The 115,178-nt window shown below is 41.3% G+C and overlaps 3 protein-coding genes and 1 pseudogene across 11 annotated transcripts in view; 3 read left to right on the forward strand and 1 right to left on the reverse strand.

Annotated features, from left to right (window-relative positions):
- Positions 1-570: 570 nt before the first annotated feature.
- RIMKLB (ribosomal modification protein rimK like family member B) lies at positions 571-56,364 on the reverse strand. Of its 5 annotated transcripts, none has more exons than XR_014252425.1 (9): positions 56,288-56,364; positions 36,152-36,385; positions 20,090-20,320; positions 17,961-18,047; positions 14,921-15,124; positions 7,015-10,874; positions 6,311-6,523; positions 3,472-3,634; positions 571-713 (listed from the first exon to the last, which is right to left on the reverse strand). XR_014252425.1 is itself a non-coding variant. In XM_082420294.1 (6 exons), the coding sequence occupies exons 2-6, from the start codon at positions 36,324-36,326 to the stop codon at positions 10,411-10,413; spliced, it is 1,161 nt and encodes a 386-aa protein (XP_082276420.1). In that variant the 5' UTR covers positions 36,327-36,385; positions 46,936-47,241; the 3' UTR covers positions 6,897-10,410. The 5 variants fall into 5 exon arrangements, 1 of the variants encoding a protein (XP_082276420.1); XR_014252426.1 differs by lacking the exon at positions 56,288-56,364 and adding an exon at positions 47,262-47,347; XR_014252427.1 differs by lacking the exon at positions 56,288-56,364 and adding an exon at positions 46,936-47,241.
- Positions 56,365-68,537: 12,173 nt separating this feature from the next.
- MFAP5 (microfibril associated protein 5) lies at positions 68,538-80,565 on the forward strand. Of its 4 annotated transcripts, XM_082420392.1 has the most exons (10): positions 68,545-68,805; positions 69,294-69,353; positions 70,327-70,362; positions 73,487-73,531; positions 74,298-74,330; positions 74,761-74,796; positions 76,364-76,390; positions 77,127-77,214; positions 77,840-77,913; positions 79,197-80,565. In XM_082420392.1, exons 2-10 carry the CDS (start codon positions 69,296-69,298, stop codon positions 79,307-79,309), a joined length of 510 nt encoding a protein of 169 aa, XP_082276518.1. In that variant the 5' UTR covers positions 68,545-68,805; positions 69,294-69,295; the 3' UTR covers positions 79,310-80,565. The 4 variants fall into 4 exon arrangements, with proteins under 4 accessions (XP_082276520.1, XP_082276521.1, XP_082276519.1 ...); XM_082420394.1 differs by lacking the exon at positions 73,487-73,531 and having other exon boundaries at positions 68,538-68,805; XM_082420393.1 differs by lacking the exon at positions 70,327-70,362 and having other exon boundaries at positions 68,542-68,805.
- Positions 80,566-88,393: 7,828 nt separating this feature from the next.
- The window catches only part of LOC309640845 (negative elongation factor C/D pseudogene), a 187,413-nt pseudogene continuing 160,628 nt past the window's right edge, over positions 88,394-115,178 (forward strand). Inside the window, exon 1 of the transcript XR_014268596.1 lies at positions 88,394-88,418. The product of XR_014268596.1 is annotated as a negative elongation factor C/D pseudogene (transcript). The remainder of the gene's footprint in view (positions 88,419-115,178) is intronic.
- Positions 104,460-112,408, forward strand: AICDA (activation induced cytidine deaminase; the record flags this gene model as incomplete). Its single annotated transcript, XM_082419274.1, has 4 exons — positions 104,460-104,753; positions 107,096-107,369; positions 107,889-108,004; positions 108,372-112,408. Coding segments are annotated over 4 exons (738 nt in total), but the record flags the coding sequence as incomplete, so codon positions are not given.

Below are 115,178 nucleotides of genomic sequence, written 5' to 3' on the forward strand. Positions count from 1 at the left end.
TCAGCATGGACAGATAAACTGAGATGAAAGGGGCAGGAGAAAATCCACATAATACACATTTTAGTGCCTATCTTTGTGCCAAAAGGAGTAATCATATCAGAATATTTTATAGAGAGATCAGTCTGTCAAGAACCAAGGAGTTTAATCTTTCAAAAAGTGAAGAAAAAAAAGAGAATGACACGTGTGGAGCTAGACATCAAGTCTAGATATGCAGACTGAAGTGAACCCATACAAAATGGAGTGAGCAGAAATAACTGACAAAAGAACAAACCAGGGCTTCCCTGGTGGCGCAGTGGTTGAGAGCCCTGGTCTGGGACGATCCCACATGCCGCGGAGCAACTAAGCCCGTGAGCCACAACTACTGAGCCTGTGCGTCTAGAGCCTGTGCTCCGCAACAAGAGAGGCCGCGGCAGTGAGAGGCCCGTGCACCGTGATGAAGAGTGGCCCCCGCTCGCCGCAACTGGAGAAAGCCCTCACACAGAAACGAAGACCCAACACAGCCAAAAAATAAATAAATATAAATAAATAAAAATTAAAAAAAAAAAAAAGAACAAACCATACTCCATGCTATTTCATTTCCAGTTCTGGTGTTTTTATTTTAGAAAACACACTGAATTAAACAGGTTAGAGCTATTGCTTCCTTGTTCTGTGTACTTCTATCCTCCATTTGAAAAAACATATAGTCTTCATCCATTCTGCGAGATCAAAAGAACCTAGGGGGGAAACACACAGAGCTCACTTAAATCACAGTTTTAAACAGTCTTTATAATTAGGATGAGAAAAAAAGAAAAGGAAAATAAGAAAATTAACTAATGTGACAATAAAAAAATATAAATTGTCTAGATTGCCAAAAAGAATCATAACCCTTTTTATAATTACCACATTTCATCTTGGTGATCTCAGCTGACAAAGGTATACTAAGGTATATCATTCATTAAAAATTAAAAGCTTAAACCTGTAACAGGTTTAAAAGAGCAACCTTACTTCCCAGATTTACTTGACTCTTCTTCAGGAGAAACTATTCTTATTTCCTGAAATTTCTTCTCTCTAGAATCAACAGTTCAATTTATAGGTCCATTATTTTATCTACTTTTTCAAGATGCTGCCAACACAAAAGCCAAAACTTTGGTCTTTATCACTGGAGTTTTGTGAGACTTATTTCAGTTAGACATCCAGGTAAGCATATTTTCCTAGTGATTGATTTAAATTGTACTATAGAGATAATTTATATTTTACAAAAATCAACCCAATTTTAGACACTGAATTTCATATTAAAAAATACAACCATATAAAAGATGTGTCAGTAATATTACTCCTTGACAACCCTATAATATAGACAATTGTGTTTTATTTTAGCACCAAGAGGAAAAAATTGAGGTAAGAACATTTTTTCTAAAACATCACAGAAAGTTATTGTAGCAAAATGCCTGAACAAACAAAATTAAACTTAAATGCTCTTACTCTAGTGCTCAAGACTACATTTTCAATAAATTATATAATGAGCAATAAATTTTGGTTCAGATTAAGTTTCAAGCTTCTCCTTTCAGTTCTAAAGCACTGACATCTCCATATAATAACCAAAATTTGTGACAAAACTCTTTTTAAAAGTTTAGAAATCTAACCATATTAACTGAGGCATGTATTCTTGTGTTCCATATTAATATATGTAAAACTGTATTTAGCATTAAACAATTTTTTAATAAAAGGTGACTTTTTATACTATTTTTTGAAAAAGAAACAGAATTCACCATGTATTTAAACAATAATATCAGTTACTCTAGCTTCATGTTACTATAAATCCTTTATTCCAAGTATGCACAATAAGTTCATTTAGCTGTCTACTTCCCGTTGCTAACCTAAAAATCTGTCAGAAAAAAAAAATTCAGAATATAATGTTTTACCTTTGTTGCAGATTGATTCATTATCCAGAATAGAAATAAAGGTAGGCCAGAGGAGAGGTAGAGGATTAGTGGTATAATAGATCTAAGAGATCCACTTCTCTTCTCTCTTGACCAGAAATTGCAAAGAACCTCTTTGCATCTTCTCTTAACAAGGGACACTTTTTTATTCTCAAACCCTGTAAATGATGTACTCATTAATTCTACGTACAAACCACCTAAAATGGCTGCCCACAGCTTGCCTTAGTATCCTAACCACAAGCCCAAACAGTGACAACTTTCTTTCTAACTCACAGCGGTCTCATTGCAGAGCACTTCACTTATTCAGTACTACAGCAGATTTTGAAGAATGCACAGCACATAATGCAAAGAGCACCATATTGGCAGTTACGACACTTCAGATGTAGTCCTGGCTCTGTAATCTTGGTTAAGTTACTAACTTCTCTGAACGTTAGTTTCTTTACCAGTAAATCCAAGATTACAGTATACGACCTCTAAGCTTTCCACTTTAAAAATTCTAAACTTCTATGGTAGGCCTCTGTAGGCCAGTAGTTCAATCTGTTACTACAGATACTACAGTAAAACAAGCAGTTAAGTGAATAAACGGGTCTGCAACTTACTAAAAGAATGGAAAATTACAGTCTTTAAATCTAGGGAATTCAAAATATCACTTCATTTCTTTTATTCAGCCTCATCAAATTCTAAAATGTAGAAAATCACAATACTGGTACTGATGCACATGCTGAAGGCAGCTGTTGATGGAAAGGAAATAGAGCTATTTACCAGAGAGAACACAAATGAAAATGGGGACACACACACACACACATAGAGAAATAGGCAGGCAGAGACAAAAAATGACAACATTGGAAAAATAAAATCCAGAGGGACTGAATGACTTAAGAGAGAGATACCAAACCAGGAAAGCAGAAGCACAACTGAAGAAAGAGTAAGAGAAGAAGGGCAGAGACAGATAAGCAAGACAGAAAGGTGAATATGCAGAACAGAACTGATGGGCAGGTACAGTGACAAGGAAATGGGAGTAGAAAGGAAAGAGACAGCCAGAAGAAAAGATCATTTTTACCACAAAATATTGTCAAGTGACATACTTCTGTAGCTATCCCCCCAGTGCTCACACTAAAAAGGGGACACTTTCATTTTTACAAAATGATTAACAATGCATATTTCATTTACCTTGCAGATTTTTTTAAAAAATCACATTTACTGTGAGATAGCATAATTTTTGCCATCATTAAGGTCTACATATTGGATATGATAATAACTCGATGGGGGGGAATCCTTTCACAATGTATATCAAATCATCATCTTACAAGTTTATCTGTCAGTTATACCTCAATAATGCTGGGGGAAAAAAAAGGTTTCACATGTATCAATATACTGGAAATCCCTAATTTTACATATTGCTAATTTTTTTTTCCAAATTAAAGAATGATAGTACCCCAGTTAGGACAAATTCATCCTACGTCAAGAATTTACAGGCATTCATGATTACACACCACAGTGACTTACGGGACACTGGTATCATATTGAAAACACATTCTTGAAATTAACTTACCATTTAAGAGTCAAGATCAGGGATCGTAGTCCTGTTTCCATTTTTGCCCCCTTTGCTTGTCGTGGTATGTCATGCTCTATCTCTTCTCCTATGCAGATTTTGTCAGTAGCCATCAATCTGAAGAATTCTTTCTTCTGCTGCCACCTACCAGTTTATTTCTCTGCTGCAGCAGAAGAGTATATAGAAAAAGTTCTTGCTTACTATTCATATTGAACAGAAAAATTCCTTAACATTTCATATTTTCACATGTGTATGAAGTTCCTGTTTCCCCGAAACCTCCCCTCCAAGTTAAAACAACAAAAATCCCAATCACAGAAGATCAAAACATGTATGATCAATGTTCATGCTAAGCTGGAGGAGGGGGAGCTGGAAAGATTTAGACACTCAGCAGTTGCCATCTCAAGGAGCCATTCCTTTTCTGTTACTTTCCTTCTTCAACTGTCCCTACAAATAATAAATGCATAACTTAAAATTTTAACTAGGTAGTCAACTCCTCCAAATTTTAAGTTCAGAGAATACCAAAAGACTTGTGGAAGATGCAGCAATAAAGGAGTTTTTAAAAGTAATTCTAGAAACTAAGGGTGTTAGGCGCTTTACCTGCTTGAGTTTTCATGTTCTGGACTGCTTATTGCCCAATGGCTCTGAATACATTAAAACACGAACACATACGCCACCTACATTTAAAATAGGGTAGCATTTGTATGCCCATATAAGCAATGGGTATATTTTTTGCAAAAGAGTAGTAATTTCATTAGGTCCTTTTAAAAGGACTGACCACAAATGCACATTTCCTCAAACTGTATACATACATAAAAGAATTAGGGCAAAAAAGGGAGAGTGACAAAGGTAAAAGCGGGTGTACAACTGGAAATTAATACCACATAAATGTTTTGTCTTTTTATATCCTGAGATTCATTTCTATTCCCAGTCTCTTTATTATTGAGGTCTAGGTTTCAAATTTGTTCTTTATTCGCTACTAAAGAACAATATGCAAGAATGAGCTAGTGATAATGATGAACTAGTAATAATGGCTTTTGTTCCACCCTCCCACTACCTTTACCCCAAAATAAAAACTTATTTTGTGAACTTAAAAAATAAAACAAACACTGACATATAAGCACCAAAGGCTAGTCAACAGTGGCACGGCTGTGACATTGTTTCTACTTTCTCATTCCTTCCCCCATCTCAAGCCCCACCCTTTGACCTCTGTATATGGGATGAGCCTGAGCAGGAGAGTTGGTGATGTCAGGACTGCGCCGTTCCCACGGATGCTCCTAGAGGCCTGCTGTGCTTCTGGGAACTGGGGCACAGGGATGGCTGTCTGACTGAAACCTAAAACAACAACAATTCACCCCACCCCTCATGTTCCCAAACCCCACAGTAGCAGCCAGGTATATATGCTATATAAGGACCATCTAATATAGTTTGAATATGGTGAAATCTGAAAGCAAGATCATTTTTAACATGGCAGTGATCTTGGGGGGGGGGCAGTGGAATGGAGGTGCAAAAATCCTCCACATCCCATGCAATCACAGAGTGCACACATGCTAATGCTAGCCATTCTCATCAGCAAGAGAACAAGATCCTTCCATACGTCATAAATTACTGCAGGAGTGCAGCCAGGATTCCTTTGTTGGTAAATCTCAGTTCAAGACAAATATTTTTATCTTAAGATGCTTAGGGGAATGACTGTCCCTACCTCATATGAGTGAACTGAAGCACAAAACAAGTTTATGACTTATTTTATGCCTCAGCTGTAGAAACAGCAGTACAAGCCAGGATTTCCTATTCTCTAACTAGTGAGTTACTAGACTTACAGCCTCCTTGGATAGGACATACAAAGAGAAATATATCTTGAAAAGGTCCTGACTACTGACACTAAAATTCTACCTATCAGAAAGAGGATTATCTCCCATAATGATAATAACTCATATTAGAGCTAGAACTTTGGGAAGGACAGGAAAAAGGAGGGGACTGGGGTAGACAGGAAGGGATAGTAATATTAACTAACAGGAAGGCTACTAAAATGGGTAAGCTGTATTCCTGTTCCTGCCATTAACTTTGTTTTATGGGCTTGATTAATCTGCTTCAAGATCTTGTGCTTCAGAAATGCCCTCCAATCTGTTCAAACCTATAATTTTTGAATATTTAAACCATTATTTAATGATAATCTCAAACGGCTGACATCTCTCTGTTAGAATTAGTGTATCAGAAATGCTAAAATCATTAATTCTGAAATCACGCTGCTCCTGAAATAACTGAAATGCTGTTATCTTTTGTCTCATTACCTTTCACTTTTATAATGAAGTCACAGAAAGAGAAGCACTACTAAGGTCAACTGAAGGCTATGTTGAGTTTTTACCATATATATATAACCTAGAACCTAATTTTACCTTTTCAAAACTCTAGTTTTCCATACCTGTCAACTCCTAATTGATGTCTTTATACTGTGAGCTCACTGTGTATTCGGAACACCAACCCCTGAAAAAGCTTAAGCCAGAGTAGCACAATGGAAGAAACATACAAACCCAAAACAAAAACAAAGCTAAAAAAGTCACACTCTGAAATAATTATAGACATATATGCAAGGAATGGAGATATCTAAATGGCTAAAACAAATCCCCAAAGAAAGTCCTGGGTTCATCACAACCAATTCAAACTTTACCCCCAAAACTTTTTCTATAACCAAATTATTTGCTAGATATGTTTATACATTGTTTTTTGAAATCAAAGTTATTACAAACCCATTGGTGCCTTCAAAGTACATAAAAGAAAGGAAATTTTTAAAAGAAAGTAAAGTTAGCCTTGTGATGAAAAAAAGGAGAAAGAATCAAATTACCTGCCAGCAGCCTGGGGCTGTGCCTGAATCCAAACCGCTGCATTTACCATTCATTCTACAGCTGCATTATTGGGGGAAGGGGAGTTTAGAAGGGCACTGACCCCGAAAGTTCTCAATACTTCTCACTCATCATCAGGAAGGGGGAAGAAGGAAAGTTTTTTCTCTGGGTATTTTTTTGTTTGTTTGTTTTTGTTTTTTTGGCTCCTGAAAAGGCTGGCAAAGAACAGTAATAGTGCAAGCAGTTAGAATATTTCTTTAAAAACAATTTTAAAAATGCAAAACATTAAGGAATTTAAAACACCACATTTTCGTTAATATAGAAAGAATTTTCACTAGAGTTAGGCAGCCACCCCAAAACAGCATGGCAAAAGGGCATTGGTATAAAGGAAACAAAATACCACACAAAAATCCAAAACAAAACTAAAAACATTTCAAATTAAACCTGGAAGACTAGAAGATTCCAACAGCAGATTTCTGTCCACTACTGAAACATTCCAAAATCCAAGCTTCAAAGGCGCCTAAATGTATCTTAAATGAAATTTTGTTTTGTTTTGTTTAAGAAAAAAAAAAGAAAGAAAGCAGTGAACCTGGTTATAAATCCTGCAATATATTACGTTTAAAAATATCCTAGTACAACAAAAACAAATTATAAAAGAAATTAAACAAACAAACAAACAAATAAAAACAGTAGCAGCAGAGGTTACCTGTCTGAGCACCTACATTTTCTTAGGAAGGGATCGTGTCTCACCAGCCATATAGCCCATAAACCTTCTCAAAAAGAGTGAGCCAGGAGAAAAATGTAACACAAGATTTGATTTCACAATGTCTCTAAGCACCCCAGACCCCAAACTGGGGACTCACTGAATGAAGAGAATTTCTTTTTCCTTTGTTTTCTTCTTGAGAAAAAGAAGAGATGATCTTGAAAGTCAATTACTTCTTTCAACGCCTTCGATACCTTTTCAAAAGTCTGATAAAGCACTTGATGAAAGCAAGTCTCTTGATGGATTTTTCTAATGTTCCAGGGTATTTTCTTATTTGATAGCATATACAGAAATATTTCAAAGTTCAGTGGAGTTAAAGCCAACAGAAATGACCAATCAAAAGAAAATAACTATTAAAAATTTTAAATGGAATAGTTCATATTTGTGTGTTTATGTAAATACATAGTCCGCTTTTCATCATGGGTGACATAAAAACAATATCAGGAAGAATTACTTTTAAATACAATTCAGAATTACAATTTTAACAATGTGCAATAGTTTTACAATAATTCAGATTTTTGCATGATAAAATAACAACTACACATATTTGATAAATACACATTTTTACCTCTCATAATAGCAATAAAGATTTTAAGAAAGTTACTCAACAATATGAAAATATATTTAACTTTCACTTAAATATCTGGGCTGTTTTATTTGGGTTCTTCCAGTATGGTTTGCTCATATTCTTTACCTTACTTTTTGAAGGAATTCAAGAGGATATTCATGTTTTTAAACTCTAAGATGTCCATTCCTGTCCATTCAGTGTACGATCCAGAAATAGATTGGTAAGGCTATGTTTTAACATAGTGTGAATGCACAAAAGATGGATAGTGAGTAAAACTACAGTGAAATAATCTCAAGATATTTCTTCTAATGTACTTGGTTAATTTGATAATTTTTTTAAAAGGCTACCTACATTTTTCCTGGTGCCTTATCCCACCCAACAGAAACCTTGAGTTTTTCATCAAATAGACAGGGTGTTCTATTCGTGTTTTAAAATTCACTAATCTATATACATGTGATACGTAACTATTCAAAGTATATGTATCATAATCTATGTGGCAACCAGATGGTCTCTACACACATATGAATGATGATTTAATTAAGCGATTCCTTTTCCCTTGTTTATTTCTCTATCCCGAATAGTGTGCATCTTCCAAAGTATGGTCATTTAGTAAAAGAAGTACCAAGTGAGCCAGAGGTACTTATGTATTCCACAATATGTCGCACAATAATCCTGTACAAGTCAAATTCTTTTAGATGAGATGAGAATATCCTAAAATAAATTAGAAAGTCCTCTTATGTATCTTTTTCTAAGGTGAAATGAGACACTGCACAGATCAGAGGTACTATTCTATTTGTCAACAATCAACCTTTCACTCCATTTTAATATTATTTAATTCTATGGAAAAAACAAGTTTTATTACATTCCTTTTTTAAAATGGGGGAAAAACTGTACAAGTAAGCATGATCAAACCTCTGTTAGAGCTGGTTAATACTGATCTTATTGCCTCGAAGTCTCTCTAGTAGTGTCCAAGAAATTATGTTTAATGTCCATCTGAAGGAAAAAAGCACTGGAGAGGCAAGAAAGGACTCGGGTAAAAAGCTTCAGAGGATTGTAGGGAGATGGAACTTGCTGCTTAAAAAAATTACGTTGAGCTCTGGTGCATCTCTATTTCTTAACACACCTTCCAAACCATTCACTGGGATAGTTTTACCCATGTTTAAAGGCTCATATTATATGCAGTTTGGGGGCTTTTATAAATTCAGAAATAAAGTAATATAAAGAGTAGAATATTGAAGGCTTCAGAGTAGGGCTATAAGAGACTCAATACTGCTAAATAAGTCCCCAAACAAAAATGGTCAGTCCACCCCAACCCAAAACCTATGTGTAATAGGAGAAAAAGCACAGCAAGAAGAAGCAGAGGAAAAGCATGTAGCCTGGAATAAATCATACACTGAACAGTCTAGAACCAAAGAAAAAAAGCAAACAACATACATATACACAAAAGCCTAAGAAGCAGCTATTCTCCTCATGTCTTTAGGTGAGTACCTCTACCAGTAGATTATAGTTATGAAAACGACTCAGTTGTTTGTTTTTTTTTAAAGTAAAAAACTGTTTCCCATCATGCTCCATTTTCTAGAATCTTTCCTTTTTGATTGGTTGGTGTAAACAAAAAGCAAAGCACATAAACATGCAAGCGTGCACACGCGTGCACACACGTGCACGCGCACACACACACCCTCCTAAAATGTGAAAAATGCAGATATATAATGCTGGTATTAGAAATCACTTCAACTTTATACTTAGGAACTTACAGACCCTTGATTTGCCCCCCAAAAATATTTTTCCTTGTCCTTATTCTTTAAATGCCCAACCACCAAAAGAAAAAAGGAAAAAAATAAAAGGCTTTAAATGCACATGTTTCAAGTCAGTGTCTTGTTAACAAAAAAGGTAGCATTTTCTTCACTTTGGCCATTGTTAAAGATGCAGGCATAGATCAGGGAATGTTAAGACTAGCATGTATTTAAAAAAAAAAAATGCAACATTAACAGAGCATATATCTTTCAAAAAAGGCTAAAACACTAACAAATACAAGTCAATGCACATATTTTTTACTAGTGCAATTTTATCTACAATGGAGTAAATGTTATTTTGTGTGCCAGACATTGCAATACTGTTCATTTCCCTTTTATCATGCAAACATGCCAACTTTATCATTAAAAAAAATCTTTATTGGGTCACATTCACGTTGCCCTCCCACCCAAATTAAGGGGGAAAAAGTCAATAAAAGAGCTCCTCAAGATTTCATAACTATGAACATAAAGCTCCTAGATAATAGTGTATAGGCTGAATTTTCAGATTTGTATAAAAAAATTATAATTTAGGTAGATGTCTTCCTCACGGATTACAACACAATGTTAAGTTACACTATTCTGAAATTTGTACCAACTGTACAAAAACAAAAGCAAGAGACCATGAAAATATTATGTTCTTCATGGCCTGAGAGCCTACACATTTCTGAGTAATGTAAAATTATGAGAGCCTGACATTTTTCTGTATCTCACCTCTTCTGCCTCTCTATCGGTAGGATTTGTAAATCAAAGTCAGTAACATCTTAGTAGCAAAGGTCTCGTCTATCTCCCCCTTCTTCCCTCCTAACTAATCCTACTCAATTTTCTCTCATCTTTCTGAGCATTTTCCATGAACAGCATTGCAAGTTGGTTAAAAAAAAAAAAAAAAAAGAAAAAGAAAAAGAAAAAAGAAAGAAAAAAAGGAAAGAAGAAAAAGAAAGTTTTACAAGGGTTTTGTTGGTTAATTATTTACTGGTGGAATCACTCCACCAGGAGTTTGATTTCATTGGCTAGCAGTTGGTTCATGTTGAATAGGCCCCCCGGGAGCTTGGTGAGCAGCTCTCGCTCCGTGGTTTCAGGGTCGCTGTCAACAGAGCTGGAACTTGCGCTCATGTTGTCGACAGCAGTGTTGGCTGGGGGACCCAGCTCCGGCTCACTAGTCTCACTGGCTGTGGACACCACGGAGAGCAGGGACATACGCCGGGTGAGCCGGCCAGAGGGCAGAAGGGAGGCGGCATAGTCCGCTATGATACCAGCTACATCTAGATTACAAGCCTTATCAAAGGCTATGAAACCTACATTTGCATTGGCCTCGCAGACACAGAAGGAGCCGTCGTCTTTCATCAACAGGTCAATGCCACACACATCCATTCCCAGGATATTAGACACCTGGATAGCTAGCTGTTTCCCTTGTTCACTCAATGAGCACATCATCCCGACACCACCTGGCAAAAGAGAAATAAGAAGTTACCAAAATGATAAAATTTTGGAGTAAAACTAAAGCTGACCTTAAAGTTAGCCTCTAAGGCTAAACCTCTCTTCTAAATCAGTCGAACAGCAAAAGTGCTATTCTAGTGTAAAATTGGGACTCTGAAGTCTAAGATTCTTTCATTAGGGAATCCCCTTCCAACCCAGTCTCTCGACAAATTCATGACTTAGTACTTTTTCCATAAGCCATTTTTTTCTGAAGACATTAAACTTTCACTGAAGCCTATCTTACTTGCAATAACATGGAACTTTTGCATAAATACAGTTAAACAAACCACTTAATGTTGTTATTGGTTTTTATCAGTTTCAGATTTTGATTTGTAAAAACAGAGATGCATCATTAGTGTATAGGAATGCAAGAGATTTCTGTGCATTAATTTTGTATCCTGCAACTTTACCATATTCATTAATTAGCTCTAGCAGTTTTCTGGTGGCAGTTTTAGGATTCTCTATGTATAGTATCATGTCATCTGCAAACAGTGACAGTTTTACTTCTTCTTTTCCAATTTGTATTCCTTTTATTTCTTTTTCTTCTCTGATTGCTGTGGCTAGAACTTCCAGAACTATGTTGAATAACAGTGGTGAGAGTGGACATCCTTGTCTCGCTCCTGATCTTGGAGGAAATGCTTTCAGTTTTTCACCGTTGAGAATGATGTTTGCTGTGGGTTTGTCGAATATGGCCTTTATTATGTTGAGGTAGGTTCCCTCTATGCCCACTTTCCAGAGAGTTTTTATCATAAATGGGTGTTGAATTTTGTCAAAAGCTTTTTCTGCATCTATTGAGATGATCATATGGTTTTTATTCTTCAATTTGTTAATATGGTGTATCACATTGATTGATTTGCGTATATTGAAGAATCCTTGCATCCCTGGGATAAATCCCACTTGAATGTTATAAGTCATAATCCTAGTTATTACTTTAAAACGTATATCTCAGAAATAACTAATTTTCTTGTCAACTGCATTATTATGAACTTTCATCAAATCTTTAACCGTGGACATTTTTAAGTCTTTTGTCATTTACAGACAGTTCTGGGCGTACTCTGATGCTTTTGCAAATATGTTCCTATAAAAGGGTTTCATCTTCAAGAAATTCATGGAAAAGACTCTGACAAGTACAGGTTTCTGGTAACTGACTGTACTGCTGAACTGAATGAATAAGCATTTTCAGAACTCTAATGAAAAACTGATGAACTCATAAAAGTGCTAACAAAAGACCAAGATGAAAAAAAAAATTAATTACATGGGACTGAGTGAACTGATGAGGATGAGTATAATTTTTGTGACTTTCTGTTTGAATTTAAAAAAAAAAAAAATCCCACAAGGACTCAGAGGCAAAGAATATACAAATCAATTTTCACTGCAAAGTAAAGGAGCTGTTACAGTGGAGGATTACTGGACTGAATGTCAATATTATGACATAGTATGAGTGTGTTTCGTGTTTGGTAATTGCAATCATTGTTGCTTTTGTTGTGGTCATCCATGTACAATGCTTGGTGTCAGGCTATTTATCTCTTGTAAAAATAAAATACAGTGTGTGTGTGTGAAAAAAAAAAAACAAAACAGAGATGCATAACAGGGAGAGAGGACAGAATCTAGGAACATGCTTCTCTTCCTCCACAGTCCCAATTCTAACCTCTGCCATTCCTAAGCCAAAAGCATTCTGGGGTTTCAGGTAGCTGGAAGGGTGTACATGAAGTCTTTGCTGGTATCTGAGAGAAAAGAATTAGAACTAGTTGGAGACACGCTTCAAGACTAGAAAGGACTAGATAAGGACTAGAAAGCAAAAGAATTTTGACAAAACCTTGGCTTAAGGAGCTCAACAGGAGGATAGCTGACATCAGTACTATGTAAGTATGCCTGACCCAAAGAGACCAAAGGTAAATGCACATATGACCAGAGTCCCCCTTACCACTGTGGCTGGAAGAGTAGGGGAGGGGAGTGCAGGAAGGAGGGGACTGGCACACTAGCCAATGAATTAAATGACACTGCTTCTCAGCATCCATAGTACTGAGGCCATCTGGAATGCTCCAAATAACCAGAGCAGAGCTCTGATGTGATGTGACAATAACAAGAACAAATAACAAGCTCTCTATGACTTGAATGAAAGAAATAAGAGCACAAAATTCAAGTTTAGCACAAAAAGACTCTCTGAACTAAAACAAAAACATGATTACCCAACTTAAAAGTTACAACAGAGGAACTGAAGGAGAGTTGCTTTTGTGAGTCTAACTTATAACTTGGAAACTCTACTGTAAGAAATATTTTGAAGCACATACAAAAAACCTGAGGTGAAGTCACAAAAGAAGAATAAAAAATTTGGATAACTGAATCAGAAAAACCCTAACCCCCAGAAGGAGAGAAGAAATTTTCCTGAAGCTTAGAAAAACTGAATCTGATAGAAACAGCTTACTAAAATCCAGGTTGGACTGACTGAGAAGAGACACATATCTAAAAATATCCTGAAAAAACTGTTGAGCATTTCAAATAAAACAAAACAACCAAAAATAAGAGAACAAAACAAAACAAAAAACAAACTTACAAAGAATATAAATTACCTACCCCCCCTCCCAAAATCAGAGTAGATTTGGACATTCAATTGCAAAAGTGTAAACTGTAAAGCACTAGAACAGAAGCAAGACTCACACAATTTAAGAATCCTATCTCAGCCAATATATCATTCTCCTTTGAGAAAGAAAGAAAGCTATGAGGTATCTATCACTCACATACACCATCCAGGGTAAATAATCAAGAAAAGATACTAACATAACAGCAAATGACTAAGAACAGAAAACACAAGATACGGGAAGATGCAGATGGAGAGTAAACAGTGACGAGTAGTGTGATTCTTGCAATACAGGAATAATTAACTCTAAACAGATAAAGACTGCCTGGGAATGGATAAAGTAAGTGCTACATAAGGATTCTTGAAACAGAAGAGACACACAATAAAAGAAATTCTGTTATAGACTTGAACTAAAACTATTAAATGGTTTCAGTAAAACACTAGAATACAAAGCCCAGGGAAGCAGAAACTTTTGTCTGTTTTGTTCACTGCTATATACAAAATACTGCTATAACAGTACTTGATACTTAGGAGGTACTCAAAAATATTTGTTCAGTGAATGAATGAATCAAGAGGGAGGAGTAGGAAGGGAAGTAAAACTGTTCGAATCCTCTCATGGGAAGAGAGAGGGAACAAGAGGTGATGCATTTTGAGAGTAGAGATTTCAAGGAGTTTGGATATGAGGTGTTAGACTAGAGAGGAGATCAAGAATGACTCCAAGGATTTTGGTCTAAACTAGAAAGATACAGTTGCCAAAAAACAATAAGGAGAAAGCTGTGGATGGGACATATTGGGAGGAGGAGTTAGATGAGGAGTTCAGTTTTGGACATGTTAAGACTAAAATGTCTAACAGACATCTACATGGAGATATTGAGAGGCAGTGATTTACATGTGCCTGGAGTTCAGGAAGAAAGCCTAAACTGGAGAGATATATTTGAAAACAATAACATAGATAGCATCTAAAGCCATGAGCTAGATAACATTACTAAGAACATAAAATAAACAGAGAAGAAGAAAAAACCCAGACTATGCTCTGAGGCGCTTCAACAGTAAGAAATCTCAGAAGATACACACTTAAGCAAATCAAAATCAGCAACATTCTTTGGACCAATGGGTAAAATGGGTTAAGACACAGCTTAAATGAAATAATATGACCAAAGAGGGAATTTGTTAGACATCTCACACATGTGCGAATTGGGGTACAAATTGAGCCTTGGTGAAAGCAAATTTATGATTCAGAGAAATCCAACTTCATTACTAGAAAAACAATTCTATACATTTATTATATTCGTGGTAAATCTATTAACCATATTTATATGTGAAAGATATGGTTTTCAACATATTAAATAAAAAGATCTAAGTTATATGCAAGTACTCACTGAACAAGCTTTAATAATATTACTTTATATCCTAGAAAGACACTTGCATTGCTTTTACCTAGTGAGCAGTTGCTTTGCATCCTCCCATCCGTTGAACAGCGTAACATGGTGCCAACCACACGGCCTCCCACGACAATGACACGTACATCCCTTCCATGAGACTCTTTAACATACTTCTGAAACAGGTATGGAGCTTCATGGCGAATAAGATGGCTTAGATCAGCCAAATGGTGCTTATCGCGAGCCAAGAAAACTGCTTTGCCTGTGATCGAAAAGAATAAAATGGTCGAAAAGAATAAAAAATGTAAGTCAACAAATTATGAGCAGTTGATATCATTACCTGCAATTTCTTGTGTCCCAATCTACTTTTTCAGAACCAACTGCTTTTTAACCAAAGTAACAGCGTTATGGTAAAATGTATATAAAGACAAAGTAAATATTTGGGTTCTTAAGATTTGTATTCCTCCAGGTTAGCCAATAATATTAGCCCCACTTATCAACAAAACATTTTTCTGAGTTAAAACATATGTTTTATATATTACACAATATTAAGATGCCATGTTTGCATATAGTAAAAGAGCAGTATGTTACTAATTCTATGCCAACAGAAGTGTCTGCTTTTAAAACATGGTTATAAATCCTTTGACATTCTTCCCATCAAGAGGAGGCGGAATCTATATCTTATCCCTTGAATCCAGGAGGGAACGTAATTGCTTCAGAAAAATACAGAATAGGCAATTCTATCTGGCTTCTGAGGCTAGATTGTAAAAGGTCACACAGATTCTTTGTTCACTGGAGCATTCACTGCAGGAGCCCTGAGACTTCTTGGCTGCCATACTGGAGAAGCCAAGTAGAAACAGTGCAGTCAGAAGTCCCAGCTGAACCCTGACCCAGCTATCTCTGTCAAAGCACTAAATCTTGTGAAGTACTTGGATTTATGAATCATTTTATGCCTTAAGAAACAGTTACTTAATCTGAAGTTATTAAGATATTTTATACACTGTCTTCAAACTATATAAATTGGGATGGGGATGATGGAGTTGGTGATCTAGAATCCTTGCATTGTTGAAAAGGACGGTAAAGATATTGAGACTCAGCCTACATTAAAGCATGCATCTTAAAATCTCTAGGATAGCTTTTCTGCGCGGCAGGGAGGGAGGCCTACTGGGTCCGCGCGGCCTCGGGGCCGGAGCCCGGGTCCCCGCCCGCCCCAGCGCCTGCCACCGGCCGAATCCCGCCCCCGCGTCTCCATCATGGGTCGCGGTGGTCGATGTGCGCCCAGGTCCGCGGGACAGGCGGGCGCAGAGGTCCCTTGTGTTGGCAGGGGTGGGTGCGGCAAGGTTCCGGCGCCTCCGCGGAGCATCGTGGGGCTGGGGCTGGGGGCGCCGAGGATTGCTATGCTCTCCGCACTTTCCCGGCTCTGAAGCCTCGAGAACACGGCCAGGCAGCAGTAGTTTAATGGGGAGCTTGCCTGCTGGGAACTAGGGGCCTGCTGGGGTCTCAGTTCTTGGCTGGCCCTGGAACACGAGGTTGCCAGGTGTGTGACGGTAGCAGGTAGGAGTGACCCGCTGGTGCAGTGATGAGCAGGAAAGGAAGGACAGCGGCTGTTGGCCTGTGAAGTTAGGCAAGAATGACCAGCCGACACAGTCCAGACCAAGGTCCGTGGGCCCAGCTCGGTCCTGTGCGTCTGGGTCAGTGGAAGAGACCTGCAGGTGTGGCTCTTGTCACTCTAGGACTGGCTTCAGGACAGATCCTGCTGATGAGCCCAGGGCACCGTCCTCAGTTCTCCAGGAGAGTGCGCCGGAGTGGAGCCAGGGGGGTGTGCCCGACTCAGCATGGTGGCCACGCACATCCAGTCTGCTGGCAAGGGCAGTGGGGAGCCGGGGGAAGTCATGGCCTTGGGAGTGTCCTGTGATGAAAAAGAACCTGCAGCCTTATCAAATAAATTTTGTGTGGAACGTTGGTGTGCTGAGAAGCAGTTCTGTGTGCTTTTCCCCCCTGGTGGGGATCAGCAGTGCTGAGGCAGCAGGCGGGATACAGAAGTGTGAGCAGAGACCGTCTGGAATCCCCAAACTCCAGGGGAACTAGAGGTGACAGCCAGCCTAGTGAAGAGGACAGGAGTTAGGGGCGGGGGCGGCAGCCCAGCAGGTGACCCTCGTCTCAGGGCCCTAATCCTGGCTCCAGCCGGCTGGTCAGGGGAGCTGCAAGGTCTTCTGGGCGAGCAAAGCCCACAGTCCTGAGCTGTTCTTCTCTGTGTTTGGGTCATCTCCCCCCATCCAAGGGGAGAAATCTATATGAGATTTAAGAATTAGTGCTTTGGGCTTCCCTGGTGGCACAGTGGTTGAGAATCTGCCTGCCAATGCAGGGGACACGGGTTCGAGCCCTGGTCTGGGAAGATCCCACATGCCGCGGAGCAACTAGGCCCGTGAGCCACAAATACTGAGCCTGCGCGTCTGGAGCCTGTGCTCCGCAACAAGAGAGGCCGCGACAGTGAGAGGCCCGCGCACCGCGATGAAGAGTGGCCCCCGCTTGCCGCAACTAGAGAAAGCCCTCGCACAGAAACAGACCCAACACACCCAAAAATAAATAAATAAATAAATAAATAAATAAAAAAAAAAGAATTAGTGCTTTAAGAATGTGGATCTCATAGTTGAAACCTCGGAAGACATGTTTTCAGCACAGCGTGTTAAAGTGAACAGAAGGATTCAACCCCTTTTCAAGGAGGGTGTCTCCATGTGGGCAGAACTAGAGAATAAATGGGTCTTGAATTAAAAAAAAAAAAAAAAAAAAAAAATCTCTAGGATAACCACTAAACAAACAGAAATGTGAGTTGTTGTTCCAGCCTAGCGGAACAACTCACAAAAGCCTTCTGTAAGTCTGAGGTACCATGCACCTAGCAATTTCCCTACAGTAATTCTTCAGAAGCTCTGTTTCAAAACCTATAAACTTCAATTGACAAGACTACTGTCTAGTCAATAACCATGAGCAAATACAAGGTAGATCTAATTTAAGCTTTAAAAAATCTGTTTTGTATAACCACTTATTAATTTTCAAGAGTAATTTCAGTATTATGTGTGGTAGCAACAACTCATACACACCTCTATGACCCCGCGTGTTCTTCACTACCATTGGGAACTCCAGTACTTCTGCTTCATCAATCATTTTAGCAAAATTTTCATGACCACCTGGTTTGAGCAAAAAAGAAATTTAAGAACAGCAACAGAGGTGTTTTGTGATAAATTTTATCTATACTAAAGTCAGCAAGACAAGGGAGGTATAAGGTAAGAACCTGATGGCTAAATTTTGTCTTCAGTTAAACAACCACTCCTTTTAAAATGGATAAAAACGATCTTAAACTATAAATATTCTAATATACAACTCAAAGAAATTAAAACAAAGTTTCCTGATTCTATAACATTTTTCATATTTTTAGCCCTTATTTCTCTACCACGCAAACAATAGAAGCCAAGATCTACTTTAGTATATAGAATTCTATTTGGATTAAGAAACAGAAGAGTGAGGCAGTTGGGTAGACTTATCCAAAGTTGAAAAGATGTTGCATACGCAGGCATGGTTCTCTCTCTCGTCAAATACACAAAGTAATATTTCTTATCTCTATTATAAATCAGAGTTCTTTCTACACTGAGCTATTCAGTACCCATGGGTTATGTCTTGTTCTTTCTGTTTATATTCCTAGGAACAAATGATACAGAAGCAAAGCTACAGCAAAAATGGATTGTAGTTGTAAAAAATAAGCATGATGACAGAATAATCAGACCAAAAAAAGGTTCATTAAACAACTGTGATATCATAAATTTGCAGCTTAGAGAAATTAAGATGACCTAGTCTCCAAATTTTAAACCTTAAACATGAGAGCACAGGTAATATTCATTAATTTGGTTAATATACTTTTCTCCTTTCCATTCTCTTAAAATCAGAATTGTAGAATGATGAAATAAGCTATATAATATCTCAAAAGCATCAGGAAGAGAGAACTCTCAAACTGTAACAGGACAGGAATTTCTTTTTAAAGCCTCGTTAACTCTCCAAGCATTCTGCTGGACATTTTAAGAAATATTTTTATGAAAAAGTATACTGATTTATAGCAAGTCTGATTCTTTCCAAACTAGAGAAACTGGAAAGGCAGGAAATATATTAACATAATACTGTTTATAGCAGCGCTACTCCAAGTGTGGTCCAGTAACCCCTGCCTGTTTGTGACTTCTTTGCTATTGATATGTGTCCAAATAAATACAAAAAGAGTAAGCACAAGAAAGCAATTTGGCATTGCTCTGCTATTTTTATGGTACTTTATGTGTACTTATCCACAGCAAATGGGTCTTAAAAAAAAAAAAAAAATACTCCTCTACCACAGATGATTTTAGAAGCACTGGTTTAAAGCACACCTAATGGGCTTCCCTGGTGGTGCAGTGGTTGAGAATCTGCCTGACAATGCAGGAGACACGGGTTTGAGCCCTGGTCTGGGAAGATCCCACATACCGCGGAGCAAATGGGCCCGAGAGCCACAATTACTGAGCCTGTGCGTCTGGAGCCTGTGCTCTGCAACAAGAGAGGCCGCGATAGTGAGAGGCCCCGATGGTGAGAGGCCCGCGCACCGCGATGAAGAGTGGCCCCCGCTTGCCACAACTAGAGAAAGCCCTAGCACAGAAATGAAGATCCAACACAGCCATAAATAAATAAATAAATAAATAAAGCACACCTAGTATAGTGTAATTTTCTTTAAAAATATGAAAATATTTATGAACCATTATCATGAAAATGGTAATGAAGATAATCACATAAATTATAGAGATGACAGATTCTTTTACCTCAGGGGTTGCCAAACTAAGGACTGATTTGGCATACAGCCCTTTTTTGTAATTAAGTTTTACTAGAAAACAGCCAGACTCATTGTTTAAGCTTTGTCTACAGCATGTTTCACAGTACAACAGCTTTACTGAGGGTCACAAAACAGAACTTATAGACTGGAAAGCCCAAAATATTTACTATTTGGCCCATTACAGAAAGTTTGGTCAGTCCATTCTACTCATAACATACACAGATTCATAATTCTCCTGCCCAGTTTGTTAAAACCGAAAATCGCTTCTAAGAGTTCTTCCTTGTTCACAAATTTCCTTATATCACATAACCCTATTAGTTTAGTAGGGCTTTCAAAACTTATTGGTGCTCTGAAATTTAGGCTATAAATTCTTATTCGTTAACTCACCATAAGAGAAAGTATCTGGCAGAGGAACACCATGACCTGCCAACTCTTGAAACGTCCAGAACTTATTAACACAGTTCAGGATGGCTTGAGGTCGGTTCATCAACCTGCATCCCATCTTCTCTAGATGACGCAAAACAGTGATGTCACTATCACTTTGCACCCAAGGGGTTGGTACTCTCACTACCACCACCTGAGGGTAGGCAGTAATTAGTTCTCCATTGATACGAAGACCTGAAATATACAGGAATGAAACCATAACCATTAAAGGGGAACATACAATACAATAGAGAAATAGATATATACCAAAGCTTAGGTCTCAAAACTAAATGTACTATTTTGCTAACATTTCACTGGGACAGAGAGACATTCCTCCTTAAATCATTTTCTTTTGTAAGAACAAAGAAGATGTAATGAGAAGAATGTATGCCTGGGTAAATAAATTACAGTACATGTCAATACAATGAAGTATTACATATCCATTAAAAAGAATGTCATAAATCTCTATGTTCAAAGATGGAAAGAATGTCCAGATGCGTAAGGTTAAGTTTTTTAAAGAGTAAATAACTTTTGTGTTTATATATGTACAGAAAATATATAAAAATGGCTTTCTCTGAGTATGTGTGGGTGGCAAGGCAGGAAGAGAAAGGCAGAATGAGGAACTTTAAAACATTTTGCTCCATGCAATTCTCTATCTTTTTTAAGTGAGGATATATGCTTTTAGTACAAAAAGAGAATTTTTTTTAATAAATTTATTTATCTATTTATTTATTTATGGCTGCGTTGGGTCTTCGTTGCTGGGCGCGGGCTTTCTCTCGTTGTGGCGAGCGGGGGCCACTCTTCGTTGCGGTTCACGGGCTTCTCATTGCGGTGGCTTCTCTTGTTGCGGAGCACGGGCCCTCGGCTCACGGGCTTCAGTAGCTGTGGCTCGAAGGCTCTAGAGCACAGGCTCAGTAGCTGTGGCGCATGGGCTTAGTTGCTCCGCGGCATGTGGGATCTTCCCAGACCAGGGCTTGAACCCGTGTCTCCTGCATTGGCAGGCGGATTCTTAACCACTGGGCCACCAGGGAAGCCCCAAAAAGAGAATTTTTAAAAGAGCAGTTTCTTGAGTTTTATCCAATACCATTCTATTTTTAAAGAGGTCCCAAATAATAAAGGAACAAGGTACTTGTTGCTCCTTACAACCTACTTCCATTAAAAAACCACATATAGGGGCTTCCCTGGTGGCGCAGTGGTTGAGAATCCGCCTGCCAATGCAGGGGACACAGGTTTCAGCCCTGGTCTGGGAAGATCCCACATGCCGCGGAGCGCCTGGGCCCGTGAGCCACAATTACTGAGCCCGCACGTCTGCAGCCTGTGCTCCGCAACAGGAGAGCCTGCGATAGTGAGAGGCCCGCGTACTGCGATGAAGAGTGGCCCCCACTTGCCACAACTAGAGAAAGCCCTCGCACAGAAACGAAGACCCAACACAGCCATAAATAAATAAATACATAAATAAATAAAAATTAAAAAAAAAAACTACATATACTTATTTAAAACATTCAAATACAAAAATATAACCCATTTACCTCCCATCCAACATCCTACATACTTAGTGTTAACAGTATGTATTAACTAATAGTTAATAGTTAACTAATAGTATGTTAATAGTATTTTCCCCACCATTATCTAATTATAGAAAAATATATAGATAATTTTTAGACAAATGCGATACTTTGTTTACATCATTTTGTCACTTTCTCTCATCACTTAAAATTATACCAGACATCTAAGTCAGTGCACATATAACTGTATTGGGCTCAATAGAATTATACTTAAAGATACACCATATGATCAATCCTTTACTCATGGACATTCATTCATTGAATAAACATTAAGTAATTACTATGTGTCAGATTCTTTTCTAAAAGTTGGGAATAGATTGGTAAATAAAGCAGATAAGGTCCTTGACTAGTCACTGTACTATATATACATTTACATACCCAGGACTTTTATAGTGAGTGAGTGAGTGAGTGTGTGTGTGTACACCGTATTCTTTATACATTCATCTGTCAATGGACACTTAGTTTGCTTCCACGTTGTAACTATTATAAATAAAGCTGCTATGAACATGGGGGTGCAGATAAATCCTCAAGATAGTGATTTCATTTCCTTGAGGTAATATACAGAAGCAGAATTGCTGGATCCACAATTCTGAGCCAAAAGAGATTTTATCTGTTCTGATTAAGGGAACTGAGGTTATGTGCTTGATATTACCTGTGAATACTTCACACCATCCCCATCTTTTACTCCCTCCTTGTATGGCAGGGCCTAGAAGCACTTCCTACTCTCCCTTGCCAGCAGAATTCCATTTTGAGAATCCACCAATGAGAGACAATTACACAAAATTTTAAAAGTCAAAGAGAAGTAGAAGTCATTATTCTCCAGGGGCAGCTACAGGTAGCACTGTGGTCATCAGCAGATGTGAGGTTTTTTGCCAAAGGCTTCAGGCATTCTCCTTGCAGTCATTCACTGACCATGCTGTTACAGGCATCTTGAGATCAGCAGCAGCAGATTTCTGCAATCCTACATTTTCCCATTTCCTGGGCTTTTGTGCTGACTTGCCTCAACAGGAAGATCTAAACAGCATTTTACTTGAAATCAGAAAAAAGCCTAGTGACCAAATTGGGAGTTAAAAGGGGACATGGAGAATGGGAAAGGTGAAAAGGGAACCCAGTTTACGGCAAAAGATGCTGCCTCTGGATGTAGATATGAAAGATTCTGGTGATAACATCAAAGTAGAACTATTCTGTTATAGTTGAAGTACGGATGGGAACTATACAGATGTGTATATACAATACACATGTGTATTACAGGTGTGTAAAATAATTCATATCTGGTAGTGTGGAGTGTGTGTGTGCTTACAGAAGGAATCAGCCCAAGACTTAATACCTAAAGAAATGGGGATGTATAGGCTGAAAAAAGAAAAAGAAAAAATGGAAATTCCTATGACTGGATTTGATGAATCTCAGTTAAGGGACACGAGAAGGAAGCAAACACCTGAGGAGAAATGAGTCAAAAAAACAGGAAAATCTAGTTTTAAGTAGTAATATGAAAAATAAGAAAGTCAGTGTTACCTGGAGAGAACAATCAAATTCATTTAATGAAACAGAGGTAAAACAAAGATTGAGTTTGGGAAAACTTGAGTGATCAGGAAAAGAGACACTGTCAACTGTCAAGAGAAAATTCATCCATTATGACATTATCTTCTCATTTCCCTAAAATGGAGACACTTTTTGCTCCTTTTAAGAAAGGGGATAGAGAAGGCAATGTGTTCCACTCTCGGTCTGCTGCCAACGGAAATTGGGAATATGGGAGTACTTTATCCAAAGCACAGTCAGATCTGCATAGTATACTATATGGGCATTATTGAGGATGGAAAGAAATTCAATGCCTCCTGTAACAGAAACAGACACTTTATTATCCTAGACAAGCAGAAGGTGATCCGAGGCTGCCCAGAAAGAAGGGCAGGTACTGATGAATGTGAGCCAAAAAAAAGGCAAAGTATTACTGATCTCTTGAGTACTCTTAGTAAATACCACTCATCTTTGATGCAGAGCTTATAAAACTGAAATATAGGGAGAATGACTCTTTTCCTTAGATCCCTGTTATTCATTATACACAGGCACAATTCCACTCTACTCATTGTGAAAACAGCTATTCCAATTGAATGTGCTACCAGTCAGCTTTGTTTTCAATTCCACTTCCTCAAGCGTATACTGTCTTTTTTGCTCATCATCTTGAACAGCAACGTATGAAACTATTCATCTAGTTTCGTTTCATACTGGGATAGAAATTTCAATATAAATATTTTGGGTAAGTTTTGAATTAAGTGTATGATTAAACATTAAAAGCCAATAAATAATGAGTTAACCTTAGAATAGCAATGGGGTTGGGAACAATTTTTGTTCCTACGTTTTTTAGATAAAAATGTATTATGTATTAAAAGGCTGCTACTGTTGTCAAGGCAGAGTGAGAAGGTGCTGAGGGCTGATTATTCTCCCAAGTTGAAAGATTCCTTTGGGATATTAATAATCTCCTTGCCAGTAATTAAGTGGGAAATCTCTCATGTAGCCTGCTCTACACCTGTGCTTTTTGAAACTAGTTTGGCTACACGATAAGTACTAGGTGTTTTTATCCTCAGGAAGTAAGGATAGGCTTATCTGCTGACTGGCATTTCTTTTTCTTCCATCCTTTAGTATTCCAGAGGATTTACCAGAGCCTCTGGAATCATTTTAAAGCTAACAAATTTTAAGAATTTAAACTGGAAGTTTCCAGTGAAGGAGCTATTTGTACACAATTAAAAAGCTACACAGTCTCTGTGCCAAAAATCAAGGACGCACTCAAAGATTAAGACAGATGAGTTACTAGAACACGGGAGACAGCCTGAAAGAGCTTTCATTTAGCCAAATTTCAAAGAAAAAAAAAAAAAACTACTAACAATGCAAAAAAAGCTCATTAATCTATAATGATAATGGAGAAGGGAGGCTCATTTGCTATCACTTGAGGAGCTATTACATAAATCTGTATTCTAAAAGCTGGTAGGGACTTCCCTGGTGGTGCAATGGTTAAGAATCCGCCTGCCAATACAGGGGATGCGGGTTCGAACCCTGGTCGGGAAACTAAGATCCACATGCCACGGGGCAACTAAGCCTGCGTGCCACAACTACTGAGCCCATGTGCCACAACTACTGAAGCCTGCGCACCTAGAGCCCGTGCTCTGCAACAAGAAAAGCTACCACAATAAGAAGCCCACGCTCTCCGCAACTAGAGAAAGCCCACACGCAGCAACAAAGACCCAACGCAGCCAAAAATAAATAAATTTATTAAAAAATAAATAAATAAAAACTGGTAAATAATGAGGAAAAATTACATTTATGCCCCCATTTCAGGAGGAGCTATTTATCACCAGTAGGAAAAGGTCTTCTTTAGAGAAGAATGCCAATTAATATAGAAGGAATAGCAAAATTAGAAAAATCACCATTTTGCAAATCCCAATGAAATATCAAAATATCATTATAAGGAAAGGTGGATGGGATATCTGTATAGTGCCAAAATATCAAAGAATTGCTAGGCAAAAGATAAAAACAGATTTTTCTAACAGACCACGCAGACACTACCTGTCCCAGTGATCAAACTTATCCTCGACAGTGGCACAGACTATCATTTTGGGCCTCCTGGAAGGACGCACTATTAAGTATCCATGGTCAACTAAGAGGTAACTGTGTGCACAAAACACATGAACTCTATCTAATCATGCCAACTCACAGGAAGCTTCAGGAGGCAGACATCACAAGAAAACTATCACACAAATCCAGGATATGAGACATTGTTCTGATCACTTCAAAAAGTTGATGTCACTTTAGAAATAAAGATAGGAAGAATGTCTAGAGTTAGAAAGACTAAGTAGACATTACATCCAAATACAATGCATGAACCTTATAGAGCCTGATTTGAAAATAATAACTGAAAAAGGTGTTTTGGAATCAACTGCGACAATCTGATTCTAGAGTATATATGAAATGATATTAAAGAGTTTACTTTTCTTAGGCATGCTAATTGTGTTGGCTGACAGGGAACAATATCCTTATTTTTTGGCCTCAGATACTGAAATATTTAGGGGTGAACATTAAGATAGCTACTTGTATTCAAAAGATAATGACTCTCTCAAAAAGCTGTGTGTAATGTACATAATGTTTATACATACTAGGAGAAAGAGATATTAAAGAACTATGACAGGGGGTTACTACTGAACACTCAATCTAGGTAGCAAGAATATACCTGTTCATAATTCTAGTCTTTCAACTTTTCTCTTCGTTTAAAATTCTTAATGAAAACCCGATTTGGAGGGGAGAACCCAAGACGTATCAAATTCTTAAGTATTCTCTAAAAGAGAAGTGATGCTTGTCATTCCAGTTTCAAAATCTCTGGGTTTTGCTGCTCAGCTTTTCACTTTTTTAAAAAAAAATGCTTTCTCATCCTTTCTCTCACCAAAAGCCCATTTACTATTCTGCCAGTGACCCATCTCCTTTGCCATTTATGTTTCAAGTGCTACTACTTCAGTAAAAACTTTATATTAGTTCATCTTGGAAGGGGGAGGAGGGAAGACTAACTGAAAGCTAAAGTAACTTGCTAAAGGCAGTCAAAACCAAATTTAGGACAAGAAATCTAACCTGTTCTTTCTCAGGCTGTGAGTTCTACTTAGAAATAGCAAGGAGTCAGGGTAAGAGATTTATAACTTCTGAGCTCCCTACTTCCAGCTAAATTCACATAACAAACTTTAGTTGTTTAGGTCAATAATCCAGAATGCTAATCCATTACTTAACTGACAAAGCTATTAAATTCACCACCACATGTAAAATAAAAAGAGTTATATTAACAAAAAAGACGAGATAATTCTGAACGTTCTAAAATACTCAACTCACTATAAATCTATTTATCAATTAATCTACTTTAGGACATTAAAAAAAGATTGCCGCAAGAGAGCTTAGGTCACACAGAACTGGTGCCTACTATAAATGCAAAACTGTCTTCACATGAGAATTGTCCTCCTAAACTTTTTTTTTAAAAAATCACTGGCTTGGGACTTCCCTGGTGGTCCAGTGGTAAAGAATCCGCCTTCCAATGCACGGGACGCGGGTTCGATCCGTGGTCGGGAAACTAAGATCCCACATGCCGCGCGGCAACTAAGCCTGCACGCCCCAACTATTGAGCTCTCGCATCTCAACAAGAAAGCCCAAGTGCCGCAAACTACAGAGCCCATGCGCTCCGGAGTCCACACGTCACAACTAGAGAGAAGCCCGCGCACTGCGAACAAGAGCCTGCGTGCCATAAGGCAAGATCCCGCATGCCTCAACGAAGATCCCATGTGCTGCAACTAAGACCCGACGCAGGCGGGGGGGGATAAATAAATGAATATTTAAAAAATTATCACCTTAAAAAATCACTGGCTAGTTTCCCCCACCAGGTCCCAAAAATGTAGGATGAAAAGTAATTACCCAAATTTTGAGACTAGGACAACTGATAATGGAAATTTACAGTACCAAGGGTCAGATAATTCTCAAAAGAGTTATATAAAACACTAAAAAGTCTTTATTAAGGCTGGGTTAGAACTCATACATCTAAATTATCAAATATCAAAAACAAGAATAAAAGAATCCATTCTTTTGAGAATATACATGCCTTCTCTATCTGCTTACCTGCTTCCTACGAAGATATATTTTATGTTTCCTATCAAACTACCCCTGTTTAACATCCTCAGCAATCCTTTTCCTGTCCAATTTGCTTCCAAGCCTTATCTCACTATTAATCCCAGGTAGCAAGAAAATTCTTCTCTTCAATGGTATGCTCTTTGGGGAATGATAAGGAACCAATAAAATTCCTTTCCCAGGTCCATCAGTGGTACTGAAAGAAACAAAAGGAAGTCTACTACAACAGTGTGTCTCATTATCACTGAGCACTGCCGCTTTGCAGCTGACCATCATGTGTTTGAAAAAAAGAGAGAGAAAAGGAGAAAGAGATGAGGAAAATCAGATTATGACTGTCTGTTTTAAAAACATCTTTTATTGAAGGTAATGACTGGCTAGCTTCTGCTCTAAGTACCTTTAAAAAATGCAGAATCTGGGGGTCAAGACAACCGACCCTACCCCAAAAAGCAGGTAGGACATATCAAATGTAGAAAAATGTGATGCCACTAGCTAAATAATTCTAATTAATCTTACTTTTATAAATGCTGGCATTCAAGCTCTGAATGTTTGAGTACATTCTCTTTACCTTTTCTATAGATAGAAAAAAATGGCTCAGGAGAAAATATTTCATGAAAGTGATAAAAAGATAAAATACCCTTAAAGGACTCATCCACTTATCCACTCATTCTTTTATTCATTCAAAAACATTGAGCATCTATTTTAAGATACTCTGAGCCTTGGGATAAAGTCCTAGCCCCACTTAAACAGTTTTGAGGAGGATGATGGCGGAAAGTGCATGTTAAGTATTTGATAAAGATTGGCACATAGTAAGTAGTTAATAATTGTTAGTGGCTATCAATTACTCTTAGTTTACAATGGTGGGTTGGGGTAGGCTGACGGCACATATGGTAGCTGTTGATTCTTCATCTCCTTTTTTTTCTCAACTCCCAAGCAAACTTGATTTATTTGATATCTGATGCATAAGGTCTCAGTATTAGAAGCAAGAAGATATATTTCTATTTTGCTAACTTAACATGAAAACTATGAATTTTTTTCTTACTATTATCCAAATATGAAATGTTATATCTAACCAAAATTACATTTTCTTCCCCCATAAGATAGCAATCTATACTGAAATAGTTTAATAGAAAAATATATAGAAGAAAAGTGGGGAAATGTATCATTTAGGTCGCTATTAATGAAACCAGCCATAAAAATTTACTGCAGTCTCCCAGCAACAGACTCATGTAAAAAAAGGGAGAGTGTAAGCAAAGTATCTTTGTGATATCCTTTAAATGTCAAGTCCCTGTCCACTTTGAATAAGAGTAAACTTTTTAACAGTGGCTCCAGGTTAAAGACAAATATTTATATCAGTCTGTTCTAACCTCCTTTTGGCAATCGAGAGCGGGTGACCTAACTACATGATATCTAGAAATTTCTCTACTTATCAAGGAGAGAATTTACCAGCAGACTTAATTTAGCCGTATCAAGACAACCAGTCTGACCAACTGCAAAACAGTTTAGTTTAAAAACTAAATCAGCCACGATAGCTAGATCTAACTAGTTCTAAGGCAGAAGCTCTTTTCATTGTATCACATGAATTCCCTCCAAAGCCCTAGCAGCATGACAGCTGGAAGACTCCTTTCAACAAGAATATACTCTAATGGTTAGGTTAGACCTATAATCCTAAATACTGGAAAGCCCCTGAATTTTGTTATTTGCCTTGAAGGAAGAATTTAGAGATTTGAGCTTCTCATCATTCCTTTGCTTTAAGTTCCCCAATGCCTTCAGAAGGCCATTCAGTCTGTTTCCAAATCCCTCATACTCTAAAAAAAGTTTCCTGTGGCAGTACCTAACAGATTCCAAGGCTTTATCTTCAAAAAGACCATGATTCCAAGTGAATAAAAGTAATTACTTAATAACCAGTTTCACCACTGTGTACCATGGGTTATGAGATCCCCACTCTGAAATAAGAAAGGTAGTATTAATTGATTTCTGCCCTATCTATGCCAAGTAACCAAGTCTCTGAGCGTCTACTTTTGGCAATATGTTCTCTGGAATTAATTTCTGTAATGGGGAAGGTTATTTGATTTGTAAGCAATTAAAATATCTCTAGTTAACCTGAGCAAGAAACAACCTATAATCTCATCAAAGTGCCATACCAAAAATGCTTAAATTCCGAACTTTCTCCTTCTATCCTTGAGTCAAAAATTTTCATCAGTTCCAATGTTCTCTCCATTTATTTTAATTTTATTAAGAAAACTCCTAAACAGAAAATAAAAATACTATAATGAATCCAATGTACCATCACCTACTTTCAATTATCAACACATGGCCAACCTTGTTAGAGTCAGAGTAGTCTAGCTCATCCCTGTCCTCTTGAACATTTTCTTTTCCCTAAAGGTAACCATACTTGGAAAATTATGATTTATCCTTCTATTAACTATTTTTTAAACCAGCAAAAGTTACAGTCACATACCCATCCTCCCCTTAGAAAATAGTATATGCCCTTTTTCCTAACAATAATTTCACTTAACATTGTTGTATTTTATGAAGTAGGTTTTCAGCATGTATCTCAAAATAAGGAGTCTTGGGCACATACATTTTCTTAATTGGGACACAAGAAGCACTAATCAAAAAATAAGAAAAAATAAACCATACTTAATTAAATTTAAAAACTTTCACTGACCAGAAGATGCCATTAACAGAGTGAAAAAGGCAAGCCACAGAGTGAGAGAAGATATTCACAGTACATGTATCCAGTAAGAGACTTTTCCCCAGAATATAATACAAGACTACAAAACAAAAAGAAAAAGAGACACACACCAATTAAAAATGAGTACAGAGAGGATTCCGGGAAGATGGAGGAGTAGGGAACATCAGGACTCTGTCTCGCCACCTAAACAACAAATGCATTGTCAGTCTGCTGAAGGATAATGAAGGAAAATACTGGCATGGTAAGTGCAGTTAATTTTCGTCAATTTCAGCTCTAGAAAAGTAGCAACTACCCGTCCCCCATTCTTTAGCAATACTGCACTTGGTTCTGGAGCAGCTGACATGTCTTGCAGGAGTCAGGGTGGTCTATAAGGACACTGCCCTCCAAATATCCGGCATCTCTGCTCTGATGGCTGGATGCAGCTTCTGATCAGAGGTGCAGACAAAGAGGCCAGTAGCCATTTTTGTTGCATCACTCCTCCCACTTTTACAAGCCCCTCCCCTTCCAGCTGAAGTCACTTCCAGGGGACTTTATTTCTTCAAATATCCTCTTTGCCCCTTTCTCCCTTGTCATTTTTCCCCTCTCAGAAGCCATACACTAAACACTAGGACATTCAACTGCACATATGGGGAAAATTTAAAAAGTGACTGCAAGTGCCTAGGGAAAGGTTCAGAAAAGACCTTAAAAGACACTAAGATTGCACCTTAGGCTGATCTGAAGTACAGAGACAGCCTACGACAATCAAAACAACAAAAACAGTAAACAAAAAACAGCAAACCCTGGGGAAGGGGGAGACTGATTTCCATAGTTTCCACATTAGATTCAAATGTGCAGAATTCAACAAAAACCAACAAGGCATACAGAAAACCAAGAAAGTATGGCCACTAAAAGGAATGAAATAAATCAACAGATACCATTCCTGCAGTCCTAATTAATGGCAGAGAGATTAGACAAAGACATTAAAAGAAACTACCTTAAAGATGCTCAAAGAACTAAAGAAAGATGTGAAGAAAGTCAAAGAAACAATGTGTTAACAAAATGTTAATACCAGTAGACAGAAAACATAAAAAAGAAACCAATAAGTAATTCTGGAGCTGAAAGGTACAATAACAGAAATGAGAATTCACTTAGAGGGATTCAAAGCAGATTTGAGCAGACAGAAGAATCAGTGAACTTACACATTGTGGGAGTCCCAGGAAGACCGGGCGGGGAGGTGGGGGGTGGGGAGTTGTGCAGAGATAATATTTGATGAAATAGTGGCTGAAAACTTCCCAAATTTGATGAAAGACATGAATATAAACATCTAAGAAGCTCAACAGTCTCCACCTTATGAACTCAAACAGACACATGTTGATACACTATACTTAAACTTTCAAAACCCAGGACAAAGAGAGAATTTTGAAAAAAGCAAGACAGAAGCAAATCATCACATTCTATGGATCTCAATAAAATTATCAGCAGATTTCTCATCAGAAACTTTGGAGGCCAGAAGACAGGGGGCTAATACATTCAAAGTGCTAAAAGAAAAACTGCCAACCAAAACTCCTACATCCAGCAAAACTCTAATTCAAAAAAGAGGGAGTAACTACCACTGGCATTTTTCACAGAACTAGAACAAAAAATTTCACAATTCGTATAGAAACACAAAAGACCCCGAATAGCCAAAGCAATCTTTTTTTTTTTTTTTTTTTTTTTTTTATTTATTTTTGGCCGTGTTGGGTCTTCGTTTCTGTGCGAGGGCTTTCTCTAGTTGCGGCGAGCGGGGGCCACTCTTCATTGCGGTGCGGGGGCCTCTCACTGTCGCGGCCTCTCTTGTTGCGGAGCACAGGCTCCAGACGCGCAGGCTCAGTAGTTGTGGCACACGGGCCTAGCTGCTCCGTGGCACGTGGGATCCTCCCAGACCAGAGCCCGAACCCGCGTCCGCTGCATTGGCAGGCGGATGCCCAACCACTGTGCCACCAGGGAAGCCCCCAAAGCAATCTTGAGAAAGAAAAACGGAGCTGGAGGAGTCAGGCTCCCGGACTTCAGACTATACTACAAAGCTACAGTAATCAAGACACTATGGTACTGGCACAAAAACAGAAATATAGATCAATGGAACAGGATAGAAAACCCAGAGATAAACCCACGCACATATGGTCACCTTATCTTTGAGAAAGGAGGCAAGAATATACAGTGGAGAAAAGACAGCCTCTTCAATAAGTGGTGCTGGGAAAACTGGACAGCTACATGTAAAAGAATGAAATTAGAACATTCCCTGACACCATACACAAAAATAAACTCAAAATGGATTAAAGACCTAAATGTAAGGCCGGACACTACCAAACTCTTAGAGGAAAACATAGGCAGAACACTCTATGACATACATCACAGCAAGATCCTTTTTGACCCACCTCCTAGAGAAATGGAAATAAAAGCAAAAATAAACAAATGGGACCTAATGAAACCTAAAAGCTTTTGCACAGCAAAGGAAACCATAAACAAGACCAAAAGACAACACTCAGAACGGGAGAAAATATTTGCAAATGAAGCAAATGACAAAGGATTAATCTCCAAAATTTACAAGCAGCTCATGCAGCTCAATATCAGAAAACCAAACAACCCAATCCAAAAATGGGCAGAAGACTTAAACAGACATTTCTCCAAAGAAGATATACAGATTGCCAACAAGCACATGAAAGAATGTTCAACATCATTAATCATTACAGAAATGCAAATCAAAACTACAATGAGGTATCATCAGACACCGGTCAGAATGGCCATCATCAAAAAATCTACAAACAATAAATGCTGGAGAGGGTGTGGAGAAAAGGGAACCATCTGGCACTGTTGGTGGGACTCTAAAGTGATACAGCCACTATGGAGAACAGTATGGAGGTTCCTTAAAAAACTAAAAATAGAACTACCATACAACCCAGCAATCCCACTACTGGCCATACCCTGAGAAAACCAGGCCATACCCTGAGAAAACCATAATTCAAAAAGAGACATGTACCAAAATGTTCATTGCAGCTCTATTTACAATAGCCAGGACATGGAAGCAACCTAAGTGTCCATCAACAGATGAATGGATAAAGAAGATGTGGCACATATATACAATGGAATATTACTCAGCCATAAAAGAAACGAAACTGAGTTATTTGTAGTGAGGTGGATGGACCTAGAGTCTGTCATACAGAGTGAAGTAAGTCAGAAAGAGAAAAACAAATACTGTATGCTAACACATATATATGGAATCTAAGAAAAAAAAAAAGGTCATGAAGAACCTAGGGGCAAGACGGGAATAAAGACTCAGACCTACTAGAGAATGGACTTGAGGATATGCGGAGGGGGAAGGGTAAGCTGGGACAAAGTGAGAGAGTGGCATGGACATATATACACTACCAAACATAAAATAGATAGCTAGTGGGAAGCACCCGCATAGCACAGGGAGATCAGCTCGGTGCTTTGTGACCACCTAGAGGGGTGGGATAGGGAGGGTGGGAGGGAGGGAGACGCAAGAGGGAAGAGATATGGGAACATATGTATATGTATAACTTATTCACTTTGTTATAAAGCAGAAACTAACACACCTTTGTAAAGCAATTATACTCCAATAAAGAGGTTAAAAAAAAGAAAAAAGAGGGAGAATTTAAGACATTCACAGAAAAGCAAAAGTTGAGGGAGTTCGTGAACCTGTAAGGTGAAATGAAAGGACATCTGCCAGTAACTCAAAGTTGTATGCAAAAAATAAATATCTCAATAAAGGTAAATAAATGGGCAATTAGAAAAGCTAACATTACTGTAACAATAGTTTGTAACTGTACTTCAGAATTTAGAGACTAATATAATTCAAGAAAAAATAAACAATCATTAGTATAAAAGTTAGTATTGCTATAACTTTCGTTTGTAACTCCAACTCTTGTTTTCTATATAACTTAAGAGACTGGTGCATTTAAAAGGATTATCAGTTTATGTTTTGGGCCACAAAATGAATAAAGGTGTAATTTTGTGACATCAACAAATGAAAGGGGTGGAGACAGAGTGGTAAAGGAGCAGAGTGTTTACATGGTACTGAAGTCCAGCTGGTGTAAATTCAAATTAGAGTAGTATAACATAAGGATGTTAAATGTAATCCCCATGGTAAACGCAAAAAGTAAATGAAATATACACAAAAGGAAGTAAAAGGAATGTAAAGATTTCTACAAAAATGTCAACTAAACACAAAAGAAGACACTAATACAGGAGACATCAATAAAATCGGCAAAACTTTATCTAGATGGACTAAGAAAAAGAGGGAAGACTCAAGTTACTAAACTCAGAAATGAAAGGGGGAACATTACTACCGATTCTACAGAAATAAAAAATATTATAGGAGAATGCAGCAGTCCTCTCATCCACAGTTACCGCAGTTAACTGTGGTCCAGAAATATTAAGGTGTACTGAAATATATGAGCAAAGACAAAGAAACAGCAATGAGCATAAATGACATTGAGCTTTCAGAGTGAACATACTGATCCAAGGCAAACAATACAGACTAATAAGAGACAAGGTTGGACAAATGGTCTATCTGCAACATTTACAGCAGAGTTAACAATATGTGAGAAGAGGGATTTTATTCTAATTTCTCCACTTAATTCTTCAAGAGTCTGTTTCCTCACCTGTAAAATGATAATATTACCTTCCTTACAAGATGGTATGAGATTTAAATAATTCAAAATATGCGAAATGTAAAAAAAAAATACCTAGAAATTCCTGGATTTATGGAACATGCATCAATGAAAAGTCTTTAAAATAAGATTAGAGGGGCTTCCCTGGTGGCGCAGTGGTTGAGAGTCTGCCTGCCAGTGCGGGGGACACGGGTTCGGGCCCTGGTCTGGGGAGGTCCCACATGCCGCGGAACGGCTGGGCCCGTGGGCCACAATTGCTGAGCCTGTGCTCTGGAGCCCGCGAGCCACAACTGCTGAGCCCACGTGCCACAACTGCTGGGGCCCGCGTGCCTGGAGCCTGTGCTCCGCGGCGGGGGGCCACGACGGTGAGAAGCCCGCGCACCACATAGTCCTGCTCGCTGCAACTAGAGAAAGCCCACCCACGTGCAGCAACGACCCAACACAGCCAAAAATAAATAAATAAAAAAATAAATTTATTAAAAAAATAAATAAATAAAATAAAATAAGATTAGATTTAATGTTATAGGGAAGTAGAGAGTTTCTGAAGGTTTTATCATGTTAAGATGATAAAAGTAGTGTTTAATGAATGAGAAAGGGCTAGAAAGGAAAGACTTTTGAAAAAGACATAAAGGGCTGTTGCGGCATTAAAATTTGGGGCCCTAAGATCCTGACCCAGGACAGTAAGAAGAAGGAGTCAGAATAGCTGTGGCTTGGGGGAAAAAAAGCAACAAAATTTTGTGGCATAAATGGCTCTTAAGGATGAATTAGGTCAAAAGAGACAGAGACAGAAAAACTGAAATAAGCCCATGAGTGAAATTACCTTAAAAGCAGATCTGTACTCTGCATTATTAATTCTCACAATAACCACCTCTCCCTAATAGAAAGGACCAATTTAGCTGTAACAAATATTTTTACAAAGCTTAAAGATTCCTGCAAGTCAGTCCTAAAGAATTTCTACACATTTTCAAAATATCTTCCCCTAGTAATCTGAAAATAATATGAACTACTGAAAATATTAAAAATACTCATCACCAATTAAGTCAAATCATTTGGACACTTTTATCCAGAGAGAAAAGCTGTATTTAACACCATACATGTAAAGTATCTCATAAAGAAAAAAGAAAATGAGAATTACACATGGATTTTGATCAATTTACTAGAAGGACCCTGATGGGGTACAAATTCCCTTAGAGGCACCTTATAAACAAGGCATTTTAAAAATAGAAAACAATAATGGAAGAAAACTAGTAGGTAATCTTCAATTTCCCTCCCAACTATTTCCTAAATAATACAATAAAGGGTTTAACAAATACCGGTGTTGCCATTTCTTCCATAAAATATACTAGATTTTTAGACTAGATGATACTTAGTAATAATAAGGCTATTAACAAATCCTTTGCCCTAATTATTCCTAAAACATGCAGAGTCACCAAATTCTAAGTAAAAATCCAAAGTTACTTAACTGTAGACTTACCCAGGTTTCCTTGCTCGACTGTTAGCACCACCTCATCCATCACCACAGCCCTAAAGTCCAGTTCCTCCTCACAACATTTGGCCTTTAATGCTCGCAAGATCTCTTTTTGGGGATAGTCTTCCCTGATTCGACGATCTGTCAAAAACCACAACTTGGCAGCCACAGAGCTACACATCTTGCTCTGCCTGTTCTTCCTTTTCTGGGATTACTTCCTCCTGAATAGACTCTTTCTAGCTGGAAAAGAAGATATACATACAAAGTAAATCGAGAAACCTACTCAATTTTTTGCTTTCACACAAATCACACCATGATTATATACTAGCTATGAAAAACAGGAACTATACCCCGTCTTTTCTGTCACTACAAACTCGAACAAATTATGTATATTCATGTATCTGTAGTTATTGTTCAATTATCTTCCTTTATTTCATATATGTGTAGTTTCTTATAAACATTTATAGGTATGTTTAAAAATCAGATGGTAGCACATATTACTAGATGAGCATCAACAATGACGTCATTCACATAGCAACTTTAGTCAAAATAAGTAATTTGAGAATGTGGGGAAAAAATTTTAAACAACTGCCAAAGTTATTTAAATAAATGCCAAAGTTCATTCACTAAAATTTGTTTTTCAGTCAGGAGACAGCATGCTCTTACTCACTGTTTTTATTCTATTTTTAAACAGAATTTTTCTTAAACAAACATAGCTTGTTTACTAGAATGTCACCAACAAAAAACAGAGAGTGCTGCTTCTCAGAGTTTATATCATGAGCAAGACAACTGAAAATCATTTTCATGAAAAGAAGAAAAAAGTTACACGTTTTACTAACAAGCATAATAAGTGATTTCTAGTATTAGCCCAGATGACATGGCAAACCTAACACCGAAGGACAGGACAAGGGCAAGGAATAGAGGAAGCAACGGCCATACAGATGGACGGCTGCCAGCATCACAGCAGCCGGGACTGGTCCCTTATACACCGTTCACGTGCTTTCCACAGTCTCAGCCAGAAGGGCCTGCTCCACAGATGCACACAGTAAGAGCAGAACATCATGGGACAGAGGCGCTACCACACACATACACATACACACGCACACACACCACCCCCTCCCTCAAGACCTTGACCTGTCCCGCCTACCACACCCACATACCTGCCTGGGGACCCACAGTCTCAATGGCATCAGGGGATTGGAGCTCAATTTACACACGAGGAACATGGGATGTGGCCTTCCAGGCGAATGGAAAGGGTCTCACTCAGAAGGAAAGCTCCACAAGTCACACCAGAGCATCTAATGTAGAGATGTCCAGTTTCCCTTGAGAGGGGAACTATAAAAATGCCCTTAAAATGTTTACAATGGGTAGGTTTTGAAACAACCTGTCACTGACCTCCAATACTCCGAAGCCATGTCTGTGCCTCCCCTGACACTTAGTTCTTGACCACTGTCTGTTCTATGATTGACTTCATTGCATGAAATTGCACTGCATTACCAGGGCAGTTGTGGACCCAGCAGAAATCACGATGGGATGTTATAGCCACTGGCAACTGGGAAGCAGTTATGGCATGTCAGCTTTCAGGAAAATGCCCAGGCCACAACCGTAACACAACATGGTGTTTTCAGTGATTCTATAACCAGACAATAAAAACACTCCAGGGCTGCAATCTCACAGTCATGCAGCAACTCCTAAGAGATGATGCCAATGGGCATATCCATCTTGTCTGGCTTCATGGCCACAGCCCTGATATCCTCATGTAAAGTTTGGGTGTTTCTACACTGGTGTGCAACCAACAACTAACTACAGGCTCATATTAGGCTCCCCATCGCCTTTCATTTTCTTTTTAATGAAAGGGCTCGAAATCCTCATGAACCTAGGGTTCTAAGAAATAAAATGATTCCCCTCTCTGTCTGGAAGACATGAACCAAAGGTAGAGAGCGCATCATTGGCCGCAACTGGACCACATTCTTTCAGGGGGGATGCCCACACCCCCTAATCTGGAACTGGAGGCATGCTCTCGCCCTGCAGAAGAAGTGGTACCATGGGGGCTGTCACCTTGTCCTGAACTGAGGTATCTTCAGTTCGATCACGTAGAATACATTTTCTTTATCACCTTCAAAAGATTTTTGTGTTATGCCCTGGTTTTCCTGTAAAGATTTGTAGAGGTATGCGACACTGTATTCCAACTCAGTCTTCCTGTACAAGTAAATGACATCACCAGTTTCTAAAAGGCAAAGTGTGCTTAACAACCCTCAGCTGACTGGTGTTGGTATCTTCAAGTGACACCTGTCTAGATTTTTTATCTACTATAATTTTAGTCATCTCCAGAGACCAGTTTATTATTGCCAGGGAGTGAAAGGGCACAACCTCTTCTCTGCCTAGTGGTCCACCCCAGTTTCCACGGGAGGATAAGCGGCTGACCATCCTTGGTGCCCAGAGATGCTGCTGTAGTGGCTGTTTGCCTTTTTCAGACAGTTCCATTGGGATTCACATTTAACAATACCCAGGAAACAGGTAAAGACGCCAGCCGCAAAGCAGAGGCTCTGCATCTCCAACAGCCCTCCTGGCCTGAAAGGCCACCAATGCATTCCTATAGGCCAGGCAGAGACCAACAGGTTGGTATCTCCTCCCTGACTATGATTTTAAAACATCTACTTTTCTGTTTTTTTTCCCCATCTGTTAACATCAAGGAAAAAGACAAAACAAAAAAAGCTGATAAAAACTCAAAAGCATAACAGTAAACCTACACAGCCTAGGAGCCCAAAGTATGCCAATAAAAGGTCAGTACTGAAGTTCATATCATATCCACTGTTTTAAAAGACAGGAGGGACTTCCCTGGTGGTCCAGTGGTTGGGACTCTGTGCTTCCACTGCAGGAGGCATGAGTTTGATCCCTGGTCGGGGAACTAAGATCCCGCAAGCCACACAGCAATCAATCAATGACAGGAAAGAGTCCCCTGTAAAGTAAAATGGTTCCCCTTTTTTCCCCTGACACTTAAAGTAGTAGGTTTGGCTACCCAATAACATATCTGTAGGAAAAGAGTTTATTCTCCAACAGTGTAAGATCAATAGAGCATTTGCAAACGTCCACATATACACAGGAGTTGATTTTTCCTCTTAGAATAAAAAAAAAAAAATCAGATCTATTAATTCTCTATTTTTTTATTTCTCCAAAAGTACCAAAGAAAATAATATATAAATATCAGATAATAAATAAATGCTAAACTAGCCTTTTTGAAATAAAGAGAAATCTATAAAATTTAATTTTATATTATAGTTTTCCCGTGAAAACTTCTGGATAAGCACACCAATTTTTATGACTGTCATCTTCAAATACTCCAGGCAAGGCTAATTAAATGAGAATCATAAACAAGGTGATTTCTTGTGAGGCCCCCTTCCCAGTGGTAATTATTCTGGTAAAGAAAAAGCAAAATCACAATCTACCATCTGACGATATTAAGGGCATCTCTTACTACTAGAAAAATTATTTATTCCAGATAAGATATACCAAATGAACTTAGAATCAAAAGACTGAAAAAGAAAATACGTTGGAGGAGAGAATATATACATACTTAAATATAAAAACTAGAATTTACTCAATTTGGCAATAACTACAGCTGTACTTTCAATGACATCGTTCTGTCCTGGATGTGGATTAGGTTTGTACAGAAAAATAACAAATGTGTGAATAGGCACTCTTTCACTATTATTTCCTGTAACTCTTTTCTCCTGACAGCTTTCCCCCTGTACATAATCCCCAGGGCTTCATTCTTAACCCCTTCTTTCCTTTCTCTAGAAAAGTCATTCTCAGTCCAGTTTCAACTACTATCATTGACCTACTAAATGTATTTTTCCAACCAGGAGTTCAACTGAATTTCAGATCTTGTTTCAATATGCCTAAACGGGCATCCTTAACTAAATGCCACCCACTATTGCCTCAGTTAAGCAAGTAAAGTACTGCAGTACATATTTATTGAAAAAGATTCCACAAATCAGTGGACTTGCACAGTTCCAACCCACATTGTTCAAGGGTCAACTCTGTGTGTGTGTGTGTGATAATATACATACATACGATAAATATATATATATATACACACACATATAATAAATACATGCCATAACAGAAGCATAATGTTTAAAGATGTTGAATGACATGCCTTATCAAACTCCAAATACTGGGCTATTCTAAAACTAAAAGTTGAATGAACACTATTTCAAATTAAACCTCGGGTATTATAGTAACCATTTTACAGATTAAGAAATGAAGATTAAGAGAGTTAAGAAATGCACCTAAAAAAAATTTTTTTTAACTAAGTAATACTAGTAAGTAGCATAACTTATATTTCCAGAGATTTTCTTAAGTCCCAACAGTCTCCCTCCAAATCATACTACGTGCCTATATTGACTTTAATTGTATGTTTTAACACCTACTTTGTTATGCTTAAGGTTTTAAACCAAGGATCTGTTTATCAAGGCTTTTCTCTCAATTTCAGTAAGTTCTAATGCTTCCCCGCCTCCCCAAAAAATCCAAAACACAACAAAACACAATCTGGGATACAAATGAAATTTTACCCTCTTTCCTTTCCTTGCCTTATCCAGTGTCTCTTTAGGAGGTGGATCTGAGTTACTGTTAGAAATGAGAATGAATGGGAATAAGGGGCAGAGAGACAAAAGCATTAAGAAAGATGGGAGAAAGGTAGGAACACTCCACTGTGTGTGTGTGGGGGGGGGGGGGGGTGCACTTATTAAAGGGGTACAGAAAATGAATCATAAAATGAAAATCTCAGAAGTCTCAGAGAAAACCGATTAATAGTGTTAAACCTGTTACCCATCATCCACTAAAAGTATGTCCCCTTTGGGGCTTCCCTGGTGGCGCAGTGGTTGAGAATCTGCCTGCCAATGCAGGGGACACGGGTTCGAGCCCTGGTTTGGGAAGATCCCACATGCCACGGAGCAACTAGGCCCGTGAGCCACAGCTACTGAGCCTGCGCATCTGGAGCCTGTGCTCCGCAACAAGAGAGGCCGCGATAATGAGAGGCCCACACACCGCGATGAAGAGTGGCCCCCACTTGCCGCAACTAGGGAAAGCCCTCGCACAGAAACGAAGACCCAACACAGCCAAAAATAAATAAATAAATTAATTAAATTTAAAAAAAAAAAATCCACCTTCCACTTACTCCTCTGTAGTAACAGATCTGATATTTACCTGAGCACACTGCCATATGACTAAGAGACTGCATTTGTATTCCGTAGGCTTTCTTGCAACTAGATATGGTCGAAGAGTGCTGAGCCAAAGTACTGCACTCCAACTTCCAGGAAAGCATGCTAAAGAGATGTACTCTTCCTTGGCCCTTCCTCCATTCTGCTACCTGGAATGTGGGTGTCATGGCTACACCTCCAACAACCATCTGGACAGAGGACAAGAGTCGACCCTAGGAAAAGCGCAGCTACGTGTTAGAAGAACTTGAATCCCTGACAACTGCGCAGTGCTGTGGCCTTAAACTGCTTACTATCTCTTTTTCATGAGGAAGAAATAAACTTCCAACTCAATGATATTTTGGGATTCTTTATTATAGCCAAAAAAGATAAAACTACTAAGTACACAAAACTAAGCATTCAACTGCATAATACATTCAATTAATATTTGAGTGCCTACTACGCACTCTCCCTAAAGATACCATGGTAAACAAAAGAGACAAACCCCCAGCCCCGAAAGAACTAAAAATGATCTGATGTTAAAATGTCATGAATAAGAAAAAATGCTCAACATCACTAAGCACTAAGAAATGCAAATAAAAACACAAAACTACCTCACAGGATGGTTACAATAAAAAAAAAAAAAAAAAAAAAAAAAAACCCCAGAAAATAACAAGTGTTGGGGAGGATGTGGAGAAACTGGAAGCGCTGCCAACTGCCAGTGGGAATGTTAAATGGTGCAGCTGCTGCCGAAAACAGTATGGCGGTTCCTCAAAAAATTAAAAATGGAATCACCATACAATCCGGCAATTCCACTTTTAGGTATATACCCAAAAGAACTGAAAGCTGAGTCACAAAGATGTATCTGTACACATATGTTCAGAGCAGCATTATTCACAATAACTAAAAGGTGGATGCAACCCACGTGTACATTTGACAGATGAATAATAAGCAAAATGCATGTATCAGAATCTAATGCCTTAAAAAGGCATTAGATTCTGATACATGCTTACAACATGAATGAACCTTGACGACATTATGCCCCACAATCTAAAGTACTCTAATTCACAGAAAGTAGAATGATGGTCGTTAATGGCTGGGGCGTTTAAAGATTAGGGAGTTACTGTTTAATGGGTATAGGGTTTCGGTTATGCAGGACGAAAGAGTCTGGAGATGGATATGGTGATGGCTGCACAATATGAATGTACTTAATACCACTAATCTGTTAAGACGGAAGTTTTGTGTGTATTTTACAATAAAAAGAAAACTGGAAAAGGAAAAAAATTGTCATGAGCAAATTAACATGCAAATGTTTACACATTCCCAACTAAAGGGTCAAAAAAGTGTTACCTTTACTTAAATAACCTGTAGCTTTGTTACTAAAATTCCCAAAATAGTCTGTGGTATAAACAAAACCTAAGTTTTCTCTGGAATCCAAATAACATTTCTAATGATTTCACTTAACAGAGAAATGTTACATCAGAGTATCTCTGGAATGTGGCACAAAATTTAAAAAATGTTCCTGAGATGCAATGCACAGTACAGCTCAAAGTTCATCACATTTAACATGTTAAATGTCAGGCCTTCCTTCAACATTTTCTTTCTGGACACTATGCTGTAAAAAGGGTTGGGAAGCTGTTAACATATTCAAGAAGGCTTTGCAGATATGGCTAACTACATCACATGTCAAAGGAATAAGCTAACAACTGAGAACTCCAAAGCATCAGGGAAGAATTCCAAGCTTGCTGTATTTGGGCAAACCTGCATGAATTTTCAAGATGTAGTTTTCTGATAAAGCATCAAAGTCTGAAATACTGCCAAATACGGGACAGCGGAGCAGTAACACAGAACCGGTCTGATCTTATATAGCAAATCCATGCTCTATCTTGGAGACCTTATTTCTATATTTCTAAGAACATGAAGCTAAGAGCTAGTATCAGAAGTGGTGAAAAGAGAGAGAGATGGAGAGAGGGAAACAAAAAGGGGACTGTTAAGGAGCTGAATAGAGCAAAAACATTTAAGAAGTAGGTTTGGATTATTTTTTTTGATCACAACTTGGTGGTGTGCTGTCACTTTTGAAAGAAAGGTCGTAAAAACAAAAACAAAAACAAAACTTGGCATATCAACATTTACACAAATTTGTTCTGCTAATTCATCAATTCACAATCCAGTAGACTCCTCCAGACATTGCTGGGAGAAGTGACTGACAGGGGAAAGGACCAAACAGTAAAGCTTCCAAGTAATGAAAGACAATTTACCCAACATCTGTACCTAATCCGCCCCCCCTCCCCCGCCCTCCATTCAACCTCTCTTGAAACAAGAGGACCAATAAAATTAGACAGTAAACTCTATGAGGACAGAATCCCCATCTGTTGTATTCCCTACTATTATCCCCAATGGGCAGCACAGAACCTCAAAAGGACATGGTTACGGGTTAGGAGTTACTTTAAAGGACTTTGTTATGCTGAATTACAAAGGAGTATCAAAAAACCAGAGCTATTTTCAAAATTAAACACAAGGCAAATTGTACAACATAATATCTAAACGTAGCTGTTTAAAATTTAAAATTTTATATTTTCAGTTTCGCATAAAAAACAAACAACCCAAAGCTATTGCTACTTTCTATCATCATTATACAACCTTTGTTAACAATTAAAGTGGGGCCTGGGGTTAGGGGCAGTAAGGAGAGGAAAAAAGATATAAGCAGATGGGTTCCGTGCAGACCAGGCTCTAAGGGAGTAGATCTGGCTAGCTCTGTGACTTTTGTCCTCCAAGCCAATTTTGAAAGGGAAAAAACATTGGAAAAGAAAACACTGAAAATGACACCATGGCATCAGTTACCATGAAGCCAGAAAATCAGTCCTTTTCTGCAAACCAAATATTTACACAGATATATATGGCACATAAATCTAAAATATATTATGTACAGATATTTTTGGAGGTACTATATTATTTCTTCACAACACTTAATATGACAAGCAGGAAAATTCCCAAGTAACGCAGGACAATTTACCCAACACCTGTATCTAATCTCCCCGATTGAACCTCTCTTGAAACAACTGCACATGCCAGTACAGCTAACATCTAAAAATACTACTTTCTTCATTGTTCTTATCACTATCTACCTACCACTCAATAGCGTAACAATAACAATTCTAAAGGCTCTTTTCTCAAATGCTTATGACTTAATCCCACTTTCAGAGAATATTCTTTGTAAACTAATCAGCCATAAAATCTCTCTACAAATCCACCCCCAAAAAAACAGTTGTCAGCAAGCAACATACAATAACTCACCCTCCTTACTTTATGTTTGGTTTTCTCACTCTTCATGGGCTGTTTGTGGGTACAGAAGTTCTTCCTCCACCCATTTTCTGTGTTTAGGTCTCTATACCTACTCCCCAGAAGAAGATGATAAAAGCTATGTCCCAAAGTGTGGAACAACTCACTCTACTCTGTCCCATTCGCCTAATCTGTTCCAGTGTTGATGGTGTTCAGTCTTTTAGCTCATTGGGAGGGGAGAGGAATTGAGAGATCGATAAGTCTAGTGACTTACCCCAGCAGCAAACCCCATGTGAATACAAATTGGGGAAAGAAAGAATTGGGAGATAATTTAAAAGGTATGTTTCATCCTGTGCCCCAACAAAGTAATGCATGAAGTTTGGCTGGTGTTCAGAGAAAAAAAGAATGTTCATTTTCGAACCTTCTTTACAGTATGGCTAAGAAGTGGTAGAAGATTTACAAGATATTGCTGGTATTTCCCTCTGGTGAGGAAGAGGGGACCGAATGAGAAGGGAAAAGAAAAAAAGGATAATTTCTTCTTGTCACTCTCCCCTGCACCCCCAGATGCTATCATATTCAATAGGAAACATGAAAAAAAAATTTAAAGCTATCCAACTAGAAACTAAGATAAGTGGAATTTTAGCTCATAGCCAAAAGTCTGAAGGTTAGATATACAGCTCCTTACCCCCTACAGGGGGAAAGGCAGGAAGAGAAAAGTGGCTCTTCACTGAGTAGAGGGCTGCATGTGACTCAATTTGCTGCTCCCCTTCTTGGCTCTGTTTTCAGAATCACACAGACTGCCTCCCTGCCTGACAAGCAGACTCCAGCACCTGGCGGGGGTAAGAGAAGACAAGGGAGAAAACAAGGGAGACAGAGAAACAGAAAAACATCAACAGCCATGTTGCCAAACTAACAACTAAGTCTATGACATGAACGAAGAAAACTAATACCTAACCAAGATAGACTGGAATAAACAAAAGATCACGTCAAAACAAAATAGGCCTCCTCCCCTTTGACACACTAACTAAATCCAATAACCATTATAAAAGAAATCTAACTATATTATGACTATATTAGAGCTTTTCATCCCAGAAGTTATGGTGACTCTCCATGACTAAAATTTCAGAGAGTGCTTTATTTCAAGTGAATATCTTAAAAGTATTTGGACAGTCAATTGTTTAAGAAATCGTTTTTTTCTTTTTAAAAAGACCTTAGAACTATCCGATGCTATGAAATAAAATGAAATCTAAAGAACATAACATTAACATTTTAATGGTTACAGTTAAAAATTATATCATCCATAAATATAATCAAGCCCACAAAAGGAAAACCTTCCACATTAGGCTGCCCATACAGTTTCCATACAGATTTCAAATTTAACCCAACTCCACAAAGATGTGGGAACAATTCCTGTAATTAATGAGAAAACGGCACAAGCAAAGAATTTACATCGAGGTTACATTCAACACGGTTACTATAATAATCCCACTCACAGAAGAGAATTAACGCCCCATCTCTATCCGTAAACACAAATGGGAGAAAATACAGGGGATGACAAATCTGCTATTAGCGATAAGGAAAAATTAGTAAGGCAAATCTGAAGTTATTATCCCCTAACTACTTTGGATTTATTGCGGGGGGAGGGGGGGGGGTAAAGATCTGCATCATGGTCAAATGCTGTTAAAAAAAATCAAACGAGACAAGCAATTACTGTCACCCATCTTATTCAGAGGGCTTTCAAAAGAAAAAGAGGAATGGCTGTCACTCTTCTAAAAATGTACACGTAAGGAGAAAAGCGTGGAATTAAAACAGAATAACTGCGGGACCAATACCAGCCCCTCCCGCCTCGGTCACACACCACAGGAATCTGTCTGATGGCAGCAGTGGAGGCAGAGATCACCACGCTGCCGAGGACAGGTTAGCGCCACGCGTGTGTGGCTCCGACACGCATCCCCAGGGTCACCACACCCCCTCGCCGAGGGGAGACCACACTGCTCCCCGCCCGAGGCCGCCGCCTCCCTCCAGCCTCCCGCACCCACCGGCCTCCTCAGCCCCTCCCGGCGCAGACGCCCACCCAGCCCGGGGTCCGCCGAGCGCCCCGCCGCCCCCGGCTCTGAGGCGACCACCGGCCTCCCCAAGCCCCGGGCCCCAGCCGCGCACGGCCCCGTCCTCTCTCGGGCCCGGCCCCGCTCGTCTGGAGCCCGTTCTGCCCAACTCGGCCGCGGCGGGCGGCGGGCAGCGGGCGGCGGGGGTCGGGCGCGCCGCCGCCTCTCACCACGACCCCCGGGGAGGGAACGCGAGGGTCCCGCTCACCTGGCTGGGGCGACTCCTCCCTGGCTCTCGGCCGGCGGCGCCCGGCTGGGGCCTCCGAGGGCGGCGCGGGCGGGCGGCCGGGCGGGCAGTAAGTCCGAGGAGAGGAGGGGGAGGGGGTCGGGATGCCGGGAGCCGCCTCCTTTCTCCGCCGCCGCCGCCGCCACGGCTCCCACAGCCTGGCCCGGCGCCCTCGCCCACTCGCCTCCTTTCTCACAGCCGCGCGGTCGGTCTGGCTCTCCTTCACCTCACACACCCACACACACACTCACCCCCCCACACCCACACACACCCGACTGCTCCTCACTCCCTCACACTCCCTCACTCGCCTGGCGTGCGCGCGCGCGCGACCCCGCTCTCACAGCGCGCGCGACGCCGGCGGAGGCCGCCCCGCGCTCCCCCAGACCTAGGCGAAGCGCGCCGTCCGCCCGCGTGCCGAGGACCCGTGCGCGCCCCGGCCCCGGCCCCGCCCTCCAGGCGCGGCGGCGCGGCGGCGCGGCGGCGCGGCGAGCTGCCGGCCGAGCGAGGGGCCGGGCCAGCCAGCCGGCCAAACCTGGCCGAGCGGATCTGACACCTGCGTCGGGACCCGACCCCCAGGCGCCCCGTCTCCACTGGCAACCCTCTCGGCCTCTGGGGTCGAGGAGAGGCGATGGGGCGCGCGCGCGCGCGCGCCGGGAGGAAAAGGGGAGCGCGAGAGCGCTTCGAGGACGCGCTTTCCCCACCCGCCCCCAAACCGTCCTCACTGAGAAAGGGAAACGGATGGAGGGGCGAGGTTTGTTCCCAACTCGAAACCGCGTGGTGAATCCCTTCCGTTGTACACCTTCCCCGCCCTCACCGTCCCTCCTCCAGCCCCATTCACCCACACTCTGAACCCTGAGGCGAGCCCACCGAGTCTCCCAGGCGCAGTGTGCGGAGTGCGTGTCCGCGCCTCTGCGCCTCCCGCCCGTCCCCGCCCACCTCCCGCGCCGCTCTGAGGACCGCCTCCCCCTCGAGCCCCCTCAAACCGTGGTCTCCCCTCCGGAGGCAAAGGTTTGGGGGGCAAAGACCGTAAACACCCATAAGGTCCTTGTCCCTGTACAGAGTAAGGACAATGCCTCTGTAGATAGTGAGGCCAATTTTTAAACATCATGTATTCGCCAGGCTTTAGGCAGGTTTTAAGATACAGGCGGGGCACCGTGGTACAGCCAGCTCTGCCGCTTAGAAAGCAGTGTAAACCTTGTTACTTAACTTGTTAATTAACCTAGTTACCTAACTTCCTGTGATCCCTTGTTATGAAAAGAGTATATTCCAAGGTTGTTGTGTGAATGAAATGTGATAATAGACTTACAAGCATTTTGTAAATTTCCAAACTGTGTAAAATGAATGTTTTACACTTATTTTCATTTACACTTTAGTGTTTCTTCGCAGTATGGCTGAGAAGGGGTAGAAGATTTTTTAAGATGTTGCTGGTAATTTCCCTCTAGTGAGGAAGGTCAAAAAACTCCTCCACAAAGGAGGGTACGAATATGAATAGGTTGGAAGCAACCTAAATATCCATCCACAAATGAATGGTTAAAGATGTGGTATGTATATACAATGGAATATTACTCAGCCATAAAAAAGAATGAAATAATGCTGTTTGTAGCAACATGGATGGCCCTAGAGATTATCCATACTAAGTAAAGTTAAGCCAGGCAGAGAAAGACAAATACCAAGTGATGTCGTATGTGGAATCTAAAATACGACACAAATGAACTAACTTATTTACAGAACAGAAACACAGACAGAGAACAGACTTCAGGGAGGGGGGTTGGGGGAGGAATGGAGTGGGAGTTTGGGATTAGCAGGTGCATTCTATATAATAGACTATCCAAACAACAAGGTCCTACTGTATTGCACAAGGAACTGTATTCAATATCCTGTGATAAACCATACTCTATATGGAAGATTCATTTCCAAATAACCTTAGTCATTTATTACACCAGATATCCCAGATGTGAGAGAGTACGTCCTAACACGTTTGCCTTCGTGCAGATCACAACCCCTTCTCAGTCCCCTCAGCCAACAAATTCTTTTCAGCATTCCTTTCCCAATCTTTAGGGTCTGCTTTTTTTTTTTTTTTTTTTTGCTGATTTATTTCAGGGGGACTTGAGAGTCCCCTGACTGAGAAATGTAGTTAGGGTGTTAACTAAGTGTTTACTGCACGTTTTGACACAGAGTAACCTAGGATGGTGAACTATTTTCACGAAAGATACGTTTAGAGGTACAAAAGTGTTATACGATATATACTACCTTCAGAAGAAAGGGGGGAAAAGTCTACAGAACTAAAATGTTGCTATTTACTCCACTCTGATATTATCTCCTGGAACATGAAGTACTTCCCTTCAATCTAAAGAGGAAAAGAAGAGAATCATTTTGTGATCAAAGAAAGCTTGACCACAGAGATAGGAGCACAATGAGAATCTGACACAAAATACATAGGGAAATTGGCACAGAGGAAAGGTCGGGGGCACGCCCAGCAGAGGATCCCAATTCACAGTAACCACGCACTGCCCAAGAAAACCAGGTTGTATAGGTGAAACTGTGGATAGGGAGTATGAGGCTATTAATTAACAGGCCACTTGTCTCTTTAAAAAATGCTGTCATTCAATATACTGTCACTATGCGCCAGACACATCCTAAGAAATTCATAACACACACAACAACTTTGCTTTTCACTTAATCTAGTCAGGGAAATAAACCCAGAAGTATATTTTTAAAAACAAAGCCAATGATATGTCACTCTATAAGATAATCTTTACATGAATAATGATCAAATTCATACCTCCTATTTTTGTATGAAGTAATGAAGGAGCAGAAATTGTTTTTAGCATTTCCAGAAAGGCTCAGTTTCTTAGATTCAACCAGAATCTTTGTGTTTTCACGGTAGTTATGTCTGGTCAGGTGTGGACTCACATCTCCTTTTGGTGGCAATGTAACTTATCTTGGTTTAATCATGCGCCACTCATTTTTAACCCATAAATTGATACTCTTCAGGAGGGGATGGGTTGAATCCCTTGAGAAGACATATTATAAGTAACCTCACGTCTCTGGAGTCAGATGAATCTGATTTATCTGATTTGAAATCCCAGCTTTATTTGCTGGTGTCATGGGATTGTTGCCTCTATGAGCCTCAGTTTTCTCATCTACAAAATGAAAATTAACTATTTCACTGAACTATAAGGATTAATGAGGTAACTTAAATATAATGCACTACATATGAAGTGTGCAATAAATATTAGCTATTATTACACAAGACTGATGTTCACCCAAGCTGAAGGGACCAAGGATTAGACAAGAGGTGCTGGAATTATCCATGTATCACCTTATTGAAATGTTCTTGGTGGACAATATGAAGATAGTTAGTGGGAGAGGCACATAAAACAGAGGATTTAATGAAAACAAAATCTCCCCCAACAAAGTTGCCCAGGTTCTCTGATTCAACTTGAATTGAATTGGTGTATATCTACATCAGCCAGAAAGCATAACTCACCTATTATCTAGACTGCGGGTCAAGCAAAAACTTTAAGTACCCCATAGACACCATCTGTGCAAATCTTTCTCTCCTGGGGTTAAAGACAAACAAGCTGGGGTTTGATCAAAACTAAGGCCTAAAGTAGTGAAGAGAAAAACTGTAAACAGGAATGAATCCAGAATTATTCTCAGTACCTAAAATAGTGTACATCACTGGGTATCTAATGTGATTCGTGTGGGTGGAGAAAAGGTAGTGGGTGTCTTATATCAGAACGTACCCTAGCAAATAAGGAACAGTAGCGGCAGCTGCAGTAGATGCAGCTCTCCCTGTGCTTCCTCTCCCAGAGCCAGCCGGCTAGAACCAGCCTGGCAACAACAGTCTTCAGTTAGAATAGCTAAACCCCGATCTAGCCTTTCTCCACCCACATCCCTCCTCCTTTCCCTCCACTCCATTGGTGCACAGTAAGCTGAGCGCCTCTCTAACTATGCTAAGAAAATACAGATGCCAGACACAAAGGAGGATGGGGTGGGGAAAGGGAGGAAAGACCGTACAGATTGGCTGCATCAGAGAAAGAAAAAGTGTAAAGGAAAACAATGACTTAGAAAGAGAGGTGATGTAGGTTTTTCCCCTTCCTTTAATTGTATCTGGCTACTATTTATTTTTCTCTGTTACACAGGAATAAACCAGGATGTTTAAAATGCAGATTCCTTGGCCTTCACCCCGACCTGCTGAATGAGCCCGGGTATCTGCATTTTTTTGAGCCAAACACAAAACTTATGGAATCAGCCAATAGTCTGTAAATTTAACAAGCTTACCAAGTTGGATCTTAGCTACATGACAGCTTGAGAATAGTGTCTTCAAGAGATAACCATTTGTAAAATGTTCTTAATTTAAAGCACTCAGCATTTATAAACTCGATGTAAGCCTCAAGCAACCTTGAAATGTTGAGTAAATATCGTTAGTCTCTTCTGACAGAAGGGAAAACAAGGCAATGAGATAAAATCATTGGCGGCAATTCCGAGTCTCCTGATTCCCTATCCACTGGAGTACCATAAAAGTATCTCAGTCTGGGAAGAATAGAAGAAGAGAGAATGGACTAAGCAAATGTGCAAAGGCAGCAGCGTGTTCTCCTTTAAAGAATAGAGGAAGCCTCAAATAATAGGGGAAAAAAGAAAACAAGAACCCTCCACTAGGTGCAGGGAGACACCGGATTGAATTTGTTGACATTTCAACCATAAAAATGATGATATCAAACCACGCAGGTGCTGTAGGATCCGCCACACACCTATGTCACCAGCAGCACCTTGAATGATTAACAAACATTTACAGATTGAACGGATGAATGAATGAATGCGTCTGGGATCATCCTAATGATCTGCCACCATCATGATTGTCCTGGTCCAGTTTGCTATCTTTTGTACATCGAAATAGTTAGACTAGGGAGTTCTGTTCATTAGTCTAAGTTCATGTAGTTATCCTTGATGCAAAGAAACAGAACGATTTATATCTGTTGTGTCCAAATCCTTATCTACCCTATTTCTACACTTTGTTTTTAAATCATTTTCGCTCTCTTGGGTTACAAACCCATTTTGATCATCAAGCTAGATTTGTTTAATCTTCCTTGCTTTTCTATTTAACCCTTCTTCCGTTGACTCTACCTGACTCCCCCAAACTAACTGTTTCCTTGATTTTTTTGTCTCTCTCTCTCAGTGCCTTTCAGTTTGGGATTCATCCTAGGAGCATGAGGAGACAGTGAAGAGAAAGAAAAAAATGAGTGACACAGTGGAATTACTAGGCAAATCTCTCTAAATATACAAGTTCCAAACCTTTCCCAGAACTTTTCTGGACAACTAGGGCAGACAACGGAGACCAAGATAGAGGATCTATAACACTGGCTTGCTTAGTAAATAAATGGTGAATGAAGAAATTGCCACAGAAATATTTGAAACATATAGTTCTACATGTGAAACATATAGTTCTACATGTTTGAAACATATAGTTCTATATCTGTCCCCAGTCTCATAATAAACCTAATATGTCTTAGAACATGTTTAATCCTAATAACCCTACTGCGTTTGAGTTATCTCCTTTTTACAAATGAGCAAACTAAGGAACAGAGACGTTGAGTAACTTTTCCAAACTCACACAGTTAGCAAGTGGCAAAACCGTGATTTGAATCCAAGCATCAAAGTACATACTCTTAACCAACTCCTTATAATCCCTCAAAGGCTACACAATTGATTTTGTCAGCAGTTTCTTCCCACTACTTAGTATGTAAAGTTTTATTTGGATATTGATGCCTGCTATTTTGGCTTATGTCTCTAATATCATATACAAACATTTGATAAATAATGGTTATTTATATATATATATATTTGGAATTTGTCGCAAAGGATCTCGTTGTCCATTCCTCAACCATACATATAAAGATTTAACCAAAAAATCATTACTAAAAAAAAAATCATTACTAGTGTTATTCTCCAAATACATATAGATTCCATTGTAATCAACAAAGTACAAATCCACTTAAGTCATAGATGGATTTGCTAAAGTCGTAGAAGCTTTTTATCATTAAGCTTTTTCCTCCAACTTCCGTTACTAAAAATAAAAACTACTATTTTTGTGGGAAACTGAAATGTTTGGCGGTTCAGAAAGGGACCCACTGATATGTTGGGGCAAAAAGGGTTTAGCAGAAAGTCAGGGTTTAAAAGACAAACCAGGGTTTAATGCCTGACCGAGAGGGCAAAAGTAGGTCAGTGTCCCTGGCAGTCACAGATGGTAGAGAGTGATGTCACCCAAGTAATGGGGTGGGGGGTAGGGGAGGTGGGATTTAAGGTGGGGAAGTGGAGAGACCCTTTGAAGGGGGGACCGTGGGGATGGGAGGGGAGGAATTTACAGAGGCGGACTTAAGGCAGCCTTTTATAGGCTAATGGCAGAAACAGCTGAAGCACCACTTCCTCCGCTCTCTTCCCTCTTCCCAGGCTGCTTTCTCCCAGGCCTCATTCCCTACCTCGTATCAACATCAGACCCCTCTGCTGGAGACAAAGACACCAGAGAAGGGAATGAGGAAAAAGACAAGCCTGAAAAGGAATAATTTCCATAAAGGAGAGAGTGGTGAGGAGAGAAGTGAAGTGAATTTTAATCAAAACCAGGGAAACATGATGGGAAAGAAGAAAAAAAACGGAGAGGGGCAGATGAAAAAATAGTGTAAAGGGAGGAAACGATGGCTGAATGAACCAAAAAACATATTAGTGAATGGAGCAAAATTAGTATACTGGAAATACAATTATAATAACTTCTAACGTTTTAAAAATGAAGCAAGCAAAGAGCTGAGGAAGACACCATAATGGCTGCAATTTGAAACCATCCAAAATATGTAGTGTGTTTGCAACAAAGCGAAACTGGGATGGTCCCAACTAGGACTTCCCTCCCCAGTCCACATCCAAGTTCAAAGTTATGCTGCCTCTGTGTTTATCGGTCAGTCGAGATCTAGAAGTTCTCGTGACTAATTTAAATACCTCATTGCAGGTGTAGGAGTGCCTGTTAAATTGTTAGTAATCAAGGTAGTAACAATAACCACCTTTGGAATGTGGAGACTGTATTTCAACACCCCTGCTTTTGAAATGTCATGCACTTCACGTACTATTTTAATCACTTAAACATTTTAAAGAATTAAAATTCAATTAATCTCTGATCAAAACTGAATGTCTTTCCATTATGTCCAATAGCGCTCCTGTCTAACAAAAGCAACCAAAAATCCTTTCTCATTTAAGAGTTACTAATGTTCCTTTCTGGATAACTGTTAAGTTTTAAAATATCCCCTGGTGTAACCAAAATATACGTGTAATAAATATGCCACGATGAACTGTGTCTAGAAAGAAATAAGGGAGAAAAGCTAGGAAATATCTCACCAAGGCATCTGAAGGACTAGGGATATATATATAGTGCCTGCATCTGGAAAAATGTTGCTTTTCTTTCTCTTCCTTTCAAATTTCTTCCTTCTCTAAGGAAGGAATTTTTATTGCTTATTTTCTGTTTTCTCATTCATTTCCCCTTTCTCCAAGTCTTTTTTTTTTTTTTCTCTTGTTGCAACAGCTTCTCTATTTCCATCTCAGGTTGCCCCCATATTTCCTTCTGACTTTGTTGTGTCTTAGCTTAGTCGGCCAGACTTCCACTAAACTCTCAGAGCTGGAATCAGAACAGCGCATTTGGCAAAAAGTCAGTCACACATACCACACAACCACAAACAAGCACTCTGACTGCAAAATCCTTTCAACAATACATTCCTGTTTCTTGCAGTCAGCGGTTCACATAGACCCACGATCTGAAATAAGCAACGCATACATTCACATACAGTCTGCATGCACATGGCCTCTGCAGTCAGCTCACAAAGACACAACATCTGCAGAAAGGTCTTGCAGGCAGCATATACAGGCAGCACATTCTCCGCCCCTTTCCTAGCTCTTCCTGACTGGCTCTTTCTCCCAGCCACCTCCTCCCCTCACGCTGCCTGGCAATGTCTCCCCTCCTTTTCCGGCATTTCTCAGTGCAGTGCCATCCATCACTCTCCCAACAGATCCTCGGGCAAAGCAATTGTTTCTTGAAGCTCTCTTTTCCCCTGACTGGGAATTTGCTCTTGCAAAAGGACTGTCAAGACAGAATCTCCTTCTGGAACACGATACTGTGGCCTGGTCCCTAGTGCGCTAACTTGTTTCTACAGATTTTTAATTTTGCCATGGAAGGCTTCAGGAGAAGGAAAAAGAGGAGAAAGAAAACAGAAAGAAAGAAAAGGAAAGGAAAGAGAAAGCCCCGGGAGACATTTCAACGAAGACAGCTTGAACAAAAGCAGAGAAACAGATTTAGGAGGGGAAAGCAGTGGAGAGACAAAACGGAGGTGTGAAAGTAAATGGAGAAACTATGAAAAAAGATAAAAGTATGAAAGATTTGGTATAACAGTTTATTGAGCTTTTTGTTACCCACTACATTACCAAGGTGACCGCAGAAGTAGGACAGAAGATTCTTATAAAAAGGTCAATAGGTGAATCAGAGATAAAGAGAATAATCTCCTGATAAGATTGCATCATTTGAAATTTCTGAAAAAGACAAAACAGACAACAATCACAAATATCTGCCACAAGGAAAATTTAAACTGCTATTTTGAGGTATTTAGTGACACTTGGAAAGAAAGCACATTTGAATTTTAGTTAAAACAACAGATGATGTCCCAATTTTTGAGATATACTAAAAATGTGAAATTCAAATTTATTTGACCATCCCACATTTTATCTGGCAATCATATTCTCAGAGGATTCTGACTCACGCTCAAGTTTGAGAAATACTGGTATGAAGTAAGAAGGCCTACCTTTAGTAAGAACACCTGGAGGTGTCTGCAGATTCTTATCCCTACCCCACAATCATACCAAACTGAAATCCCTAAGAAGAAGGTGAAGAATCTTCATTGTGATGACATACATTGGTTTATTTTGATGCACTAAAGTTTGATAGTCGCTGATTTCCTCACAGTTCTTTCATGGAGCCCTCCCTAAATCTTAATAAATGTTGTTCGGTTAATTAAACCAGGGGGCCATTCGACTGAATGGCCACTAAATAGGCTTTAAGCTACATCCCATCAATAATTTCCTTGTTTCTGCCTTTTCCCTATGAAAGTCTCTCCCCAGCTCCCATCGGTGGAAAGCTGCCCAATTAGAACTGATTTTAGTTCACAAAAACTCTTCAAGTTTTAATATGCCTCTTTTCAACTGTTCTGTTGTCAGAAGAAGGAACCAAAGGAGCCCCCCAGGGACCCCTCCCAGGAGAAATGAGGAACCAGGCGGAGGTATCCATGTAGCCCCTTTAACTCACTGCTTCTCTGTGTCTGCTTCTCTGTATCCAAGTCCCTCTTGGATCCTCGTGTTATGAGCTGTCAGACTTTATCTGAGTTTTTCCAGACTGGGTCCGGAAACCAGCCAGAGTCCAACTTAAAAACCGGACTGGGTCGGGGATTGGACTGGGTCTGACCTAAACTGGACTAGGTCCAGTGTGAGGCTTCAGGTGAGTAAAATTTTAAGACTGAACAAGTATATTAATCTCACCACAGATAATCTTGAATTACAGTGGACACAGTGGGCAAGTTTTAACCTAGATCCAGTCAAGAGGTGCCCTAGAGAACAAGGGCACTTCTCTCACTATAAAGAGTCGAAAGAAAATTATTTTTCCTCCTCTACAGTTTCTAGTTACCAGAATAAGAGCTGCTGGGGGGTACTTCCCTGGTGGCGCAGTGGTTAAGAATCTGCCTGCCAATGCAGGGGACACGGGTTCGAGCCCTGGTCTGGGAAGATCCCACATGCCACGGAGCAACTAAGCCTGTGCGCCACAACTACTGAGCCTGTGTGCCACAACTACTGAAGCCCGTGCACCTAAAGCCCGTGCTCCACAACAAGAGAAGCCACCGCAGTGAGAATACTGTGCACTGCAACAAAGAGTAGCCCCCGCTCATTGCAACTAGAGAAAGCCCACACGCAGCAACGAAGACCCAATGTAGCCAAAAATAAATAAATAAATTTATTAAAAAAAAAAAAAAAAGACCTGCTGGGACACCCTGCTCTCTCCTGCAGACAGGATCTCAGGGAAACTGGCAGAAGTGAGCCAAGGGTAAGAGTTCTTAAAAAGTCAACGCTCCCAGATCTCTGTCTGTGGCGCCTGGTCAAGAGAGGAAGGTAGGGCTTCCCTGGTGGTGCAGTGGTTAAGAATCCGCCTGCTAATGCAGGGGACACGGGTTCGAGCCCTGCTCTGGGAAGATCCCACATGCCGCGGAGCAACTAAGCCCGTGCGCCACAACTACTGAGCCTGCGCTCTAGAGCCCGTGAGCCACAACTACTGAGCCTACGTGCCACAACTACTGAAGCCCACGCGCCTAGAGCCCGTGCTCCACAACAAGAGAAGCCACCGCAATGAGAAGCCCGCGCAACACAACGAAGAGTAGCCCCCGCTCACCGCAACTAGAGAAAGCCAGCGCGCAGCAACAAAAGACCCAACTCAGCCAAAAATAAATAAATAAATAGATAAATAAATAAAATTAAAAAAAAAAAAAAAAAAGAGGAAGGTAAAGTTTCAGTTGTCCCTTCCTTACCAAGTTCAGGGTTTGAATTTGATTTTGGGGTACCCACTTGTTATCCTTCGCTTCTCTCCTAGAGGCAGCGATTGCTTTCTTGTCTCAACTTGTGTCCTGAGGACATGGCTTGGCTCTCTGACTGCCTGGGGCACTCAGGTTGTTGGTTTGTTTTTTTTTTTTCTTTAAATTTATTTATTAATTATTATTTATGGCTGTGTTGGGTCTTCATTTCTTTGCGAGGGCTTTCTCTAGTTGCGGCAAGCGGGGGCCACTCTTCATCACGGTGCGTGGGCCTCTCATTATCGCGGCCTCTCTTGTTGCAGAGCAGAGGCTCCAGACGCGCAGGCTGAGTAATTGTGGCTCACGGGCTTAGTTGCTCCGCGGCATATGGGATCTTCCCAGACCAGGGCTCGAACCCGTGTTCCCTGCATTGGCAGGCAGATTCTCAACCACTGTGCCACCAGGGAGGCCCAGGTTGTTGGTTCTTATGTACCTATGCGGGAACCTCAGCCCTCAGGTTGGGGGCACAAAAACATAGCCGGACAGAAACGTGGGCTGTATTCTATTTGTGGCTAGGGTTCTACTGATTGTTGCTAGCTCTCTCTTTGGGCTATTTTTGGAAGTGGCTCTGGATTTTGGGAAGGTAGTATCTTTTGCACCCTCTTTGGAGACACCTCTTGCATCCATGGGATTGGTCAAAACTACCAGGCATTTACTGCTTGTCCCAGCTGAAACCTGACAAGATATTGGCGGCCCGGGGAGTGGGGGGAGCTGGGTGGGGCGGGGGCGGGGGCGGGGGAGGATATATATTTTTAAAAATAGGCTTGTGGTCAGAAGTTGGCCTAATTGGAAGCTGATTTCAAAACCTTTTTTTAGGCGTTCTCTCCTAAGCTAAAATGAAACTATGTACCCAGAGGGAAAGAAAAACATTCTGAGGTCATTGTGGAAGCATTTACGAAAATATTCCAAAGACACACGGCTCTAAATCTAGAACATGGGAATCTTTCCCTCTTAGTTGGAAATCTCCCTAATATGAAGAAACTCATTGAAGATAATGTATTTGGGTGGGTGGGTCAGCCTCTTGATCTCGTTCAGGTTGCAACACTATTCCTTGTGGAATTAAAAACAACTGTACTTGCCTTATAAATTGAGTCCCTACAAGAACAGAAGTGCAGGTCTAGAAGCAATTTAAAGCCCAGAGTAAAACTGAGGTTGACTTTATGGAGTCAATAAAGCCCCTTGGGAAAAACTGGCCTGCTACCCCGTTTGCAGGGTTCCTGGCAGCCTTTCCAGGTGAATAAGGAAGGTCACTTCCTGGAAGGCCTTTAACTCTGGCATTCATCTCTGAATCCATAACTAAGGCCATAGTTGCACAACAAGAGTCCCTAGACTTTCTTGCTAGGATGGTTTTAGATGATAGAATTGCTTGACATTACTCATCAGCTGAACAAGGAGAAATGTGTGCCATAACAGAATGTCTCCTGTTGCAGCTGGATCAACGCAACTGGTATTGTACCAAATACAAGAGATTAATAAATAGCCACTTGGCTATTTATTAATAGCCAGGGGTTGATGACCCTTCAGGTACATTCTCTGATTTATTTGAGAACAACTGGTTTGGTTCATGGGAGGTCCTGATTAAGGAATATACTTCACTCTTGGTATTACCCTCCTAATAGTCATCATGGTTGTTTCCTTGGTGCACGGTGTTGTCCCAAAGGTCTTAAATGCATATTCACAGCCATCAGCAGTACATCAGATGGTCTCGCTGTGCTTGCAGAACAGAAACAAGATGAATAACAAAAACAAAAAACATTTTTTTTGGCTGTGCTGTGTGGCTTGTGGGATCTTAGTTCCCCAACCAGGGATTGAACCCACGCCCTCGGCAGTGAGAGCTTGGAGTCCTAACCACAACGCTGCCAGGGAATTCCCCAAAAACAAATTCTTCTATGAACCTGACATCATAATCAGTTTCACAATGAGACAAGAGCAACTTAACTCTGATGGTGACTGAGAGTGCCGCTAATACCAAATTTTTGGTGAATGACGTACAAGATGATGGTCAAAAGAGAGAAATCATTAAATTCATTAAGCAGGGGGCCGTTAGACTGAGGTGGCTCTAATTCCAAGGTGGCCTATATAAGCAAACCAAAATCTAAGCCTGAAAATACCTCAGGGTTACAATATTGAAACCTAAGGGTAGCCGATCACAAACAGCCCAAGAGGACTTAAACTATAGCCAAGCAATAATTCTCTTGCTTTGCTTCTGCCCTTTCTCTACAAGTCTCACTCCAAGATCCTGTTGGTGGAGTACACCTAACCACTTCCAGTTTGGCACTACCAGGTTCACATCAATTTTTGCTCAAACAGGATATTTAACATGCCTCAATTTATCTTTAACGTGTTGAACACTGCTATTTTATGTATTTAGATATGCATGTCACACTACATCACATTAACTTTTTAAAAGTCAGCGGGAAATGAAAGTAAAATTTATCAAAATTTGTGGGAAGCAGCAAAAGCAGTGTGTAGAGGCAAATGTGTCACTGCATGCATATACTAAACAAGAAACAGGCAAGAAACTGGACATCCACATGCAAAAATAAAAAAAAGAACCTAGACACAGACCTTATGCCCTTCTCAAAAAAATTTGCTCAAAATGTGTCATAGACCTAATGTAAAACGAAAAGATATAAAATTTCTGAAAGATAACATAGATGACCTTGGGTATGGTGACAACTTTTTAAATACAAAGTCACTACGTCATTAATAAGCTGAACTGCATTAAAATTCCAAACTTCTGCTCAGCAAAATGCCGTGTCAAGAGAATGAGAACGCAAGCCACAGACTGGAAGAAAACATTCGCGAAATACACATCTGATAAAGACCGGTTATCCAAAATATACAAATAACTCTTAAAACTCAACAATAAGAAAATAAACAACCTGACTTTAAAATGGGCAAAAGACCTGAAACATACACCTCACCAACAAAAATATAAGGTGCCAAATAAACATATGAAAAAACGCTCCACATCTTACATCATTAGAGAAATAAGAATTAAAAACAATGAGATATCACTACATGCCTATTAGAATGGCTAAAATCCAGAATCCTGATAACATGAAACAACAGCGAGGAACTCTCATTCATTGCTGAGAGTCCAAAATGGTATGACCGCTTTGGAAGACAGTTTAGGGTTTCCTATAAAACTAAACCTACCCTTACCATATGATCTACCAATCGTGCTCCTTGGTATTTACCCAAAGGAAATACCAAAAACTGCACACGAAGGCTTATCACAGCTTTGTAATAGCCCCAACAGAAACAATCAAGATGTTCTTCGGTAGGTGAATACATAACTTAACAGTTGTTCAGCCCTAAAAAGAAATGAACTAACTACCAAGCCATGAAAAGGCATGGAGGAAACTTAAATGCATTATTGCTAAGCGAAAGAAGCCAATCTGAAAAAAATCACATACTGTATGATTCCGACCATATGTATTTTGGAAAAAGATAAAAACTACGGGGCAGTAAAAGGTCAGTTGTTGTCAGGGATTAGAGGGGAAGGAGGAATGAATAGGCAGAGCACAGAGTACTTTTGAGGGCAGTGAAACTGTTCTGTATGATACTATAATGGTGGGTACAAGTTATTACACAGTTGTCAAAACCCATAGACTGTACAACAGCAAGAGTGAACCCTGACTGACTCATAACAATGGACCTCTCTGGTACAGGATGTTGAGAGTGGGGAAGGATGTAGGTATGTGGGGCAAGGAGTATAAGTGAATTCTCTGTACTTTCCACTCAATTTTGCTGTGAACATAAAAACTGCTCCAAAAAGAAAAGTCTATTTAAAATTGGTAAGGGGGTGGGGTGGCTGCAGAGGTGGGCTTAGGATGGGGCATGCTTCTCCAGCCATCCTAGAATTACCTGGGGTTGAATTAGCTGGATTGGTGGTGCATGTTTTTCAAAATTGTCACTTAGGAGAGTCTAAGTTTCTGTCTTATTTACACCCAGTAGTTAACCCCTCTACCATCTTAAGAAGCCAATGATACTGAAAAAATGGGTTGTTTCTTCATATGTCAGGGAATAAAGGAAATTCAGTTCACTTCTCTTTCCCACTAGATTCTCAATTCCTTGAATGGAGGACCTGGGACTGATTCATCTTTTTTAATTACCGGTAGGTAGTGAAGTGCCTGGCACTGAAAAGACAGCCAGAATATCAATGAAGTACAGTTCTGAGTCATTAAGAATCTTTCATCCTGTCGGGCACAGCTCAAGAGTTGTTCTCCATGAACTATGTCGTCAGTTGGAATAGTAAATGAGGTGTAGGAAAGGGCAGCCAAACTTCAAAACAGGTCTGGAGAAGTGATTCATTGCCCTCTTGTGTTCAGTTTTAGGAAATACAGTCTCTCCTGTACACGGGCAATACATCTCTCTGATGTACGAATATGAGTACCTGGGCTTGGTCTTGGGCATGCAACAGTGAACAAAGCATCTGCCCACAATAAGCCCACATTGTAGTGGAGACACTCAGGAAAACAACTCAAAGCTGAGTTGGAAAGGATGAGTAGAAATTAGCCAGATGAACATAAAGGTTATGTTGAATTGGTAAATTAGATTCTGGTGGAGGTGTTGTAAATGGAATGTAGCATGTACGGCAGCTTAGAGAGCTTGGAGCTTTTGCAGAACTGTAAATGATTCAGTGTGTCGGAAAGAAAGATGCAGAATGTGTCGGGGTGGGTGGGTTAGAGCACTGGTGATGAGAGAAGGAACTGAGAAGTTCCGACCGTATCCTAAGGATAATGAGGCGCCTCTAAGGTTTTTAAGCCAGGGTAACCTAAGTTGAGTCATGCTAGAAATATTACTCATAGTGCTTTGTATTATAAATAAAGGTGGGGAAACGCCAGAACTGGGAGACCAGTTAAGACCCTGTTAGAGCAATGACTGGACCAAACTGAGCTAAAGTGGTGATGGAAATAATAGAAAAAAGGGATGGATTTGAAAGACTGTGTGTTGTGTGTGTGTTGTGTGTTGTGTGTGTTGGGACTCAAGGTGAGGGAAAGAGAGAAACCGATGAAACTGGGGGTGACTCCGGTGCTTCAGTTGGGTAATGGGGTGATGGTGGCACCATAGTCCTAGTATGGGGAGGGACTATGCAGGGAGCAGGACTCAGTTTTACATATGCAAAAATAAGGCTTCGGGCTTCCCTGGTGGCGCAGTGGTTGAGAATCTGCCTGCCAATGCAGGGGACACGGGTTTGAGCCCTGGTCTGGGAAGATCCCACATGCCGCGGAGCAACTAGGCCCGTGAGCCAAAACTACTGAGCCTGCGTGCTAGAGCCCATGAGCCACAACTACTGAGCCCACGTGCCACAACTACTGAGCCTGTGCGTCTGGAGCCTGTGCTCCGCAACAAGAGAGGCCACGATAGTGAGAGGCCCGCGCACCGCGATGAAGAGGGGCCCCCGCTTGCTGCAACTAGAGAAAGCCCTCGCACAGAAACAAAGACCCAACACGGCCAAATATAAATGTAAAAATAAATTAAAAAAATAAATAAGGCTTACTCAACATTTATTGAAGCTTCTTTCTTGGGCACCTTCCTGGATTACAGAGGGTGGGAAACTAAAAACGACATACCCTAGACTCTCCTATAGCTAGAGTTTGAATCCTATAGCTAGGTTTCAGCAACCGTATGCACTAAGCTAAGTCTTGAATTCAAAACCAAGGTTAAGTGAAGAGAGAGGCAGGGAGTGAGGATCCGTTCTGCTGGTGTGGATTCTAGCAGAGCCAGCGTGGTTCCAGAGCTAGAGTGGTGACATCTCAGCATGGAAGGTGGCCTCCAGAAGGTGGGAGGGGCACTAGGATCTTGGTAGTTATTCCTGGGCGTCTGTTCTTTAGCTTCTCCCCTTTCTGCTTAAATGATCCTGCTCTAATATGAAGCCTGACGGACTCAAGGTGCTAATGGGACATCCAACTAGAGATGTACTATTGCACCTTCAGATGTAGAAGAGACTGAAGTATAGATCTAGAAGCAGAAGCCAGTAGATGGTAAATAGAGACACAGGAGTGGGGTGTAGTAAAAAGAGATGGCTGGGGTAAGAACCTTGAAAACTACCAGCATTTAAGGGTAAACACAGAAGAAAAAGAAATTTTTAAAAAATGCTGAGCCAAGCTAAAGAGGAAAACAAAGGAAGTGATGTCATAGATGCCAAGAGAAAGACACATTTCAAAAAGGAGGGACAGGCCAACAGTGCCTGATGCTGCAGAAAACAAGAAAATAACACTGAACTTTTTCTATCATATTGAGCATCCAAGAGGTCCTTAGAATTGTGAAGAGAGGTAAATCAGGTTTCAGGGAAACGGCAAAATACAAATGTTCTTTGTTTGGCCTTGTCTAATTTGTTAAAAAGATTCAGTTTAACTTTGTGACACATGTGGCTACACACTTTTTTGCCACTCCTCCCATCAAGAGGTAAAGTCTATTTCTCCTCCCCTTAACTTGGAACTGAGACCCTGTAGACCAACAGAACATGGGAGTGATGCTGGGAAACTGATGCTGAGCCCTGAGAGATCTGCGGCTTCTTCCTTTGTTTCTGGGAACGCTTCCTCTCTCAACCAAGACCAAGGGAGTCAAATGTAAGTGTAGATACTACATAGAGTGTGGGTATAACAGTGCAAGACCACCAGCACCATCTGAAAATTTACACAAAGCAAAATGATGAGACAAAAGCACTCATTATTGTTGATAGAAGTCACTTATGTTTCGCATGCACTGATTTTACAGCCCTTCTGCCAAAATTCCTTTATTTCTGGAATAACTGTTGCCCAATCTCTGTGCCTGTTTCCTTTAGGTCTATTCCTCTCGTATTGGATCAAAACACTGGTTAGTTGTTCCAATGGCTGTGCTCCTGTATCCTCTCAAACTACTTTCTTCTCTAGAACTTTCTCCTTTACTTTGAATTTGACTCAGTTTTTGAATGTTTCTCTCCCGAAATATTTCGAGTCTTCATCTCACCTCAATTCAAATGACCAACTTTTGAGTTGTTCTGTGCTGATCAGTATGTCAGCCAGAGACGAGTAAGAACCTCTCAGTCTAATCAAGAACACAGACATGTAAAACAAAGAATATAGGGACTTCCCTCGTGGTCCAGTGGTTAAGAATCCGCCTTCCAATGCAGGGGACGCAGGTTCAATACCTGGTCGGGGAACCAAGATCCCACATGCCGCGGGGCAACTAAGCCCGGGCGCCACAACTAGAGAGAAGCCCACGCACCGCAATGAAGGATTCCGTGTGCTGCAGCTAAGACCCAATGCAGCCAAAAATAAATAAATAAATTAAAAAAAAAAAAAAGAATACAATAAAGCTGAGGGGAACTTCCCTGGCAGTCCAGTGGTTGGGACTCTGCACTTTCACTGAGGGGGGCAGGGGTTCGATTGCTGCTTGGGGAGCTGGGATCCCGCATGCTGCGTGGTGTGGCCAAAAAAATAAAATAAATTTATAAAGAATATAATAAAGCTGATGCCACAATGATTAAAAAAGAGAGGTAGCTCAATAGAGGGAATGATTAACCATTCAGAAGCAAAGGGGACCAGGAAAGTTTTCCGGGAAGAGCAGCATGGGGGCTGGGTTTTGATGTACACATCAGCGTTTATTTCCTGGAGCTGGGAAGAGGATATATATTTCAGAAAGGAAGGAACAGAAAGTGGAAGGCGTGGAGGCGTGAAGAACAGAGAGGTATGGGTTACTAAGAAGTGGGAAGTTTTCCCTTGCCCAAGTTCTCTGAGGACATATGTTTGCTGGCTCTTAACTCCTCCACTGGGTCCATCTCTTAAGTTTGGCTTTTACCACTTTATTGCTTCATTCCCTCTACACATAGCACTCCCCCACACCACCACCACCCACCTCGTATAACCCTCCTTCCTTCCTTCCTTTCCTTCCTTTTATGGGATTTTTGTGTGTGTTTAGGCCCTGGATTTAATTTAGTTGGATCGGACTGTAGTAATAACGTTTCTGTACGTTTGCCCAGAGGCCTTCAGCTAATGGGTGTATTCTTCACAGGCCAGTAAACAGATGAATAAACCAGCATGCTGTCTCGCATTCCTGTCTCCCTTCTCTTTCTTTGCATTCTACCCATCATCCCCTGATTGGAGACCTCTTTTGAAAACGAACATTTTCCTGGATGTCTCAGACATTAGATTGCCTACATTAAGTCGCTTCTTCACCTGCCAGTCAATTCCATGGAGGACTTTCCTGCATCCTCGACCCGCGGGAGATCCACCCTGTGTTGGATGAGCATGTGGGCTGCTGCCCAGGGAGTTTTTCCCCAGGGCCAGCGAGAACCTCGGAAGAGTCTAGGCTCACATCTCTGGATGGCAGTTGCTCATTCCTGACCATGGGTGCTGACTTTGACTTGATGTAATTAAATGATAACCACCAATGAGAAAAGTAAATCAGAAGATCTCTAAAACTGGGGGTCCAAGCGGAGACTCTGAAAACAAACAGGGACTTGTGCTAGAAGGGGCCACCAGAGCTGCCATGAACAAGAAATCAACCCAAGTACTTTCAAGTAACCGGCATTCCTGAATGACCAAGAAAGATTACATGGTGGTTTCTGCTCTTCTGCCAGCTCCTGCCGTGCTTCCTTGCTTCCTCTCCCTTCCTTCCTTCCGAGGGCCTGCTCGCTGCCTGCCTGCTCCCTCTGCCTTGCTCTGAACATTTTGTTCCTGTTTTTACTGCCCTAACTTCAGACTCCCCCTTGAGACCCTAGGAAAGCGCCCCCTCCTACTGCCTGGGGAGGCTTTCCTAAGCTACAGTCTCTGGCTGGGAGCACATTGAGGTCATTACTGTCCCTGCCAAATGACTGGCCTGAGTTCAGTTTCTCCATCTGTCTGTGCTTCACGGAAAACATGAGTGTGGCCCTAGGCTCTCTGTTGTATGCCCTGCCTTAGTTCTGCTTTGCGTCTGCTTTTGTCTCTACCCCCACCCCTGCCTCCCTGCCTTTTCTTGCCCTGGCTCTCCCCAGACATCTGTTCTGTAGCCTCTGCACTCTCATTGTGGAACAGATGGGAAAAGATCAAGTTCTGGACAGATCCGATCAGGAAAAGCTGGGTTTTGCACACAGATTTGTTCTGGGGACTGACCAGAACCCATGTATCTCAGAGATGGAGCACGTATAGCTTCCTAAGAGAAACCAGAGGTGCTATTTGCTTATTTCTGACTATGTCCATAGCTCTTCCTTCCTCGTGACAGCTTCCTTCCTTCCCTCCTTCCTGCCTTCCTTCTTCCTTCCCTCCCTCCCTCTCTCTTCCTTCCTTCTTCCCTTCCATCATTTACTCTCTTCTTTCTTTTGGTCTGTAATCCATTAATACTATCTGCTCTGTCTACCTGTACACTTCTCTAATTTAGCTCGTCAGGGAAATACAAAATATAGACTAAAGAAGCTAACAGATAACTTGAAATTTACACACTGCGAGGGCACATAAGGGCAACCATTCTTCAGATTTGAAGTTTCTGTAATTCAAGTTTATTCCTCCGAAGTGGAGATGTTGTAATGGTCTAAGCACTAGAGTTTCTAGGAATAAGAGTGAAGACAAAGTTTTTATAGCTCCTGGATCAGAGAAAACATTATATACATATTACGTGACATGGAGGAAAGTACTGATGGAAAATAAGGCAAGCAGAATGAACTTGGCTCCCAGTTTTCTTTGGGCTTCTGATAGCATTTTTGTCCTTAAGATTCCAGAAACCAAGATTCTTAATATAAGCTTCAACAAAGACAAAAGGCAACACAAGGCTGGAATCTCCTCTCATGGAGCTCCTCCACATTTCAAAAAGATGAGGGTTCTATATTCCTTAACTTTTCCTAAGACAGCAGCCCTCCTCTTGGACAAAACTCATGTACTGTCTGTTTGCTTGGATGTAGCAATATATGAGATTCTCAAAGGCGCGTGACGGGGGCAGGGGGTGGTGGGAGAGTCAAACGTGGAGGTCAAGAAAGAGGCAAAGAAAAAAGAGAAACATAAGGATACAAAGAGGGGCTTCTCTGGTGGCACAGTGGTTAAGAATCCGCCTGCCAATGCAGGGGACATGGGTTCAAGCCCTGGTCCAGGAAGATCCCATGTGCCGCAGAGCAGCTAAGCCCACGAGCCACAACTACTGAGCCCGCGAGCCACAACTACTGAGCCCGTGAGCCACAACTACTGAGCCCGCGCACCTAGAGCCTGTGCTCCGCAACAAGCAAAGCCACCACAGTGAGAAGCCCGCGCACCACAATGAAGAGTAGCCCCCGCTCGCCACAACTAGAGAAAGCCCGTGCACAACAGTTAAGACCCAATGCAGCCAAAAAAATTTTTAAATAAATTAAAAAAATAAACAAAAGGATACAAAGAAATTTTTTAGTGTGGAATTCTAAAAGGACAAAAGTGAGAGGGGCTTCCCTGGTGGCGCAGTGGTTGAGAATCTGCCTGCAAATGCAGGGGACACGGGTTCGAGCCCTGGTCTGGGAAGATCCCACATGCCGCGGAGCAACTGGGCCCGTGAGCCACAACTACTGAGCCTGTGTGTCTGGAGCCTGTGCTCCGCAACAAGAGAGGCCGCGACAGTGAAGAGGCCCGTGCACCGCGATGAAGAGTGGCCCCCGCTTGCCGCAACTAGAGAAAGCCCTTGCACAGAAACGAAGACCCAACACACCCAAAAATAAATAAATAAATAAATAAATAAATAAATAAAAGATTGTTATTAAAAAAAAAACAAAAGTGAGAAAGGGGGCTAGAGGAATGATTCCAATATGGAAGATAGCCAGAAAAATAGATTCTGGGCGCGTGACCGGTGAGGGGGCCGGGGAGCTGCTCTTTAGGTAAGAAGGAACCCAAAGAGAAAGGGAGGCTGGGGCCAGAACGTGGCGCACGGAAGAAAGGCATATATGAGCGCCAGCCAACCCTTCAAGGGAGCAGCATCAATGTGGTCATAACCTTTGGAATGAGGGTGTGAGTGGCTGCGAAGCCCCATCCCCCTTCTCCTCCCAGCCTCATATTGTAGCACAGCATCAGACTTCTCGAGCCCGGCTTTCTCCCTCCCTCCCTCTCTCTCTCTTTCTTCCTCGCTCTCCCTCATCTCATTGTTTCAGAGTAGGCCAAATTTGAAGTCCTTTCCAGGGAGTGGCCCTGTTCATCTTACTCTCCAGCCAAAGTGGAACAGAGTGAGAAGGAGAGAGACACATTCAACAACCAAAGGACTCGGTGGAAAGAGCAGAGAACCATAAACAGTGAGTTGTTTTGATTGTCTAAAACTCTAAATAGACAGGGGTAGGGAATGTGTGTGTGTGTGTGTGTCTGTGTGTGTTTTGAAAGGCTGGAAGAGGGCAAGGGGGAATGCCACTGACTTAGAACTGAACAGACATCCCAATTATCCATGGAATCCCAATGAGGAGACACCAAGATGAGCAGATGATATTAAAAAGCCACAGATTTCAAAACAGAAGATTAGACACTAGGGTTGAAAGAGGCCACAGGGTGGGGGCCGTCGTGAACCATTTAGAGGATAAAATTTCCTCTGACTTGGTAGAAAAAAAGGAGAGAGAATAATGGCAGATGATCAAAGAATAGAATTTGAAGGAGAAATGTTGAGTGAAAGAGAGGAAGGGTCTGAGACTTACGGGGCACTAGGAAAGTTCCTGGGAAGATGCAGAGACAGAGATCCTACAGATATCCTTGCCTGGAACTGAAATCTCTACTCTCCCCACCCACCTGTCAGATATGCTGCTTTTGGGACCCAAAGTGGTGCTGTTTCTCACTGCACTCATCATTCCCTCTGGTGAGTCCCTACCTTTTTTTTCTCCCTAAAATGTCAGCTCCTCAGATGTGGGTGGAGGTGTATGTTAGAGGGTGGATGGAATGAGGCTGAAGGGGAGTAGGAGGAGAGATGCTTGCTATTGAGCTCTAGAATTGTCATTAAAGAGAAGAACACAGCGAGTTCCCTGGTGGTCCAGTGGTTAGGACTCGTCACTTTTCACTGCCGTGGGTTCAATCCCTGGTCGGGGGAACTAAGATCCCGCAAGCCGGGCAGTGAAGAAAAAAAAAAACAACAAAAAACCAAAGGATAAAGAAGCTGATATATACAAATGCATACACAAACATATAAGGACCACCTCACAAGAAACTCAAGTTTAAACCGTGAAGGAAAACAGTGGGAATATATACACCTAAGAAACACTAGTACCAGCCTACACACAAGCTGATTCACATGCACACAGAAAATATGTTGCCACATCTATACACAAATGAAAAATGATCTTCACAGATTTCAAAGAATCGAACTAGAAGATTGACCACAGAAAGTGAACCTTGGCTTTCAAAAAATCCTACTCTTTTTTTTTTTTTCTCATTCGGCCAAATGCAGACTGTGAGATGATAATTTTTGGCCTTGTTCAGTAGTGCAGTTAAGAGGGTTTGGCTGTGGGGACAGAAGGATGGGACATCAGAAAGTCTGCTGGCCTTGTGTGTGGATCAGGGCCCTACCCCTTCTGGCTGGCCTGAGGGCAAGAGGGCCTCCTGAGTCAGGGCATAGCAGAGCTCGCCTTTGTTCTCAGGAATCTGCTCTCTTTGAGGGTTCCCATGTCTGTGTGTAGCACTAATGGTCTGAGTACTTTTATACTGAGCTATAACAGAAATAAAACACTGGAAGATAAAGTACAATTTTCCCATCATTTTCTGGTTCATCTTATACAAGCTTTACGGGGTATAGAGCTGGACTCATTCACATACATTTTCTCCTTCCTTTGATACAGACTGGACACCCCTAGGGGTCAGCAGCCAAAGAGGAGGTAGGTGAACCCTTGGAACTGGGCTCTGATGAGGTTCTTATTAGGACAATGTAGCTGAAGGGTTAGAGTTCAAGAATTTGTAATACCACACAGAGATGCATTGCCAAGGTGTGGGAAATAATAGGCTCTAATTCACTAGTTCAACAATCCTATTATCCTGGTAACTGCCTGGTGGTCCAGTGGTTAGGACTATAAGCTTCCACTGCAGGAGGCACGGGTTCGATCCCTCGTCGGGGAACCAAGAGCCCATTCATAAAACATTCTTGTTCTCTCTTTTTTTTTAAATTTTATTTATTTATTTTTGGCTGTGTTGGGTCTTCGTTTCTGTGCGAGGGCTTTCTCTAGTTGCGGCGAGTGGAGGCCACTCTTCATCGCGGTGCGCGGGCCTCTCACTATCGCGGCCTCTCTTGTTGCGGAGCACAGGCTCCAGATGCGCAGACTCAGCAACTGTGGCTCACAGGCCTAGTCGCTCCGCGGCATGTGGGATCTTCCCAGACCAGGGCTCGAACCCGTGTCCCCTGCATTGGCAGGCAGATTCTCAACCACTGCGCCACCAGGGAAGCCCCTCTTGTTCTCTTTTGAACTACTGAAATAACTTTCCCCAAACCTTCTCTATGTCCATCTCATTTCCACTCCCTTGGAAAATGCCCACAGATCCTAACAGAAAACATTTTCCTAACCATGTAATAGTGGAGAAACTAAAATGCAGACATAAGAAGTCTTCCCAGCACCAGAGCAACTGTGGCACAATCAGACAGAACCCAAAAGTTCTGGCTTCCAAAGGGCCACTTCCTTCAGCTTGATGAAGGATACTCTAATCAACATTCCCAGGCTGCCTCCAGGTATCTAACGTAAGTTCTCTTGCTTTTCCCAACCCCTGAGAGCACTGCAGTATGCAACCTGTTAATGGGTCAGAAACCAAATGAGTGGGTCACAACTGGGGCTTTTAATGAGTTAGGATAGACTAAAATAAAAATAGAGTACACTGCAAGTACATTACCAGAGTAAAGTATTATCTTATTAAACTTGTTTCACTTTTCTTTGTGTATACTGAGGCACAATATCATTCCTTACTGTGCATCCTGGTAGAGAAGCTAAAATATAGAAAAGCTTTTTTTTTTTCTCTGTTGTGGCTATGGAGGTCTGAATCCCTACGTTTCTGCACCTAGGTCATAGTCAGCAGTAGCAAAACTAAAAATCCAAATTCCTTTCTTTGGGCTGGTTAAGGTCCAGTCCTATTTTATGATTTGTGATGCAGAGATAGTACAAGAGATGATGAAAATGTTCCTTCAGGGAACACTCACGAATCCTTAATAAAGCATTCAGATGGTGGTAGCTCATGGAAAAGGTGGGTAAACTGAGGAATATATGGAAAACTAGTACTCTGCCTGAAATTCTGAGGAGACAGCCAGGATACTCTCAAACCCTTTGCTTGTGCACTGCTCCCTCTGTTTCTGTGCGTGGTTGGACTGGAATGTAGCTGGAGAGAATGGGAAACAGGGCAGGATAGGGCTGTACCCCGGGGAGAATCCACTCCCTTCTTACAGCCTCTGGAATGGTTCAGGTCAGTGGCTTTTCAAATATCCTGTGGGACTAGAGCAGACTTGAATTCCTTTTATCAAAATTTGTTCCGGAAGACAAAAGCTTATACTGAGTGTTAAAGATGAAGCTGTTGTCAGATCTGATGACCTTCTATCCAGAATTTTTTTTAAAAGGATGAGGTAAGGAATAAGCAGGGGAAATTCCTTCAAAACGTTTTGTGTATTGCTTCTAGCGCAAGGATCAGTAACTCTGACATGCTTTATAAAAATGCTATTCTCACCAGATTTTAAATCTGACATTTGTCAGCGGACCTCAGGGCAAACTGTGATTTTGCTGACCTCTAGTGGGTAAAACAGATTATGACTATAAGCCATTTACAATGAAGGTTAATTACAGGTGGGATGTTTAACAAACATTTAGTTCTTCACACTGCTTTGTTATGTTGCTTTTTAAAGCAGAGACTATTTGTTTCAGGAATTGCTGTTAGTTACAGTTTCAGGTACAGTTTTCTTAGTTTATCCAAATAGCTTCCACCTTAAGACCTGGACCATTTTTATTTCTTCCCCTCTGGCATTTACTTTCCAAGGACCAACAACAAGGCATTTCCTCTCCCCTCTCTTTATCTCACTTATCACTGAGCATCAGAAAACTACCAATGTTACTTTTGTGAACACTCTTTTGTGGAAAGCCTATCATCAGACTGATATTCAATTACATCCAAATTATGAATATCAAGATCACAGTCTGTTTGAAACAGATTCAGACAGAACGAACTTATGGTTACCAGGGGGGAAGGGATAGTTAGGGAGTTTGGGATTGACGTGTACACACTGCTACATTTAAAATGGATAACCAACAGGGACTGTATACTGTATACAGGGAACTCTGCTCAGTATTAAATAACCTAAATGGGAAAAGAGTTTGAAAAAGAATAGATACATGTATATGTGTAAGTGAATAACTTTACTGTACACCTGAAACTATCACAACATTGTTAATCAACTATACTCCAATATAAAATAAAAAGTTTTTAAAAATCACCCTGTTTGAGAGAAACAATTTTCATTTTAAATAAGTATCGCAAAGAGGTCATCAATCCATTATAATTATTAACAAGCTCTATGACCTTGTGTGAGTTATTTATTCTCCTGGTCCTGAGTTTTACCATCTGTAAAAGCAAGTACATAGTAATCCCAAGTTAGCTGTATTTGTTATTATATGCTAGGATGAAGAAGTCATTCTTGCAGTCCAACGCTTAACCAAAGTCTAACCGAGAAAGGGTGTGCCTGTGGTGGACTGTCTAATGGCCATGTAGTTCATTAATTCCTCTAAATAAGGAGCACACAGGGAGAAGGACTCACTAGGGTTAGAACTGTACAGGTATATTCATGGAAGTAGGAAAGTGTGACATTTGTTTGGGTTACAGGGGGAAAGGACTTAGGCTGGGAAGCAAAGAAAGAAAAACACTTCGGGATCTTACTATGAGTCTACTGTGCTTGTCAATTTCACTTACTGGGAGTGCAAGGGTAGGGGTGGGGGACAGAGAATGCTCAGAAAATGTTTCCCGATTGTTTTTATGCAGATGATGTGACTCCAGTGACTCCAGAGACATTCACAGAAGATCCTAGTAGGATACTCTTTTGTTTATTTCTTTGCTTTCAAACTGGGGATAGAAGGGTTGAGGTCTGTACATCCTTCCGTAAAGGAAGACTAGAACAGTTCCCCTACATACAAACCTTCAAGCTGCGAACTTTCAAAGATTTGAACATTCTCATGTCCAGTCACCTAAGTTAGTTCTCATGTCTGGCGTACATTGTCACGTGTGTGCATCCTCTACAGGTGGATGTGCTTTTGTGTACTTTACTGTACGGTACTGTATAGAGTACGGTAGTACAGTATCTTTATTTCAAGCCCAGGATGTCCAGAAGCAAGCGTAAAAGCAGCAGTGATGTAGCTGGTACTACTGTACTTTTCAAGGTACTGTACTGTAAGATTAAAAATGTTTATTTTTTGTGTTTGTTTTTTATGTATTATTCGTGTGAAAAGTATTATAAACCTATTACAGTACAGCACCACATAGCCGATTGTGTTAGTTGGGTACCTAAGCTAACTTTGTTGGACTTACAAACAAATTGGACTTACGAACGTGCTCTTGGAACGGAACTCATTTGTGTGTAGGGGACTTGCTGAGGTTCAGAGCTCTGTTGTCTATCTTAGATGCCACCGAGGGCTTAAACATGCCCCATCTTTTTATCGCTCCCTTATATTTTCCCGAAGAGTCCACATTCTTTCACTTCAATCTTGCCTCCTTTTAGATCATCATCCTTTCATCCTGCTCCTCTTTGCTACTTTTCCAACTTGCATTTTTCATTCCCTATGTTGTATCTTTGCAGATCTGGTGAATGATCCTGCTACAGATGAAACAGGTAGGTTTCACTCCTACAGGTATGTTTCATCTCCTTAAAGATGGCATGATTCTTGTTAATATTCACAATTATTTATTCCAGCTCTTGAATTAATCGTGTATTTTTATCACAGGGAAAGGGATGTTGTTCAGTGACGATGGGATAAAAGGAAAGAATCCTCCTAGTCCTCTAAAAAGAGGAAGCAAAGTGGATCAATAGCTTAAAAAAGCATGAATTAAGGTCTTCCAAAAATTAGTATAATGTCAACAGGCCAAATAATATTCAAAAAATATTTAATTATTTTCAATTAACTTTATTCCCTTGGACATAATACACAAACCCAGCCATAGTCTTGACTTTGTCCTGTTATCTATATTCTTCCCTCTTACCTTCTGCCTTCCCCTTTGCCAATTCGAAACCCTCCTCACACCGCTGTTTTGTGCCTTTTCAGTTCTGGCCGATATCAAGCCTCCCACAGATGACCTGGGTAAGTTCAGATCTGGGATCCCAGGGCCACCAGGCCCGTTCTGGTCTTTCCCTATCCCCCATGACAGAAGGCAGTATGGCTGGTGAAGGATCCTAATTAGGGCTACCATTTTATGTAGCACATTTGTCCAACAGTATAATTTAAATTAAAGACATTTTTGATCCCCTAACAAGCAAGAACTGCGCAAGGGGTTTGATACACAAAATACCAAGACTTGATTTTTCTCTCCAAGTTTCTGAGACTGGATGGGTAAAGGCAAGACAAGGGTGAACAAAACTGATTTTCTTCTAGATATCTTTTATCTAGTAGACAAGATAGACAAAGGAATGGATAACCTTATTCAGTTTTACAAATGCTATAATCAGGATAAGCAAAAGAAGCTGTGGAAGACTCAAAGAGTCCTTGACTATACTTTGTGTTGGGAGTTAGGAAAGGCTTTTATGGAAGGCATATTGACTAGGTTGATTCTTGAAAGACAAGTGAATAGAAAGGGGAAGAGCTTTTAGGTAAAGAAAACAATATGGGCAAAGGCTTAGAATGGAAATGAAAACCAATCAGAGAATAGTGCATGCAAAGGAAGGTCCTAAGCAGATTCTTGAACTGGAAAGCCAGCGAGAATGCTTTTGCCTAGTCCCAATAAAATATGATGGCCTGAACTACATTAGAGGTAAGGGAGAGAAATGAGCTGTCAGTGAGTAGGGACTGTTGAGATGATGTCCAGTTTTCTATTAGGCAGACGGTAGCTATTGGGTGGATGGTGGCACCAATGTGAATTGGTGAAGGGGAAAGATAAGGCAGTTTGAGATATGGAAGGATCTTTTTTAAAAAAAATCCATGAACTCTTCCACAAAATGGCGGTTGGATTTGTAGGTCTTGAGCTTATTAGGAGAAAGATCTGGGCTAGACATATAATTTTGAGAATTCTCAACATATAAACCTGTAATTGAAACCATGGGATAGATATAGCATTCTTCCTATGGTATCCTATAAGCAACGCTTCCAAAGACATTTTTACAGATAACTCCCGTGGTTAGTCTATTTCCTCAAGACTCATCTTACTCCTTGACTTATTCTCCATTTTACAAACTTCGCTGGTATTTAACTTGCCCCTAGGTTAGGGCTGGATATGACTATGACCCTTGCTATTCTTTACCAAATAACTTTTATCCAAGAACCCATGATGATGTATCTAGAGCTTCCACAGCAGGATAATAATCTTTTCTCCCCTTAGCTCTCGGATGACGCTCTTCTGAGCATGGCTCGTTGCCTTGTGTTTCTACTAAATTTGCCTCTTGATAGAAACAAAGATATTCTCAATACAATGAGTTTCTCAACTCTCTAGGAGAGAAAGGAGAAAGACAAAACTCATTTAAAATCATGTTAAATCTCTTCAATTTTGTGGATCAAAACACCCCATTATGGGTTTTCTTTTAGAAGTTGTTAAAAAAGAGTTATTAATTCATCTATTTATGGGTGCCCCACGTGGGTCTCAAGTAAGGCACCATGACAGTTACAGGGCAGTGACTTCTAGAAGCAGTAATAACTGAATAAAATTTTTGCCTTCTAGCCTCGCCCGATAAAAATACCACCACAGGTATGATTGTCTTTTGCATGTCTTTTTTTAAGCTTTTTTTTCCTTCCTGAGAATTCCTTGTCCTTGTTCTTGGGAGGATACTTGATACATCTTCTAGTTTATTTCCAATTCTTTCTCAAAGCGTATTTGTAGTACTCTTCATTATCCTCCCACCCCACCCCACTGTTTTACGAGCTCCTGTTCTAAAAGTCACGGGAAAAAGATGGGACCACTGTTGCATGGTCCCAGACCAGTCCTCTCCCTAAACTACCTTTGGACACTATCTGTTGGTTAGTGGGTTGGGAAGTGACTGCAAGGACTCCATATTACTGCAGATGTCATGCTTTCTCTAATGTACTGATAATTCTGATGTGCAGATAGGGTTGAAAAGCACCAGAACAGAGAAATAGTGACCCACCTTAGAATTCAAATTCTTCAGAATGGGACTGCTAGCATTTGATATTTCATGTTACCACCTGTATAACCCTAGAAGGATTTTTTCCTAGAAGAGACCTCAGGGACTATTTTAACCCACTTTCCTTCCAGGTAGGGAAGCACCTAAATTTCATTTTTTAGCCAACTTCTATTATTGCTTTGTTTTGGTGACAGGAAGAACATGCCCCAACTTACAGTGATCCTCTGTACAGATTACTTTGTAGGTTTTCCCCAACTCTATCTCCCCTCCTCCATCCCCTTAACCCTTTGTTCATGCCTGTTTGTTATGCCTCCCCGTGTTTTTTATGTTGGGCCTCTTCAGAGTGCCGGGATGAGAAATTTGCCTGCACAAGACTCTACTCTGTGCATCGGCCAGTGAAGCAATGCATCCATCAATTATGCTTTACCAGGTAAAGGCCCCAGAACACCTAGAGAGCATCATCCATGATAGTGCTTTCATGTCAGGAATTATTTAATGAGCATCCACTGTGGAATTTCAGTCTTTGGAGGGGCAGACGTTTTTTAGCATAACCCTCTTAGCTATTCCTAAAGGTGTGAATGAGAACGTGGAGTATGGATTGAGGCACACAGATAACAGTTTGACTAACAAGTGTAGACGCTAGAAGGCAAATGAGGGTGGGGGCTGGAGGTAGGATCATCATGAGGGAAACTCCAGTCTATCAAATTTACCACCTCACTGAAAAAGGCTGGAGCTAAACATCCAAGTGTGAAGGTAGAAAATAGTAGGGAATAGTGGGGAGGAGTATGACGCTTGAGTCTAGGTGGAGTGAGCAAAGTGTCACCGAGAAGAGTGATTGATCCCATTCCATCTCCTACACTACTTGGGGAGGTGGGGTGGGACGGGGAGCGGGAGGAAGAAGTCTGAAAGACTTCAGGAAATCCAGATAAGGGGAGGACAGATAGGGAAGAGTGGGAAATACAGGAGTTGAAGAGGCATCACAGGTCTAGGCTAGTTCTCCCTCTCAATGCTTTTTCTATCTCCTTCCTGCACCGTGACATTTGCACTGGTGGCAGTTTACGGCGTATGTACATCATCAACAATGAGGTCTGCTCCCGTCTTGTCTGTAAAGAGCATGAAGTCATGAAAGGTAAGACTGGCTTTTTAGTGGGGAGGGACAGTAATGAGAGTGATAACGAGGCGCAAGATGCTAACAGATCCAAGGTCTGGCTTTGCAGGAGGGCTTTAGGCTACTCCCTGACTTACAATAGCCCCTGTTCCACCAACTTACCCCAAATAAACAATCTAAGGAAAGCAGTATGCTTACTATATACATAGCCCTAAGAAAAGCACCCCTCCCCAGATCTCTTTCCAACTAGACAGTAACCCCTAACTTCTCTTATATATAGATAGAAATTTCAGATGCTCTGGTTGCTTTGAAGATCATTCACCAGAGTTCTAGATGGAAGGCCAAGTCAGCCATTAAAAATAACAGTCTCTACTAGTCTGCAGCCACGTTCATAACTCTGGGGTGGGGGGCGCCGGGGAAAGCCACTAATTTGGAGGCAGTAGCATTTGGATATGTGAAAAATCAACTGGACTCCTAGACACCGGCTACCTTTTAAACAGTCCACCAATTCCAACAACCATTTACCTTGCTTATTGTGAAATGTCAGAGGTAGAGGAAGGTAGAAAGATTTTACAAGGGTCCAGAGTGTGTGGTTATAGACTGTGCATGGTGGGAAAAAAGATATTTCTCACCTTGCCCCTGGCCAGCCCCAAACGATGGCTGTGGTCGGCAAAGGCACCACACACGAAAACCACTCTGACTCAGCAGCCCGCCTTGCACGGAGCCCCTGAGTAAGAGCTGTACTTAACTTCGCAGAAGGAAACTTGCTGCTTGCCCCCAATTGGCTCTATGCAAGCCACCTGCAAGGGAAGCACCTTGACATTGAGGATGAGTATTTGGGACTCTAGGCACCTTCAAGTGTCTCAGGGGACTTGCTAAAGTTAGCCATTTGCACATAGTAAACATTTAAATATATATTGAATGACTGGACCTCATATTTTTGCTGTTTAATAAGTCCACGATTAGAAGAATTGGGAGCAAGATGTATAAAGGAAACTAAAATTTACCGACCACCAGTGTGCTAGGTACCTTTGTATCCATTTTTTCATTTTCATACTGACAACTACCTTGTTGAGGTGGGTATTTTAATGCTTGTTTTACAGAAAGGGATAGTGAGGTTCAGAAAAGTTAAACTTTCTGGTAGGGAGTAAATAACCAGTAAGTGGCAGAGCTGGGGTTCTAACCCTGATCTATTTCTCTTCAACCTTTTCACTACACCACCCTGCAGTCTTCCCTTTCCTTAAGACACGAGGCCTTGCCGTCTTCCTGCATCCTCATCCCATTATGCTCTGCTTTTCTTCTAGATGAACTGTGCCGTCAGATGGCTGGTCTACCCCCAAGGCGACTCCGTCGCTCCAGCTATTTCCGCCTTCCTCCCTGTGATGATGTGAACTTGCAGAGACCCAGTGGTCTGTGATGTCAAGGAAGAGGAAAGAAAGAATGTGTGCGTGGGAGGGAGAGAATGCTCTAAGAGGGAACTTCTTGTCCAACCATTGTCAGCCAACCCATAGACATGAGTATTTCTTAAACCAATCCCATCGCAATGTCTAGCTTTTGTCCTTACTTCTTGATTTTTCATCCATTTATCTCATTTTTCAGTACTTAAAATAGTCTGTAGTATTGCATGGTTTTGCTGCTTCCCCATATCATAGACCTAGTAGATATACCATGTGGCTTAGATACAAACATTCTGCATACAATTTCAAGGGAAAATAAACTTCAATAAAATTATTAAAAATAATAATTAACTACTGAATCTGTTTGAGATAGATCTTAGGGTGGAAGACGTTATCACTGTCTACCTTAACTAACCATGGAACTTTATTTTTCATTCAAGAGTTTCCTAGATTAACCCCCATTCACCTACATAGTCCCCTTTACTTTTATTAATTATTTTGCTGGACTGTCCTAACATTTGCCTGGTAGGTCCTTTTTAGGAGAAGAATTATGGTAATTTTTGTAGTCGTAGAAAATTCTCCAGAGCCAAGAGTTATACAAGACCGAGGCTAAAGAGAGAGGAGTACACCAGGTATAAAACTATTCAATTTTTCATGCAGTTGTTCAGTCGGCAAGTAGGGCTAGCAAGTCTCATTTACTCACTCATTTATGGTAGTATGGGGGTTAGCCCACCTCCACAAGTTAATTAGACAACTTAATGTGAAACAATATCATTGCTCCCAATTTCCTTGAGTGGTTGGTACTTCTTTCATCCTCACCACTTACCAAAATCTGTAGAGATTATATTGTGCAAATGGATTCTGGAGTAGCCTGATTTGGGGCATAAGAAGGGAATTCAGACCTGAACTTTAACACACAAGTATAAAGTTTACCTGATGGTTTACAGGAAAGAGTAAAAGAAACACAACATTAAGACAACCTGCATTCTAATCCTGGCTCTAGCAGTAACCAGGCAAAGCATGTAAGCCCTACCCCAATCTCTCAAAGCAAATGTACTCGTATATAGACAGACATAGTCAATGGACATTGTAGCCACTGTAGAGGCATCTCATAGGCACAGTTTCCAAGAATCATTTGAGTCTCTTCATGAACTTGACCCTCTGATTGCCTATTGAACGAGAGGTGGCACTCCCCCCAGAAAGCACCCCAATCCCAGTATTGGGTATATTGCAAATTAAACATTTAAAATAAATGTTCCCAATTTCCTTCTCAGAAGACAGTGGTCTTTGGTCTGGTTATTTCTTTTTCTATGTTTAGAAAGAAGGCCTGGGGCTTCCCCGGTGGCACAGTGGTTGAGAATCTGCCTGCCAGTGCAGGGGACACGGGTTCGAGCCCTGGTCTGGGAGGATCCCACATGCCGCGGAGCAACTAGGCCCGTGAGCCACAACTACTGAGCCTGTGCGTCTGGAGCCTGTGCTCCGCAACAAGAGAGGCCGCGATAGTGAGAGGCCCGCACACCGCGATGGAGAGTGGCCCCCGCTTGCCACAACTGGAGAAAGCCCTCGCACGAAGACCCAACACAGTCAAAAATAAATAAGTTAATTAATTAATTGAAAAAAAAAAAAAAAAGAAAGAAGGCCTGAACTTAGGCTTTTATCCCATTTTGAAAGCTGAGTAGCAGCATCGCTCACGTTTCTCTGTTCTGCTCTTCTCCATTGTTTCCTCCTTCCCTCCACAACTTGACCACTGGTTCTCCAACATTACAAATTTCTTTACTCTCCCCCAGACGTGGTCCCCTCCTAGGTCCTCCAGAAAATTCCATTTCTTTTCTGCCTCCTTTAGTCTTACTGGGTGAAGTTTTGCGCTTCACCCTCGCTTTTCTTTTGCATCATCAAATTCCTGTGCTTTGCCGTTTCTCACTGTTCTGATATCCTCTGCCTTTTGTACTCTTCTCTATATGTAAACCAACACTTCTAACTCACTTTCCGTCCTTTCTTTCCTTATTCTTACAAAGGCTTATTTTCCCTCATAACTTTCCTCTAAGAACAGTCCCAGGGCAGTTTTGGGGGGTTGGTTTTGATCCTAGTTCTTTCCCTCTGTCCTTTCTTCCCCGTTTGCAGAATTCCATTCACCTCCTTCTTGCTGCATTTTACTCTCGACCCATTTCAGTTCCCGACGTTCTAGTTTTCTCTCCTTGATCCTCCCCATAAAAGGATGTGAAAACATTTCACTCTTTATGGTAATAATATTTTTTTTTCCTGGTGAACACAAATGACAACCTTCTTAAACAAGGAACTTGATGAAAAAGAGTTATTTGAACTAAAAAATGGATCTTTAATGTTGCAATTAACAGATTGGGTAAAAGTACCATTAAGCATCTTGTGACTGAATGCCTTCCTGGTACCTTGAAGAGACTCACCTGCCTACTCACCTCACCTAAAAAAAAAAAGTTTTACTCTTATTTTCTCTTCCAAAATTGAGTTGATCCTGCTCTGAGCCTAACCTTTTCCCATATTTCATGCTTCCGATTAAAGAAAATTCTCCTTCCTCCTTGAATGAAGAAGTTCTGGAAATTCAAGTGTGCACTATACTCTCTAAAAGAGCTCCTTGCACACTTTCTCTAAGTATTCATTTGACTCAGATGGTGCAAACCCCAAGCTGTCTCCCCACTTTTGATGACCTCAAGCAGTACGTGTTGCCAGCCACAAGCTCCTCCCTCCTCTGCCTCGGGCACTCGTGGTGAAAGCTGATGTTTAGCCAAATACTTTACACCTGGTCAGAGGTGCAAGCAACTGGCAGTCTCTTAAGGTTCACCTTCCTTCTGTACTGAAGCAGCTGTAACACAGTTAACAGAGACATCTGAGAAGAAACAGAAGTTGGAAGAGTACCAGATAAGGGGGATAAGGAGATGGCAGAGGGATGATGGGTTGACATCAGAGCAGGGGAACCCAGAGGCTCTGGGAATTCACAAATCTGTCTGGGAGAAGGGAATTTGCAAAGTGTGGTGAAGAGGACCTGAGTTCCATACCGATCCATCTGGAACCTTACAGGGTAGAATGAACATCAGCAGCACAGTGGAGGTGGGGCAGGACTGTGCTTAGAGTTTAGTCAAATTCAGGGAGGCAAAGATTAGGTTAAAAATACAACACTCCAATAAAAATTGAAATCCTTGGGACTTCCCTGGTGGCGCAGTGATTAAGAATCCGCCTGCCAATGCAGGGGACATGGGTTCCATCCCTGGTCTGGGAAGATCCCACATGTCGCAGAGCAACTAAGCCTGTGCACCACAGCTACTGAGCCTGCGCTCTAGAGCCCGAGAGCCACAACTACTGAGCCCGCGTGCCACAACTACTGAAGCCCGTGCGCCTAGAGCCCGTGCTCCACAACAAGAGAAGCCACTGCAATGAAAAGCCTGCACACCGCAACAAAGAGTAGCCTCCGCTCGCCGCAACTAGGGAGAGTCCGCGCACAGCAACGAAGACCCAATGCAGCCAAATAAATAAATAAATAAATAAATTTAAAAATGGAAATCCTTGTGTGTTTTAGCATTTTTCACTAACCAAACACCAGCGAAAGTGACTTGACTTTCTCTGTGGTAGAGAGAGGAACAGGTGGCCACAGTTTGGTTTTTTTTTTCTAAAAACCAGTCAACCAGAGCCAGAAGCAGCCTCAGACGACAACTTCTGGGCAGAACCCAAGATGGAAAAGCAAATGTTGTTTATTATATAAATAGAGGTGCAGAGCCCATAGCTTCCTGTTGACAAAATGAGCTTCACTTCACCTCAAACCCTCAATGGTTTTAAAAATAGCTGATAACAGGTTGTTGTTTTTTTTCTTTCAATTTGTCCAATCACTTTCAGTAAGATTCTAGCTTTTTCTTAACCCGGGGTCCTGAAATTCTTTTCTCTGTCTCTGGCGTTTTCCTCTTTCATTCCCTTTTCCTTTCTTCTCTGTGTTTACCCAGCCATAAATCTGTACTCTGTAGTTTTGGGGAGTACATTATCGGAGTTCCATACCAATCAATAAGGGTTGAACTCGGAATGATCTCATACGTTTGTGAGACTCACCTCCCCCCAACTCTTCTAAAAAGTAATAGTTGCACTTTGAGCAAGTATAAGGAAATATTTTAATGGAAAATAACCTGAATTATACTTAAGGGATTGATGGGCATTGAGGTATCAATTGTGTCATTATATGTTTTCCTAATATGTTGTTCTGTCCCAAATGGTCAAACACAAGGAGTTACAATGAGAGTAGTGAGAATTGCACAGAAAAACACTCATATATTCATTCATTCTTGAAAATGGGTGAGATTTAGGGGGGAAGGAAAATAAAGTAATATAAAAACAAATCAGCCTATGAAAATGTGTAATATTAACATCAAAATCAATGTGAAAACAAAAAAGTATTTCAAAAATGTTCATATAAAATCATGCACGGCAGCTCCTTAATTGGCTATTAAGAGAAACCAATTTGTTTGTTGGAAGGTGAGCTATAACTTAATTGTGTTAAACAACTATGCTCTTTTCTGTGCCATTAGCTACCCAGGATCGAAAGACCTGCATTGTGTAATAAACTGATAATTAAAGTACAAAAATGCAAAATTAAATTTAATTATGAATAATTAAATTACAATTCAGAAGAATCACAGTATGTTCTAATGACATAGGACAAGAATAATTTCTCTTGCCATGTAAAAAAAAAACAAACTAAAAAAATATATCATCTAAACATGGGGCATCCAGACCCTAAATCAGGTGCATTTGTATCATCCTGTTTGTTTCAAGTAATATAAAAGAATTGATATTGGTTTCCGGGCCAGTCCTGATGTAGCACCCACGTTGTGTGGTCCTAAGGTAATAACCTCTGTTATAACTGTAAATTGGTGGTGATACATTTGCCTTATGAGCGGTTCTGGGGATTAACAAGACCATGTATTCAAAGGTTTGGCGCCTGTAAGACTATTATGTAGTAAAACTATGGGACTTTTTTCCTAGTTAAGCCGACTGGTTTCTCCCTAACTGTCCTTGAGTAGGTTGACTCTCTTCTTTCTTTCTCTTGTGACAAAGTGAGATGACCCTTGTGGATTAGCTTTTGCGTGGAGAGGTATGGAAGCCTGCTAAGGGTGTACAATGCCACCGATGTTAGTTTCTCAACAGTTTGAGCTTCCTAATTTTTTTTTTTTAAATAAATTTATTTATTTTATTTATTTATTTTTGGCTGTGTTGGGTCTTCGTTGCTGTGTGTGGGCTTTCTCTAGTTGCGGCGAGCGGGGGCTACTCTTCATTGTGGTGGGCGGACTTCTCACTGCAGTGGCTTCTCTTGCTGCGGAGCATGGGCTCTAGGCGCTCGGGCTTCAGTAGTTGTGGCTCGCAGGCTCTAGAGTGCAGGCTCAGTAGTTGTGGTGCACGGGCTTAGTTGCTCCGTGGCATGTGGGATCTTCCCAGACCAGGGCTCGAACCCGTGTCCCCTGCATTGGCAGGAGGATTCTTAACCACTGCACCACCAGGGAAGTCCTGAGCTTCCTAATTTAAATTTAATTTTTTAAGTATCCAAAAATCTTTTAGCAGGGCAGGTTCGTTTTTGTAGCAGCGGCTGGCGGGTCGGCCTCTGGTGCTTGGAGAGCAGACAGGATGGGTGGAGCTGTGCGGTGTTCCCTGGACCTCGCCCAGACACCTGAACACCTTGCAACCCTTGAGAGGACAGGAGGGCAGGACGGTGCCACAGCTCTTGGGGGAATCCAGAGCCAGGTGGTGGAAAGTAAGGATCTTGCCTCTGGCCTTGGGGATGCAGCTCAGCCTTTGGGATGCAACTCTGGGCGCGGCTGCTCCCCTGAAGTGCACACCTGAACTTTGGGCAGGTGTGCATCATCAGTTTGGGGGTTATACTGAGACACGCGCATCGTCGGGTATAACTCCCATAACCACAGCCATTCTGTCTTCCCAGCCAGGAAACTTCATCTTCCCAACCATCCAGGAAAGGGACAGGGGCAGCTGGTTGGAGCAACTCATGAACAACTTCTTCAGCACAACTTGGCTGAAGGTGGAGTTGGTTGGCCAGAAACCTATACAGCTTGACCAACAGCCTTCGGGAGACGTCCTGGCCTTGAGCTCCCGGCCCTGAACTCTTCAGTCCTTGTTGCGGCCAAAGTTCCCTCACATGTTGGAGTCTACTGCTCTGCCAGGTGTTTTGTTTGTTCATTCATTTTAATAAACATCATTATTTCATTTTGAGAGTGACCCTGTGAGGTGGGCAGCAGAGGGATCATTGTTCCTATTTTTCAGACAGGGAACAAGGTTTAGAGAAATGAAGAGCCCCACTGACTGGATAAAGTTTAGTGGGGCAGAACCATGCCTGAACCAAGTCTAAAACTGAGGTTAATGCTCATTCAGTTGCAAAAGGAAAACTCAATAACATCTTGTTTAGAAATCAGAGGTAGTTTACTAGCTTGCTAAAGGTTTGTAAGGGAATCTACACTGCAGGCGACCGTTTTGCTTTCATACACCACACGCACTACCCAGCAACTGTGCTTCTCTGGAATTCTGTGGAGACAGCCAGTAGTTGTGAGCCATGGATTTGGTTACAAGAACATGGAAGAACATGCGAAATGCCAAAGATCATCATGTTTTTCCTCTTCTCAGAAGGATGGAGAATTAGTTTAGTCAACCTTTTCATCATGGTTTCTTTGATTTCTTCAGGAAATTGAGAAAGTGTTTCAGAGCACAAACTCTGTGCTAGGCCACATGGGTGTCAATCCTGACTCCATCATTGTGAGCTTAACCTTTCTGTGCCTCAGTTTCCTCATCTGTAAAAGGAGAGCACAATGTCTTTGAACCCTGGGGACTATTTTAAGATCAAACGAATTAGATGTTTAGAATAGCACTTGGGGGATTTCCATGCTGGTCCAGTGGTTAAGAATCTGCCTTCCAATGCAGGGGACGCGGGTCCGATCCCTGGTCGGGGAACTAAGATCCCACATGCTGCGGGGCCACTAAGCCCACACACTCTAGAGCTCACAAGACGCAACTACTGAGCCCGAGTCCGCTGCAATGAAAGATGCCACAATGAAGAGCTCACATTCCACAACTAAGACCCGATGCAGCCAAATAAATAAAATTTTTTTTTTTAAAGAAAGAATAGCACTTGGCACATAGGCCCCCATGTCAGTGTCAGTCATTATCTTTAGGTCAACAACTTTTGAGCCTGGCACAGTGCTGGGGATACAAAGATGCGTAACACATGGTCTCTTCCATCAGTGAGATTAGAGTAGCATCTTTATTACTCAACTTGTTTCTACTTTCACCTCTTACAATGGCACATGTTTTCTTGTTTTCTTTTCAGCTTTTATTTTTGATCAGAGATAATGCAATGCTTTAATTTATACTGTGTTTCCTCTTGTTCAGGGACAGAGAGATGCTTAAGTTTGTACAGTCCCACCCATAGCCTTCAGTTCCCTGTAAGCACCCTGTAAGCAACTGAATTTCCCATTTCTGTCTGGGTTCTTTCTTCCCATTCCCGTTTCTGTTCTTTCTTCCTCTCTATTCCAGGGTATATATCACCTTTGCCTCTCTTATTACGGACTTTCTCCTTTGCTTTCACATACCAACAGCTGAGAGAATACCCATCATCACTCTCACCCTTTTTCCAGGTGTTCAGCCCCTTGAAGTCTCTGAATTAATCAGGACTCTTAAAATTTTTTACTTAGGTGAAATTCACATGACATAAAAATAACCATTTAGGGGCTTCCCTGGTGGCGCAGTGGTTGAGAATCTGCCTGCCAATGCAGGGGACACGGGTTCGAGCCCTGGTCTGGGAAGATCCCACATGCCACGGAGCAACTAGGCCCGTGAGCCACAATTACTGAGCCTGCACGTCTGGAGCCTGTGCTCCGCAGCAACAGAGGCCGCGATAGTGAGAGGCCCGTGCACCGCGATGAAGAGTGGCCCCCACTTGCCGCAACTAGAGAAAGCCCTCGCACAGAAACGAAGACCCAACACAGCCATAAATAAATAAATTAAAAAAAAAAAATAACCATTTAGGGCTTCCTTCGTGGCGCAGTGGTTAAGAATCCGCCTGCCAATGCAGGGGGCACGGGTTCGAGCCCTGGTCCGGGAAGATCCCACATGCCGTGGAGCAACTAAGCCCGTGCGCCACAACTACTGAGCCTGCGCTCTAGAGCCCGCGAGCCACAACTACTGAGCCCGCATGCCACAACTACTGAAGCCCACGTGCCTAGAGCCTGTGCTCTGCAACAAGAGAAGCCACCGCAATGAGAAGCCCATGCACCGCAACGGAGAGTAGCCCCCGCTCGCCGCAACTAGAGAAAGGCCACGTCCAGCAACGAAGACCCAACACAGCCAAAAATAAATAAATAAAATAAATAAATTTATTTAAAAAAAAAAACCATTTAAAGTATAAAATTCAGTGACATTTAGCGCATACATTGTTGTTCAACTACCCCCTCTATCTATCTTCAAAACTTTTTTCATCACCCTGAAAAGAAAATCCCATATCCATTAAGCAGTAATGACTATTCCCTGCTCCCTCAAGCACCTGAATAACCATCAATCTGCTTTCTGCCTCTCTGGATTTATCTACTCTGGACATTTCATATAAGTGGAATCGTACACTGTGTGGCCTTTTGTGTCTGCCATAATCAGGATTTAAGGTTATCTGTATAGGACATGAATTACTAATAGGAAGAACTTCTACTTTACTTTTTATGTTGTAGCCATACCTCCTTTAAGGAACCTGTGGATGGAGGTCTAAAGTAACCAGGACATGTGAGAGGCAGGGCCATGCTTAATAAAGTAACCAAGGCGCTGAGTGTACTGAGTTTCTAATTGCACTGAGGAAATTAACTCTTCCTGTCCTCTGGTAACAAACTGAAGAGATCTTGGTGGTGCGTATAGCCAATGTGTGGATGGGTTGGGGGTGGTGAAAAACATGGGGTTCTTGTTGTGGGGAGGAAACCAGGTTCACACACTAAGGAATTTGGGACTATTTGATATCAAGTAGCTGTTTCTCAAACCTCAAAGATACTGAATTTAGTTAAATCAACAGGTGATGTGGGAATTTCCCTGGTGGCCCAGTGGTTAAGAATCCACCTTCCAATGCAGGGGATGAGGGTTTGATCCCTGGTCAGGGAACTAAGATCCCACATGCCATGGGGCAACTAAGCCCGCATGCCACACTACAGAGCCCGCGCACTCTGGAGCCCACGCCACAACTAGAGAGCCTGTGCACCACAGCTACTGAGCTCTGGAGCTCATCCACCAAAATTAGAGAGGAGACCGTACACCGCAACAAAGGATCCCCCGTGCCGCAACTAAGACCCAACGCAGCCAAAAATAAATAAATAAAATAAATAAATATTTTTTTTTAAGAAAAGGTGATGTGATCTAATTAGTAGTGATGGAATGATTATTGCAGAAGGCAGTGATCAACACAGATCTTCAAAAAAGGTGAGAGCCAAGGAGGAAGAATGGTGCCAGGGCTTCCTAGAGGGGATGATCTGATACCAATGAGTGTTGGTCACTAGACAGAGTAGAGAATAGCAGTTCTGCAGGTAACATTTAATCTGCTATCCTTACTTCAGAACCTGTCCCTTATTCATTTTAGAGCTGTTTTTATCAAGATTATCTCTACCAGGACTTCCCAGGTGGTGCAGTGGTTAAGAATCCGCCTGCTAATGCAGGGGACACAGGTTCAATCTCTGGTCCGGGAAGATCCCACATGGTGCAGAGCAACTAAGGCCGTACGCCACAACTACTGATCCTGAGCTCTAGAGCCCGCGAGCCACAACACTGAGCCCACGTGCCACAACTACTGAAGCCCGCGTACCTAGAGCCTGGGCTCTGCAACAAGAGAAGCCACCGCAAGGAGAAGCCTGCTCACCGCAATGAATAGTAGCCCCTGCTCACCACAACTAGAGAAAGCCCGCGCGCAGCAACGAAGACCTCACACAGCCAAAAATTAATTAATTAATTAATTAATTATTTTAAAAAATATTATCTCTACCAATGAAATCACATCACTCCTTATACTACATCACTGAGCAAACAAATACTATGGAATTTGGTCTTGGGAATACACATACCCACAAAGAGAAAGACCTGCATGTTATTTGGAGCACTTCTCATTTTCCCTGGCATTTCAATTGCTTACTAAGGAAGGAAACAAACACATCACACACACACACACACACACACACACACACACACACACACACACTTTTTCAAAAGTATATAAAGTCACATAATCATAGAATTTTACTGCTGGGGAAGACTTTAGAGGTCTACTAGGCCGATGTAAACTAACTACCTGCTTGGAATTAATGGGTGTTTGTTGAAAACGCAGAGTCCTGGGCTGCACTCCAGAATCACTGAGTCAAAAAAAATCTGCAGGGATTAAACACTGGAACATGCAATTTTATACACTTGCTCAAACCTCAAAGTATGAGAACCTCAAAATTATGCACTCATATTTTATTGCTAATCAGAAAACTTTGAACCATGGGAGGAGTTAACTTTGATGACAATAATTTATTTTTTCAAGTATCTGGTCTCCTTAATATTATCAGCTATTAGAAGATACTACTTTTTTTTTTAAATTTTATTTATTTATTTGGCTGTGCTGGGTCTTTGTTGCTGCGTGCGGGCTTTCTCTAGTTGGGGCGAGCGGGGGCTACTCTTTGTTTCAGTGCGCGGGCTTCTCACTGCGGTGGCTTCGCGTTGCGGAGTCCAGGCTGTAGGTGTGCAGGCTTCGGTAGTTGTGGCACACGGGCTCAGTAGTTGTGGCTCGTGGGCTCTAGAGCACAGGCTCAGTAGTTGTGGCGCACGGGCTTAGCTGCTCCACAGTATGTGGGATCTTCCCGGACCAGGGCTCAAACCCGTGTCCCCTGCATTGGCAGGTGGATTCTTAACCACTGTGCCACCAGGCAAGTCCCTAGAAGATACTATTTTATAAAAGTAGTTGTTCTTATAGAATACCTTCCATGCACTAGGCCACATGCAGAGCCACTGATTATAAATTATTTTTAGCAATCGTAAGATAATGATTTCAACTCTTTGGGCCTCAGTGTTCACATCTGAAAATTGAGATAATAGTCCCTACCTCTTAGACTTAAATGAGATAATATATGCAACATGCTCAGCAAAGAACCTGGCATAAATTAAGTGCACAAAAAAGGTTAGCTATTATTACTATTATTTATTCACATTTTATACATGGGGAAAGTAAAAAACATATGGCATCAGGCAACACCCAAACACAATTCACTAGGAAATGGTGGAGACAGAATTCAAGTTTTCATATGTTTGATTATAGAAACCTAACTTTTTATTCTTTCTTGTATGTGTGTGATCAGTGAAGCTCTGGTTAATGTCCCCATCAAAAATAACTCTTTTACACCTTTGACCAGCCCCAGGCTTTTGATGAATATTTATTTGTTCTCTCAACCTCAATAAGTCCTGGGCAGCTGCACAGCAGAAGCCGAGTGAGTAATTCCTGTATATGTCCCTCAACTTCTTCATACCCCCAGAGAAATTCAGTAATATGCCTGGCAGTAAAGTGAGAAAAACAAAAATTGGGAAATGCAGAAGTTGAAGCACTCCAAAAACCACACTTTAACCCACGCGGAAACCTTTTTGGGCTCTTTTCAAAAACAACAAAGTATCATATTGAACAATCTACCTGGTGTCCAAAAATAGTGGTCTGGGGAGTCATTGTCTGAGCATCTCATCTCTCAGACACAGGAATGGATACCCTGAAGAATTCCCAGGGGGCCGTCTGGCCTCACACACTGGCCATAATGAAACCCCAGCACCTTGTTTTGTTCTTCTCATGAAGGTTACCCATGGTGAAGTCCAGATGTCCAAGACTTAACTCAGCCACCAGAGGCACAATTTCCAAGTCATGTTGTTTCTGTGGTTTTTAACTTTTCAAGAGAAGTTGGTGAGGGGAGAAGGTAGTTAGTAAGGAAAATAACTTTCAAAATAGCTGAAGGAAACCTCACAAAATTGTTTCTTTTAATCTCACTAACTCCAAATCTCCAGGGATGAAAAATGCTATCATGCCTCTTTAATAATTTTTTTACAGCCATTATGCAAGTTATTTAAGTCTCCACTTTGTTAGAAAGCATTCCTTAAGCAGCTTATATGAATTGTGAATGTCATCTCATTTTCATCTGTCATTATTGTTTTGTTATGAGCCATCACTCAAACCAGAATAAGCGACTCGTTACTAAAACATAGGAAGCCCATTCCTACAGTTCTGCCTTTGTTTATGTTGTTTCTGCCACTTGGAGAGAGGATGAGAAATTTTATCAAGCATATTCATGTATTCCAGATACCATGCTTTCTCACTCACACAGTAAAGCTAAGTAGATTCTTGGAATGACTTTGCGAACAATTCTTTCCCAGTGTCATGTGTTTCACAGGTGAAAGGTCCAGTTGTAGGGCCCAAGCCTATCTTCAAAGACTGTTCTCCGGAAACTCTCTGCTCTGTACTCTTTATTTATTAAAATTTTATCCATTCATCAGAGTCTCAATCAACAACTAAGTCTAGTGCTTCCCTGGTGGCACAGTGGTTAAGAATCCGCCTGCCAATGCAGGGGACATGGGTTCGAGCCCTGGTCTGGGAAGATCCTACATGCTGTGGAGCAACTAAGCCCGTGGACCACAACTACTGAAGCCCATGTGCCACAACTACTGAAGCCTGCGAACCTAGAGCCTGTGCTCTGCAACAAGAGAAGCCGCCGCAATGAGAAGCCTGTGCACCGCAACGAAGAGTAGCCCCCGCTCACCGCAACTAAAGAAAGCCCGCGCACAGCAACAAAGACCCAACTCAGACAAAAATAAATAAATAAATAAATTTATAAAAGAAAAAAAAAGAACTAGGTCTATTATGAAGCTTTAGATTATGGAGTCTCTCCTTCCTCTGAACTCATGGCACCGAGTGGGCAATGGTGTCCTGTTAATGGGATTAGACAAGAGGGTAGGAGACCACTGTTTGGGATGCTTTAGCAAAAATTCTCTACAAAGAATTGTGGAATCATTGGTTCTCTATTTGTTTTTCCCATTAAACTGTCCTATAAAGAAGAGTAAAATAAGAAATGCTGAGTATCTGAGGCTATAATCTCAAACCGCCCCCCATGTTGGGCTGAAATTTCCCTGGAATCTATGTTTTCTCTTTAACATTTTACATGATGCTCTATTTGCCTGTGGGCCTGCCAGATGTGGGCTTAGTCTCCATATGGGGAGAATAAAAATTGTTGAAACCTTCCATGTCATGAGGACTTTTACTTTTTAAATGGGAGTGATAGAGGGTAATGGGGAAAAGCATAAGTGTAAGGAAAACTAACATACATATTATATTCTACTCTAAATAATTTTAAATACAAACACTATTTTCCCCATATCTTTGGAAAACTTTTATGCTCTAGGATAACATGACCTGTTTATCTTGTAGTTTTGACCTACTCCCTGATATATTGCCATGTACTCAAATTTAGGTGTAAAGATATGTGTATCCCATTTTGAGAAGCACAGGGCTAGATGAACGCTAAGGTCCCTTCAACTTTGAGATGCTATGATTCTGTCATTTTTATTTTAGTCTTATATTGACATTTAATTTTTTTATATTGTCATTTTAAGTATTGTCTATTTTATTTTTATTTATTTATTTATTTATTTGGCTGTATTGGGTCTTAGTTGCGGCATGCAGGATCTTTCGTTGCGGCACGTGGGCTCAGTAGTTTCAGCGCACGGGCTCTAGAGCGCACAGGTTTAGTTGCCCCATGGCATGTGGGATCTTAGTTCCCCAGCCAGGGATCGAACCCGTGTCCTCTGCATTGGAAGGCAGATTCTTAACCACTGGACCACCAGGGAAGTCCCAGTATTGTCTATTTTAAAGCTTTAAACAAAATTATAAATTCCTTGAACTATAATGTGCATAATTGTTCCCTTTCAAAGCTCAGCTTTCTCATAATAGGCCTTCAATAAATACTGAATGAATTTCAGTTTTCAAAGATGCTTTTTATAAATTACTTATAGAAGCACTTTTTGAGTTGCCCCCGAAAGGATAGAACATCAAAACAAACACAGTAGATTTTTTTTCCTCCCTAGCACCTTCATTTTCAAGTACTGGATATCTAAAACATTTGTGTATGTTGGAGAGAATCTTCTTTATGTGGCCTATACACTGAAAAGTAAGATTTTCAAAACAGGAGATAGGATACAAAAATGTACATTGACTATTTTGTGTTTATTAGATTCTGCCAACCCTATCAAATCTAACTTATAAAATAGAATAAATATCCACAGATAATTGTGCTTTGGAAACTAATTTGGAGGAACTGACTTGATGGCCACCTTTCTCTATTCTCTCCCATACTGCCTGGTCTTGTATGTTTCCCAATATGTAGTGTTTGGCTAAGACTCACGTTCCATCATTGAACTGAGAGATGGGAAAACATCCTGGCTAAAAATGGCCAACAGAGACTCTTTTGACAAAACAAAGAGCTCCAAAGTCCATGCTTCAATTAGATTTAGATTTAATTACTCACTAGGCCAACAGTCTACATTTTCTATGTGGGAGGGAAATTGTATCTTGCATAAGCAATCTATTGAGTTTGCCTGACATATGCAGCCAAACCCAATTCTAAAGACACAGTAATATGGGGGAAAAACCCCTCTGTGCAGCTCTGATGAAGTTTTCTAAACTGATATCATCAACGGATAAGATCTGCAGGCTTGATTTTACCAGCATGACAGCAATTGCATGGGTTTTGAAGTAAGGCTGACCATAAAAAGGAATGAAGTTCTGCTGCATGCTGTAACATGGATCAGTCTTGAAAACATTACGCAGAATGAAATAAGGCAGACACAAAAAGACAAAGACTGTATGTTTCCACTTATGAGTGTTTAGAATAGGCAAGTTCACAGAGATTACCAGGGGTTGGATGGTGGGGGGAATGGTGAGTTTTGGCCTAATGATTATGGGTTTTCTTTTTGGGGTCATGAAAAGTTTTGGAAACAGATAGTGGCGATGGTTGCACTTTATGAATGCAATTAATACCACTGAATTGTGCATTTAAAAGTGGTTGGAGACTTCCCTGGCAGTCCAGTAGTTAAAGACTCTGCACTTCCACTGCAGGGGGCATGGGTTGGATCCCTGGTCGGGGAAATAAGATCCCACATGCCACGCACAGTGCGGCCAAGGGGGGGAAAAGGTTAAAATCCAAGAAACCAAACCAAACCAAAACTAAACAAAAGAGAAGCATGTGCATCATCAATGGGCCTATTTTCCTATTTCTGGCCGGAACAAAAGGTCATAATTTGAAAAGAGAGAATATACAAAAGGAGCAATACAGTTTTGCCTAATCATGTGACGTTATCACCTGCAGTATCAATGAGGGTCTTCCCATTGGGGCAGCTAGGAAATTTTTTTCTAGTTTTTGGATTTAGAGATGTTACCATCTCTGAGAATTAATATTTATTCTTTGGAAGGGGGTGTGTGTGTGTGTGTGTGTGTGTGTGTGTGTGTGTTTGTGTTATTCTCTGGACAATCGGTGGATAATAGGATAAAAGTGCAACTCATATCTGAGGAAACAAAGGATCACATTTTTACATGCCCTTGGATGATCGCACCTTGTCTTCTGCTGAGGAACTTTAGTTTTATTTTTTTTTGGCTGTGCTGCAGGGCTTGTGGAATCTCAGTTCCCCCACCAAGGATTAAACCCGCACCCTCTGCAGTGAAAGTCCTAACCACTGGACCGCCAGGGAATTCCCTTTAGAGGAATTTTGATAAGTCTCCGTCCCTATGTTCCTCACTCATCTGTTCTATGCCAAAGGTGACCATCTCCTGTCTTTCTGGTGCCCTGAGGAATTATTCCACAGATAATTAGACTTGGAGAAAAGAATGTATAGAGAAGAAGCTTAGATCCTTGGATGAGAATAACCCATGACAACACAGGGTAGGGTTTTGTAACAGAGGAGTGGACGTGAAGACAGGTGAGCAAGGCTAGGAGTGGGGTTTGGTCATGAGCAGAGCTCCTGTGTAGAGTTTAATTCCTTGCAAATATTCAAACTATAAAAAGCTATAATAAATGTATTGATGTATATGACAATGAATTAATGTATGTGACTTCTCTCACATGTATCATTCCCTTTGGCTCTCCAAAGCTTTGATAAAACCTGCTGTACCTTGGGACTTCCCTGGTGGTCCAGTGGTTAAGAATCCACCTTCCAAAGCAGGGGAAGAGGGTTCGACCCCTAGTCGGGGAACTAAGATCCCACGTGCTGCGGGGCAACTAAGCCCGTGCACCAGAGCTAGAGGGCCCGCATGTCGCAACTACTGAGCCTGCGTGCTGCAACGAATGATCCTGAGTGCTGCAACTAAGACTGCATGCAGCCAAATAAAGAAATAAATATTTAAACCTGCTGCACCTTTACAGTTTAGTGTGGTTGTACTGGAGGAAAGTGATTGTAAAGGGAAGTGAGGCTTGCCCCACATTCAATCCACCCTCTCCCAGAGAGTCCTTTAGAGTGAACTAGCATCATGCCAACCCCCGCTGGGGACCCACACTGGAGCAAAGAATTCGTAATCCAGAGAATCAGTGACCTTGATCACAACTCAGGAGCTTACAAGAGAATGCCCCCACCACCAGTTTTCCTAAATTTGCCTAGCTTTTATTTAAAGCCTCGGCACAAGCCTAACCATTATAAGAATTCAAAGCATTAGCTGTTATTTGAATTAACGCTCACTTTAGAAATTCCCCTTAAAGTCCTGGTATTGATGGGGTGAGGACAGGTGTAGGACAAATAGGGAAGGGTAGAGTTCTATGGTTCAACAAAGGATGTGATTAGAAAGTTTCTGAGTTGGGCATGGAATGTAGAGAAGAAATATACTCCCTTCCATATACTCCCTTCCTCCCATAATCTAAACAGGATCTTGACTGAGAGGCGAGCTGTCACCACCTCCCAACCAGGAGCGCTCTCACCGGTCCCTCGGCCAGTTAGGTCTCTCGTTATGAGATGTGTACTTTTCTTTCATATCAAACATCACTGTTTTAATTATATATTTACATGTGAATGCAATTACTTAATTAATGTCTCTTCCCCACTTGAATTTAACTTCCATGAGATCCTTATTGGTTTCATTCAACATTTTTTTCAGTGTCTATTATACCAGGTACTATGTACTTTTTCCTCCATGTGGGTAAGAAAGAAACAGACCAAAAAATCCTCCTCTCATGGACCTAAGACTCAATCAATGTAGACAACACTGTATTTTAAGTGATGCGTGCTAAAGAGAAATATACATTAGGATAAGGGAAAAGGAAAGGTCAGGATGATGGGATATAGTTGAAATTTTAGATATGGGACAAGAAAAAGCCTCAACTACGAGGGAGTATTTGAGTAAAGATAAGGGATCAAGCTGTAACAATATACAGGGGAATAGCATTCCAGGCAGAAGGGCCAGCAAGTATTCTTTGCTCCTGTGTGTTCTTTGTGCAAGCAAGGAGAGCGGTATGGCAGGGGCAGGTGGCAGAGGGTCTGGTGACCCATTGTAAGGATGTTGGCTATTACTGAGAAAATGAGGGAACATGGAGAGTTTTGAGAACAGAGAGACATGAGCTAAAATATTTCAGGGGACTTCCCTGGTGACGCAGTGGTTAAGACTCCAGGCTCCCAATGCAGGGGGCCCGGGTTCGATCCCTGATCAGGGAACTAGATTCCACATGCATGCTGCAACTAAGAGTTCGCATGCTACAACTAAGGAGCCCGCCTGCCACAACAAAGACCCAGCGCAACCAAAATAAAATAAAGAAATAAATAATTTTTTTTAATTAGGATAAATAAATTAAATATTTTGGAAGGATTGCTGTGCAGAGAATAGTCTGTAATTGAAGAAAGGAAGACCAGTTGAGAGGCTGAATGTAACCATCCAGGTTGTTTAGACCTGGAGGTGGTGAAAGTGGTCAGTGAACAGGATTTGGGCATGGGATTTATTTATTTTTTAAATTTTTTTTTATATTGGAGTACAGTTGATTAACAATGTTGTGTTAGTTTCAGGTGTACAGCAAAGTGATTCAGTTGTATATATACATGTATCTGTTCTTTTTCAAATTCTCTTCCCACTTAGGTTATTATAGAATATTGAACAGAGTTCCCTGTGCTATACAGCAGGTCCTTGTTGGTTATCTATTTTAAATATAGCAGTGTGTACATGCCAATCTCAAACTCCCAGTCTATCCCTCCCTGCCCCCACCCCCAGCCTGCCCCCGGGCATGGGATTTAAAAGGAAGAGAGCAGTCAAGAAGATGGCCAGGTTGGCCTGAGCAATGGGAAGAATGACATTGCCATTGATGCCGTTGAGACAGGGAAGGCAGCAAGAGGAGCAGATTACATGTTGGGAGAGAGAACAGGTGCTCAGTTTCAGCCATGTTTGAAATGCCCATCAGACATCCAGATGGAGATGCTGAGGTGGAAGATGGACATACTTGCCTTGAGTTCAAGGGGGAGGTCCAGCCTAGAACTACAGATTTGGGGGATCATCAGTGTATAGATGGTATTCAAAGCCTTGAGGCAGGAAGAGAGCAGGAACCCTTGCTGCTTTGCTCACTGTTGTAACACCAGCACAGTTTCTATCATCTAGTGGGTATTAAGTGTCTATTGAATGAATAAATAGAATGCATATGGCCTCAGGTAGGAGGGAGAAGCAAAATCTTTAATAGACCAGCTTGTATGAGGGAAGGAATTTAAAGCCTCTTATTTGAAAAGCCTGACCTGTTTTCCAAGTTCAGTGCAGTCATTTAGATGCTGATTCTGATTAAATAAATCTTTTTTTGTTGTTGTTCTTTGAGATGCTGCTGCTTCTGACTTCAAATTAATATATGGCTTTTGCGGAAAACATGGCTTATGCAAAAATCCTTTGGTGTAATCATCTAGTCTTCTAGCAATTCTTGTGAAGCAATCAAAGAAGTGGTTTGGGAAGCAAAATCTCTGTCCTAAGTCCTATATAACTGAGTTTACTTGACCGGCCACAAAGCAGGAGCAGTTAGTGCTGATCTCTATTGAGACTCAGAGATATTGTGTAATTAAATGAGGGAATAGATGCTTTTGGCTGATGGAACACAAGATGCTTTTAAGTAAATGTTACAGGCTTCCCTGGTGACACGGTGGTTAAGAATCTGCCTGCCAATGCAGGGGACACGGGTTCAAGTCCTGGTCCGGGAAGATCCCACGTGCCGCGGAGCAACTAAGCCCGTGTGCCACAACTACTGAGCCTGTGCTCTAGAACCGGCAAGCCACAACTACTGAGCCCATGTGCCACAACTACTGAAGCCCACGTGCCTAGAGCCCATGCTCCACAACAAGAGAAGCCACCGCAGTGAGAAGCCCGCGCACCACAACGAAGAGTAGCCCCTGCTCGCTGCAACTAGAGAAAGCCTGCGCGCAGCAACGAAGACCCAACGCAGCCAAAAGTAAATAAATAAAATAAAATTATAAATAAATAAAGTCACTACGGTTATTATTATGCTTCTAAAATTAAAGATATCATTTTACCATGATTACAATTTACAAACTGTCTACTCCTCCCGTCTCCTGATCTTTATTACCTGTGGAGCACGGACTGGACTTTTAAAGAGGCAGCCCTAAAGGAACCTCTGCATTAGGCAGAGTGGCCCTCAATCATTTTACCTATGTGATTCGGCGCATGAAAACCCCGCCCATCTTCACTGGACCCACACAGGAGGAAGGCAGCTGGGGTACCTGGTGGTGGTGATGTTGCTGTGGGGAGGAGCCTACAGAACTGGGTTCAGATTTGAATGTCAGGGCCCATGCACTGTCAGCCAGTGCAGCAGCAGTGCTGGAGGAAAGCTTCCCTTCCTAAGACTTTCAGGGAGCCACGAAAGACACGCTGGAGTCCACCATGGACAGGTAAAGCAGTCGGCTCGTGGGTGGCTGTGCTGGCCTTTCGCTCAGAGCAAATCTGAGTAATCAGATGGGTAAACTCTCCCCTTCTCCCCTGTCACTGTCTGACTCACAAGATCTGCTTGGTCAAGATGCACATTTATTTTTCTAGTTCTGTCTCATCTTCTGTTCAGATCTTAACATGCTTTCCACCCAACTGTCTCTTTCTCTTTTTTTCCCATAGTCAAAAGAACTTTTCTGCACTATGTATTGACTTGTCCTTGCAGTTAGAACTCGTTTATGGTAGTAATATGAACCAAGCAAATGTTAAAGAGACTGAAATCATGAAAAGCTCATAGCAATACTATACTAACAGTAGTGGTAACTGTAATTATTCTGTAAACATTCAACTATGAAACCCCTTGAAGAAAAACTTTACTGGGGAGACGTTACTGAATAATTTACACAGTCAAGAAATTATTTTTTAAATGTCAATATTCAAAATTAATTGCTTGAAGGTCACTATGACTGTGTCTACTATTATAAGGAGATAAATCAGTCAAGCAACTTATTTAATATTATACGCCCAATTGTTAGGCAGTTAAATGGCATTTATTATTTACCTAGTCTTTCCATTTCTTCAGACATGACTTAACTTACTTCTTTAGTGTGTATTTTGTAAGATTTTCGCAATGTCTTCACATGAAGTTTATGACAATCATGTTATTTTCATAGAACTTAATCTATTCCTATTTTTGATTATTGCAAATGTATGAAAATTTACACCTGATCCATACTTTATCTCAATTTAATTCTTTTACAAAGAATTTAAACTACAGAGCTAAGAATCTTAATGGTAGATTCAATGTTCTTCAGAAAATTGAGGGCAAAAATGTCAAATGTCAGCTCAGTTTACAGTGAGATTTTGAAAACTAATCTGAGGTAAAAGAGAGAGGAAAAAGGCTCAGTGGAGATACTTGTAAATAATGAAATGCAAAGCAATGGTAAAATCAGAGCTGAAATTCAGAGAAAGTCAGAGAAGGCAAAGGAGATGAAATTCAACAGGAGGAAAAAGGGAAATACATGATTTTCATTAAGGAAAATACTATCTGCAGAGCACAGTAGTAATGGCACACGGCAGGAGAGGGTGACCTTGTCACGATTATTTTTAACCCATTTGTCTCTGGTTTGCATTGCTGGGGATGCAGCCAGTGTTCTGCCTCAGGGAACACAGCTGTCCTGCGCAGCTGTCAACCTGCAGGCCTTACAGACTGTCTCTGCTGAGTCCTTCGTACACTTAAGAGAAACCAAAGGAGCATAGGGTGCTGCAAATAGGCCCCCAGCTATAGTTAAAGAAAGTGATGGATCAAGATAGTTCATTAACAAGGCCATAGTCATGCCACCTACTTCACTGTGACTGGTAACTTCTGATGGAAACAGAGCTATTGCATTTTCATGTGGGGTAGGAGATAGAAGGCTATCTGAATTCTTTAATCTATGCCCTGTCCTTTCTCATACTCCCAGGACACTCTTTTGCTCCTCATGGTAACAGGGCTCCCACACCACCTGCAGGGCATCATATAGTCCCCCCTTCCTCCACTTCTCATCCACACACCCCAGGAAGACAGGTGAAATGTAAAAGGAATTTACTGGTATAGATTATGAATATGAATTATGAATGAATAAGATATGAATAGATTATGCTTAATCTATTTAAAACTGGGCCCCAAAGAGAGAATTTTTTTTCTTCCACTCCCGTATTTATTAAGCATGTATTATGTATTCGGTTTATGGTCTATGCTGAGGGTGATTATGTTAATTATTTAACAATCGTAATAGTAACAGAGGTAGTGCTGTGGTGGTCACCGTGTAAATCATCATCACTTTAAGATAAGGCCAATTATTATTAGATCTTTGTTAGCATCCATTTCGGATTCCTGTCAAATGTGCATTTTTATTTTTATTTTTTATTTATTTAAAAAATTTTTCTAGATTATACTCCATTTAAATCATTAGAGAGTGCTTGGGTTTTTTTTTTTTTTTTTAAGATAGTTATCTTTTCTTTTTAAAATTTATTTATTTATTTATTTATTTATGGCCGTGTTGGGTCTTCGTTTCTGTGTGAGGGCTTTCTCTAGTTGCGGCAAGCGGGGGCCACTCTTCATCGCGGTGCGCGGGCCTCTCACTATCGCGTTCTCTCTTGCTGAGGAGCACAGGCTCCAGACGTGCAGGCTCAGTAGTTGTGGCTCACGGGCCCAGTTGCTCCGCGGCATGTGGGATCTTCCCAGACCAGGGCTCGAACCCGTGTCCCCTGCATTGGCAGGCGGATTCTCATCCACTGCACCACCAGGGAAGCCCCAAATGTGCATTTTTAATTCTAAAAATCTGATTGACTAATTTTTATATGGTTTCACATATGTAATGTATATACTGGTGATTTAGATGTATCACCATCTCTGCCTCAGGATTTTTTTTTTTTTTCAAAATTAATCTTCACAGCATCTTTTATTTATTTATTTATATTTGGCTGTGTTGGGTCTTCGTTACTGTGCGAGGGCTTTCTCTAGTTGCGGCAAGCGGGGGCCACTCTTCATCGCGGTGCGCGGGCCTCTCACTGTCGCGGCCTCTCTTGTTGCGGAGCACAGGCTCCAGACGCGCAGGCTCAGTAATTGTGGCTCACGGGCCCAGTTGCTCCGCGGCATGTGGGATCTTCCCAGACCAGGGCTCGAACCCGTGTCCCCTGCCTTGGCAGGCAGATTCTCAACCACTGCGTCACCAGGGAAGCCCTGCCTCAGGATTTAAAGTGGATTCCAGGGACCTCCCTGGCAGCCCAGTGGTTAAGATATTGTGCTTCCATTGCAAGGAGGACAGGTTCGATCTCTGGTGGGGGAGAACTAAGATCCCACATGCCCTGCAGCACGGCCAAAGAAAAAAAAAGTGGATTCCAATAACCTTCATGTGTGTGAGGAAGACATTCAAATTGCAACAGCTTTAAAAATCTCCAGCCCTTGCTTATCTACTTACTAAGAGTGACATTTGAGAACTTGACTTCAGGGTCTATCTCATGTATTTCATTATTAAAATATCAATAATCAACGTATGTCCATACAAAGACTGGTACATCAATGTAGAAGCTTTATTCACAATAGTCCCCAAATGGAAACAATCCAAATGTCCATCAACAGGTGAATGAATAAACGAAATGTGCTGTATCTAAGCCATGGAATATTGCTTTGCCATAAAAAAGAACAAACTATACTGATACATGCAACACCAGGAATGAATGTCACAGTCATAACGTGCTTAGTGAAAGAAGTCAGACACAAAGGAGGAAATAATGTGTGCTTTATATGAAATTCTAGAAAATAATTTATAGTTGCAGAAAGCAGACTAGTGGTTGCCTGGGAGGGAGGGGAAGAAGTGACTGAAAAGTTGGGTGAGGAAACTTGGGGAGGAGGGGTGCCCGGAAAATGTTCTGTATCCTGATTGTGGTAGCAGTTTTGGGTGTTTACATCTGCCAATATTCATAGAACTGTACATTTTAAATGGGTGAAGTATGTAAATTATACCTCAATGTAAAAAAAAAAAAAAATTGAAAAAAGTTTCAATTCTCTTGCCAGCAAACCGTATTCAAATTACTGACTAGGTCATTACTTTGACAAGTCCTCTGCACTTCTGCTCAGTGCCACTAGGTGGCAACATTATCTCCACAGATTAGATAAGTACATTTCTGGAAAAGTCTAAGGACAAAAACCAGGGACACTCACTCCTGATGCTTTGGTATCAACCACACTGTGTAGCTCGTGGTGTGTTCACAACCACAAAGAAACTTGTGTTAGCAGAGAGTATTTCCACAAATTCAACTCAATTTAGTGCTTATGATATGCAAGACCCTGTGCTGGGAAACAAAGAGCAATCCGCCCCGCCCCTAACCCGCTCCGCCCACAACCCCCGTGTGTGAAGAACATTGCAAAATATTTAGATTATATTGCAAATTTACACAGGAAATCAGCCTAATCTAAATCCTGTAAATACATGCCTATAAAAAAGACTAGAACGAAAAACGTAAGTATATTAACAGTAATTGTCATTAGATAGTATGTCTAATTATCACTAGATATACTGGTTAAACATTTAAAAATTTTTAACTTTCTACTTTTTAGTAGTATTCAAGTTGACATACTTTTAAAAAGCATGACTCAAAAAGTGACACTTCCTGACTCAAAACAGAAATTCTAATTGAGGAGACAGATGTAGCAATCAATTGATAACAAAGGTTGAATGCTTTGATAAGGATAAGCGGAGAACAGTAGGAAACTACGGGAGGGTTTTTTGTTGCTGTTAATGTTCGATTTTGCCTAGAAATTTTGGCATAGTGGCAGTGAGAAGGATCTGAAATTGTGGTTAAGGCTTTGAAGGATGGGTAGGCTTTGCCCAGTGGAAAAAAAGGCAGGGAAGCTTGCAGTCAGGTGGCTGGAAAGAAAAGACTAGTGCCAGGGGTCCTGCTGCAGGCGTGGCGGGGAGGCTGAAGTGATGCGGAAAAGAGAAAATACTAGGAAACGAGGCTAGAAATGTAGATTGATGTCCAAATGTAAAAGCTTTACTGCATTAAAGAGTTTGGAGTTTATTCTACCAGCGGAAGTTAGGGGCTTTTCGGTATCAGAATGACAGGCCCACACCTGGGCTTTTGTGAGATCTCTCAGGCACCTCGTGGAAAATGTTATTTTGAAGGGACTGTGGGCAGAGACCAGTTAAGAGGTCAGGACAATGGATAAAGGGAAAGAGTAGAGCTTGGACTGAAGCAGAGAACAGAGGAAGTAGAGCAGGAGCAAATCCAGAAATATTTGAAAGTTTGACTCAATAAATTTAGATGATTAATGAACTAATTCAATATGGGGAGTGAAGGAGAATCAAAAATGATTCCAAGCTTTTAGCCCGGTTACTTGGGATGGAAAGTGGGTAGGAGAGAAGAGGCAGCTCAGGAAAGGGCGATTTGGGAATACTATGTTAACCCCGTGAGTTTGAGGTCCATGTTGGACATTTAGATAGAGGTTGGAGGGGAAACCTGAAAAGATCAGTATGGGACTGGGGAACAGGTTAGTAATTCCAAGTTATCAGCATCTAGAAGGCAGCCATGGAAGGAGCCTGCCCTGGGAGCGCGTATGGCTTTGGGTTTCTTGCTGTCTCAACTGGTCTTATAAATATAAGCCTGATAAGGGGGTTGTAATGGATTCCAAGCTCAGTTAAATCTCAGGCATCCAACAAAGGGAAGCAACAGCATCTCCTCTGGTTTGGCCCAAGTATTACAGATTCTTTTTTAAAAAAGCTGAAGGAAAGCCAGGAGTGACCAGAGGATCAGCAGTGCTCCTGCACTTCCTCCCTCCTCTCACCCACAGCCTCCTGATGAAGCAGAGGAAGTTTCTTTACCACTTCAAAAACGTGCGCTGGGCTAAGGGCCGCCATGAAACCTACTTGTGCTACGTGGTGAAGCGGCGGGATAGCGCCACCTCCTTCTCACTGGACTTTGGGCACCTTCGAAACAAGGTATCAATTAATACCTGCTTCCCAGGCAGGGCATTTTTAGAGCCACCTGCTGATGGTACCACTTTCAGCCTGTTTCATTTGTCTCCACTAGACTCCTCTAATCTCTTTTTTACATGTCCCTGCAACCACAATAGAAATACCCCAAAGGGTGTCATTTAATGTCCTCCCCAATCATGCTGAGCACAGCAAGGCCACACCTTGCTTCAATGCCAAGAATAACTGCCCCCAAACTTCCTCTCCTTTCCCCAGCATCCAAATTGCCTTTGAGATTAAAGAAGATATCCAAAGAAAGAAGCTTTTGATTTGGGGGAATATATACAGCTCATTCAAGCTGAATTTTAAATGTGGAAAAACAAACTGTGGCTTTAGAATTTTTAAAATTTAAGGAAGAAAAATTTAGGAAAAATTAATGACTCCATTCTGTCTTCCAAATGAGTTCTATTCCTTCCTGCTCACCTAGATCGTAGGCCAGTAAATAACATACGTAATAGTGAGCCTCAGAAAAGTCAGGGAAGCCATTCATTGAAACTTGAAGATCAGAGAATTACATTTCCAAGAGACTTCTTCACCAAAACCCAGATGGGTTCACATACTCTTCTGCCAATGAATATTTCCTCTCATAACATGCAGTGACATCTAGTCTTGGTGGAATCCCAGGGAGGAATCCATGGGTGGAATGACACTGGCTAGTTTCTAAGGTTAGTTTTACTCTCCAATTTTTTTGGCCTCCATTTGTATTGTGTAAATTATCCCACTGCAATTGTTTTACATTCTAATCTCTTTCTTATTTGGTAATAAGACACATTCTAAACATAGAAAGCTTTTGTGTTAACAACCCTTTCCTTCCCTCTCATTTAATCCTCACAACAAAACGTCATTCTGCTGATGAGGAATCAGGAGATCCAAGAGTTGGGTGACTTGTTTAAGTCACAAGAGTGGCGATGCCAGGAAATGGAACCTAGGTCTTCAGATTCTGGGACTAATGACTTTTCTGCAGTATTAAGGGGACTTGCTGGGAATTCCCTGGCGGTCCAGTGGTTAGGACTCTGCGCTTCCACTATCAGGGGGCACAGGTTCGATCCCTGGTCGGGGAACTAGGTCCCGCATGCCACGCCGCAACTGAGTTCACATGCAGCTACCGATCCGGCATGCCACAAGTAAAGATCCCGTGCACCACAAGTAAAGATCCCGTGCACCAAAACTAAGATCCGGCGCAGCCAAATAAATTTTTTTTTTAAAGAGTACATGCCTTAATTTTAAAAGCTCATTGCTAAAAACTGCTATCATCTAAGCCTTCAGCGAATCATAGTGGTAATAAAGATCACTGACCACAGATCACCATAACAAATATAATAATGAAAAATTTGAAATTTGCAAGAATTACCAAAATGTGACACAGAAACACAAAGTGAGCAAATGCTGTTGGAAAAAATTATGCTGATAGACGTACTCAAGACCAGGTTGCCACAAACCTTCAAAACGCAAAATATCTGCAAAGTCCAATACAGCCAAGCACAATAATATAGGTATGCCTGTATTTAATTGCTCTTAGTCCCAGTGGCGCCTATTACCTCTCTCAAAACAACACTCAGTGACTTTCCCTGGTGGCACAGTAGTTAAGAATCTGCCTGCCAAGGCAGGGGACATGGGTTCGATCCCTGGTCCAGGAAGATCCCACATGCCGTGGAGCAGCTAAGCCCGTGTGCCCCAACTACTGAGCCTGCACTCTAGGGCCCACGAGCCACAACTACTGAAGCCCACGCACCTAGAGCCTGTGCTCTGCACCAAGAGAAGCCAGTGCAATGAGAAGCCTGCCCACTACAACGAAGGCCTAATGCAGCCAAAAATAATTAATTAATTAATTAATTAATTTTAAAAAACAACACTCACCTGTCAGTCTCATAATCTATCTCCTAACCCTAAATTTTCTGACCTCCACTTAGTGGTCCAGTGTATTTCCACAATGTTACATCAACAGCCCTTCCAAGCCATTTTCCTTCCCCTCCAAGGAAGAAAAAGTAACTTCACAAACAAAAATTAAATCTGAGATATATGATGCTCCTTCATCCACCCAACTCATTCCATCCTCCCCATTCCACAGAAAAGCTGGACGCTTTTCCCTTCCTAGGGCCAAAAGTGCAAAGTGTTCGGGCTCACCACTTACACTGTGTCCTTTCCGGCAGTTGCTTAACCTTCCTGTAACCTAGGACAAAACTGCAGACACCCCAGAAAAAGATCACCCTGGGAGGGACATGAATTAATGGCTGTAAAGCTACCGGCAGGGCAGTCAAGGGCAGGTCAAGGTCAGTAACCCTCCGCTGAGCCCTATTCTCTCTCCCCAGGCGGGATGCCACGTGGAACTGCTCTTCCTCCGCTACATCTCCGACTGGGACCTGGACCCCGGGCGGTGCTACCGTGTCACCTGGTTCACGTCTTGGAGCCCCTGCTACGACTGTGCGCGGCACGTGGCCGACTTCCTGAGAGGGTACCCCAATCTGAGTCTGAGGATCTTCACAGCGCGCCTCTACTTCTGCGACAAGAACCGCAAGGCGGAGCCCGAGGGGCTGCGGCGGCTGCACCGCGCTGGGGTCCAAATCGCCATCATGACCTTCAAAGGTGCGCAGGGACTTTTCTGCCCGGCTCAGCAAAGCACGGTTTGCAATTCAGATTGGGAAAAGCCGGGGCGGGTGGGGGGCGGGGAATCGGGGGGGGGGCGGGAGGGGGGAATCAGGGGGGCAGAATTCTGGGAGTTCTGGTTCGCCTTTGGAGCCAAAAATTATCAACTAGAATTGGAGGAAAAGAGCCAATGGCTTGGGACTTCCCTGGTGGCACAGTGGTTAAGACTCCCGCGCCCAATGCCGGGGGCCCGGGTTCGACCCCTGGTCAGGGGACGAGATCCCACACGCATGCCGGAACCAAGAGTTCACATGCAGCAACTAAAGAGCCTGCGAGCCGCAACTAAGGAGCACACCTGCCGCAACTAAGAACCAGCAAGACCAAATAAATAAATAAAATATTAAAAAAAGAAAAAGAACCAATGGCTTGGACCCAAGGCTTTGGGCGGAGCCAGGGTTTTCTTTCTTTCCTCATGATTTGAGATCTGAGCTATCCCCTTCCCCCTCCCTTTTTTTATAGATTATTTTTATTGCTGGAATACTTTTGTGGAAAATCATGAAAGAACTTTCAAAGCCTGGGAGGGGCTGCATGAAAATTCGGTTCGTCTGTCCAGACAGCTTCGACGCATCCTTTTGGTAAGTTAAGGGGCTTCTTTGCTTCTCATTTTCTTTCTCTCTCCAAAGTCATCTACCCCTGGAGCTACTTATACTTCCTTTTCTTATATTTCCCACATTGTTGTGTGTGTTTGTGTGTATTTATCATTCTCTCCTTATTTTTCCTCTGATGAAAACTTTACAGAGCACAGGCTGTAGGCTTCTGTAGTTATGGCGCACGGGCTTAGTTACTCCGTGGCATGTGGGTTCTTCCCAGACCAGGGCTCGAGCCCGTGTCCCCTGCATCGGCAGGGGGATTCTTAACCACTGCGCCACCAGGGAAGCCCCTCTCCCCTTACTTTCTTCAAAAATATTTACAACGTCATCCACTCTCTCTTTTTCTCCACAGCCCCTATACGAGGTTGATGACTTACGAGATGCATTTCGTACTTTGGGACTTTGATACCAACCTTCAAGAATGTCACATACAAAGAAATACCTCTGAAGATAGTGGGTAAAAGAACTATCCTTCAAGAATTCTGTTTTTCTTCAACTCTCACTTTCTCTGAGTTTAGAAAAAAGTATTCATAGATGTTTTTAAAATGTCTTGAAAATAGAAGGAACCCAGACCCACCAGGGTTAATGCCGCAACTGGTGCAGTTTTTAAATGCAGCATCGTCCCCTACTGGGAAACGACAGAACTGCAGGGCCTGGGAGCCCCTAAGTGTCAATACTCTGCCATTTAAGCAGAGAGAAAGCAGAGGTAAATGCTGAGGAGCATGGTGAGAGGATCAAATGTTTTATAACCGGTATCCTTTATTATTTGATTCTTGTTCTGAGTTTTCAGTGGTATTAATGATAAATTTTTCTACTCTTTTCCATTGGGGCTCACTTTCAAGTGAACAAAATTCTGTCACCCTGTGATCCACAGAACTTCCTAATGAGAGAACCTGGGTGATTGTAACCCCAAGCCATCTCTTCAAAGCATTAATATCCAAGCATGTGTTGTATGTTTTAATTGTCTGAAGCATGTTTTTATGTTTGTACATACAGAGGATTTTTTCTTGGTATGGAAAATGCCTGGTCACCTTTAGGCTCTTGTATAATAAAGGATCTTAAAATGAATTTGAGGGCTGTGAAGAAGACACACTAAAAGTGAATTTATACCTCAAGTAACAAATCTGCAAAAAGATCCTTTTAAGGGCTTCCCTGGTGGCGCAGTGGTTAAGAATCTGCCTGCTGATGCAGGGGACACGGGTTCGAGCCCTGGTCCCAGAAGATCCCACATGCTGCGGAGCAACTGAGCCCATGCACCACAACTACTGAGCCTGCGCTCTAGAGCCCGCAAGCCACAACTACTGAAGCCCGCATTCCTAGAGCCCGTGCTCCGCAACAAGAGAAGCCACCGCAATGAGATGCCCGCCCACCGCAACAAAGAGTAGGCCCTGCTCACCGCAACTAGAGAAAGCCCGCGCGCAGCAACGAAGACCCAACGCAGCCAAATATAAAAACTAAATAAATTTTAAAATATATATATATAAGATCCTTTTAAAATCATAGTTTTGCAACTATACATTTCCCATATAACTAGTGACTGCTTGGAAGGGACTTGCTTGAATGTTGAGAAAAGAAAAATCTATTGTCTCTGATGGGTCTTTGAACCTCAGCAATGCCAACCAGGTCAAGGTTTTCCCCTTTTTGTGTGTATGTGTCGCTTCTCTCAAAGAAATGTGATGATATAACAGACTGTGACAGAAGAATAGTTGGGAGGGAAGAATGACAGAGCATTGCAAGGAAATCGTGTTTTATCCAGTAAAATGGTGTGAGCCAGCATGGCGGAGAGTGGTCATTTGTCCCTAATAACTATCCGGGACTGTGAGAAAAATATTCAGAATAACCATAACACTGTACAATTATTACCTAGCAACCCTTGCAACGCAGATAAACAGATCCACAGGAAAGGTTGAACACATAATTGTACTATTTTATTCTTATTGTACATAATTTGTGAAAGTTAAATATTAAAAATCCTTATTCATGTATTCATTCATATTGTATGTTTATGCTATGTGGTGTCTCATATTTTTGTCATAATTTCCCTTTCTGATATGTTGAAATGGATTCCTAATGTCTCATAAATTTATACCTTTAGAAATGCTTCTAGTAGCAAAGCATGTAATTCTAACATAGTCTAACATTGTAATAACTTTGCTATGAAACCCTCTTGATGTTCAGTCTAACATTGTAATAACATTGCTATGAAACCCTCTTGATGTTTAGTAAACTTTTCCCACAGCAAATTTGATTCTGGCTCATTTCAATCAACTGAATCAATGATAAATAATTTTGGAAGTTTTGGAGATAAAAATGCCAAATTAAAGTAAATCCAAAAGTGATTTTTAAAAGGTTAAATTACAAAATTCAGATGATGGAATAGAATTCAGAGTCCAGGAATAAGCCCACACATCTATGTTCAACTGATTTCTGACAAGGGTGCCAGGACCATGCAGCGGGAGAAAGAACAGTCTTTTCAACAAAAGATGCTGAGACGACTGGATATCTATGCGCAAAAGACTGAATGTGGACCTCTACCACAATACACACAAAAATTAACTTAAAGTTTATCAAATACCTAAATCTAAGAATGTCCCTAATTAGTACATGCTTAAGTCTGCTCTTTGGAACTCAGGGAAGGCCTAAGATACTAAAGCCTTTTTCTACAAACAAGAAACAAGGGACACAGTGGGGCTTTTGTACCCGGAAGGGTCGTTTTCAATCCTCCCTTTTCTTTGATAGGACTCAATCCTGAGGGGAATGAGGTGGGACAAGAAAGGGGATAAAGTTTTGGATAGAGAGGTTAATCATAAACTCAGCAGGGGAACTCTTGTTTCAGGAGGATTTGGTTTCAGACTCACAGAATGGGGAAAAAATATTTACAAATATTATCTGTATATATTCTGGATAGTCAGTATCCAGAATATATAAAGGACTCTTAAGACAACCTAAGTTAAAAACGGCTGAAAGACTTGAGTACATTTCTCCAAGGAAGATTTACAGATGGCTAGTAAGCATATGAAGAGATTCTCAACATCCTTAGTCATTAGGGAAATGCAAATCAAAACCACAGTGAGATCCACTTATACCTACTAGGATAGCTATAAACAAAAAAACCAATAATAACAATTGTTGGTGAGAATGTGGAGAAATTAGAACTGTGATATGAGAAAGTGGAGAAATGAGAACCATATATTGGCTGGTGGAAATGTAAAATTGTGCAACCACTATGAAAAACAGTCTGGTGGTTCCTCAAAAATTAACATATAATTACTGTATGACACAGCAATTCCACTCCTTGGCATATATCTGAGAATTAACAACAAATATTCAAACAGAAACTTGTACATGAATATTCTAGCAGCATTATTTGTGGTGGCCCAAAAGTGGAAACACCCAAACGTCCATCAACTGATACATGGATAAATAAATGTGGTACATCCGTACGATGGTATTTTACTTGGTTATAAAGAGATGAAGTAATGACACATCCTACAAAATGGATGAACCTTGAAAACATTGTGCTAAGAAGTCAGACACAAAACACCAACTATTGTATGATTCCATTTATGTGAAGTGTCCAAAATGGATAAATCCAGAGTTCTGATTCCATGCAACAGTGGGCAAGGTATTTAACCTTTCTAAAGTTTTAATTTTCCATCTGTAAAATGGGTATGATATGTTAACTTTTCATATATTTTTTAAAAATTAATTTTTGTTGGAGTATGGTTGATTTACAATGTTGTGTTAGTTTGTGCTGTACAGCAAAGTGAATCAATTATATATATACATATATCTACTCTTTTTTAGATTCTTTTCCCATATAGGTCCTTACAGAGTATTGAGTAAAGTTCCCTGTGCCGTACAGTAGGTTCTTTATTTTTGGTATTAAGTTGAAGGATTACACAAAGCTGGTGCTATCCTCGTGAATAGCATTGCCACCCTCTAGAAGAGGGCAACCTAGAAATCACCACTGACATTCCCTCTGACCCTATATCTGGTCCAGTAGAATTGTGGGCTAAATCTCTTGAATTTATTTACTTTTCTCTATTTACTATCACCTGGTGGGCGGGGGGTGGGGGGGCACGGTGGAGGGCAAGGAGCAGTCCCTGACAGTCAAAAACTGGCCTGATACTCGTAACCAGGCCATATCTCATTTCCCTGTTGGACATAAGTCTCGTAGAATACCAACCTCAGACAAGATGACTCTAAGACCATGATAAAATGAGAGCAAGCAAAGCCACTTCATAATTTGTCTGAGACACCCACAAAACACCCAACACCCCCTCTCTTGGGTAAAAAGAATGTCTGCTACTTCTTTACCAATTACAGCTTTACCCTTGTTCCAGTCAGCCTTCCCCAAAGATTTATCAACAACCATAGAATCGACCCTACTCCCTCACAATGTCCAATCTAACCAATCTAAAGCAAATCTCCCTTTTCTTATGCCCTCCCCCAAATGACCAAACCAAAGCCCAAATTCTATAATTGAATGTATAGCTAGGGAGTGTCCCAGTAAGAGAAACGCCCTCACGCTGAGACATTTCATGGCTCATGGTTCCCAATGAGGTGCATTCTCCCTCGCAGAGTCATAAATCTCACTTCTTCAACTGCAGGCGTTTTCTTCATGGTCTTTAGCTGGAGGCCATTGACACCTTAGTTGGAGCTATCAACATCGCTTGCTTAGTCTACTGCCAAGAGTTATGGTATTCACTAATTCTTAATATATTTTACTGACAGTTATTCTGTGGTGGTGATGATGACGGTTGTTTTTTTAAGATAATTTCATGTGAAATAAATGCTGAATCTGTTAATGGGAATTGGAGGACTTTGGTCACAGAATGTTATTTATAGTATGTTAGAATTTAAGTACATGTTCAATTTATTAAAGATACAAATTTCAATACCTAATTTTAAGTCTTCAAAATTGTGTAATATGATTTCCAAATCTAATTTTCTATTAAGGGACTTCCCTGGTGGCACAGTGGTTAAGAATCTGCCTGCCAATGCAGGGGACACGGGTTTGAGCCCTGGTCCGGGAAGATTCCACATGCCGAGGAGCAACTAAGCCCGCGTGCCACAACTACTGAAGCCCGCGCACCTAGAGCCGGTGCTCCACAACAAGAGAAGCCACCGTAACAAGAAGCCCGCGCACCGCAACGAAGAGTAGCCTCTGCTCGCCACAACTGGAGAAAGCCAGCGTGCAGCAACAAAGATCCAGTGCAGCCAAAAAATAAATAAATAAAATATAAATAAATAAATAACTTTTTAAAACAGTTCATACATATTGGGACTTCCCTGGTGGTGCAGTGGTTAAGAATCCGCCTGCCAATGCAGGAGACACGGGTTCGAGCCTTGGTCTGGAAAGATCCCACATGCCGCAGAGCAACTAAGCCCGTGAGCCACAACTACTGAGCCTGCGCTCTAGAGCCCGCAAGCCACAACTACTGAGCCCGTGTGCCACAACTACTGAAGCCTGTGAGCCTAGAGCCCGTGCTCCATAACAAGAGAAGCCACCACAATGAGAAGCCTGCACACCTCAACGAAGAGTAGCCTCTGCTCGCCGCAACTAGAGAAAAGCCCTCAAGCAGCAATGAAGACCCATAGCAGCCAAAAATAAATAAATAAACAAATTTAAAAAAAAAAAGTTCATACATATTAAAAAAAAAAAAAAAGAATCCGCCTGCCAATGAAGGGGATATGGGTTCGAGCCGGGTTCGAGCCCTGGTCCGGGAAGATGCCACATGCCGCAGAGCAACTAAGCCCATGTGCCACAACTACTAAGCCTGTGCTCTACAGCCCATGAGCCACAACTACTGAAGCCCGCACACCAAGAGCCCATGCTCCGCAACAAGAGAAGCAACCACAGTGAGAAGCCCACACACCACAACAAAGAGTAGCCCCGGCCCGCCACAACTAGAGAAAGCCCGCATGCAGCAACGAAGACCCAACGCAGCCAAAAAATAATTAATTAATTAATTAAAAAAATAATAATAATTTTGTATTAAATAGGAGGAATCACTTTCACTGGTTTTTAATTTAGAGCAACTCAAAACAGATATTAAACCTTTTAAAACAATTCTTTTTTTAAAAAATTTTAAAACAATTTTATTTATTTACTTACAATAAGTAAGTTGGGTCTTTTATTGCTATGTGTGGGCTTTAGCTGCGGCGAGTAGGTGCAACTCTTCCTTGCAGTGCATGGGCTTCTTATTGCGGTGACTTCTCTTGTTGTGGAGCATGGGCTCTAGGCACGCAGACTTCAGTAGCACACGGGGTCAGTAGTTGTGGCTCGCCGGTTCTAGAGCACAGGCTCAGTAGTTGTGGCGCACGGGCTTAGTTGCTCTGTGACATGTGGGATCTTCCTGGACCAGGGCTCGAACCGGTGTCCCATGCATTGGCAGGCGGATTCTTAACCACTGCGCCACCAGGGAAGTCCCACTACCTTATTCCTCAGATTTCCAAGTAGCCCAGCCTACTCTGTTCTGACAATTTGTCTGGGGCAACTCCAGCTTGGCTCTCCTCCTCCAGCTCATTACCTGCCATGTCCTGGACCCCACCGCAGAGAGAGGTGCATCACGGCCGCGAGGAGGCCAGGGACAGCACTTCAGAGCCGACAAAGGGTGCCGCCATGTTGGAGTCGGGCAGAACCGACCTCGCTGGCTTCCCATCTCCCTTTTAAAACAATTCTATTCACAAATATGATCACACTGCTTTTAACATTTTAAGTTACATTACGCATATTAACATAACTGCTTTTTAACCACCTTAAATGCTTGACACGGCAGACTGGCAAACAAATCTAACAAATTAAACCTATAAAAGGGCAAAATAAATGTTAAATATTCCAAACATCTTAATATGGTTTATGGACTTAAATTCTCTTAAACCTTTCAGCCTGAAATGCCAATATCTAATGCAGAATTCTTTGCATTACAGTTGAATGCATATTATCTTGAACTAAAACCAAAGGTATTATGTAACTGGCTTTGAGACAAGAAGGAAGGGGGCAGGGCACAATGATTAAGAGAATGCCACAACCATTTAAGAACATAAACTGGTTAGAACCGACTAGGTCCAAGATGGCACAAGATTCTACTTCCAGTAGACCTTGGGCCTCATTTTACTCTCATTAGCATCTAAATGACACACCCGCAGGGGC

The sequence above is a fragment of the Balaenoptera physalus genome (genome assembly GCF_965194825.1).
Source record: "Balaenoptera physalus genome assembly, chromosome: 13".
Classification (NCBI taxonomy): Eukaryota; Metazoa; Chordata; class Mammalia; order Artiodactyla; family Balaenopteridae; genus Balaenoptera; species Balaenoptera physalus.

Excerpts from the sequence above, each read along its gene's own strand:
- RIMKLB (XM_082420294.1), bottom strand. The coding sequence starts at position 36,326 with ATGTGTAGCTCTGTGGCTGCCAAGTTGTGGTTTTTGACAGATCGTCGA. Across the intron at positions 20,321-36,151 it reads AGTCGAGCAAGGAAACCTGG|GTCTTCGTATCAATGGAGAA; the intron begins GTAAGTCTACAG and ends TGTATATTTCAG. Across the intron at positions 15,125-17,960 it reads GAACACGCGGGGTCATAGAG|GCAAAGCAGTTTTCTTGGCT; the intron begins GTGTGTATGAGT and ends TTTCGATCACAG.
- MFAP5 (XM_082420392.1), top strand. The coding sequence starts at position 69,296 with ATGCTGCTTTTGGGACCCAAAGTGGTGCTGTTTCTCACTGCACTCATC. Across the intron at positions 73,532-74,297 it reads GACATTCACAGAAGATCCTA|ATCTGGTGAATGATCCTGCT; the intron begins GTAGGATACTCT and ends GTATCTTTGCAG. Across the intron at positions 74,331-74,760 it reads TCCTGCTACAGATGAAACAG|TTCTGGCCGATATCAAGCCT; the intron begins GTAGGTTTCACT and ends GTGCCTTTTCAG.